The following is a 120790-nucleotide window of genomic DNA, read 5'->3' as shown; positions in this document are numbered from 1 at the left end:
TATTGTTCAGTCGGAAATTCTCCGGAATATCTTTCAGAACTTTTCAAAAACAAACTCCGACAAGGAATTTGTGTTCTTCTAATTCCGTTACTGGGTGGGCACTGCTTCGTTGTTCCTTTCAACAGGCGCAAAACGTTCAGTGGCAAAAATACTGTTGGACCTATACTCTGGAACGAATTGCCTCTCGAAATAAGGAACTCAGAAACATTAGATGTTTTCAAAAAGAAGTTGAAAACTCATTATTTTAGAAATTACTTTGCATTCTTTTAGAGTCTGTGATGTGATTTTGAAGATATTGTGGTAACATGAACTGGATGATTTTCACTTTGTAAATGCATTTTAATATGTACAATTTTATCACTGTTTAATACAAAAGTACAGTTGTTTGTAATAACTGATGGACATGTCACAATAACAGAAATGTTCATGCCCGGTGTTATATTTACCAGTTTATCGGTTTTATTGCTACCATATTATGATGCATCTTATAGAGCATGGACAGCCTTACTTCATGTCGACGTGTTTCAAGGAATTTCCACTGAAGGTTTGTTAACATATCTGTAACACTAGATCTGTTTCCGTGCCGATGTAGAACATATCTTGCGACTCGGCGTTGAACTAGTTCAAGCCTTTGAAGATAATTCTGGTGATATGGGTCCCATACGAAACTGGCATACTCTACCGTAGGTCGGACTAATGCCTTGTAAGCATTCTATTTAACATTGGTTGCACCAACATTCAAGTTCCTTTTTAAAAATCCTGTTGCATTTGCTTTATTACATATCTTACATATATGTTTATTCCACCTAAGATCTGATGTGATATTTCCACCTAGATATTTAACTGACGACACAGATTCCAAATTATGTTCATGCAAAATATACTGATATCTGATGATCCGAGCCCCCTGATTATACCCCAGTCACACATACGGCGCGGATAGCTACGTTTGACCACGGATAGAAACGTAGTAATCCGTATCGATCCGTACCTGAGCCTTACTTAGGGTAGTAATCCGTATCAATCCGTACGGCTCAGGTACGGATCGATACTGATTACTACGTTTCTATCCCTGGCTAGACGTAGCTTTCCGCGCCGTATGTGTGACTAGGGTATAAAGCAGCAGCGACGTTGGAGTTCATTCTTTACCATGTGTGCGAACAGAGAGGGATCCGTTTTTACATTAACCACAGACAGGGATCTGATATGCATATACACCGTTGGACTTGCTTTGTTTACAGGCAATAGATAGAAACACAAAGGCTTTCTGAATGCAAAATAAACTTATCTCAGCAGATAGAAATAAGTGCAAATGAAACCATTAAATGCCTTCGGATTGGCTGAATAATGAAATTGAAGCAGATCTATAGAAGTTGAAATGAAAACCAATTTTCATCAATTTTAAAGTGAATTAATATTATATTATAAACTTACTGTACAAGTGTTTAATTTCATTTCTGAAGATCTAATGTAAACCTTTAGAAGCAAGAGTATGCATTTAAATGCGTGTAAGTAATCGATACATATTGTTATCTTGGATATTAAAAAGATATCGAGTTAAAACGAGCTGAAATACGGAACATTATTGCAGATATTGTACGCTGAAAGAGGTGAGTAAAGTTTATTTCTATGAAGACTTTAACATTATATAGCTTTTTTTTTTTCATAACTGAAAATGTTACATACAAAACATAATATTTTCTTTTTGCAATAAAGGATTAAAACGATTTTTGAGAAAGATACACTATTTATTTTCATGTGAAAATAAGTGGTTCGCACTGAAGAAAACTATTTGTAAGATGAACGTATACATTATTTAATAAATTATGTATGTAATGTAGGCAGTTATTGAATTTAGAAAGGAGTCAAAATATTTTCTGCGGCCAGAAATTACAGAAATTTTACAGACCAGAAACAGAAACTGATTCGCGATTGTTTTCCGGACACTGATAAAATGAAATTAATTTAAAGAAAAAAAAAAACACAAACAAAAACGACAGTTTATTGCGGTTCATAAACAATATCAAAACAGTATCCAAACCTGATTTCTTTTAATGGAGAAGCCGATCGCACATCGGTAAAAATCACGTGATGCATGTGCTACACTGCTTCAAAACATTTGTTTTATACATGAAAGAATCTTTGTGTAAATTGGAACAAATGTGGAAACTATTGCAATTATCACTAGTTGTTTCCTAACCGCTGAAATGTGCTTATCTGCCTTCTATAGTTAACATCGATTCTAACTGCAAATATTTTTCGTATATTTATTGTGTAACAAAGGTAAGTAAGGTAAATTTCTGTGATCTTACACCATTGATTCATTATATATCTATAAGGGAACATATTGTAGGATTGAAAGAATAAATATTATGGTAAGAAATTACATTATTGTGCTTAAGAAAGGGCCATTATTGTTTCACTCCTTCATCCTGTGGATATGTAGTGCGGTCCGATGGCTCAACCCGAAACTAGTCTAAGTGTATTTTAAAATAGAAGCAGATAGACTAGTTTCTCATTGAGCCCTCGGAACCGTTGTGCTATTATACGATGCGAGGGTCGGAGTATTCAAAGGTTCAATGAGAAAATGCAATTCGTAGCATTACATGACTGTATTCTATTGTTTCTCTGATTGGCTGAAATCGGTTCGAAAAGTAATGAGTAAATGTCCTATCAACTTATCTTGGGTTATAAATAGTAGGATAATAAAAATAGATCGAAGTAGGTGCTTGGAAAACCAATATCAACCTGATATGGTCTAAAATATATATGGCAATATTTCCAATTTCAATTGTCCAATTAAATGAGAATACAATTGTAATAACATGTTTGACTCTACATCTATTCATGTAATAAAACAATTATCGACTATCGCCCTGAGGTGGATTGGACGAAAATGCGGTTATACGACGCAAAGATGCGATGGTACGATGCAAATATGCATTTAGTAATATCACCCTTAGGTTGATGAGACGCAAATGTGATAAAACGATGCCAAGATGCGATGGTACAATTCAAATTTATATGCTTCTATTAATATCACCTTTAGGAGGATGGGACGAAGATGCGATAATACGAAGCGAAGGTGCGATACGAATATGCAATTCTTAATATCGTCCTTAGTTGGATGGGACGAAGTGAGATAATACGTTACGAAAAAAAAAAAAAAAAAAAAGAAAAGAAAAGAATCAAATAAAAAAAAATCCGATACGAACGTGCAGTGTTAATTACGCGTATACGTATCGTAACATTCAGTTTTGCATCGTATTATCGCATTAACTGTGACATTTATCTACAGGTCGTACGACTCCTACCGAAACACTGTATGATTTGATTTGAATATAATTACACAGGGGTATTATGGAAAACAATTTAAAAAAACTAATGTGTTATATTATAATATTTAAGACCAAGTATTATACTATATGCCCTTTTGGTCATTTTCAACATATTGTTTTCAAAAGCATTTCTGAAATTCTTATTTAATTTCTATGTATTTGTGTAATTGATAGATCTCTAGCTGTTTACAAACTTAGTTTCCCTGTTGGTTTTTATCTTCCTTAAATCATTACAAGATAAAGCGTCTTGTGCATTGTTTCCTTCTCATTTGTTTTCCTTGTAAGGTGTTCCAATAGAGCTATCGTTGGTTTGCCACTTCAGTCTGTTGATTTTTAAATGCGAAAGTGTGATAATTCCATGCGATGGCGCGATGTTAATATCGCACATTCGCTTCGCGTTATCGCACTCTATCTTCGTATCAAGGACGATATTACGAAACTGCAATGCTAATATTTCGTTTTTTCATATCGTACGAATGTACTTCCGTCCCTTCGACTTAACGGTGATATTACGATTATGATAGTTTAAAAGCCATAATGTTTACATCGAACAACCGCATGATTATTGGCACAGTGTTTGTTTGTTTGTTTTGTGTTTAACGCCGTTTTTCAACAGTATTTCAGTCATGTAACGGCGGACAGTTAACCTAACCAGTGTTCCTGATTCTGTACCAGTACAAACCTGTTTTCCGCAAGTAACTGCTAACTTCCCCACATGAATCAGAGGTGGAGGACTGATGATTTCAGACACAATGTCGTTTTTATCAAATAGTCACGGAGAACATAAGCCCCGCCCGAGGATCGAACACGCGACTCCGAGATCCGTAGATCGACGCTCTTACCTACTGAGTTAAGCGGGCGGGCTTTCAACCGCATGATTAAATCTTACCAAAAGGTCTAGGGCATTTCTGCGAATTATGATGCGAAACGCAAGAAATAAGACCTTCCTATCGTGTTTTCGCGTTTTAGCATCTAATTATCGCGCCATAGCATCGTACCTTGGCGTCTCGCAGCCATTGTTCACTTCGTATTATAACGCCACCAAATCGAATATTCGCACCGCATTTATTGTACGGTCACCGTGAAGGCCCTGACGAAACACCGTACATTTGTGTTTCTCTTAATATATGAAACTCTCGATGTATGCAGGACGATATGAGGTTTAGTGGAGATTATTAAGCTATTCAGACCAGTTTAAACCTGCATTTTTACATTTTTAATCATGTGTTTATCTATCATTATTAAACCATGACCTCTGAAAAGGCAGTAAGATAGTGTGAACTGTTCATACACTTTGACATGCATATTTATGCATATATATTAATTGTTCCTTCTCATGATGAGAAGGTACACTTATAGTGAACATGTCACACTTGACTGAGCAAGTAATGGATACAAGGGTATCATCAAAGGCATCTATGGCGTAACGTTAGGGTCGAAAATGCCGATTTAGCTTTAAGACAATTCGATTTAGTATGACCCAGGGTCGGACATATTCCAATTAGTATGACCCTGGTTGAGATTAAAGCTATTTCATTTAGTACGACCCAGGGTCGGACATATCATATTTAGTATGACCCAGGTTCGGAATTAGCTTAAAGCTATTTCATATTTAGTACGACCCAGGGTCAGACATATCGGAATATGTCCGACCCAGGGTCATACTAATTGTAAATATGTCCGACCCAGGGTCATACTAATTGTAACTATGTCCGACCCAGGGTCGTACTAAAGATGGCTGCCGTAATTGAGGGTCATACTATTTCGGAATTAGCTTAAAGCTAATTGGAATATGTCCGACCCAGGGTCGTAAAAATTCGAATTGTCTTAAAGCTAAATAGATTTATCTTAATTCAGGGTCATACTAATTCCGAATTGTCTTAAAGCTAATTGGAATATGTCTGACCCAAGGTCATACTAATTGGAATATGTCCGACCCAGGGTCGTACTAATTCGAATTGTCTTAAAGCTATATAGATTTATCTTAATTCAGGGTCATACTCATTCCGAATTGTCTTAAAGCTAATTGGAATATGTCTGACCCAGGGCCATACTAATTGGAATATGTCCGACCCAGGGTCGTACTAATTCGAATTGTCTTAAAGCTAAATAGATTTATCTTAATTCAGGGTCATACTAATTCCGAATTGTCTTAAAGCTAATTGGAATATGTCTGACCCAGGGTCGTACTAATTCAAATTGTCTTAAAGCTAAATGGATTTATCTTAATTCAGGGTCGTACTAATTCGATTCAGTATAACGGTACGCCATAGGCATCCGAATTCCAGTAGGCGCCGCCATTTTGTACTCATGCATATTCATTACAAATAGCCTCTTTGCCAATGTGTATTTACGCATCTTTAAGTCAATCTTTAGTGAAATACAACTACAAAAACAATAATTTAGTTTAAACTATCTAACTCCTTAATCTTACATGTCATATTGTAGAATCGAGATCAATTACATGAATATTCGTCATCTAAAAATAGACTCCCGCCCAAAAATATCGTCTACTATTATTCTTCTCGGTTGCATTTTTTTTTTGCTTCCAGAGGTTCTTTTTACGATTTTATTTCATACCAATTTTGTTATTTTAACATTTTAAGTATAACCATCAAAACATACTGTACTAATAAAGTTATTCGAGATTTTTGTACTTGTCTGTGAATGCTATTGCACGATACGTACCGTCGCCGGATTACAACATTTCAATTACTTCCCTTGTTTTTCTCTAGAACATACATGTATAATGCATTTCTTCACTTTACTGACCTATAAATATTTTGAACTTTGTAATTTCATACCTTTTGATTAATTGTTTTGTAATTTTCAAGTTGTGAACTTTTGTACGCACTTTTTTCAAATCCATCAGTTTGTTGGTGCAGACTTATATAAAAGCCCTTTTCTAGGTCCGTTCTACATGATTGTAAGTACTTAGTCGCCGATCTCAATCAAAACAGAAAACTCAGGGGGCACACGAGGCACGAATCGAGGTTGATCAGGTTTCAAAATTTTCATTAGTTTTTTTTTCTTTAGCTTTTTGTCATTCTTTATTGAACTAGACATTTTTGTTTTGTATTTTTTTTGTTGTATCATCATTCTCTGTATAACAATATATGTTTATACTAAATTCTAGATCCTTCTGGTACCTTAATCTACTCTTGGGGAAGAGCCTTTGCTAATGTTGGAAAAACTTGTGGCCAAACCCTTTTGCTTCTGATTTCAATGTATACATTAACATGCTTTTCTAATTCTCATTAAGCAATGTTAAAATAACGCATGTGTTTATTTGTATTATAAACATGTATCGTTTGCAATAAAATATGTTTAAACTAAACTAAGCCATTTTTCTCCTCGTTTAGTCGTTCTGAAGCTGTACGTTACTAAGTATCCATTCATGCAATGCAATTACTGACATATGGCAGAATTTTTCTTCCATTGTATTGCTAATTAAAATTAGGCAAACATACGACCAAATTCTGATCTGTGCCACTAGGACAGGTGTCGACATTGGTTCCCCAAATTTTGACAGAGTGATGGTAATTATTGTCCGCTGATAATATTTAGGTAGGATCGCTCATCTAAAGGTGTTTGTTTATTATTTTAAGTTAAATAAATGTTTGTGTGAAATAACTTTAAGTATTCTTATAATAAATAGATAAGAATGCACATAAACTAGCAAAAACATAGTTCATAATTATTTTATTAAAGATCCCTTAAAAAGAATATTTAATATGCGATAGAAGGAACCTTTTGGTAAGCTAAATCTTGCTAAACTATATAATAATGTCCACGCATGCATTAACTAGGTATATTACAAGGCATGCATACACAAGAGTTGGGAAAATTAACACAAACTTAGGGTGATATCTATAAAAGGTAAAACAAAATCACAGTGAGAAATCAATGATGACATGGTAAGTTTTGACTGAAAACTGAAAAAAGTTCTGTAGTTTCTGTAAAACAAATGAAATGCTGCAAGACGACTCTATGAGCCACGACATGTACGATTATAATCTATAAAAGCCATTTAAGCGTCTCCGTCTATAAATGTAGTCGTTGTTTCTTTGTAAAAACATCTGTTGTAGGGAAGATATCATCGATCCTGCATTTCATTTGTTATTAGAGAAATCATTTTTTTATCTAAAAATCAGTGCTTTTTCGACATTTTTTAACACGTCTGTACGAAAACTGACGTTTGAGACAAAAATGGCTAAACTAAAATGCATTTTAGGAAATCTGTATATCCTTTCTGCAGCCTTAACGTACTAAAAGGTATTAGCGTCTGATGGCCCTTTCACGCTTCCGTAGAAACAACATTTATTACACGAAACTTATTTTGAAAATATTTCTGAAATGTCTAGGTCTGCAGCTCTCAAATACGGTTATATCTTACATCTGAGGCATACACTGACACTCTCAGACAACATCAAAAATGACATTTTGAGCGATTTGATGAAGTTCCAAAATTATCAATGTACCCTTGGTCCGTTACGGACCCCTGTGGGATTTGTGTTTATCCAGAGCTCAAATATTTTTTCATAGATTAAAAGCTTACATGCTGTACTAAAGCCCAGGTAATTTCAATTTGTAATAAAATGCTGAAAATTTGCTCCCCAATAGAAAAAAAAAAAAAAAAAAAAAAAAGAAGTCCACGCGCATACATTTAGACCGGGTGACCCCTGCGCGTGACCCCTGACTATCTACGAATCAAAATGCGGCTTTCATTTTCAAGTTTAGCATTTCTACTTTCATTTTATTTACTTCCGGAAATAGCTGAAGGTCGAGTGACGTCATTTTCTGTGTTGTCAAAAACATACATATGCCTGGCGAGATTGCATAAATATGTGCTGGCCGTCCTAAGGTTATGTAACCTCTTTATGTAGATATGAAAAAATGTAACATAAGTCAACCAAATAAAGATGAATTGAATATTTCCGTTCAGCATCAAGTTGTGTGTTAATGCATGCGTATTCCCTAGCTATAGTTAATTGTTTATCCAATACGGTTTTTAAAGTTACATCATGCCCAAATTTCATTTTTGATCAAATATGCACAATTACTGCATAATTTCTGTAAAAACACAAAACAGAAAGTAAAAACGTTTAATCTTGAAAATTTATGAATGAAGCATTATGTTTACGAAAATAAATTCGGTAACAGTTGCTTAGTTTTGTTCATCATATTTTCAAATGTGCTCACTTTCATGTATATCTGATTGTCTTTGCCAGAAACCTTTTCTTTATGTTGGCAAAAAAGAAAGTATTGTTGATTGCCAATAAAGCTGAAATTGAAATTGAAACACCAGAGATCAAGATCCATGAATACATGATTTTGCTATATTTTCAAAGGGAGAAGTAAGTGTGAGACAGGCGGAATAAGTCATTATTAGTATATAAGAGGGAAAAGTAATGTGAGAGAGAGTAAATGTGAGACTGCTCTATTTTCAGAGAAATAACTGTGAGACGGGTGGAATAAATGTCAATTTTGCTCTATTTTCAAAGGGAGAAGTAAATTTGAGACAGATGAAATAAAAATCGTTTTAGCTATATTTTTTATGGGAGAAGCAAATGTGAGACGGTTGGAATAAAAGCCAATATTGCTATATTTTCAGATGGAGACGTAAATGTGAGACGAGGGAAACAAATTTTGATATGCTATATTTTCAGAGAATTTGATACGAAAAATAAAAGGCATTATTATTTAATTTATATTTGTAGTCCATTCCAGTGGCCCAGATATAATCGCATAATAAATGATAAAATGTCGTATTGAGTCGAAGGCGGAGCCAAACACACATACTGACCGCAAGTTGTGACATCATGACGGTTTGACGTTAAAACAATGCGACGTCGTACACAATATACCACGAAAAATGACCAAAGGCTGCAGATATTTGAATTTAATTTTTATACTTATGAGTAGGCTGGATTTAATAATTTAACAATTGTTGCCTTTTAAGTTCGGTCGATATGTGGATTTATCGACCTGATAAAAGCGATATTAACCTCGGGCTGTGCCCTCGGTCGACCTCATTCAAGGCAATAGTTATATAATATTGCTATATTTTCAGATGGAGAAGTAATTGTGAGACTGTGGAATAAATGTCAATACTGGTATATTTTAAGAGAAGTAAATGTTAAACGGTCGGAATAAAAGCCAATATTGCTTTATTTTCAGATAAGTAAATATGACATGGTGGAATACTATTAAAAGGCATTACTTCTTTTTTTTCAGAGGGAGAAGTAAATGTGAGACGGGTGGAATAAAAGTCAATGTTGCTTTATTTTCAGTGGGAGACGGTGGAAGAAACGCGAGACGGTGGAAGAAACGTCAGTACTTCTGCATATATAGTTGGAGAAGCAAAAGTGAGACGGGTGAAATAAAAGCCATATCGACGGAACAAACTGTTGAAAATGGAAAAAGATAGAAAAGTAAGATTTATAAATAAATCTTGTAAAATGCAAAACAAAACGGAAAAAAAGAAAAAGAGAAGAAAACCCTAGATTTGAAGATGTTTGATTTCATTATCTAGGTATACCTAACATCTTTCATTAGATAAAATGTTATCCCCAGTTTAAGCTGAAGAGGTGTTTTGAGTAAATATTTATTTAATATCTGTAAGTTTTTCATGTTTGCCTTGCGATATCGTAAATTTATTTCATGAACAAAGATCTTGTATAATTGTTTAAGACGTCTTCGTGTGTTCACTTGGTTTACTTGGATAACATACCAACATGAAGTTTTGAGAGTTATCGAGATTTTAAGTTTTTAACGTTTATTTATCATGATTTAAAACAAATTAAGAGAAATATTGCATTAAAGTAGATATAGAACAGATGGCATTTATATTATGTTTATACATGACTTATTACGTGACAGCCCAAACACAGTTTGTGAGAGAAATCACATTGAAAGATAACTAGAAGGAAAAATGTTCTGTATTATAATGTGGATGGGTAGGCGGACGGACGGCCGGACGGGTAAAGTAAGCTTACTCAAGCAGTGTCAACATTATCGATACTTGCTCATAAGTTGAATTCATTTAAATTTTTATCACTTCTGTCTATGCCAACATGGGTTAAGATGTACTTGTTACTTAATCCAGGTATTTAACGATCCTATCCATGGAAATATAGAGTTACATCCCCTTTGTGTGAGGATCGTCGACACGCCGCAGTTTCAGCGTCTGAGGTTCATAAAGCAACTGGGCGGCGCCTACTTCGTCTACCCCGGTGCCGCACACAACAGATTTGAACATTCAATCGGGTAGGCTGGTCCTGTAACAGTGTATCTTGATAATTATATAATTGTAATCAGGGTAAATCTAAAGGAAATAAAACTTGTTCTATTATTTCAAAAGTTTTTGTTAAACAATCTATTTGTCAATGTGTGGATTTTTCGAATCAAGTCATTCATAGCATTTAAAAGTATCACAGTTCTAACTAAAAGCAACATCTTTACAATACTGTCCACAAGATCGAAACTTTAGCTTTTTATACGTCAGTTTTTTTTAAAAACGGATGTATTATGTAACGGCGCGTGCGTCTGTCTGTCTCTCTTATTTGTCTGTCCGGCATATATCGTGTCCGGAGGATAACTCAGTAACCATTTAAGTTATTGACATTTAACTTGGCATATAGATAGGTCGTTAGGGCTACAGTCACAGTAACACCAAAGTCAAATCTGTCCATCATATTTCATATCCAAAGCATAACTGAATAACCAAGTCAAGGTATTGACTTTAAACTTGGCATATAGATAGGTGGCGATGAGACGATGAGACCACAATTTAAGTTTGAAATTCATGAGAATTGGTCAGAATGTCTGTCTTGATCACTTATAGGTCAAGTTCGAATCTGCGTCACCCGTTCAAATCAAAGGAAAAAACTTGTTAACAATCCAGAAGCCACAGTTATGACCCTATCTTTCTGAAACTTGGTCATAATGTTTGTCTTAATGATCTCTAAGAAAATTTTGAAACTGGATCGTGTGGGATCAAAAACTTGGTCGGTAGGCCAAATCAATTCTTGTTAGCGATATAGGGCCATCGTGGCCCTCTTGTTTTTTGTCTTTTCATCCATCTTTTATTTGAAAATGCATATAGGTAAATGTATGGATACTAAAATGATAGCTTGAAAATACACAAAGTTGTTGTTGCATGTATTTTAGGATCGCCTTAAAACATGTCTTGCTTTTGATATGGTAGAACTTTTAAGGGTTTGTCATTTGGCTGGACGGCTGGTGCGAGCTCTAAGAGAACAGAAATCTAAGGCTCTCAAGGGCGCTGAAATTACTCCTGTAGATATACTGTGCGTAGAAGTGGCAGGATTGTGTCATGATCTCGGTAAGTCTTTAGATCAAGTACTTTTCTTTGAAGAGAAATATGTCTTTTTGACTCTACGTATTTTCCGTTTTACGTGTTTACCTTGATAAAGATATAGCGCAATAGCAAACATGCATCCCATATGAGAGGATGTGTGGAAGAATTGTTGATTTTTCCTGGGGATGGATTGTGACTGCAAAGACAAAATATTACAACGTATAAAAACATTTCCACTATAAAGTTTCCTACAATATTTTCGAAACAAAAATATCAGAACCAAACATACTCTAAATTGCGTATTTATGTTTTACATTACTGATGGTTTGTCATGTATTTTATCTTTTTGTATGTTTACTTTAGGTCATGGGCCATTTTCACACCTCTTTGACAGAAAGATAATTCCTAAATTACGAGAAGATAAAAAATGGGAGGTAACTTGTTACATTACTGCTGACTACTTTTTGTGGAGGCTGGGAAAGGGGAATAAAATCGTTAAACACATTTTAAGTAATATGACGAATTATAAGGAGTAGACAAGATTAAAGCAATTAAAGTATTTATTAAAATGGTTTAGAAATTGTAAATACAAGTTAAACTTGACTACTTTGTCAGATTTCTTTCTAAAAGATGAAAACACATCGTTTTGATGCATTGATGTAGACACTACCAACTATTTTACAACATAATATCTGATGATGAAAGGTTATAAATGCATATAACTTCATGTTTATAATTATTAACTAAAGATAACTACGACAAATGAAATTGTATTCTTCAGCATGAAAATGGATCCGTAGATATGTTTCGTTACATGTTAGAAGAAAACGGTGGCCTGCTTAAAAAGGAATTTGAAAAAGAAGGAATCACATCTACAGACCTAACATTCATAGAGGAACTAATTGCTGGGCCTGATGAAACGTCTCCGAATGTAAGATTTTTAGGTTACGTTAACACGAGATGAGCAATGCATGGTATTATAAAAGTTTATTTGCCAATATTGATATAAACACAACACCTGTGTGCAGTTCGATACTTTGCCGAAATAAAAAGACTGAAGGAAGAACCCTTATATTAAACCTGCGACGTAGATAGGAAGAAATATGGTTAACATTGAATTTCATGCAGATATTTGTATTTTTATCAAGGAATGAGTCAACATGGAAATTTGTACTTTCAGGATGTGGCATGCAAATATGTTTTACACACTTCTGGTCGTGTCATATAATGTGACATTTCCTGTCTGATAAAATATGGCTGATCATTTTAAAGTTAGAACCTTCTAACTTGGTAGCATGGTTAGGGGTATAGAGTAGAAGACCTTTATAGTTTTGGGGTCATTAGGTCAAAGGTCAAGGTCTCAGGGGGCCTGAAATTGAAAACATTTTCAGCTCAATAACTCTAGACCACTTGACCCAGAACCTTTGTACTTGATAGTATAAGGATTATGAATTTGTTTTGGTGGTTAGTAGGTCAAAGGTCAATGTCACTGTTGCCTGAAACTAGAAAACGGTTTCTGCTCAATAACCTAAGAACCACACGACTCAGAACCTTCAATTTTTTTAGCATGACTGGATTTATAGAGTAGACGCTACTATAGTTTTAGGACCAGTATGTCAAAATCAAGGTCGCAGGGACCTAAACATTGAAAACGGGTTTCTCTCAACAACTTGAGAACCAGTCTTACTTAATAGCATGGTTAGGATTATGAAGTGGATGACCCTTTTGTTTTTTGGGGGTCAGTAAGTCAAAGGTCAGTGTATAGGGGTCTAAACCTTGAAAACCGTTTCTACTTGAGAACCACTTGGTCCAGTATCTTCAAACTTAATAGCATGTTTGGGCTTATGAAGTTGATGACCTCTATTGTTTTGGAGGTAGTAGGTAAAAGGTCAAGGTCGTAGTGATCACTTGACTGAAAGTAGAAAAATCTATCATGGGGGCAACAACTCTTGTTTTCTTATAGATACAATGTACGTAGGGATACTGAGGATTTATATAAGTTACACATACATTGGAAACACAATTTTAATACCAATCATGTATTACAATAGTGCTACAATATCTCAGCCCTTAAGTGTACCCTACTATGCTTTAAAGGCGAAAATGATTTAGCTCTTCCTGGTAGAGTTAGATAGAGTAACTACCATTCCAGTCACTCAGTTAACATATCAGGCTTTCTTGGAAGGCCTTCCGAGCATTCCACCTGTTATGTGGAAGGCTCCAGAAGAACAACGGCAAGCAATAAAGGGGAAAGGAAAATGGCGGTTATTAAAGTTTTCATTTTTTTATTTGTTAGATTCAAAAGTTTTAACTGAACAGGTACATAATCATACTTTATGATTATCATGTCCCGGTAGGTAGGGAGACAATCTGTTTTTGCCTTCGCCGTCTATCCATCCTTCCGCCCGTCTGCATTAAACTTGTCCGGCTTTCACAGGACAAACTGCTGGCCGGATTTCGACGAACCTTTACAGAAGTGACCAGTACCAAGCCTAGTTGTGCATAACGCCGACACATTCCGCTTCCCTGCACAAAATGGCCACCAAAGCTAAAAATAGAAAAAATCTTGTCGAGCAACTGCTGGACAAATTTCAACAACACTTCACAGGAGTGATCGGTACCATGCCTAGTTGTGCACATCGCCGACAGGTTCCGTTTCGCTGCACAAAATGCCCATCAGAGCTAAAGGCATACATATAGGGGGAGACATATGTTTTTTGTGACAAAAACACTGTCTAGTTTATTCATTTTTCTTAACTATTTTTGGGCCTCGATTTACCTTTCATTATATGTTTTCATCGGCATAAATCGAGTTGCACAACAGCTAGGAAGCTCTTAACCGTTCTCGCCCTTTGCAGACTCGCTTGACCTTGATGTGTACGCAGTTAATACAAAAACTTCAGTAATGTAGTTGAAAGCTTGTTTAGCCTGCTAAAAAGAGTTCGCCTGTTGGTTCCTTGGCAAATATGTTCGAAAGTAGAGGTAAAATTTCAATGTTATATTTACTAACCACACACTTGTTGCTTTATGGCTATTTGTGCATAATTGGAAGATTTTAGGAAAAACTCATTGAACATATTTTGTTGTTTCCAGAAATGGAAGTATAAAGGAAGGCCAAAAGAGAAAGGATTCTTGTATGAGGTAAATGTTCAGGGACTGTAATGATTCAACTAGGCTATATTCCAGACGTCTCTGTATTGCAAGTAAAGCGTAATAATTTCACGAGGGCGTATAACGGCGTATAACCGTCGGAGTATATAAATAGTGTTAAAATAGGTTTTACTATAAATTATTTCGATTCTAATACGTCTTTTGCCGTAAAACTTAGTTTAAATTTAATAGAACTGGTTCTTTGCAGATATATAGCGCCAACTGGTAGGTCGTCACGCTCCTTTGTTTATACACGCCTGGATACTAGTATTCCCTTTTCAGCTATAGCATGTATAGCTGAAATATTCAGCATCATTCTTGCATGCTTCAAAATTGTAAATTGTGTTTTAGTGAAGTTTGGTGCCATACAGAACAAACTGCAATTTGGACATTTTGTATCCTGCAGCTGAATGTTAGAACCGTCTAATCCGTAACAAGTTTTTTCTTAAATTGCGGCATATTTTGTCAGATCAAGATATCGTTCCAAAGGTCTATGGCGGTGGAAGTAAGCTTTTTTTCTGATTTAAAAAAATATTTTTTCAATAATGTCGATTTTGATGCCAAAATATTATTTTCCAATTGTAGAAATCGGACATGGTCAAAATTTTGAAAACTATTTTTTTCAGAAACTTGAGAGTATTTGTTTTCAACGGAAATGTTCCTTTTATACTAATTAAGATGTCCTGGAAGTTTTATAACAATCAATACAAAACCAAAATTAATTTGGAAGAACGGGACGTATTATTTGATAGCACTTGTGTCTGTCCGTCCGTCCGTCCGTACGTCTGTTATTATTCGTGTCTGGAGCATACCTTTATTACCTGCTTACTACCGACTTTAAACTTGGAATATAGGCAGATGGCGATGAAACGACGTGCAGAACGCTTGAACTTGTCTCTGTAGGTCAAAGGTAAAGGTCACAAATTGAGCTTAATGGTCAAAACTGTCTGTCGGATTTTGTGTCCAGAGCATAACTAAATAACCATGTAAGATATTGTCTTCAAACTTGGCAATGTAAGTTGGTGGCAATGAGACGGTATGCAGATCTCATAAAACGAGTCCGTAGGTCAAACGTCAAGATCACAAATTGAGCTCAAATGCCAAATCGGTCCGTCATATTACGTGTCCGGAGCATAACTGACTAACCATTCAAGGTATTTCATTTAAACTTGGCATGTAGGTAGGTAGTGAGGAATCGATGTGCTTAGAATATGAACCTGGTCTGAAAATTTAAGTTCAAGGTCACAAACTGAGCTGAAAGGCCAAATCTCTCCGTTATATTTTGTGTCCAGAGCCTAACTAATTAACCATTCAAGGAACTGACTTCGAACTTAGGATACATGTATAGGTAGTTGGTGACGAGACGTTGTGTAGAGTGCATGAACCAGGGTGGTAGGCCAAAGGTCAATGTCACAGCAAGGTCAAATCTGCCCATCACATTTCGTGTACAGAGCATAACTTAGAATATTAAAGATATTGACTTGAAACTTGAAATATAGGCAAGCAGTAATAAGACAATATGCAGACTGCAACAATCTTTATTCAAAGTAATAATTTCGTTTCTTGGACTTTAGTGTCATGTCACCACCACCGCGCGCGCGCACACACACACGCACACGCATTCACATACCCTGCTTCTTCCCACCCCCTTTTACCTAAAAAAATCTTTAAATTTTGTTTTTTCTCCGTCCTCCTCTGATATAAACTTTTGGGCGTATATTGCTCCGCTTTGCGGAGCTCTCGTTGAAGAAGTTTTGGTGAAATTTACAATTGGGAAATAGCTCAACAAAATTGTTTTCTGTTGGAACATTAAAAAAGTATTCAAGGTATTTTTAGAATCTTAAAAAAGCTCCAGTTACATCCCTTTGCCTTCCTTGCAATGGTATATAAAACCAATGGTATTGTTTATATGTAAAGAGAACTCGAGATAAAGCCATGACACGGGAAAGATTATCAAACAGTTGTCGAATATGTATACATCAAAAGAGTTATATATTGTATATTCCATTTTATTATATACCTATATAAATTCTGTAAAAAATCGGCTTGTATTTCACAGTTTAATATGAACAAATTCTGTTTTGTACCTTTTAAATTCCGTATTGTACCTTCCGTATTATATGCTGCCGGACTATTTTCATTAATATGCATGTCCCGACACATTTCTATAAATAGCGCACATAAAAACTTCACTAAGTTCCATTTAATATCGATAAACATTGAAGATTTCATTCAAAAACAAAACAAGAATCAAAATGGTAAAGGTATATAATAAAAGGGTCATTATAACAGTAACTAGTTCTGGGACTTTGTATTCGGCTCTCGTGGATTTTGCTAGGTCGGATCACACTCAGCGCTTGCTCGCCTCGTGAGATCCGATCTGGCAAAATCCACTCGAGCCGAATACTGCATCCCAGATCAAGCTACTGTTATAATAATCATATTGTATTAAGTATGATAACAAAATGGTCCACCTTATGATGGGGTTTGAATATTGAGCGAAGAAAATGAAAGGTGTATCTATCTACCGAAATTGTATTTCTATGAGACATGGATTGTCTCCCCCCCCACCACTGGGGGAGACATAGTATTTTTGTCCTGCCCGTCCGTCCGTCCGTCCGTCCGTCACACTTCATTTCCGATCAATAACCATTTGACCTAGAACCGTCAAACTTCATAGGGTGGCAGGGCTTATGGAGTAGACGATCCCTATTGTTGTTAGGGTAGGGGCCTGAAATTTGAAAACCATTTCCGATCAATAACTTGAGAACCACTTAACCCAGAATGTTAAAACATCATAGGATGATTGGTCATGCAAAGTAGATGACACCTATTGATTTTGGGGTCACTCTAATAAAGGTCAAGGTCACAGGGGCCTGAACATGGAAAACCGTTTCCGATCATTAACTTAAGAACCACTTGACCCAGAATGTTGAAATTTCATAGGGTGATTGGTCATGCAGAGTAGATGACCCGAATTGATTTTTGGGTCACTTTAGTAAAGATCACAGAGGCCTGAACATGGAAAACCATTTCCGATCAATAAAATGCAGATCCAGAATGTTGAAACTTCTTAGGATGATTGCACTTGCAGAATAGATGACCTCTATTGATTTTCGGGTTACTCTATTAAAGGTCAAGGACAGATGGGGCCTGAACATGTAAAACCATTTCCGGTCATAAACTTGAGAACCACTCGACCCAGAATATTGAAACTTCATAGGATGATTAGATATATAAAGTAGAAGATCCCTATTGATTTTGGGGTCACTTTATTAAAGGTCAAGGTCGCAGTGAACAGAACATGGAAATCGATTGCCGGTCAGTAACTTGAGAACCACTTGACCAAGGATGTTGGAACTTCATAGGATGATAGGACTTACAGAGTAGATGACCCCTATTGTTTTTGGGGTCACTCTATTAAAGGTCAATGTCGCAGCAGTTAGAACATAGAAATCCATTTCCAGTCTATAACTTGAGAACCATTTGACCGAGAACCTTCAAATTTCATAGAGTAGTAGGACTTACAGTGCAGATGATCCTACTATTTTTGGGGTCACTCCATCAAAGGTCAATGTCACAGGGGGTTGAACATAGAAAACACTTTTTAATCAATAACTTGAGAACCACTTGCCCAAAATGTTGAAACTTAATAGAATGATTGGTCATGCAGGGTAAATGCACGGTAACCTAGAACCGGCAAACTTCATAGGGTGGCAGGGCTTATGGAGTAGACGATGCCTATTGTTGTTAGGGTAGGGGCCTGAAATTTGAAAACCATTTCCGATCAATAACTTGAGAACCACTTAACCCAGAATGTTAAAACATCATAGGATGATTGGTCATGCAAAGTAGATGACACCTATTGATTTTGGGGTCACTCTAATAAAGGTCAAGGTCACAGGGGCCTGAACATGGAAAACCGTTTCCGATCATTAACTTAAGAACCACTTGACCCAGAATGTTGAAATTTCATAGGGTGATTGGTCATGCAGAGTAGATGACCCGAATTGATTTTTGGGTCACTTTAGTAAAGATCACAGAGGCCTGAACATGGAAAACCATTTCCGATCAATAAAATGCAGATCCAGAATGTTGAAACTTCTTAGGATGATTGCACTTGCAGAATAGATGACCTCTATTGATTTTCGGGTTACTCTATTAAAGGTCAAGGACAGATGGGGCCTGAACATGTAAAACCATTTCCGGTCATAAACTTGAGAACCACTCGACCCAGAATATTGAAACTTCATAGGATGATTAGATATATAAAGTAGAAGATCCCTATTGATTTTGGGGTCACTTTATTAAAGGTCAAGGTCGCAGTGAACAGAACATGGAAATCGATTGCCGGTCAGTAACTTGAGAACCACTTGACCAAGGATGTTGGAACTTCATAGGATGATAGGACTTACAGAGTAGATGACCCCTATTGTTTTTGGGGTCACTCTATTAAAGGTCAATGTCGCAGCAGTCAGAACATAGAAATCCATTTCCAGTCTATAACTTGAGAACCATTTGACCGAGAACCTTCAAATTTCATAGAGTAGTAGGACTTACAGTGCAGATGATCCTATTATTTTTGGGGTCACTCCATCAAAGGTCAATGTCACAGGGGGCTGAACATAGAAAACACTTTTTAATCAATAACTTGAGAACCACTTGCCCAAAATGTTGAAACTTAATAGGATGATTGGTCATGCAGGGTAAATGAACCCTACTGATTTTGGTGCACTTCATCAAAGGTCAAGGTCACAGGCGACTGAATATGGAAAATCGTTTCAGTTCGTAACTAGAGAACCACTAGGCCCAGAATGTTAAAACTAACTGGGACGATTGGACATGCCAAGTAGATTATCCCTACTGCAGCCAACCAGCAGTTTCTCTTTGACTTTCGCTTCTGTCCCCTATTGACTTCTTGCCTATACGACTATGCATTGGTGGAGACATGCGCTTTTCTGCAAAAGCATATCTTAGTTTGTATTACAGATTGCGTCAAACAAACGGAACGGTATAGACGTCGACAAATGGGACTACTTTGCACGTGACTGTTACATGCTTGGAATTGGAATCAACTTCAGTCACAATCGATGTATAGCTTTCCCAAGGGTGATAAATGTTCAAGGAGAAAGGCAGATATGTTTTAGGAATAAGGTAAAAATGATAAATAAGTAAAATTTTGATGCAAATCATCAAATCGCCGGAGGATTGAAGCAAACAACATTATAATTTTATGGATCCCATAATTTGCTCTACTTTCTTCACAGCTACCCTCCATTTGTCTTTTAATGCCTTATCCTTAAAAAAAAAAGTTTGGAAAATGGAATCCTCCAAACGAATTACAAAGTTGTACACAACAATAATTTCCCATATTGTTTCTCGGAGAAAAGAGTAAAATGCTACATATACGTGCTCTATAAACTGTTAACCTAATTATTTCTACAACAAAGATAAGGTCAGTTTATTCAATACACACTTGACATAATCTTTTATTGAAAGTGTGCTGTAAATAATCTCTCAGACATACCTCTTGTTTGACAGGGGCAGTGAAGCGATAACTCTACCTGGATTAACTTGAAACTGACCCATTTAATGATATTCGTAGAGGGATATGTTCTTTATACATTTTCCTATTTTCCTAAAAAAAGCTATCTGTTAAGATAATAACAAAAATTCTTACGCAATTTTCTTCCCCTTATTCCTTTATGTAAGCCTTTCATTAACTGCTTTATTTTTCTTTTATTTACAATATCATTTTTGATTGTCTCATATTAATAACTTCTCCTACCAGCTGAAGAATCCTAAACCGTATCAAATATAATAATGAATGAAAAAGGCAGATATGTTTTGGAATAAGGTAACAATGGTAAATTAAAAAGGCAGATATGTATTGGAACAAGGTAACAATGATAAATGAAAAAGAAAGATAATAATATATGTTTTAGGAATAAGGTTACATTGATAAATGAAAAGAAAGGAAGATAAGTGTTGGGATAAGATAACATTGATAAAAGAAGGAAGGCAGGTGTATTTTAGGAATTAAGGTAATATTTATAAAGTAAGGAAGGCAGTTAGGCTCCTGCAATAAGGTTAAAGTGATAAATGAATGAATGCAGATAAGTTTATGGAATAAGTTAACAATCGGACAATGAAGAAAGGCAGATACGTTTTAGGAATTTGGTAACAATGATAAATGAAAAAGGGAAATATAGTTTTGGAATAAGGTAACATTGATAAATGACGGAAGGCAGAAACGTTATAGGAATAAGGTAACAATAATAAATGAAATCAAAATACAGTATTGACGGAAGGTGATTTATGTTAGTAAATGGCATAAGCGCTAGCATCGCTTTGGTAGTTAGAAACCCAATATATACATATAGGATTTGATTTGGCTAACCACATCATCAATATGATACTGCGAGTTGGTGATATATACAGTTTTATCACATGTTTAACGTCGCGGGAGTGTAATAAAGCCATTAAATAAAAATGATAATACACTAGTGTAATAAAGCTTTGACGTCGACGTCATTTATACTATAGGCGACGTCGAGCAAATTGTCTTGCTTATATAATAGTAAAAGAAAGTCGATTTTTTGATGTTTCGACAAGAAAGGATAACATGTGATAAAAAGAATATTACATTTGTGACTTTCCACATTGAATTTATTAAACTCGTTGAATAAAATTGATAAAATGCTCGACAGAGCCTCGCATTTTATTATTTTATTTAACTCGTTTAATAAATTCAATATGAAAAGACACTCATGTAATATCCTCATTATGTATTCAAACACTATCTAACGTAAAAGATGTAAAGGCTTTCAGCCGGTAGTTATTCGTAGCAAACACTGCGCCACTGGTATGTGTTCAAAGTATGTTGAACTATCATTTACTGGGCATGAGTACTTGTAAATCTTTGATCAAGTCCACGGCTACCTCAAGGTGGCGAAGGAGTAGGCCAGATTTTCGGTCTGTAACGATAATGACGTCGGAGGTGGTAAATTATTTTGCATTGAACTATATTGTACAGCGGATAGATACAAAATATTTGTGAGACAGTCTATTCCTGATTAAATTCTGCCCGGTTACATAGAGAAGGTGATTTTGCATTTATAGAGTATGGAAGGCAGATAGGCTTCAGCAATAAGGTTAAAATGATAAATGAAGGAAGGCAGATAAGTATATGAAATAAGTTAACAATCGCATAAATGAAGAAGAGCGGATATGTTTGAAATAGTAAGTGCAAAGATTTGCATACATTATTAGCAATAAAGGGAGTTTAAAGAAGAAAGACAATAAATATTATACAATTATTGACTCAATAACTGTTTTATTATATGGGTTCAGGTTTTTGAGTAATTAACAAATATTTATTTTATCAGTAGGACATGAATATAAGAAGCGTCAGACTCGCCCGCACTATAAAAAGGCATGTTATTTTAACCACGATGAGAAGTGACCTAGATTTAAACCATATATCAGTAAGAGCGGCCTGTCGCTTCTGACTATTGACAATAAATAACAAATGCTGATTGAATGGGATAAGGCTGTGACTTTTATTATTATAATATCATTTAACGGAAAATTAATGAAATATCATGGCATATTGTATGAGATAGACGTATCATGAAATGAAGCATGAAATGATAGATTTCTAGCCAAAATGCATAGAAACAAAACAGACAACACTATGATGCTGAAGCTCTAAATATGATAAGCACACAATGCAAGGAGAATACATTGTGCTAAGCAAATCCAACTACCGAAAATCCGAGGTCAAGATGCTCAACGAAAATATAAACCCAATGCAAGTGCAAGAGAATACATTATTATAACACTGATACTGTGTCTGCAAAATTATCATTTGCATTTGATGCATTAACTACAAGTACAATGCATTTTATCAACTTTCGAGGGATCTATGATCAATTGGCCAAAGAGTGTTAAGCCTGTTCTAAATAAGTTACATTCACTTCGAGGAACACTGTTGAACGGCCGACCATTTAGGTCAAGGCCCCCCTCTAACGGTCAAGAACGCTCGCCCTTAACACCAATGATAAGTGAAGGCCAGTCGACCGCCAAACATTAAATGCTGATCTAGTGACCAACCTAGGAAGTGAGCTTTGATTTTTTGCGATACAGCCTTTGTATCAAAAGCCATTTAAAGGCAAGCCAATTTTGTGGATCATAATTTTCATTTATAAGCTCTCATATAACGGGCGGACATCAGGTATTGTTTAAGTTAGAATAAAACTGCCAATAGAATACTACTACTCCTGCACTTGTTTATTGGACCATATTTTCTGTCATGTTTATGAAGTAATATATCAGCCACGATGGGAACAAAAGTCACGACTATCAATTAAAACTAAAGACTTTAAAATTATATTTTTAGCTTTCTTGATCTAAAGATGATTGAGATTTTGCTGCAAAATAAACAAGTCCATCGCTGCCCGCGTGTTTCCTGTAGAACACGTGAAAAGAGTTTGTATTTAATACAGAACTGAACGTTTCTGATATTTTGTAAATATCAAGTGTCTTTTCAACTGTTCAAAATCCACAGAATCTATAATGAAGCCTTCATATACTTGGCTGCAAGCTTTTGGCTTCTTGGCAGGAATAATTGTTTTTATCCATAAAAGGCACTGTATAACGGCGTGGCAGTATGTGGCATGACCTGGTGTATTGGCGCTGAAAATATATAGCACGGTAGCAGATATTCTTTCAAAAAAGTGTTGGGGGAGGAGGGTGGGTATTTTTGTACACGAAGTGTCGACTTTCCTGCTTAGTTATTTGTGAAGAAATGAACCAGTTTGAAAATTTAATATTAAATGACCAAATTGACCGCACCCGTGAACTGCTCGTGCATGAAATTGATTTATCGAGGCACGTTATATTATATGGACTGGATTGAAGCAGAAATTATAACTGAAAAATATCATAAATTTATATCTCAAGAGAACATAAATTCCTTTGTTTCAACATATAAAAATTTGATGTTTGAAAGTAACAAAAAATAACTTCCATTCTATTTTTATGTCGTGTTTAATGGGGACTAACCATTAAACATGAAATACATTTCGAAAGGTGATGAGCGGTTTCGGTCAATGAAATTTGGGTTATTTTTAGAACGTAATTATAATAAAACTTGTCATTTGATGCTGTGAAACGTTTTTAACCATGAATAAGGGTCATTTCTCATTGCTTTTACAAAGTTTTCTCCGAATAGGAAATAAGGAATTAGTACCTTATTCCTTATTTGGATAGGGAATAAAGAATGAAGTACCATCCCTCTCGTCATGTTAAATACAATGTATTTTTTGATGACCAGATTGACAGATTTAGTTTTACGTGTACAGGAACGTATATGTAATTAGGGCCTTATTAGTAGTCAATAGCTTAAAACGTGCTAAGTGCCCACCAGATTCAAGATGATCGCCACAATTCGTGCGTGTTTGCCAGATAGGAACCATAAGCCAAGTTATACAGGGTAGTGCGCGTAACTCACTTTAGATGCGGTACTAGGCAATGTCGTGCAGTTCTGGTACTTTTCCTGACAGCATTGCAGCAAACAATGCATTCATGCTGCAAACATACTGCTTACACAGTGCAGTTTTTTCAGTAGCTATTCAGCATGATAATTATTTAAGATGCAAATGCAGTATATGCTGCACAAATGCTGTAATCCATGTTGCATTCATGGTGCGTTCCGACACTTCTCCGTAATAAACTTAACTTTGTCAGAAATTTCACGCTGATCATGCTAATGCGCCGGGAAATTTATTTTAGTTTTTAAAACAAAGTAATACGTATCATTTTAGAGGAACATTAAGGGGGCAACAAGGTTTTCTAATGTGCAATTATTTAAAACGGCGAATATTTATCTGTATGCTTGCCTCAAAAAGTGATTTCTCATTCTTAGCCATTTACAATGTTAAAGCATGTCTTACTGTACATAAGATAAATTCCATTTTTTTTTCAGTGACTTAAACAGTATCAACGCATCATGTTCTAAAACACAACAAACACTTATATTTCTCAATTTGTAACACCGCGAATGAGGCGTATAACAAAGAAGTAGATAAATAAAGCCGACGCGAAAGTAACGTAAAAAAAACAACAGAACGCTAGCCAATTGAACCACTGGGCATACACTATGATATAGTGAAACGTAAGTATTAATCGTAGGTGTTTGACAATTCGTGAATTGATGATGACATGTCTCTAGCAATCTTACAAATACTTCAGCTAGTAAGAATCGGTTGGCGTTAAAATGACTTTCCTGGTCAATAAGAATATTTAGTTTTTATGGGGTACGGACATGAGTTCTTGTTGAAGAAATGGTGATTGATAATACTACGGCGTTATTTTTTACAAATTGCATAAAATGTTGATTTTCATCAAGAAACCGTCTGTAAAGTGGCTTTTTACAGATTTTATTTTAATGTATTGATGAAAAAATAGTGCATTTGATTCTTCAAATATTTGATACCTGTTAACTGCTTCTTTGTTATTTTAATTACTAAGTTATTCAGTTTACTAGTATGTCTAATATTCAATATACGAAGGTATTGAAAAAAGTCCACGTAATTATGTAGGCACTAATGATCGTAATACTAACCAAGTCTGAAACGAATGAACATTTGCCAAACTGTTTAAAACATATACCTTCCAAAATATCGATGATCCTCAAAAATGTAAAAGTGGATGTATGGTTAAACAGTTTACCGCTTGGCCTAAATATAATCAAAGTGCTAAAATAAGCTGGCCAGCTGTAAATGAGGCAGACAATAACGGTTAATTTTATATCACAGTCACACATACGGCGCGGATAGCTACGTTTAGCTACGGATAGAAACGTAGTAATCCGTACCGATCCGTACTTGAGCCGTACCGACTGGTACGGATTTATACGGGTTACTACTTTAAGGTACGGTTCAGGTACGGATCAATACGGATCGATACGGATTACTACGTTTCTATCCGTGGCTGGACGTAGCTATCCGTGCCGTATGTGCGACTGGGGTATTAGTAATGTAGTGCAAATTGCGGATTTAGAAACAATGAAAAGAGCTTAAATAGTTTACATGAAACGAAACACGCTTTAACACACTGGATAACCGGCTATCTTGACGCCCGCTGGAAATGTAACCCAGCTGTAAATTGGTGGGTAAAGTTTTTCATTTAATTCTAATAAAACGAACCCAATTCTTGCAAATCAATTTGACAGTTTTGTCAAGGAATGAACATGGCTTACATTTACAATTTCTGGGCCAAAAACGATGGTAATGTTTTTAGATATTCGCCAACAATTTTTTTAGTTTGAAAAATCGAACAAAAATCCAAAGTCTTGCGCAAATTGTTTTATTTATGAACAACCTGTGAACACTTTAAGCATCTGGTTTAACGGATGTGTCCTTACGGAATACCTATGTGAAGTTTCCGGGTTCTACGTTATTCCTGACAAAATATATTAGCCGTTAAATAGACATGGTCGAAAAAAAGGACTGTCGAAAACGGGCGCTAGTGCTGTCGCTGAACTCGGATGTTAACATTTATAGACTATCCATTAACTCCGGTGATTTTGTAAACTTTTGTATGTAAAAAGTATTACTGGCAGTGATTTGAAGGAAACATAATTATTCAAAACGGCATTTTCATTTCAAGAGGCTTTATGAGTATGTTCCTTTACAGCCGGGCTGAATTTTAACCTAGTACACGCGTTCTTGCCATATTTTAGCCATGCGAAAGCCGTCCATATAGGTATTTGCAGTTACACCGAAACAATACAGTACATAGAGATAGGCCCTAAAATTTTCAATGATAGAATTACATTAAATAAAGTCTAGAAATTAATTTCCAAGTCCTTGAAATAACCAAAAATGATTTCACAAATGTGAAGTTTATGATATTTTTGTTAATATCAATAACAGAAGTTTTAATTTTTAATTTAAAGTTGTGATTCACAAAGAATGACAACTCTTGCCTTGGGCTAGTACTTATAAGTAGAGATCTATTAGTTTACTTCCCTTGCAATTACACAATTGAGTGGAAAATGAAAACTGTTTAAGACACAATATCATACTTTTTTGCACAACAAAATCATTAAGGATTTATTCATTTGTGTTTGATTTACCCCTTAAGACATGGTTCCTATGATTCTGTCAACTTACATATGGTAAAAAATTAACTTTTAACAAGCCAATAATAAAACGAAGTACCAGTAGGTAAATAATAGTGCAGATAATACAGTTTTGCTTGTATCAAAATGTCACAATAGATCCACTTTTGTAATACAGAACACCTGGTAGGATTAGTAAAGGTGCAATTATATTGATCTCTATTTCCTATGCCTACTGAGTACATATTGCCACTTTGCCAGCTTTTGATGGTGGAGGAAAACCACCACACCACAGGTGCCTCCGGGCTACTACAGAAAGTAATTTCACCTTGGGTTTTGCAAGTGGTCGTCAGTCCTTTGAATTTCGTTTGAAGAATTCTGTATCTTTAATGAATCTCAAATGTCCGTTCTTGTTTTGAAGTGTTCTTAGTGCAGTGCTAGATACGTGTATAATTAACAAATAATCAAGGCCTTCGAGTTGTTTATCGTCTAATTTACCACGGTTTAGAGTTCAATACTGAAGCATCTGAACGATGAACCGTGGTAAATTAGTCGATAAATAACAAGAAGGCCTTGATTGTTTTCATTCTGACATGCTCATTGATATTTTTTAATAGATATTACACTGGACTTCATTTACGCGGGGAGTAATGTATCGGACGTCATGCGGCAATTTGACGTCATAATTGACGTCATAATGCTCTCTCACCGGTCCACGCGTCAACCGTTGTTTATCGCAGAATATACAGAGCTTGATTTCCTTCTTTGTTTAACTGGAAATCAAACCGAGTCATGTTAGAATCTTATTTTCTCATAAATAATTAAATTGCTCCTTATGTTAATCTGCTATTTTGTTTTATTCATAAATACATTTTCAACAAATAGCAGTTTATTCATGGTCTGTAACTGCAAGTTGTTGATGTATACAGGCAAACGGTTGTAAACGATTGTTTCAAATCTAAATATTAAGCAGAACTTTGCAAAATCTCACATGACTGTTTTAAAGAATAGCGTTCATTTATCAAATCAGTTATTTCTTAACATGCCAGCCACATGTAGCTTTAATCAACATATAACAATGTAGATCGGAACTCTTCTTTGCTTGTTTACAATCCTGGATCCCAAACTTTATGTCACAAGAGTTACTCCCCTTTTTGTGCAGTTCACGCATTTGCTCTTTCTGTCAACAAGATCTTACACTTATTTTGTACATCGTATTGTGCATTGTTTCACATGCATAATGTATTTTTGTATAAAAAAATAAATGCTTTAGAGACCGGACCCGAAAGTGCAACCTTAATGTTCAAGCAAGGGTAATGACTCTTGCATGTCTAAGATCATTGGCTGTAGTAAACATTTGTGTAATACATTTCAAAACCTCTCGAGGAGTAATAAAGATATACACCGGATAAGAAATGTTGCTTTATAAACCTATGGAAAACATGAATATATTTGAAAATTGGCGTGTAGAAATTGCCAGTCCGACACAAAATACTTGAATATACTCTAGCTCTGTGTTAAAGATTTTTTTGTGATACTGACATTGGAGGTGGTCATTCGTGATTGGGCCTCACATATACTTGTATCATTGGTAACACATGTTTGTAGGTTAAAAATCAATGCTTAAAAATCAGTTCATGCATGTAGAATCACAGCCCGGACAAGACACTGCGGACGGACGGACGGACGAAAGGAATTAAACATTTTTAGACCCTTAACCAAAAGGACAATGATAATGAAATCAACCAGAATTACTCGACATGGCAATAAGTACCATACATAAGTATAATATTATATAAACTGCTTACTGACTGCAAGTATACACATTTTGCACAAATGAAAGACGAAAGAAATCGCAAAAACACAGGTAGATTTAACAGATACAAAATATACATGAGGAAGAGACACTACGGGGCATATTACATGCCTACAAGACATTTTTTTACTTTTATACAGCTGTATTCTCGATAGTCGACAGCTGACTTCAACGACTGCCTATTGCAAATACAGCAGCCGTTTTCGACAGTCATTTTTTTCGACCATTTTTATTTAACGGCTAATATATTTTTCAGAAATAACGTAGAACCCGGAAACTTGACACAGGTGTTCCGAAAGGACACGTCCGTTAAACCAGATGATAAAAGTTTTCACAGATTGTTCATAAACAAAACAATTTGCTCAAATCTTTGGATTTTTGCTCGATTTTTCAAACTGAAGAAATTGTTAGCGAATATCTAAAAACATAACGATCGTTTTTGGCCCAGAAATTGTGAATGTAAGCCATGTTCATTCCTTGACAAAACTGTCAACTTGATTTGCAAGAATTAACTTCGTTTCAATAGAAATAAATGAAAAACTTTACCGATTTCCAGCTGGGTTACATTTCCAGCGGGCGTCAAGATAGCCGGTTATCCAGTGTGTTTAACAAAATCTTTTATATGGGAAAATTACTTCTCTTCGTATCTGATATCGCCCCGAACAAATCCATTTATGATACCATGATATCCTAATATATTTAAGGAGGCTGCCAACCTGTACGATATGTTTCATACCCGATACTTACTCCATAACAGGGCATATCAACACAAGACAAACAACATCATTGAACATATGTAAGTTGTACGATTATTTTGCTGTACGTAACTATTAAATCGATGAATAATTTACCTGTCATATTTAAAGTTTTGCAAATACTAGTCTAGTAATAGAAAATGTGATTTTTTAAATAAAAAAATTGCATGAACGGAAGTTTACGATCAATTATTGGTAGATGAATTGTGATACAGTCCATTTTTGGTGTGTAAATGTTGAGTTCTGCTCAACCCGGGGCTAGAGGGCGTGGATGGTAGCATGCATTTCCACTACCGTCCATGAACAGGCTCAATCAAACCGAGCCTGCAACATTTTCGTTTTTGCCGTGTTGAGCGACCTGTGAAGTTTCTACTTTTCTCTGTTTTACTGAATAGACAATTAAAAAGTGTTAGTGTTTCAGTGAAACATTGTTTTATCTAAAATTCAATATATTTCAGGATATACGAAGCCCTCGTGTTAGCTAATGACTTCATTAAATTTCCTGGACAGAACGGGTAAAGACTACATGTACATGTATTCATATATCATCCTACGTACTAGGCCGGTTATATTACTTGATTTAATGTCAGAACCTTAAACTAATTCCAACATAAAGTTTTATTGATTATTTATAATCTTTAGTTACTTGTACAATACAGGATAAGACCTCAAAAGGAATCAAATCCAAACTCTGTTAATTAGGTGATAATTAAGATTAGATTTTTCTAAATTTTAATTACCAGTAAACAAAGTATTGCAAATTTATCTAAAATAAAAAAACGAAATATTAGTATCATTTCATTATTCACTAGTTTGCCTTACATAATAAAGTAATTATTCAAGAATCATGGAATGAATAAATCGTTGTAACTGTTTATGACTTTCGGGCAAATATTGATGTTATCAAGTACCCAACTGCAGTAACATCGTAATTACATTTTTGTTTAACGTTTCCCCTATGGACGTTTTCTTCTTGTTTCCGACTTTGGGATACACGTGATTGGTGTTCAACCTTTTTTATCCCCAAAACAGACACATTTGTTTAGAGATATGTAAGTATAAATTTGGTTAGAAATTCTATGATCTGAATTTTGACACCTATGTTCTGAATTGTGAAACCCAGACGTAAAATAAAAAAATAAAAACAAAATACTAAACGTAGCGGACAGGTACTTGCTAGAAATCTTAAAATATTTTTGTTTCTAATTTTCAAAGCAAACGTGTATGCTGTAGTACACCAGTAGTAGAACAATACAGCATAAGGTGTTACTTCTATCATCTGTGTATAAACGTTGAGATGATAATTTACATTTGGTCAATTTGATTTCAGGAAACAACTCACAATGTCCGAAGCAATAGATGATATGAAGGCTTACAGCCTTCTGAATGATGGCGTCATCTACAAGATTCTTGAGAGTACTGATCCAGGACTAGAGAAATCCAAACAAATCCTTCTACGTGTTTTAAGAAGGGATTTGTATAAGTTTGTCGGAGAAGAAAGATTTGCCCACAAGACGTTTAAAGACGAGGTATCCCAGTTAAAGTTCTAAATACTTTAATAGTTATGTTTTTATCTTAATGCCTGTCAAAGTTAAACTTAAATTATTTATCATATTGTAAACATCATAGCAGAAATAAATGTACATTAATTTGATTATATATATAATAACCGTAATATATTCGCAAGGAAATGTAAATGATAGTATTGCTAAAGAAATATATCTTAATATTAACATTGTAAAATAACTATCCATGTTAAACATACAGTTTGACAGTTCTGAGAATATTCTTTCGTTATTTCAGTCTGATGTTAGAGAAGACATGAAAGTCACAAAAAATGGCAATATAGTCGTACAAGTATGTATTCTAACTTCTGAATGGGAGACACGTAGAAGAAGAAATCAGTTGCTTTAATTTCGAATAACTTGCTAGATAGCCATTTGTAGTATTACTTAAACAAGTGGGATAACGTCCATGCATAACCCGATAATTCAAACATTTTGTTTTAGCAATATGTATCATCGCTTATAGTATGTTGGATCGCCCAATCACAAGCCGATCATTCAAATAACTTGTTCCAGCAACAAGTAGCCTCGCTGCAATTATTCGGGATGGCTGGTTATTATTAATATGCATTTTATTATTATTATTATAACATGAATTAGAAATACGTATCATCACTGAAAGTATGTGGGGTAACGTCCAGTCATGAGCTAATTATTGGAGTAACTGCAGCATCGCTGACAGTAAATGTTGTTTTTGTGTCAGTGAGGCGAAGTCACGCCAACACGACAGTATGACAAATAAAGGGCGCAAATACTACATATTTATACCCGAAAACATGAAAACGCGACAGATAAGTTGTTCGTGTCAACACACTATAACCGTTGGGTTTTCTAGTAGACCGTGTCGGTTTTTGTGTTTTTCCTCGCCAACACGAAAACACGAAGACAAATAAGGTGTTTGTCGAGGTTTAGTGTTGTCGTGAATTCGCAAAGCAAACACGCCAACACGACATGGCAAAATCAGCCACAATATTTTTGTTAAACTAATAGAGCGAAATGCATTATTTTAAACTTTTTAACCTAAATAACGAGGAAACACTATATTTTTAGTTTGTTTAAACTAATTATGTTATTAGCGAGATGCTATATTTTAAGCTTGTTTGACCCCAATTACAAGCGAGACACTTGTTAACATCAGTAATAAGCAAAGTACTATATTTTCAGTTCGTTAAATCAATTATGTTAATCTCAGTCATGATTGAGATGCTATATTCTAACCTTGTTAACCTCAATTTTTAATGAGATACTATATTATATGGTACTCTCAGTTATGAGCGAGATACTTTATTCAGCTTCGTGACCTCACTTGAGCAAAATGTTATATATTTTAAGCTTGTTAACCTCAATTACGGGAAGAAGGATATGAATCCAATAGACTTCGTCAACTTCTACTCAAAAGAAGAACCGGATAAGGCAGGACCAAGACACAAAGAAGATGTAAGCATTTTTTTCTGTTTTATGCTCCCCTAAGGGCATGCATATACTCGCCGCTTCGTCCATCCGTCCGTCCGTCCCTCAATTCTTGTTCGGAGTATTTCCCAGCAACCACTGATTGAAATTTAGCGAAACTTTATAGTAAGCTTTACTATCAAATGGAGATGCGAATGTTTTCTTTGTGTTCCGGTCGGATTTTTCATCGAGTTATTGCCCTTTGATTTTTCAACAGTAACATACTGTAGTAGAATTAACTAATACCTAGTACCTAATTATTGTAAAGGAACCAGCATGGGAGCAATCTGGTCTAGTCGTGTAATGGCGCACAGAGGTCTGACTAAATAAATTAAAGTTGGTTTCTTTTTAAATTTCATTGTGGATGTATTTTTGACATTTTAGTAGGGAAAATGGGAGAGGAGGTTGTATTTAGTGAAGTGAAACTCAAATTTAGTATGAGCAGTATTTCCAGGTCACAGCAATGAGATTTTGATGTGATTTTAGAGTAAGCAAATATGACAAAAGAAATCTCTTTTAGAAGTTACACTACCTCTACTTTTTTTATTAGTTTTATCATAGCCCTTTAAAATGATTTGTTCTCTGAAATGGGTCTAGCTATGTTTGTGCTCTTTAAAAAATGTCAGTTTCATATAGAATATATAGGGAATAGCATTTACTGGTGTGTGACCTATAGCAAGAGGAGATGCACATGCGTGTTCCGGTCGGATACTTTTTCACCGAGTTATTTCCCTTTGATTATTCAGCAAAAGTATATTATAGCACAATTCTTGTCCGGGGTATTTCGAAATAGGAAACTTCACTATCAAGATGAGACGCGCGTATTATTTTCAAGTTTCGGTCAGATGGTTTTTCAATGACTTATTATTATTTAATTATTCAACATTGATAAATTTTACAGCCATTATAGTCAAGAGTATTTCTCAAAAACCACTGCCTAGAATTCAGCAAATAATCATAGGATGCTTCACTCTCAAGAGGAGGAGCGCATATTTCTTCGTTATCCGTTGGAATGATTTTTCAATGAGATATTGCCCTTTGATGATTCAATATTAGTAAACTATATGTGCCTAGTTAGTAAATTGCACTTTTGACCTTTAAAACTGATCATAAAATGCAATCTAAAGCAAGCGGTAAGTGCATATATCACACTACTGCAAGTTATCGTCTAGTTTTAACTGTGCGTTCGTTAACAAAATGTACAATTTAAGTCTTTTACACATAAACGTTCAATTCTGTTAAAAACAAGGGACTTGCAAGTTCAACTAATTAAGCCTTTACAAAATAGCAGTGCCTTTTCATATTTAGCATTTAAAATTGACAAACCAGTTTTCTTAATATTTGCAATAGAGGAAACAATATTGCTCAAGCTTATCTTATATTTGATAGATTTTGAAGGTAGTTCTGCATGTTCACCACGAGTTTCAAAACATCAAGATATTCTAAGAAAAAAATGACCAGGAATAAAGATATGGCCGTGTGCTTGAGTTTTTGGCTTTTCTTATTTGAAAAATATGGTTCTCAGTCAAGTCTTCAGAATGGGAGTTTATGGGAAAATCACAGTTTTGATGCCATTTTTGCACACAGAATCAATTCTAGAATATTGTTTCAATGAAACTTCTCACAGTTGTAAATTTGCATATTGTCTTTTATTTGATTAAGAAATATATATGTCCATGAGCTTTTTCTTTAGACATTTGTCCATCATTACAGAAATGTGTCATTTTCTGAGACATCAAACTGTCATGACTGTTCGATAATGACCCGAATTACTGTTTTTATTTTATACGAACACCCAGCATTTAAAATTCATTAGTAAAGATCAGTAAGTTTATTTTTGTTTAAGGTATCTCTGTTACTGCCGAAGGATTTTGCAGAACAACTGGTGCGCGTCTACTGCAAGGACCCGAAGTTCTACGCAGGCGTAGAGGAAAGGTTCGATAATTGGTCGAAAAAAACAACGAGACGCCCAAAGAAACGGAAAAGGTCCGATGATTCGTCGTAAAATACAACGAGACGCACAAAGAAACAGAAAACTTCCCGTTGATTGGAGGTCGAAATCGAGGCTAGTCAGAACCAAGTCAGTGATTGGAGAACGAAACCGAGGCTAATCAGAATCAACGTAATGATTAGGGGAGTTGTCAGAACCCCAAGCAAATCCCGATACTCTTAACAAATAAAGGAACTGTATCCAAAATCTTCATACTTATTATCAAATGACTCGTTTTGTATTTATGTATTGATTGTTTCTTTTCTTGTACTTAGCTATAATTCTAATATAGTTCAAACCAGATGTATGTAGTGTTGTCTTATTTACTTGTTAACTCACCAAACTGTAATTTTAGAATCGTTTTGACAAATTTTGGTACTTTTCACATTAAAGTCTTAAAAGTGCAAATTGGTTGAAGTAATAGAATATATTTGAATAATTTGAACAAATAAAATTGGACTGTGTAGCTTTCTTCGAATTTAAATTCCTGAGGAGGGATTATGATATATATGCATTTGTGATGTGATAACTAAATTTCTGTTTTGACTGTTTCTGCATGTTGTTTAAGAAATGGTATATCCAAAACAGTGCTTTGTTGTTGAGTAAAATCACTGTTTGGAGTTCAGATGCGAAGAATTATACTCACGAGGGCGCAGCCATAGTGATATAATTAAGAAATAATATATCTCATCCAGTGATTTGTCGTTGAATAAATCATTGTTTGGAGTTCAGATGCGAAGGAATTATATCACGAGGGCGCAACCCGAGTGATATAATAATACGCATCTGAACGACAAACAATGATTTATTCAAGACAAAATCACTAAATGAGCTGTATTATTTCGATTCTAACACGTTACCAAGGATTTTAAGTACATCCTTGACGACATTCATTAAATATTTGCGCGTTTTCAATCGGTTTCTTTTCCAGCGCGCCGCTATGCCGTTTGACGCCATGACGTAATAATTGTGACGTCAGAACAGTGATTTGTTGTATAATAATTCACTATTTTCTGCCTTCTTTGTTTAATAGGAAAATGAATGGGATCGTGTTAGAATAATAGGTATCTGAACGACAAATAATGATTTTATTAAAGAACAAATCAGTATTTGGGGTATATTATTTCGATTCTAACACGACATGAAGGATTATTTATATATCCTTGACGACACCCCCAAATATTTGCCTGTTTTGTAGAGTTTTCTATTCCGCAGGTGTACAAACAATGACGTTGTTGCACAATAACACACAGTTTCGGCCTTCTTTGTTTAAAAGAAAACAAATAGGGTCGTGTTGGAGTCTCATTTTAAACCAACTCTTATTTAATTTATTATAGTTTCATAACTTAAAAGTGTAGTCCATGATGACAATCTTCAAATTACGTTTTCTACGTATGCGACCTCGGCATTTTCCGGATTTTACGAAAAGTCATGTGTGTCCGAAGAATGCCGAATTGCCAAACGACAATACATAATCATACGAACTGTCATTACGGGTCAACTGCCTGATATATATTCTGTATCCTTCATTTCACATACTATATGAATAGCTTTTGTTAAGCCGTTAGTAAGTTATTTCTTTACTGATGATTTTCTTTTAAAAGATCATCTCTTGTTTAACCTATTAGATTTTCCATACTTAAGTCTGTTTTATCTTTTTACATTTCATGCGATATATAACGCAACATTTACATAAGTTTTTATAACAGTATTTTCAAACATAGATTGGACCTGTTTTTCAGAGAATACAGCAAGCTACCTCACTCATACGTGAGTAAAACTAACACACAAAAGCGAAAGTCACAAAATGATCTAAAATGTGCTGAAAATTTGGACTTCTACTTAGTCCGCTGAGCAGAGTAGCAAACATTATTAACCTTTCAAAATTGGACTGGTCCATATATTAGTTCGGGCAGTACCACTTGTTTATCAAATGGGTTTCCACTGAAAATTTACTGAGTGAATAGCGAACAGTGCAGACCATGGTCAGCCTGCACGGATGTGCTGGCTGATCTTGGTCTGCACTAGTCGCAAAGGCAGAGTAACTTGCCGCCAGCACGTTAAAGGTTAATCAGCGTGACATTTATGTCATTCCGTTATGATGCCTATTTAGAGTTTTAGACCAAGGTAGCATGTATGCCTGTTTATTAGTTTTGAATATCAGGTGTTTACCAAAGAGCTGTCTTTATTGGCACACTTAGTGCAATAATGCCACATGGACTTTATCCAACGTTTTATTTATTTTTTTTATTATATACATTGATATACAGATTTTCTAACGTTTTCATATATCTTATTTATTCAACTATGTGATAATTACAGTAATTACCCTAAGGGGTACCAAATGTTTAAAGACTCTATAGTTTTCACTCAGTTTTATTAACGTTTCGGCCTTAAGACCTTTATCAAAATGACAAATTCCGAGAATTACTCTATATCATGGCGTCTCATAATATAACAACAGTTCCGGTTTTGTATTTCAAATGTTGTTATATTATGAGACGCCATGATGTAGAGTAATTCTCGGAATTTGTCATTTTGATAAAGGCCTTAAGGCCGAAACGTTAATAAAACTGAGTGAAAACTATAGAGTCTTATGTGATAATTGTTAATATTTTAGTAATTTATTTTTACCAGTCTCATCTTTTTGTCCCTATATATTATTCTTTTATTCTTTCATTTATTTATGTTGCTTGTGTATTTATATATTTATGTTAAGTAGAATAATTCAAAACTTTGTAATTATTATCTGAAATCGCTGTCTTGGATTATGATGCCTTTGGTAAAATATAGAAGAATATAACCCGTTTTGTGTTTCTGTTGTTTATATTCTAAGCTTCTTCCAGCCTGTTTTCAGTACAAATTGTGTAAATGTCAATCAATGTGATTAAATTCAAATAAACAAAGAAAATTATTATGCTATTGTATATAAGTTTGAACGCTTACTTAGCAGAAACTGGTTTAAGTCTGAAGGTCACTGCGAACTTGATCGTTGGCCACAAAACAGTAAGGGCATGCAATGACCACAGTCGGTCATCCTGGGAAGTTTTACTACTTTAGTTAATGTTCAAGTCTTCCCAAGAGCGGAAACCGTTTTCAGTCAGAAGGTCATTTTAACCATGACCTATGACCTTCATGTCTTTTTAGGGGTCATCTACTGACCACAGACAAACATCCTTCTGTCTAACTCCTTAAGTAACTGAACTGAAAGCGTTTTTAGTGTGAGCGTCACTTTGTCATTGTTATTTGACCTGCTGATCCTAAAACATTAATCAACTGATCACAGACAATCATCCTAGCCGTTCTCCAGATATTCAAGAGACTGTGTTTCAAATCATAGTGGTGCATACGCGTTTATTTTGGTGCGGAGAGCAAAATTATTAAAAATTTTGGAGGTCATTTTGACCATGACCTATGTCCTACTTATCTTCAAACAATAGGGGTCATTTACTGACCACAGACAATCATCCTATTGCAGGTCTAAATCCTCTCAGGTTACTGAGCTGAAACCGTTTTCAGTCCGGTTAATGATCACAGTGTAAACAATCAATTTTAGTAACTGTGACTATGACCTTGTCCTACTGGCATTAAAATGACCATGACTGGGATCTGAACCGCGATCCAGCTGTTCCACAGCACAAAAGATCAACTTAGCTAAACGCTCTATACCACTATGCCACAGAGGAGCTTTCAAACTTTGCTGATTATTTAAACTATTTCATTTCAAACCAAAGTTATCTAGCTGAAACCATTTTTTTATTTTAAGTAATAGTGGCCTTGACATTGACCCGAGTGACCCCCCCCCCCCCCCCCCCCCCCGCCAAATATATTCTCAACCTTTGTGTTTGATAAAATGTATCTACACAGCAAGTTTACCGACAAACAGGTGAACCCAAATTTTAGATATTGGGCGGAAGCCATTTCTCTATTTTTAGTAACAGTGACCGCCGCTAATTCTACATTATAAGCTTGTTGTACGTCAAGCTTCGCTGGAAATGAAACAAGTTGTCGCTGTCACAAATTAGCTTTGAAATTTTCTTTTCCATTTTCATTCTCGAAGCGACGATGACCTTTACCTTCACCTATCAGACGCTTGAAGCAATAATGGTCATTTACTGACCACACACAATAGTGCTGTGAAATGTAATACATACAGGCCCAAACGTTCTCCATCTATTGATTAGAAACCATTTTAGTCTAAAGGTCATTGTGACCTTGCCTTTGACCTTTTGACACCAAAACATGTGCCATCAGCTAAGCACAGGATTTTGACAGTCACAGGCCAGAGTTTTTCCTTGATAACTATTATTTTGACCCTTGAAACAGTCGTTTTATGAAGTTCAATGGCCATAGGCCAACACATTCTCCAGCTCTAGATTATAACCCTTTCCGTGTATATGCCACTGTGTTCTTGACTTTTTTCGAAACGAATCTTTATAATGATATTCTATTGACCACAGGCAATCATCCTACACAGTCAGATCATTGTAGACCCTGGCTTTCTCCAGATCATTGTAGACCCTGGCTTTCTCCAGATCACTGCAGACCCTGGCTTTCTCCAGATCACTGCAGACCCTGGCTTTCTCCAGATCACTGCAGACCCTGGCTTTCTCCAGATCATTGTAGACCCTGGCTTTCTCCAGATCACTGCAGACCCTGGCTTTCTCCAGATCATTGTAGACCCTGGCTTTCTCCAGATCACTGCAGACCCTGGCTTTCTCCAGATCATTTTAGACCCTGGCTTTCTCCAGATCACTGCAGACCCTGGCTTTCTCCAGATCATTGAACACTGTCATTTTCCTCCAGAATCACTGCACGAACCCTGGTCTGCCCAGACAAATTAGACCCTGGCTTTCTCCAGATCACTGCAGACCCTGGCTTTCTCCAGATCACTGCAGACCCTGGCTTTCTCCAGATCACTGCAGACCCTGGCTTTCTCCAGATCATTGTAGACCCTGGCTTTCTCCAGATCACTGCAGACCCTGGCTTTCTCCAGATCATTGTAGACCCTGGCTTTCTCCAGATCACTGCAGACCCTGGCTTTCTCCAGATCATTTTAGACCCTGGCTTTCTCCAGATCACTGCAGACCCTGGCTTTCTCCAGTAATTAATTAGAAAAACTGTTTCAGTGTTAAGGTGACCGTGTCCATGACATTCGATTCACAGAACACCAAAACAATAGAGATCACCAACTGACCACAGACAAATATCACCGATGCCATATTGTTTTAAAGGGGAAAGGATGCATAATCATAAGTTCAACGTCAAATCATTTATAACGCTGAACTATCTTTTTAAATAGGGCCGCTAATAAAAAAGATGGTATTTTAAACATTTCAAAAATGGCTAACAATGTTGTTATAGATTCATATTTATAGTTGTTTTAGTTTAAGATGTAGAACACGATACTTTCTTACGTTCTAATAGAAAAAGTGAGAAATCATTTTTTTCAGAATTAAGCATTTTCATTTTTTAGTGTCAAAGACTGAAAAACTAATACTTAACTATATTTACAATAAAGTGACTTCAAAAATAACACCATATAGCTGGATATCATATTTTAAACATTTTGTTTCAAAATCTGCACACGATAACAACAATTCCGTATAAATCATATCATCATAGGAATAAAAGTCATATGGAAGTGTTTAGACATCAAGCATGTACATTATGTACATCACCATAGAATTTACACATGAAAAGCATTGTTCATAGACCATAATGGTATTGACATTTGGTATGGACATAGAAATTTGCTCTCATTTATTGTTACACTCTGTATTGAATTCCTATCAGGATAAATGAACTCGTTCCAGTCTCATTTCACCAGCGTTGTCGAACAGGCGTTATGGAACTGAAGAAAATAAATATTTAGTGTCTTTATCAAATAGATAAAACAAAATCATGTTGCATATACATACTAAATTCAAATAATTAAAGTAAGCTGCCGATAGAGAAGTAGTTCAAAATTTCAGAAAACAATGGAAAATAAAGGGAGTTAGAAATATTTGTATTAACAATAAAGTGTTGTAGGAGAGGGGGTGTAGTTGGACATTCTTACAAACATTAGAAACAATCTTAGGAGCACAAAAATGAAAGACGAATACGCAGATAAGTATTGTTTTGGTATTCCCAAGTTAAGTGTTGGGTGTAGAAGAGATGGGGATGTTGAAAACAAACGAAAGTGTTGAATAAAGAAGTTTTCAGCAGTGACTTTATCCTTGCAGGCATCTAAAGCAAACACTGTTTCCCTTACACCGAATCAAACTTAAACTGAAAGCAACGGCAACGCCGATGCCAGAGCGAGTACAGTAACTCAGACGTTTTTCGATTCACTGTCGAGCTAAAATGAAAAATATTCAATACTGAAAATGTCGATGATTTCTGTACCTATATATATTTCGATATATGTAAATAATTTTATTCAGTCTGACAAACATACCTAAATCTGTTCTGTCCGTACTTGTAAGTTGATTTCTCATGCGAGGACACCTCTTAGTGTTAATGTTTTGACTATTCAACAAGCTTTTTAACTGGTTTCTAGGATGAATGTCTGAAAAATACAATATGCCAAAATACAATCGTTCATGGTACATGTAGTATCTTTCATGCGCCATAGGTACGAAAATTAGCATAATTATTTATTATGTACACTTACGAGATATGAAAACGCAACAAAAATATGCCTGAATATATTTTTACAACAAAAAGCATCACCTTGAAATGTTCAACACATACGCCTCTCGATACTCTATACTCATTGTGTTCAAATTTAAGCAGCACAACAGACCGTATGATTAACACAATGGGTATAGAGTATCGAGGTCCGTATGTGTTAAACATTTCAAGGTGATGTTTTTGTAGTAAAAATATATTCAGGCATATGTTTGTTGCGTTTTCATATCTCGTCAGTGTGTATACAAAATCAAGGCTTGTTAATTAAACTAAGCGCGAAACGCAATACATCAACCAAAATAATGTCGTAATCTTTGATTATTTCTTTAAGTATTTCAATGGGCGTCAGTAATAGATATGGTAAATTGAAATGGGTAAAATGCAATAGGAACTGGCGACCTGTGAGTTGTAACTAATATTCGTTTTTTTTTTGCCTTAATTCCATTTTATCTTAATGACAATAACCGTGCACTTTATAAAAATGTCTCTATTGTCAAAGTCTGAAAAGTCTGCATTAAAAAATGCGAGAACTAAGGATACTAAAACATAATCTGCACGTTCCTTTTTTTGTGTATTCAACTGAATGCAAGGCTGTAAAGTCATTTTCCACTTCGATCAGAATCAGTTGGCAAAGATTTCTAAAAATCGGTAAGATTTCTGACGTAGTGACTCGGAGTCGAGGAAAGTGCTTCCTTTCCCGGGGTTTATGCGCCCAATTTGAAGAAAATCCTCCCAATAATAAAAATGTTACAGGCGAAAACTTAACTGAATTGAGTGACTCAGTTACTGTTTTTAACAATAGTTAGCCGTGGACTGTACCTACAAGTCACGTGGGTTCCCACTGGATTATAATAATGGTCGTAAGAGTACTTCTGAAAAAACTGAGAAAAAAATCTTTCAGAGATTTCTTACCAAAACTGTTCGTACCCATATTGAAAAGCTCTTAAATGTGAAACTACTGGTTATAATATACTTTGTTGATACGTTATTTTTTGCAGCTGTCAATAATGAAAGGTTGTATCTATTACTGATGGTGGCTGAATTCTGCCAGTGTCGTTCTGTCAACAGAACAAAAGAATGACGTTTATGCTTTTGTTCTCCCCTTTTCCAATTTGGGTGCGCATTCTGCTGAGCGGCCCGAAAACGTCCAATGAATATATTCGGCGTTGCGCGTTCGATAGAGCAGCGCAGTGTTGTCATGTTTCAAGGTTATAAGCAGTAATCGGCAAAAATATGCTTAAATGTGCCCCATTATTATTTTTTGTTATTATTATACCAGAAGTACAAACGCCCTTCAATAAACAGTTCAAAGGCATTACATATGCAAGCAGCCACGGCGAAATTCGTCAGCACAGAGAATTGACCAGGGACAGAGTGAGAAGCCTAGACATATAGGAATCTTTTTTGATACGATGTCGACAACTTAGTAGCTTTCGATGCAGTTGGTCTACCGCCTGGGTGTCCGAACGCGACTCTTCTGAAGACAGTGCTTAGTTAGGTGGACACAGATACATTTCAGTCGCGATCGACCCCGCTCTTGACTAGGGTTACCTGACCACGCCCACCTTATTCGATTTAAATGAGCACGCTGTAATGAACATCAATTGACTTCTTTTTAACTATCCTGCCATTTCATCGATTTTACATGGCTGTCGACGTGCGACGACAAGATGTTCGGCGCGACAGGCGCATTCGCTTAGTCTTTGTTGTCCTTGTTATTTTTAGGGACCAGAAGAGGACGAACAACGCCAAAAGGAACGTCATTCTTCTTCTGGTGGGGCCAGAACACATGACGGGACCAACGCTCCGAATGTGAAAACTCAGAAATGTAGCAGAAATCAGCCACCATCTTTACTTACAATATTAATTGTTGAATCCTGAATCATATGATATGTAACAGTATCACATATAACTTATATAGCAGTATTTCTGTCAAAATGCGTTTCCGTGGTGTAGTCGAAAAAAGTCACAAATAGATAGATCCTAATCTTTCCATTTTAGCGCATTTGCGCGTAAAACGGGGGCCAAATGGGCATTATTTCACTCACTCGTGGAATGTATTTTACATAAAATAAGACACTTTTCATGCTTTTATTCGCATGTTTTCGAATCGTTTTATTTGAAAATGAAAGTAGGGTGTTTATTCTCCGGACCGCTTTCTGAAATGCGGCAATATGAGGGTATCTGACTTCAGCTGACTTACATTCCACTGCATACTATTCAACACCCCTTCTTCTTTTCGTTTTCTTGTAGCAAATTTATGGATAGCTTATGGAAAATAGGCCTACGGCGTAGTGAAAATCTAGAAACTGTATCAAAATTGATCTGAAGTAGCTGTATTTCATATGAAACAAAGAACAATTTTTTTATTGGTATATAGCCTGTATGATTTTATGTTCAAGTTATGGACCTTTCAATGCAATTTCCGAAAATGTATAGGTCATAAGATAAGGGTCTTAAGTAACAGTTACGAGTCGTCGATTTGGCAAATTAGGCGATCTTTTCGAAAATTAGATAATGATAATATCTTTGTATTGGCATCATGAATATATAGAAACGAAATATACGTGTTGAAGCATTAGTCCCATTTTCAGTTTGAATAACCCATGATTTAAGTGAAAATCGTAACTGATAAAGAATGATTTAAAACTCTGGATTCATTCAGTTCAGTATGTAAGTCAAATTTTAAATTGTAGTATGCTAATTACTGTTTCATTTTTATTCATTCACAAACAGGGAAAATTCCTCTGTTTTATCAAGGATGCAAAGACTTGCATTCTCCATCATACTAATTATTCATACAATTATCATTACTTTAATTAGTTAAGGGAATAATGTTAGAATAACGGACTCTTTAAGAAAACATAATTATGACAATCCCGGATGACTTAGAAAAGGGTTCATGTCATATTCCAGAAAGGACATTCAAAGTCTTGGTAAAAAAAACAAAAACAACAAACATTGACGAGAAAAGCAAACTCGCAGGCCTTTTAGTATATTTTTCATCAAACCCGACCTTAAAAATTCACACACGGTATTTTTTGGTTTTGCTGAAGTATAGCAGTGTGTTTTAAGTAAATGAAGTCAGATGAGAAATTTGTATCTATTGAAATACAATCCAATGGTAATAACTGAATACAGTAGTTCTGAATGACACCACTTAAATAAAATATATCAGTTACGTTATGCTAGCAAAAGCTAAGTTTGGCCAAAACTGCATGGATCATTCTAACCTTTCATGCGAAAACCAAAACAGCACTCTTTAATCTTGGTTTGACCATATTTTGTTGCTAATACACGAGTAGACTATCTTAAATGTCCGCATTGCTTTTCTTGTGCAACGAATGTTAATGATTTCGTAATTGTATTTGCCCGAATAAAGGCAATTTATTTATTTTCATATATTTATTTCTACCCTCATTAATAACGTCATGGTGCCTGTGAAACAGACATTTTGATGGGACATTTCCAATGAATTTTGATTACAAGTCACCTCCAAAGCACCAAGTTATTAATTAGCATTTGTGTAATCAATTAGAAAGGACATACAATATACTTGGTTTATATTAATTTATTTTAGCTCGACTGTGATGAAATATTGACACTTATTAAAATTGCTCTCGAGCTCGTTCCCTTGAAAACAATCCAAGTACTAATATCATATGATAAGACGTGGTCATGATCCAAGTGGGGCCTGAACACTTGTTCTCCGGACTGAGCGGCCGATAACCTTACCACTAGATCACCGTCAAATATAATGTATTTGATTCTGGCATTTCCGAGTTTAGTATCTGAAAACGAAAGTTATGTCTTTTCCCAAAGAGTCTCTGTTTGAACTGTCTCATATGTAGGTCGCTGACCGTAGTTGACTTGCATTTCACTGCATAATATTCTATTCCCCGGTTCTAAGATATTTTTTCGGGGGAAAAAGGTATAAGACTGAGTGAGTCTTTAAATATTAAAAAGCTGGCTGGGGAAAGATTTAAAATTTACCGTAACTGGAAACTAACTGTAAACCGAGTCGTCTGCTCGCATTCGGAAAAAATCCGGGAAATTCCGAATCGGTCCGAGTCTTCATTTTAAAAGTAATAGTGATGTTATAAAACAAAAAGGGTAAGTTAAATCAAATATTTTTTTTAAAATTATTTTTACACAGTTGAGTCGAGCGATAATTTTTCTGTAGAACATCACTGAAGCAAAAACGATTATTTTCTCCATTTTTCGTACTTTGTACAATATATAAACAAAACTTATGTTACGCCTTAATTTTGTTATACTCTTTATACCTTTTACGCATTGAAATACGTTAACTTGCTTCTCTATGTGTTATGCACTAATTTTGTTGTATTCTTTATATGTGCTATACATAAAAAGGTTAAAGGTCAGTAATTCAAATCCTTCTTTGTTTCATATAAAAAACGACAACTTCAGGTCGTCCTTACGTATCTTTAGAGAACATCACTTTTTCCTACACCTATTTTTCATGAAAGTTCTATCACAAATTAACGAAAAAATGAAAAGAAAATAGGGGGTTATGTAGTTCCTAGTGAAATGCCAGCCAGTTGTGGTCTGCTACCCTAAAAATGGTGCATATTTACTCTCGTCCGCGCAATAAACACCTACTTCCGGTTTCGATCTGCAAAACTTGCCATGTGGGGTGTATGAACATGAAAACCGTCTCATTTCATGCAGAATGTCTTCTAGTAGTGAAAAGCGGTGATTAAAGCACTCGTTCTACATGAATTTGCGCAAAAAATGGGAAAATTAGGATCTATTTATTATGGACTTCTTTCGACACCACGGAAGCACATTTTCGACCGAATTACTGACCTTATTCCAAAAGATGGTGTACGTCTATGTGCTATGCATAAAAAGATGTGTTGGTATATCTGAAAGGATGGTTATTCTTTCGGCCTGTACTGTATAGTGCCCATGGCCGTTAGATATAGGCTCCTTGCTACAAGAGTTTCTTTCTTTTCTTTCTCCGCCTCATGGCTAAAGCTGCGGGGATACTAAGATCTCTATAAAAAGAATAAAAATCTTGTCAGCTCCCAATAACATTTATTTTTCTACGAAGCCAGAGGTTTTTTTGTACAAACATTCATATACATCACATACATAACATCAAACATACATTCAATCAATGCTCAATAAACTTTAGAAAGTGATAAGTAATTCACCAAGCCTAGAGACTAACTCTTTAATGAACTAGAAAATCATACTCTTAAGTTTCTCAACCAATAGTTGTAATATAAACAAACAAAAATCCTACCATACTGGTTTCTTTCATTTAACCGACACTCAACCAACATACTGCCTACTCTAGATTTGTTTCTTAAATACATTGAAATGCCTAAAAAGTTATATTTTCGGTTTTATTCAGTTATTTAATTTCATTAATACATCTAAATTTGTTTTCCTGTGAAGAGTACTCAATGCCTAGAACATTATTCCAAAGGACGAAAAACGCAAATGAAATAAGTTCTCAATGAAAGTACGCTTTAACTGATCGATAATTAAAGTACTCAATACGTTTCTTTTCTTTATAAGAATAATAACTAGTTCAGATTTCATTATAAAACATAATTTCTGTAATAAATCAACAGTAAAAAGAATCTACTAAATCTTACTCATAAACAAAAATACTTTGAAGTTTTCTGAATAGCGAAATGCATATGTATAAAACTAAACCATAGAAGTACAAATCTTACACATGAACAAAAATACTAAGCAGTTGTCTGAATAGCTGGATAGATATAAAACAAACATTTCCAATACACATGTGCCTAGCATTAAGATAAGATCTCTGTTAAAATTTAAAAGTTACCAATCCAGATTTTACAAATGTGAAAAAAAATTACAGAGTACAGAATTTGACTTACCTATAAAAAGAATAAAAATCTTGTCAGCTCCCAATAACATTTATTTTTCTACGAAGCCAGAGTTTTGGCTTTCTCGGGGTAGCTGATGTGCTTATAAAGGATTTGGAAACGGTTGATTTCTTCGAAATTATACAATTAAAAATCTTATTACAAATTCAACTGACCAATGAAAAATACGTACATAAAATCGGTTCGTCTCGGACCCTAAAACAGGATTTGGCAAGTAAGCAAATTAACTGCTATAAAACTGCCCGTAATACAGAAAAATGGTGTCTTAGTAAACCTTTGATGACGCAATCTAATCCCTATTTATTGATTAAAAGTCATGTAACTAGTGTGCTAATTGTAAAAATGTGTTTGATTAAAGTCGTGTAACTAGTATGCTAATTGAAAAATGTGTTTGACATCTCGGTTAGATATTTCTGTTCAAAGGTCCTTATGCGTAATCGCAGGTAATGTATTATTAAAGGGATATAGCGTTAGACATCTTCAGGCAAGAGATTTCCAATTTACACATACCGTTCAATTATATATCTATCTTTTATTTGTTTAGATCTACCTTAACATGTTATATGTCTGGACATGTCGAATTGCTTAGACTTCCAAATATATACAATTATTAGAAATCAAAATTAAAAGAATTTCATACCATATAACAACAATTTACATCCCCTTACTTATAGTTATTAAAATCAAAATTAATAAAGAATTTTATAAAATATACCAAAAATTTACTGCAGAACACTTACCCTAAATTTTGGCAAAAAATAGACATTTACAACTGACATCAATGGAAAACAAGCGTGGTACGATTAAAAGTCCAAAGGGTAAGCGAAAGCGTAAACTTACAACATTTAAAATTATATCATCATTTAGATGAAAGATTAAATCAGCGAATGTCACCGAAGCAAATTCGTTATTTTAATCCATTTAAAAGATATAGCGAATAAAGCGAAATTATCCTTCTTTATTTAATGTGTCAAAAAACCGATAATACCGATTATTGGAAAAATTGAAAGTTCAATATGTACCTATAATACTTTTTCCATAAATATAAATAAAGAACAGGACTCCTTCTTTACGCTATTAGAATATTTTCACTCGTGCGAAAAATCGATGGGTCTAATTTTCCCATTGTCCTGTGCGCGAACAGAGAGGGATCCGTTTTCCATTTACCTTAGAGAGGGATCCGATATGCATATACACCATGTGATCATTTCTTTTAATAAAGGGGCTTGCTTTGTTTACAGGTAATGAAGGAACACAAAGGCTTTTTAAACGTTAAAAGCTTATTATCTCAGCACATGGTAATAAGAAAAAATGAAACCATTAAATGCCTCCGGATTAGCTAAATGATGTAACTGAAGCAGGTCTTTAGAAGTTTCCATCAATTTTAAAATCAATTTAATATAGGCTTAAGGGTTTCATTTCATTTCTGAAAATCAATTGTAAACCTTTTCATGCACAAACTGGAAAGCGTATGCACGCAATCGATACACATTGCAATCTTGGATATTCTGGTAAGATACAATAAAACGTGCTGAAATACGGAATATAATTACAGATATTTACGCTGAAACAAGTAAGCAAAGTTTTTTTCTATGAAGATATTAACATTATATAGCATTTTATTTTTCATAACCGAATATGTTACTTAATATTTTCTTTTTGCAATAAAATACAATATTTTCATGTGAAAATAACTGGTTTGCACTGAAGAGAACTGTTTGTAAGATGAACGCATACATTATATAACAAATTATGTATGTAATGTGGAGAGTTATTAAATTTAGATTTAGAAACAAGTCAAAAGATATTCTGCGGCCAGAAGTTATACAGACCAGAAATTGATTTGCGATTGTTTTCCGGATTGTTTTCTGGAAAATTACGGACACTGATGAAAATAAAATTAATTTTCAAAATAAAAACAATAATTTATTGCTGTTCATAAACAATATCTAAAACAGTATTCAAACCTGATTTTTTTACTATTATTAATAATAAATTGTTGCCTGAAATTATCTATGCCAGCTATATTGCAAAAACGGCGTACCATAAATGCGGTAACTTAAAGCCAATCGCATATCGGAAAAAACACATGTGCTATACACTTCTATACCTCCATGCCACAGGTAATAAACATTCGTTTGATAACTGAAAGAATATTTGTGTAAACTGAATATTGCAAACATCACTGGTTGTTCCCTTATCGGTGACGTGAAATGTGCTTATCTGCGAACATCTGCTGTCTAATTCTGATCAAGCATCAATTCTAACGTTGAAATATTGTGTAAAGAGGTAAGTGATGTTTATTTCTGTGATCTTACATCATTGATTCATTATATATCTATAAGAGAACATATTGTTCGCAATATGTGATTGAAAGGATAAATATTATGATAAGAAATTACATTATTGTGCTTAAGAAATAAATCGTGGTTTGAAAATTGTTTTACGGTGTTCTGTTAGGGCCATTGTTGTTTCGCTCTTTCGTCCTGTAGATAAGAAGGGCGGTAGTGCTATTACACGATGCGAAGGTACGATGCAAATATGCAGTTCGTAATATCGCCCTTAGGTGGATGGGACGAAGATGCGATAATACGATGCAAAGATGCGAAGGTACGATGCGAACATGCAATTCGTAATATTGCCTTTTTGTGGATGGGACGAAAGTGCGATACGACGATGCGAAGGTACGTTGCGAATATGCAATTCGTAATATCACCCTTAGGTGGATGGGACAAAAGTGCGATGATACGATGCGAAGGTGCGATACGAATACTAGTATGCAATTCGTAATATTGCCTTTTGGTGGATGGGACGAAAGTGCGATAATACGATGCGAAAAACGATGTGAACATCCAGTTTTCTTCGTCATACTAATCTACAGGTCGAAGGGACGAAACATGGTGGCTCCTACCGAAACACCTTATGATTTAAATATAAAACAAAGGATTCTTATGGAAAACAATTAAAGAAACTTACGTTGAAGACTTATATAATATTTAAGACCGAGTATAATATTGCAGGTACTCTAGTTGTTTACAGACTTAGTTTTCCTGTTGCTTTTTATCTTCCTTAAATCTTTACAAGGTAAAACATCTTGTATATGTATTTGTTTCCTTTTCATTTGTACCATATTCCAATAGAGATATCGTTGGTTCGCCCCTTCAGTCTGCTGATTGTAAGTGCGAGAGTGTGATAATACGATGCGATGGCGCGATGTTAATATCGCACATTCGCTTCGCGTTATCGCACTCTATCTTCGTATTAAGGGCGATATTATGAAAGTGCAATGTTAATATCGCACTTGCACATTTTATTTTTCATATCGTACGATTGTATTTCCGTCCCTTCGACTAAAGGGTGATATTACGAAAGTATGACAGTTTCAAAGCAATAATGTTTATATCGCACTACCGCATGGTAATGATGAATTTTTTCCCTTATGTCTAGGGGCGTTATTGCGATAATACGATGCGAAACGCAAAAAAAAAAAAGATGCAAAGTGCGATGTTGAATTCGCGTCTTCCAATCGTGTTTTGGCGTCGTATTTTCGCGCCATAGTATCGTACCTTCGCGTCTCGCATCCATTATTCACTTCGTATTATCGGGCAATCAAATCGAATATTCGCATCGCATTTGTTTGCACCTTGACGAAACACCGTACATTTGTGTTTCTCTTATTATTGGAAACCCTCACCCACTGTATGCAGAACGATATATTATCTCAGTGAATAGGTTAAAGTGGAGATTATTAAACTAATCGGACCAGTTTAAGCATGTATTTTTACATTTTCTGTGTTTATCGATCATGTTTTAAGCCGTGACCTTTTAAAAACGATCTGTTCATACTCTGTGACATGCATAGTCGCGCATAGCGATTAAACTGTGAGACATTAAGTGGGTATATTACTAGGCATGCTCACATACAACAGTGGAGAAAATTATGATATCTAAAAAGGGGGAAATAAACAAAAACACGTTGAGAAATCAATGATGACATGGTAAGTTTTAACTGAAAACTGAAAAGTTATTTGTAGATTATGAAATACAAGACTATTCTATTAATCATGACATGTATAATTGTAATCTAATAGCCATTTAAGCGTCTCCATCTATAATGTAGTCGTTGCGTATTGATTCCTTTAATGTGATATATCAATTACATTTCTTTGTCAAATAAACATCTGTTTTTTGTAGAGAATATATTATTGATCTTCATTTCATTTGATATGTAACCTCTTTATGTAGATGTGAAAAAAATGTAACATTAGTCATTAAACATTTCCGTTCCGCATCAAGTTGTCTGGTAATGTATGTGTATTCCCTATCTATATTTCTGTGTTTATCCAATAATGGTTTTAAAGTTATGTTATGCTCAAATTTCATATATGAGAAAAATAGGCAATTACTGCATATTTAGACTAGACACTAGACTGATAATAAAGAATTTGTAACAAAATTTAAGCTTTTGTAATTTTTCTTTTATTCTGTGTAAAAGTGACAAATGCCGGTCTATTTTAGAGATTTTCCCAGGGAACTGATTGTAATATTGAACACAGGATATAGACTGGCTACATTCACAATTTTACTGATCGTTAACTGTTGCTTTGTTTTGCTCATGATAATTTTTAAATATGCTCACTTTCATGTATATATGATTGTCTTTGCCAGGTGGCAAATGTATTGCTGATTTCCAATAAAGCTGAAACTGAAATTGTTTATAAAATATAGTTATTATAACAGTAGCTTGTTCTCGGCTTCCGTAGATTTTGCCAGACTTGGATCACAAGAGGCGCGAAATGTTTTGGGTTTGTTTTAGGCCCCGTTGGTAACTTATTCCTATATTTTTAGTTTCACATTTACTTCTCCACATACTGCTATATTTTAGTGGAAAAGAAAATGTGAGAAGGATGGAATAAAGGCCAGTATTGCTGTATTTTTAGAGAAGAAGTAAATGTGACACGATGGAATAAAGGCAAATTGCAATGTATATTTTCAGTCGAATAGTAATCGTGAGGCGGGTGGACTAAAGGCCAAGTTGAAAAGTAGATTTTGAGACGGGTGGAATAAACGCCAATATTGCTGTATTTTCAGAGGGAGAAGTAAATGTGAGACGAGTGGAATAAACGCCAATATTGCTGTATTTTCAGAGGAAGAAGTAAAAGTGAGACGGGTGGAATAAACGCCACACTGAGGAATTAAACTTGTCAAAAATGGAAAAAGATAGAAAAGTAAAGCTTACTCATATTTTCTTGTTAAATCCACAAAAAAATGAGATTTCATTTGTAGTGTATACCTAAAATGATTAAATAAATAAGATGTTATCCCCAATTTAAGCTAGAGAGGATTTACGAATAAATATTTAATTTAGTTTTTCATGTTTGCCTGTGATAGCATGTTTATTTATTGAACAAAGATCTGGTATATATTTGTTAAAGACGTCATCGTGTACCCCGTTCACTTGGTTTACATACCAACATGAAGTTTTGAGAGTTTTGAGAGTTATGAGATTTTAAGATTTTAGCGTTATATTGATCATGATGCAAAGGTAATTAAGAGAAATATTGCATCAAGGTAGAAATGAAACGGATGGCATTTACCGTTTGTTTATACATGTCAGACTTATTATGTGACAGGACAAACACAGTTTTAATATGAGAGAAATCGCATTGGTGAAAAAAATGCTCTGTATTATATTATGGAGGTAGGCGGACGGACGGACGGACGGACGGATAAAGTAAGCTTACTCAAGCAGTGTCAGGCTCATAAGTGAAATTCATTTAGATTTTTATCACTTCTGTCTTAGTCAACATGGGTTTATAATACTTAATCCAGGTATTTAACGATCCTATCCATGGAAATATAGAGTTACATCCCCTTTGTGTGAGGATCGTCGACACGCCGCAGTTCCAACGTCTGAGATTCATAAAGCAGCTGGGCGGCGCCTATTTCGTCTATCCTGGAGCCGCACACAACAGATTCGAACATTCAATCGGGTAATCTGGATCTGTAATTGTGAACAGTACAAGAATAGTATCTCAGTATATAATTAAAAAAGGGTTAATCTAAAGGAAATAAAATTTGTTGTTCTATAATATCAAAGGCTTTTGTAAGATAACTGTCAATGTATGCACTTTTCGAATTAAGTCATATATAACTCTAAACAGTATTACAATTCTAACAAAACGCCAGTCTGCAAATTTTCACAATATTGTCTGCAAGATCGAAAATAAAGGTAGTGTGGACGAAATAGTTAATGCATATATGGTTCATTTGATAAAAAAGAAATGTCAAACATACTTTAACTGGCAAAGATATCTCTACATACAGACTTTGAAACCGCATATGGTCATTGTCTCACAGTCACGCTGGTGTCGAATATCCGGTTAAAAATATAACAGATGATTTGATGAGATATTAGTGCGCAAATGATCCAAGTAAGAGTACAAAAAGCATTATATTCATAATTTTTGATGTTGTCATTGCAATTAGGCCTAGTTTTTTTATGTTTTTCATCCATATTTTATCCGAAAATCCATCTAAGCAATTGGTGAAAGAATGAATACAGCAACAATAGCTTGAATTTACAAGTTGTGTGTGCAGGTCTTTAAAGTTTGCCTTAAAAATATCTTGCTTTTGATATGGTATAATGTTTAAGGGTTTGCCACTTGGCTGGACGGCTGGTACGAGCTCTAAAGGAAAAGGAATTTGAGGACCTCGAGGAAAAATTTAAAATTACTCCGGCAGATATACTGTGCGTAGAAGTGGCAGGATTGTGTCATGATCTCGGTAAAGCTTTAGATATAGTACCTTTCTTTGAAGAGAAATGTCATAACAATTATTTACGAAATACCTAAAAAAATAACGATATGTCTTTTTGACTTAACGTATTTTCCGTTTCACTTGAAAAAAAAAAAACAAAAACAACAACAACAACATCCCATTCGAATTTCGATAGGGTGTGGAAATGTTGTTGATTTTTCCTGGGGATGGTTTGTGGTATAGATTGAAAAGAAAAAATATTACAACGTATAAGAACATTTCCACTATAAAGTTTGCCCACAAAATTTTCGAAACAAAAATTATCAGAACCAAACATACTCTAAATTGCGTATTTATGTTTTACATTACCGATGGTTTGTCATGTATTTTATTTTTTTTGTATGTTTACTTTAGGTCATGGACCATTTTCACATCTCTTTGACAAAACGATAATTCCTAAATTACGAAAGGAAAAATGGGAGGTAACTTGTTACATGGTTTCTGACTATTTTTTTGTGGAGGCGGGGGATATGGAAATTGAATCGTTAAACACATTTTAAGTCATATGACGAAATACATGGGGTAGAGACGGCTGATCGACCACCATAGAGTGATTCAAGTATTTATTAAAATAGTTTAGCAGTTATAAATACAAGAGCAAGTTGGCTGTTTTTCTCAAATTTCTTTCTAAAAGATGGAAACATATCTTTTTGATGTATTGATGTACGAAATATTTATCAACATATATAATGATGAAAGGTTTTAATTGATAAGGTTTATAATTATTAAGGTGAGTGCAACAAATGAAATTGTATTCTTCAGCATGAAAATGGATCTGTAGATATGTTTCGTTACATGTTAAAAGTAAACGATGGCCTTCAGGAGGAATTTGAAAAACAAGGAATCACATCTAAAGACCGAACATTCATAGAGGAACTAATCGTAACATTAAAACCAGAGGAGCTTCGCAAGGTAACGTTTATTTGCCAGTATATGATATAAAACACAATACCTGTGTGCAATTTGATATAAAAACACCGAAAGAGCTTTTTATGGAAAAGAACTGCGACGTAGATAGGAAGAAATATGCTTAACATTGAATTTCATGCAGATTTTTGTGTAACAAGTTAATGCTGTTTATTGAAGAGTCAATATCGAAATTTGTAATTTGAACTTGGACTTCTGGTTGTGGCGATACAAATATATTTTACACACATATAAAGTGACATTCCTATCTGAAAAATACGGCTATTTATTTTATGGTCACTTATCATAGACGCAGCCTGTCCATTGGATAAGAGAGTAACCCCGTATAAACAAAATTTATACAACAGGATACCCCTCCTTGCAATATTTTATCACTCTTATGCAGGTAAATGAAACTGGCAATAAAGTATTAGGGATAATGTCCAGTCATGATTTGGTGATTTAAGTAAATGCATCATTACTAAAAGTATGTGTGATACTGTCTAATTACAGTCCAATCATTCAGATAAGTTGATCTTGTAACATGTATTATGACAGAAAGCATGTAAAACGACGTCCAATCACAATCGGTTTATAAGTATCTTGGACAAAACATGTGATAAATAAAAAAAAATATCTCGCCACATCATCACAAAATGTTTGGAGATACCGTACAATTACGTGCTTTGGTAAATACAATGTATAATGCTTGAAAGTAGAAGTAAAATTTCAATAAAATTATATTAATTAACCACACACTTCTTGCTTTTTCACTATTTGTTTATAACTGGAAAATTTTAGAAAAAAAAAACAACAAAAACAACGTTTTGCATTTATTTTGTTGTTTCCAGGAATGGAAGTATAAAGGAAGGCCAAAAGAGAAAGGATTCTTGTACGAGGTAAATTTTAAGGGGTGATGACTGTATATTTACCTTAACAAATAATCAAGGCCATCGGTTGGTCTGCCATCTAGTTTATTACGGTTCAGGGTTCAGATGCGCAGGAACTGAAACACAAGGGCTTAAGCCCGTGTGGTTTGATATATAAGCATCCGAACAAAAAACTGTGGTAAATTAGACGACGAAGCACAGAGAGGTCTTGATTGTTTTCATTTTTTATGTTCATTGAAATAGTTTGATAAAAATTATGTTGGTTTTACATTTTTCCGAGTAATAATGAACCGGACGTCATGCAGCAATTTGACGTCAAAATTGACGTCAAATTACTGTCTTATCAGCATGTGCGTCAACCATTGTTTATCGCAGAATATACAAAGCTTGAACTTCGTCTTTGTTTAACTGGCAATCAGACTGAGCCATGTAAGAATAGGTAATATTGACGTCTCTGTATAGGAAATAATACAAAACATAGTTGCAGTTTGTTCTACATGGAAGAAAACTGCAATTGTAAACACAATTACGGATACTATAGTATCCCTTTTCAACTACAACTACTAGTTTAATGATTCAACATCATTCTTGCACGCTTCATATTACTAATTGTGGTTTAATTTAAGTTTGCTCCCATAGTTTGTTCTACATGGAAGAAAACTGCAATTGTAAACACAATTACGGATACTATAGTATCCATTTTCAACTACAACTACTATTTTAATGATTCAACATCATTCTCGCACGCTTCATATTACTAATTGTGTTTTAATTTAAGTTTGCTCCCATACAGAACAAACTACAATTTGGACATTTTGTCTGGAATACTGGTTTGATCTAGTTAGATCCATATAATCCGTAACCAACGTTTTTAATGAATTGTGGCTTTATTTTGTAAGATCCAAATATGAACAATACATCAATCTAAAGGTCTCCGAGGTTGAAGTAAGGTCTTTTTGAATTTTTAGATATCTTTGAGAACGTCAAGTTTTACTGCCTAAACTATATTTTTCCTATTGTAAAAATTGGACGGAATAATAATTTAGAAAAATATATTTTTCAGAAATTCTATGATATTTTTGCACGGAGGTGTTGCTTTTATGTTTATTAAAATATCCTTGAAGTGTCGTAACAGTCCATTCGCAAATAATGTCAAAATTGATTATAAAAATGGTGAAATTTAGCACAACATAATTGTTTTGTGACGATGAACTAAAAAGAGTATTTAAGGTATCTTTTTTAAATATAACCATCGTTGAAGTTCTTTGACTATTTCTACCGCAGTTATGGCCTTTGATAGTTTTTGCTATATAGACTATAGAGAAAAGTATTGTGTGTCCTACTCGCTCCCCCCCTCCACCCTCCCCACACGCACACACAGTATTAGAGATAAAGGAAAGATTTTTTTCTGTGAATATTGTTACTGCAGCTATGGCCATTTGATAGTTTTTGCTATACAGTATGTGTGTGTGTGTGGGGGGGGGGGGGGGGGGGCGGAAGGGGCTTCTGTGTCCTTCTATTCTATTGTATTTATATTTATAAGCTGAAACTGTATGAGACATCAACCTGTTTTACAGATTGTGTCAAACAAACGGAATGGTATAGATGTTGACAAATGGGACTACTTTGCACGTGACTGTCACATGCTTGGCATTGGAAACAACTTCAATCACAATCGATGTATAGCTTTCGCAAGGGTGATTGATGTCGATGTCGATGGAGAAAGAGAAAGACAGATATGTTATAGGAATAAGGTAACACTGATAGATGAAAAAAAGAAAGTATGTTTTAGGGATAAGGTAACAATGATAAATGAAAAAAGGAAGATATGTACTGGAAAAAGGTAACAATGTTAAATGAAAAAAAGGAAGATACGTGTTTGAATAAGTTAACAACGATAAATGAAAAGGAAGATATGGGTTGGAAAAAGTTAACAAGGCAGATATTTATTTGAATAAGGTAACCTGAGAAAGAAGGAAGGCAGATGTATTTAAGGAATAAGGTAATATTTATAAAGCAACAAAGGCAGACAGGCTACAGTGAAAAATGGAGGAAGGCAGATAAGGTATGGAATATTAAATTAACAATCGAATAAATGAAGATAAGTGAACATGTTTTAAGAATTAAGTAAAAAGATATGTATACATTTAGCAATAAAGGGAGGTTAAAGAAGTAAGATGGTAAATATAACATGTTGTTTTATCTTGTGAATCTGATTTTAACCACGAATAGAAATCATTTTCTCATTGCTTTTACAAAGTTTTCTCTGAATAGGAAACAAAGTATTAGTACCTTATTCCTTATCTGAGCAGGGAATAAAGAATAAGGAATCACCCCTGCAGTCATGTTAGATACAGTCACTGTGTATATGTTGGGACCCAAATTGACAGATTTAGTTTGTCCATTAACGCATATATAATTAGGGCCTTATTAGTAGTCATTAGCTTACAGCGTGCGAAGTGCCCACCAGATTCTAAGTGGGCGTGTTTACCAGATAGGATAGGAACCGTAAGCAAAGTAGCATAGACATGGATCCGTAATACTTTTTTTTTCTAAGCTTTATTTTGGAAAACAACATTGAGATTATATTCTTGATTCCTTTCTAAGGATATTTCTAGCTTTAACACCAACACGACATATTCATACCCACCAACACGAAAACTCGTCGGCGTCCTCTTAATGTCATGTTTTAGTGTAAAATGTGTAGAGTTTACTTGTTTTCGTGTTTTCGGTTTACCGCCTCGCCAACACGCCAGTACCACATGGCAAAAATCAGCCACCATAGAAAACAGACAAAACAGCTGTTAAAGACGAAAATGACACAAAGTGTCTACAATGTGAATAAATAAATTTAACATGTTACCAGTCAAAATAGGAATGGCTTTAAATTCTGGGCAGTCTTATTTTTAAGGAACTACTTTCTATGGTATAACGACCCGGAAGTATTTCAATACCATAATTATCATAATAATCATGATAATAATCAATTTTTTCTATAGCAATGTTACTGCGGTGTCCAATGAGCAGGAATCGGCTGGTCTATCCTAGGCATTACAAATATTCAGTTTTTAGTACGGAAATAAGAGTTTTAGCAAAACTTTCCATGTTAAACCAATGGTGATTTTATATTTCGTTGATTACACTAAACGGCGTATTCCATAACATGTTGATTTTCAACAGAAAACGAAATATTCAAAAAATGTGTAAGGTAGATGACTAGACAATCAACCGCTTGCCCCATAAACAAAATCAGAGTGCTTAAAGGTTGGTTAGCTGTAAATGAGGCTGAAGAGAACAATAAAATTGAGTATAATTAACGTAGTGTAAATCGCGGTTTCAGAAGAAATTCAAAATACATTTAAAAGAGCTAACATAATTTGAAACACGCTTTAACAAAATCTTTTACATTGAAATTTTACTTCTTTTTGTATTTTTATCGCCATACACAGATCCATTAATGACACCTTGATATCTTTATACATTTAAGGAGGCTGCCAACCTGTACGATATGTTTCATACCCGATACTTACTCCATAACAGGGCGTATCAACACAAGACAAACAATATCATTGAATATATGTAAGTTTTACGATCATCATTATTAGCTCACCTGAGCACGAAGTGCTCAAAGGTGAGCTTTTGTGATCGCCCTGTGTCCGTCGTCCGTCGTCGTCCGTCCGTCCGTCCGTCGTCAACAATTTGACTGTTAACACTCTAGAGGTCACATTTCTGGCCCAATCTTGATGAAACTTGGTCAGAATGTTATCCTAAATAAAATCTTGGATGAGTTTGATATTGGGTCATCTAAGGTCAAAAACTAGGTCACTAGGTCAAATCAAAGGAAAAGTTTGTTAACACTCTAGAGACCACAATTTTGGCCCAATCTTAATGAAACTGGTCAGAATGTTACCCACAATAAAATCTTGGAAGAGTTTGGTATTGGGTCATCTGGGGTCAAAAACAAGGTCACCAGGTCAAATCAAAGGAAAAGCTTGTTAACACCCTAGAGGTCACAATTTTGGCCCAATCTTAATGAAACTTTGTCAGAATGTTGCACTCAATAAAATCTTAGAAGAGTTTGATATTGGGTCATCTGGGGTCAAAAACTAGGTCACCAGGTCAAATCAAAGGAAAAGCTTGTTAACACTCGAGAGGTCACAATTTTGGCCCAATCTTAATGAAACTTGGTCAGAGTGTTATCCTCAATAAAGTCTTGGATAAGTTTGATATTGGGTCATCTGGGATCAAAAACTAGGTCACCAGGTCAAATCAAAGGAAAGCTTGTTAACACTGTAGAGGCCACATTTATGACTATATCTTCATGAAACTTAATCAGAATGTTAATCTTGATGATCTCAAGGTCCAGTTTGAATCTGGGTCATGTAGAATCAAAAACTAGGTCACCGGGTCAAATCAAAGGAAAAGCTAGTTTACACGGTAAAGGCCACATTTATGACCATATCTTAATGAAACTTAGTCAAAATGTTAGTCTTGATGATCTATAGGTCAAGTTCAAATCTGGATCAGGTGGGGTCAAAAACTAGGTCAAATCAAAGGAAAAGCTTATAAACACTCTAGAGGCTACATTTATGACTGTATCTTCATGAAACTTAGTCAGAATATTAAACTTGATGATCTGTAGGTCAAGTTTGATTCTAGGTCATGTTGGGTCAAAAACAAGGTCACCGGGTCAGATCAAAGGAAAAGCTAGTTAACACTTTAGAGGCCACATTTAGGACCATATCTGAATAAAACTTGGTCAGAATGTTAATCTTGATGATCTATAGGTCAAGTTCATATCTGGGTCAGTTGGGATCAAAAACTAGGTCACTAGGTCAAATCAAAGGAAAAGCTTGTTAACACTGTAGAGGCCACATTTATGACTGTATCTTCATGAAACTTAGTCAGAATGTTAAACTTGATGATCCTTAGGTCAATTTCGAATCTGGGTCATGTCGGGTTAAAAACTAGGTCACCAGGTCAAATCTAAGAAAAAGCTAGTCAACACTTTAGAGGCCACATTTATGCCATATCTTAATGAAACTTGGTCAGAATGTTAATCTTGATGATCTTTAGGTCAATAAGTCAGGTGAGCGATACAGGGCCTTCATGGCCCTCTTGTTTTTCTCAACTTCGCTGTTAAATCGGATGAGTAATTTATCTGTCATATTTAAAATTTTGCGAAGTACAAGTCTGTTTTCATAGGCGGATTTTCAAAACTGTTTACCTAAACGGAGGTTTACGATCAATTATTGGAAAATGAACTGCGGTACAGTCCATTCTTAAATCGACTTGAAAAGAGTTAGTGTTTCAGTGAAAGATTGCTTATTCTAAAATAAAATATATTTCAGGATATCTGAAGCGCTCGTGTTAGCTAATGACTTCATTACATTTCCTGGACAGAACGGGTAAAAACTACATGTATTCATATATCATCCTACCTACTAGGCCATTTAATGTCAGAACCTTAAACTTATTTCAACATAAGGTTTTATTGATCATTTATAATCTTTAGTTACTTATGCAATATAGGATGAGATCTCAAAAGAAAACCAAGCCAAAGTCTGAAAATTAGGTGATAATTAAGGGTAGCTTCTTTTAGATTTTAATTACTATTAAACAAAGTATTGCAAATTTATCTAAAGTAAAAAAACAACGAAATATAAGTATCAATTCATTATTCACTTGTATGGATTACAAAATAAAGCAATTCAAGAATCATTTAACGAATAAGTATTGTAACTGTTTGTGATTTTCGAGCAAATATTGATGTTATTAAGTACCCCACCCATCTGCAGTAACATTGTAATTACATTTTTTGTTTAACGTTTCCGCTATGAAAGTTTTCTTTCTTGTTTCTGACTTTGGGATGCACGTGATTGGTGTTCAACCCTTTTTAACTAAATTTTGACACCTAGACGTTTTTTTGACAAAGATGGCACAATACTAAACATGCTAGAAATCTTAAAATACTTTTGTTTCTGATTTTTAAAGCAAATTTGTATGCTATAGTATACCATTAGAACAATACAGCATTAGATCCACAGTGACGACCATATCTCAAAAATGTGTCATGATATTTTTTAGGAGTTTTTGCTGTTTAATAACCTTACAAACTACCCATTCCACACCAAAAAATTTATGTTGGAATTAGTTTAACACAAAAAATTGAATTGACCAGCCTAATATTTAATATGCTGAGTTACATGAGTAAGTTAAAACTAGAAAATTCAAAGGTGTGACTTTACACTTATATGTGTATAAATATTGAGATGATAATTTACACCTGGTCAATTTGATTTCAGGAAACAACGTAAAATGTCCGAGGCAATAGATGATATGGAGGCTTATAGCCTTCTGAATGATGGCGTCATTTACAATATTCTTGGGAGTAGGAGTTCTGATTCAAATATGATAAAATCCAAAAACATCCTTCTGCGTGTTTTAAGAAGGGATTTGTATAAACTTGTCGGAGAAAAAAGATTCGCCCACAACACGTTTAAAGACGAGGTATCTTAGTTAAAGTTCTCAAATACTTCTAATAATTATGTTATTATCTTGATCCCTATCTTAATTAAACTTGAAATACGTATTATATTGTAAACAACATGGCAGAAATAAGTATACATTAATTTGAGTATACATGTAATGACCGTAATATATTCGCAAGGAAAAGTAAATGATAGCATTACTTAGGGAATTTGAAAATATCGTAAAATAATTATCCGTGTTGAATATACAATTTGACAGTTTTGAGAATATTTCTGCTATACGCTTTCCTTATTTTAGACTGATGTTAAAAAAGACATCGGAAATGTTACCAGCGACACAGAAGATGGCAATACTATCATAGACGTATGTATTCTAACTTCTGAGGGACATGTAAAATGCAATCAATTGCTCTTATTCCGAATAACTCGTTAGATAGTCATATGTATTATCACTTAGATATGTAGGAAATGGTTCAATCATATTGCGATTGTTCGAATTAATTGTTTTAGCATTTTTTTTGTTGCACCGACACAGTGATAGGTCATATGGCGACTTTCCAGCTTTGATGGTGGAGGAAGACCCCAGGTGCCCCTCTGTACATTATTTCATCATGAACGGGCACCTGGGTAGCATTATCGACCTTCCGTAAGCAAGCTGGATGGCTTCATCACATAAAGAATTCAACGCCGAGTGAGGCTCGAACCCACATCGGTGAGGGGCAAGTGATTTGAAGTCAGCGACTTTAACCACTCTGACACGGAGGCGCTCTGTTTTAGCAAAATGTAACCTCGCTGGATGTATGTGGGATTACGTCCAGTCTTAACCCGATTAATCAAATAATTTGATTTGATAATAAGTATCATCGCTCAGTATAGTATATGGGATTGCTGCCCAGTCACAGGCTGATTATTCAAATTACTTGTTCTAGCAAAATGTAACATCGTTGAAAGCTTGCGGGTTATCGTCAAATCACCGGCCGGTTACTATTATGCAGGTAACCGCGTATCTTCGCTTAAAGTATTCAGGATAACGTCCAGTCATGAGCTGATTATTTGAGTAAATGCATCATTACTGAAAGTATGTGGGATATTGTCTAATCACACTCCAATCATTCAGATAACTTGATCTTGCAATATGTATCCTGACAGAAAGCATGTGGGACGACGTCCAATCACAATCCGATTATGTGGGACAAAACATGCGATAATTCAAAAAACAATTCTAGAAATATATATATCATCGCAGAAAGTTTGGTGATATTGTGTAATTTCCTACCGCTTATCATTTAAGTTTTATAAAGACTCTACGTGCTTTGGTAACTACAATGTATAAGCACACTTAGCAAGACTGATACTTCTAGTTTTCCACGATTGTGAGGTACGCGCCCATAATTTTCTCTTCAATTATGGTTATCGTTATTACCAGTTAAGTTATACAGTAAACGTTACTGGACACATTATCGTGTTATACAAAGAGAGCGAAATACTATATTTTCGATTACGAGCGAGGACTATATTTCAAGCTTGTTAACCTCAATACTGAGCGAGATACTACATTTCAAGCTTGTTAACCTCAATTATGAGCGAGATATTATATTTCAAGCGTGTTAACCTTAATTATGAGCGAGATACTACATTTCAAGCTTGTTAACCTCAATTATGAACGAGATACTATATTTCAAGCTTGTTAACCTTAATTATGAGCGAGATACTACATTTCAAGCTTTTTAACCGCAATACTGAGCGAGATACTACATTTCAAGCTTGTTAACCTCAATACTGAGCGAGATACTACATTTCAAGCTTGTTAACCTCAATTATGAGCGAGATATTATATTTCAAGCGTGTTAACCTTAATTATGAGCGAGATACTACATTTCAAGCTTGTTAACCTCAATTATGAACGAGATACTATATTTCAAGCTTGTTAACCTTAATTATGAGCGAGATACTACATTTCAAGCTTTTTAACCGCAATACTGAGCGAGATACTACATTTCAAGCTTGTTAACCTCAATACTGAGCGAGATACTACATTTCAAGCTTGTTAACCTCAATTATGAGCGAGATATTATATTTCAAGCGTGTTAACCTTAATTATGAGCGAGATACTACATTTCAAGCTTGTTAACCTCAATTATGAACGAGATACTATATTTCAAGCTTGTTAACCTTAATTATGAGCGAGATACTACATTTCAAGCTTTTTAACCGCAATACTGAGCGAGATACTACATTTCAAGCTTGTTAACCTCAATACTGAGCGAGATACTACATTTCAAGCTTGTTAACCTCAATTATGAGCGAGATACTATATTTCAAGCGTGTTAACCTTAATTATGAGCGAGATACTACATTTCAAGCTTGTTAACCTCAATTATGAGCGAGATATATACTATATTTCAAGCTTGTTAATTAACCTCAGTCATGAGCGAGATACTGTATTTATTCCCTCTTTCATAGAAGAAGGGGTTCATTGTTTTGCAGCTGCTGGTCGGTCGGTCGGTCCGTAGACCAATCCGTTTCCGGATGATAACTCAAGAACGCTTGGGTCTAGGATCAATAAAATTTTGGGAGGTTTGTCATGACCAGCAGATGACCCCTATTGATTTTGAGTTCAGTAAGTCAAAGGTCAATGTCACAGTGACCAGGAATAATTAAACTGTTTCCGAATGATAACTCAAGGCCTAGGATCATGAAAGCTGATAGAGAGGTTGGTCATGACCAGCAAATAACTCTTATAGACTTTGAGGTTAGTAGGTCAAAGGTCAAGGTCACAGTGACCCGGAACATGTAAACGGTGTCTGGATGATAACTCAAGAACGCTTGGGCCTAGGATCATGAAAGTTGATAAGGAGATTGGTCATGACCAGCAAATGACTTTTAGGTCAGTATGTTAAAGGTCAAGGTCACAGTGACCCGGAACAGTTAAACAGTTTATGGACAATAACTTGAGAACCCTTAGGCCTAGGATCACGAAACGTAATAGGTAATAGAGAGGTTGGTCATGACCAGCAAAGGATCCCTATTGATTTTAAGGTCAGTAGGTCAAAGGTCAAGGTCACAGTGACCCAGAACAGTGAAACAGTTTCTGGGTGATAACTCAAGAACGCCTAGGTCTAGGATCCTGAAATTTGATAGGGAGGTTGATCATGACCAGCAGATGATTTCTATCGATTTTGAGGTCAGTAGGTTAAAGGTCAAGGTCACAGTGATTCGGAACAGTTAGACCAATTCTGAACCGTAACTTGAGAACGCTTTTGCCTAGGATCAGGAAACTTGATAGGGAGTTTTGTCATGACCAGCAGATTGATCCCTATTGATTTAGAGGTCAAAGGTCAAGGTCACATTGACCCAGAACAGTACAACTTTTGTGTACAGTGACCAAATAATTTCTGGTCCTTGTGCAATTACTGGATACATCAAGGGGGACATTTCGTGTTCTACTGTATTTTAAGCTCGTTAACCTCAATTATGAGCGAGATACTATATTTCAAGCTTGTTAATCTCAATTATGAGCAAAATACTGTATGTTAAGCTTGTTAAACTCAAATATGAGCACAATAATACAATAATATATATTTTAAGCTTGTCAACCTCAAATATGAGCAAAATACTGTATTTTAAGCTTGTTAACCTCAAATATGAGCATAATTTTATATATTTTAAGCTTGTTAACCTCAATTATGAGCAAAATACTGTATTTTAAGCTTGTTAACCTCAATTATGAGCACAATGTTATAGATTTTAAGTTTGTTAACCTCAGTTATGAGCACAATGTTATATATTTTAAGCTTGTTAATCTCAATTACGGGAAGAAGGATATGAATCCAATAGACTTCGTCAACTTCTACTCCAAGGAAGAACCGGATAAGGCAGAACCAAGACACAAAGAAGATGTAAAAATATTTTCTGTTTTTCTGTTAATTAAAGATGTTATATGCTATATCTTATAATCAGATATTTATCAAAATTTAGAAAATCTTCATCAAATGTATCTAAATTGGTCAAATATATAAACTAACTACGAATGTAGAGCTGCAGTCACAATTTATTGTCATATCTAGCAAAAGTCATTTAAAAAACAAAACAAAAAAAAAAAAACAACTTCCAGTATTTAATAGCATTGTATAAACATCATACCGTTATATCTTTTTGATTTTTGATGTGTAGATATTTATTTTCAAATATATGCTTTGGAATGATATATCTTTAAAGTATAGAAAAATGAGTCATTGGCCTTTAAATATGATCATAATATACAAACTGTCTAGGGCAAGTGGTAAGTGCATATGTCACACTGCTTAGCGTCAAGTTTCAACTATCTATCCTTTAACAAAATGTAAGATTTAAGTCTTTTACATATAAACGTTCAATTCTGTTTAAAACAAGGGACGTGCAAGTTCAACTAATTATGCTTTGTCTTTTCTTATTTTGCATTTAAAATTGATAAACCAGCTTTTCTTCATGTTTGCAATAGACAAAATTGCTCAAACTTGTCTTCTATTTAATAGATCGTGAAGGTAGTTTTGCATGTTCATCTCGAGTTTTAAAACATCAAGATATTTTAAGAAAAATGACCAGTAATGAGCTTGAGTTTTGGCTAGACTGTTTGAAGAGTATGGTTCTCAGTCAGGTCTTCACATTGAGAGTTTATGAGAAAATCACAGATTTTAATACACAAAAAGTCTTGAATATAGCTTTCATGAAACTTCTCACAGTTTTAAATTGACATATTGTCTTTCATTTGGTTAAAATAATATAAAAATGTATATGTCCCTGAGTTTTTTTTCAGACATTTGTCCATCATTAAGAGATTTGTCATTTTCCGAAACGCCAAACTGTCATAACTGTTTAATGATCCGAATTATCGTTTAGTTTATACGAACACTCCACATTTAAAATTCATTTGTAAATGGCAGTTTGTTTATTTTTAAGGTATCTTTGTTACTGCCGAAGGACTTTGCAGAACAACTGGTGCGCGTCTACTGCAAGGACCCGAAGTTCTACACAAGCGTAAAAGAAAGGTTCGATAATTGGTCGAAAAATACATTGAAACGTGCTAAGAAACAGAAAATGTCCAAGTGATTGGAGGTCGAAATCGAGGCTATTCAGAATCAAGTCAGTGATTGGAGAATGAAATCGAGGCTAATCAGAATCAACATAGTGATTAGGGGAATTGTTTGAACCCCAAGCAAATCCTGATACTCTTTATAAAAAGGAACTTAATACTTAATATTTATTGTTGTTTTTCTTGCACTTAGCTATTCTAACATAGTTCAAACCAAATGTATGTGGTGTTCAATGTCAAGCAGTGTTGAAGAAAGTTGAACAACCTATTGGCAGAAGACATGTTTGCTTTTTAGCTCACTTGAGCCAAAGGGTCATGGTGAGCTTTTGTGACCGCTCAATGTCCGTCGTCCGTCGTGCGTCGTGTGTTGTGTGTCCGTCAGCATTTTCTATAAAAAAACTTCTTCTTGAAAATCACTGGGCAGAATCACACCAAACTTCACAAGAAGGATCCTTGGATGACCCCCTTTCAAAATTGTTCAAAGAATTGAATTCTATGTAGAACTCTGGTTGCCATGGTAACCGAAAGGGAAAAAAACTTTAAAAATCTTCTTGTACAAAACAACAGGGCCTAGGGCTTTGATATCTGGTATGTAGCATCATCTAGTGGTCCTCTACCTACCAAGATTGTTCAAATTATCCCCCTAGGATAAAATATGGCTCCGCCCCGGGGGGTCATACGGTTTATATAGACTTATATAGGGAAAACTTTGAAAATCTTCTTGTACAAAACCACATGGCCTGGGGTTTTGATATTTTGTATGTAGCGTCATCTAGTGGTCCTCTACCAAGATTGTTCAAATTATCCCCTAGGGTCAAATATGGCCCGGTCCCGGGGGTCCCAAGTTTTACATATATAGGAAAAGACTTTAAAAATCTTCTTGTCAGAAACCACAAGACCTAGGCCTTTGATATTTGTTTGTAATATTTTCTTATAGTTTTCTACCAAAATCGTTCAAATTATACCCCTGGGGTGTATATGAGTTATATAGGAAAAGTACTTAAAAATTATCTGATCCTATTTCCTAAACTGTTTAATTATAATTACCTGATGATCCCAAGTAACATGATATCACTTGACTGTGACCTTGACCTGCTGACCTACTTTCTTATGTTTTAAGATACAGCCTTGAAATTTGGAAGACATGCACAGTTTTGCACAGCGATCTTAAAACTGACTTTCATTGACCATGAATATGACCTACTGACTTTCTTAATGTTTTAGCATCAGTTTGATTTTTGAAACATGTAGCTCATATTACTCAGGTGAGCGATCCAGGGTCTTGATGACCATCTTGTTTTTTTCAATATTCAAAACTTGAAGCTAGAATTTATGTTTAGATTATCGCAACAGTTTTTTATGAAATAGTTTTACCAGAAGTATAAATGATATAAAATGATAATAGACATCGTTTTCTTGTTTATAACCTAGAAGTTTTACAGATAATTCAGTTTAAGTTTTTATCGTAAGATAATTGAAAGTTATGTCTAAAATAGACGATGAAGTACATTCGCTGAACTGTCGAATGTCTGTTTTACTGTCGACCTCTGTATTACTGTCGACGTTCTTTTTATTCGTTTTTAAATTTGAATTTAGATCACCTTGGTGTTTCACTCATTTACACTTATTGTATATGTAGATTGTAGCTTTATCTCTTTATTGTTGTCATATCAAACATTTACAGACTGAGGTGTAATTGTGATGTACATTTGTGATAACTAAATGTGATAATTTCTGTTATTTCATTTTTGACTGTTTCTACAAGTTGTTCCTATTTTAAACCATCATTATAACCATGACTTAATCTGGTAGACACATAATCACAGTCGGCAAAACACGTTTTCTCCATATGCAACTTCGGCACTTTCCGGTTAATACGGGAAGTCATGTCCGCCCGAAGAATGCCGAATACATAATCATACGGAATGACATACGCGTCAACTTCCTTATATCTTTTCTGTGTCCTATAATCCATTTAATGCATATGGAAAGCGATTGTTAAACCTTCAGTAAGGTATTTCTATACTGTTGATTTTTTTCTAAAACAAATAATCTCTTGTTTAACATATTACATTTTCGCAACTGAAGTTTTTTTCCCTACATTTCATACAATATGTAACGCAACATAAGTTTTTATAATAGTAATTTCAGACATAGATTGAACCTATTTTTTCTGAGAATATAGGATAATACCTCTCTCATACGTGAGTAAAATTAGCACACAAAAACGAACGTCCCAAAATTATCCCAACTGTGCTAAAAACTTGGACTGAACTGAATCCAGTTAGCAGAGTAACAAACATTTTTATTAATCAAAGTGACATTTCTTGTATTCGTTGTGATACTTTTACAGAGTTTTAGGCCAAGTAGAATGCATACCACGTTACCTGCGTATGAGCTTTGCATATCAGGTGTTTACCAAAGAGCTGTCTTTAATGGCACACTTAGTGCAATAATTTCACAGGGGATTAGCCTATTGGCTGGTTAGAAATTATCTAACTTTTTATTTATATTTTATATTATATAGACTGATATACAGGTGATTTTGTAATCATAACGTTTTCATATATCTTATTTATTTTAGTTCAGCCGTGTGATAATGTTAATATTCTAGTAATTATTTTTCCCAGACTCATCAATTTGTCCCTATATATTATCCCTTTATTCTTTCATTTACTTATTTTGCTTGTGTTTTTTTATATATTCATGTTCAATAGAATAATTTAAAACTTTGTAATTGTTATCCGAAATCGCTGTCTTGGATTATGATGCGTTTGGCAAAATATAAAATGTAAGCCGTTTTTTTGTGTTTCTGTTGTTCAAATATTCTTAGCTCCTTCTAGCCTGCTTTCAGCACAAATTGTGTAAATGTCAATTAACACCAATTAACAAAGAAAACTATTATGCTTTTATATGTACGATTGACCTCTTATTGAAGTGAAAGTGGTTTTAGTCTGAAGGTCACTGCGAACTTGATCATTGGCCGCAAAACAGTAAGGTCATATACTCACACTGGCCATAGCTTTATCAGATCAAGTGGTTCCAACGTTGTTTGAACGGTGAATTTTACGCCGATCAGATGGAGAAATATGGCCGATACTACTATTTTCCGGAATTGTAAATATGATTTAAAGGAATTTCTACCCGTTAAATAACGAATCAAATGAAAACGATGGGTGCACCTGGAGCACGAATGTGTCTATATTTTAGCACGTGTGTCTATTTAACTGAGATTTGTGCCGTTTATTCAAACACTTCTGTACAGTCCGGCGGGGGAAGGAGATTTTTGACAGTTTTTGACAATATCGCCTCAAATTTAGTGTTTTTCGGGAGCAAGTAACTGTTAAAACACTTTTTATGTAAAGGGCTTCCTCTTAAAACAAAGTGTATGTATTTTCATAGAATTATTCAGGGTTGTTTCTGAACAATCAGCCGAAAACCTAATGCAACGCCGTTTCGAGTGGGTCGCTATGCAACGCAAGCAAGTGGATACCGTTCTGTGTCTTACTTGCGAAGTCTTATCCGTCTTAAAAACAGTCATTATTTTCAAAGCCTAACAATGAATAAATTAATCTGGATAGTTTAATATCATCATATTGATCCCGCCATTTCTAATATATTGTAGTTTTACATTTTTATGCTCGCTTAACATTCAACATATTTTTGCGGACTTGTCAAAAACATCAACACATAAACATAAAGCAAGGATGAACATCAAACAATATCATTAAGTAAATAATAGTATTAGTTCGTAAAAATAAGAACCAGTTCACGGATATTTTTCTCCTCCACGAATGGTACTGAACAGCATGCCAAACTCGGGTTGACTCTTTAAATCAGTATAGTTACAGTTGGTTACTTTTAGTCCCTTAAAACCAATACACTGCGATTTCATTATTGATTTGTTGTGCATTTAAGCTGTTCATACAAAATAAATAAAGTCCATGATAAAAGTATTGATCAGTTGTTTGTATATATTTTCATTCATATTCCTGGTGAAACGTTCATTTATTTTCAGAGAGATAAATCACAGAGACCGTTAAAATTGGCCAGGGAAAAGGCAAGATTTTATTTGTCCTCCATAAAACAGAAACGATGTAATAAAACTCTATGGTCGCCGTTTAAAAATCAAAATACAAATGAAATACAGACACCAACGAAAAAAAAGTTTTGTTGGAAACAGTTAAATAGTACAAGTGTAACACGTCTCTCTTAGTATTGCTAGTCCGTTTATTTTCTTTCATTGGTGTCTGTATTTTATTTGTTCATTTATACATTGATACCACACCCATTAAAATCCGTTCACTTTAGCTGTGTCTATCGCTCGCTAACATTGCCTACTCGTGTATACTAATACAAAAATTGTTGGAAGAAGGTCAGCGTACGCCGTACGGTCCTGTATTAAGAACCGTTGTGTTCTTGGCATAGGGTGTAAAGACATTCTTGATGATATATGTTCTGTTTATGGGCATAATGAAATATATTTTTCGACAGTTATTCGTTGGTTTAAGAAATTCAAATGTTGGTTAGTTTCAACAGAAGATGAACCACATGGCCGTCGACCGAAAACAGCAACGTCTGCCAAGGTGGTTGCTAGAGTGAAAGAAATAGTTGCTACTGATGCAAGATACACCGCTAGACAAATAGCTAGTATGGTTGGCATCTCATAAGAGCAGCTCATACAGTTCTGAAACGTAATTTGAAAATGAGAAAGATCTGTGCTATATGGATTCCCTATCTGTTGACAGATGAGCAGGAAAAGGCACGCGTGCAATGCGCAAACTTGTTGCTTAAACAGATTTCAAATTACAATGCACGATCTTTCGCAAATGTCGTCACTGGTCTAGAGACATTGGTTCACTTTTTTGAGCCCAAACGAAAGATTCAGAACAAAATATGGGCAACAAAGTCTGGCAAAAGACCATGCATTGCAAAGCGGACCATGAGTGTCAAGAAGGTAATGTATGCCATATTCTTCACAACTCAGGGTCCTGTCATTCAGGTTGCTGTACCTAAAGGCCAATCCGTAAATTCGAAGTTTAACAAGACTAAAGTTCTTCGAAAACTAAAGAAATATTTCAAAACTCGAAGACCCGCAACTGGTTTGGCTAATGTCAGACTGCTACATGAAAACGCGTCATCGCACAAGGCGTCTATTGTACAAGACTTTCTGAAGCAGGAAAAGGTTGTTGTACTCCCTTCATCACCCTCCTTATTCACCTGTCCCTGCCCCGTGTGACTTCTTTTTGTTCCCAAGGCGCAAAAATACCTTTCTGGTCGAAACTTTGTGCAGCGCAAACACCTCGGTTCTGCAATATTCCAGTGTCTTCATAGTATACCTAGAAAACACTACGAAAAAGGCTTCAAGGATTGGATCAGAAGACTGAAATTTTGCAAATCTGTTGAAGGTGAATACTTCCAGGGGATCAATTAAAATTTTCATTGAAATCTGTCAAGGATACATTTTATGTGCTCAGATGCATTCATATTTGAACAATCCTCATAAAGAGTCCACCCGCTTTTGGCATGCTGTTCAGTACCATTCGTGGAGGAGATAAATGTCCTTGAACTGGTTCTTGTTTTTTACGAACTATTACTATTACTTACTTAATGATATTGTTCGATGTTCACCCTTGCTTTATGTTTTTGTGTTGATGTTTTTGACAAGTCCGCAAAAATATGTTAAATGTTAAGCGAGCATTAAAATGTATTATATGTATTTAGTACAAGATATTAGAAACGGTGGGATCATTATAATGATATAAAAGTCACTAAATTTAATCATTGTTAGGCTTTAATGACTGTTTTTAAGACGGATAAGACTTCGCAAGTAAGACACAGAACGGTATCCACTTGATTGCGTTGCATAGCGGCCCACTCGAAACGGCGTTGCATTAGGTTTACGGCCGATTGTTCAGAAACAACCCTGAATAATTCTATGAAAATACACACGCTTTGTTTTAAGAGGTAGTCCTTTACACAAAAAGTGATTTAACAGTTACTTGCTTCCGATAAACACTATATTCGAGGCGATATTGTCAAAAACTGTCAAAAATCTCCTTCCCCCGCCGGACTGTACAGAAGTGTTTGAATAAACGGCACAAACCTCAGCTAAATAGACACATGTGCTAAAATATAGACACATTTGCGCTCCAGGTGCACCCATTGGTTTCATTTGATTCGTTATTTAACGGGTAGAAATTCCATTAAATCATGCTTTCAATACCGGAAATTTGTAGTATCGGCCATATTTCTCCATCTGATCGGCGTAAAATTCACCGTTCAAACAACGTTGGAACCACTTGATCTGATAAAGCTATGGCCAGTGTGTATACTGACCACAGGCAATCATCCTGAGAAGTTTTACTACTGAAGGCTCAAAGCTTCATCAGCTTTTGAGCGGAAACTGTATTCAGACATTTTAATCATGTCCTATGAGCTACATATCTTGAAAACAAGAGGTCAACTACTGACCACACAATCATCCTAAATAGTTGGTTTTAATCTTCTCAAGTTACTGAGCTGAAACCGTATTCAGTCTGGTTGATGATCACAATGAAAAAATCTATTTTAGTAACTGTGATTTTGACCTTGACCTACTGACATTAAAATGACCATGACTCGGATTTGAAACGCAATCCATCAGCACAAAAGATCACTTTGGCCCAACGCTCTAGATCACTACGCCACAGAGGTACTTATAAGCTCTGCAGATTAATTGAGCTATTTCATTTCAAACTAAAGTTATTGAACGGAACCTATTTCTTTTCTATTATTAGTAATAGTGACCTTGATCTTGATCCGAGAGACCCTCAGATACATTCTAAACCTTTGTGTTTGATAAAAGGTATCTACACAGCAAGTTACCGACAACTTTTGATATTGGGTGGAAGCCATTTCTCAATTTTTAGAAACAGTAACCGCCAAATACCATCCAATGCTAATTCTTCATTTAAATTTGTTATACACCAGCCGGAAATGAAACAAGTTGTCGCTGTCACAAATTAGCTTTTCCATTTTCAGTCTCGAAGCGACGGTGACCTTGACCTTTACTTGTCTGACGCTTGAAACAATAATGATCATTTACTGACCACACACAATAGTGCTCTGAAATGTAATACATATACAATGTAGGCCCAAACGTTCTCCAACTATTGATAAGAAACCATTTTAGTCTAAAGGTCAATGTGACATTGCCTTTGTCCGTCTGACTCCAAAACTTGGGTTATCAGCTAAGTACAGGATTTTGCCAGCCACAGGCTAGAGTTTTCGCCTTGATAACTATCATTTTGACTCTGGAAACAGTCGTTTTATGAAGTTCAATGGCCATAGGCCAACACGTTCTCCAGCTATGCCACTGTGTTCTTGACTTTTTTTGAAATGAACCTTTAAAATATGATAGCGTCCAACAGTAAAAGGGCTTATTGATTTTCCTTAAGATTTCGAACATCTCCATTGGTCCCAAATACTTTGCCGAAAGATCTTTAGTTTCGCAGCAAATACAGTTATAAAGTGAAAAAAATCACATTTTTGTATAACTGTTGACAAATTATTTGTTAATACTAGGATCGTACTATTCACAGTTGTGAAGAACACTGATATGTGAAAAATATGGTCTAACAAACTGTCTTAATCATTGAAGTATGGTAAACGACATATTAACATCAACTTTCAACTTTAGCATGTAAGATTAATGTCATTATTGAAATTATGCTAAAAATTCTTGTGTTTTTTTTCTAGAAAATTATATTGCACAACACAATAAATTTTACAATCTAGAGCCATGAGGGTTAAAGTGAAATGCTTCAGATTTATATGCAAGTTTCTGTAATTCATTAAGTACTTTCAACTGTTAGTGACTGATATCGTAACAAAGTAATTAAATGAGTTCTGGGCAGTACTAATTTATAACCTGTTAAATAAGCCTTTAAGTTTCTGCACCAATATCGAAAACTGTATATATCGTATACATTCGTTCGGTGCATCTAAACTTTCGGGTACATAATGTGACGTTCACTATGCAAACAGTTTATGTAAAATACATTGAAGACTGGCGCTAGCAGTACTTGATATCCAATCGTTCGACGCGATGAATTTTGCACGGGGTACTAAACTTAAAATTGTTTCTTTAATTTATACATTTATTGCTTTGAAGATATGTTCTGTTCTATTCTGTATTCAAAAATATATCCACTTAAATCACAACTTTTACAATAGGAATATCGAAACATAGGATAACAATAATATACATACAACAATAGGACTTTTACAACAAGAATAACAAAATAAAGAACAGAAATATCAATCATACAATAAAATAGTGAAACAAAGAAAGTTTATGATGTGAATAATAAAGCGTCATTAAATAACAATAACGAAACATGGATATATATATTTCAACGCTTGAGAGTCCTTCATTTGGAAGCTAACACAAAAGTATCGTAGAAACTGGCATACAAAATATGATTCCGATTTACACATGCATCTGCTTTTGTGCTTCTGGAAACATAGTTTGTAATTCATTTTGACACAAAAGGACATTCGATCCAGAATCGAATGTATATGAAACTGCTATTCTGCTAAAAAGGGGACTGAAAGAGTGTGGTTGTACCTATGGTTACCTAGGTTAAAATACACTGTAAATGTTAAAATATTAAAATATCTTTATTGTATAATTATGATTCTTTGAATATATACGTACTATTTCATTCTTATTTTATCAACACAAACATGAACAAAATTCCAACAGCTGCAGTTCCTACATGGGACACAGATAAAATATTTTAGAAGAACCATGTTTCTGCTGTACTATGATACGTTCAGAAACAATTGTCATAATTTTAATATAAACATTTCGATGGCCGTTTATTTTCAAGTCGACATGCATGATGCGATATGCAATGACAGAGGCTTTCCGGTCACGATGCTAATTTTTCTATGGATAGTTAGTAAATTGAAAAGTATGTTATATAAAGTTGGTGATGTCTGATCTATTGGATATGAAATAAAGGCTTTACGTATCTCATATAAATTCGTCGCTAATTTTCCAACTGCACAAGATCTCTGTAGTTACATGCAGAATTTCTGTTAGTATTTTGTCCTCTTCTCTTGCTTTTTTTTGGTTCTTTTCACTTACTGATGATGTACCTGTTGAGTCTTATCTTGTGCATCATCAGACGTACAAGGTTAACTGACTTTCACCTATCTTGTCAAATTATTCTGTTTGGGCTTTTACCTCTTTACCTTTACATATTTTACCTGGAGTCATTGACATACTTTTAACGATTTGTAGATTACTCTGACGACTGTACGCACTTTAACTACGCAAGACTTCCCACACATGTCATGTGTTTTGTAGGGTTGTTATAGTAACAACGACATTGTTTAGGTCGTATGGTATGGCGACTTTTGATGATAGAGGAAGTCCCAAGGTGGCCCGTCAGGTACGTTACAGGATTAGCTGAACTCAAACTATGACTTACGAGGATTGTTCTAATATGAATGTATCTAAGCACATAAAAATGTATCCTTGTTAGATTTCGATGAAAATTTTATTTGGTCCCCTCGAAGTATTCACCTCCAACAGATATGCAAACTTTCAGTCTTCATATCCAATCCTTGAAGGCATTTTCATAGTCCTTTGTAGCTATACTATGAAGACACTGGAGAACCGAGCTGTTTGCTCTGCACAAATTTTCGACACGAAAGGTATTTTTTGAGCCTTGGGAACAAAAAGAAGTCACACAGGGCAAGGTCAGGCGAATAACGAGGGTGGGGGAGCACAAAAACCTTTTCCTGCTTTAGAAAGTCTTGTAAAATAGAGCCTTGTGCGATGACGCATTGTCATGCAGCAATCTGACATTGGCCAAACCAGTTGCGGGTCTTCGATTTGAAATATTTCTTCAGTTTTCGAAGAACTTTAGTCTTGTAAAACTTCGCATTTACGGATTTGCCTTTAGGTACAGCAACCTGAATGGCAGGACCCTGAGTTGTAAAGAATGTGGCATACATTACCTTCTTGACACTTATAGTCCGCTTTGCAATGATAGTCTTTTGCCAGACTTTGTTGCCCATATTTTGTTCTGAATCTTTCGTTTGGGCTCAAAAATGTGAACCCATGTCTCGTCACCAGTGATGACATTTGCGAAAGACCGTGCCTTGTAATTTGGAAACTGTTTAAGCACAATTTTGCGCATTGCACGCGTGCCTTTTTCTGCTCATCTGTCAATAAATGGGGAATCCATCTAGCACGGATCTTTTACATTTTCCAATGGCGTTTCAGAATTCGTTGCTGTTTTCGGCCGACGGCCATGTGGTGCATCTTCTGTTGAAACTAACCCACATTTGAATTTCTTAAACCAACGGATAACTGCCGAAAAAAGACATTTCATTATGCCCATAAACAGACATATTACATCAAAAATGCCTTTACACCCTATGCCAAGAATACAACGATTCTTAATAAAGGACCATATTTCAACGGCGTACGCTGACCTTCTTCCAACCATTTTTGTATTAGTATACACGAGAAGGCAAAGTTAAGCGAGCGATAGACACAGCTAAAGTGAACGGATTTTAATGGGTGTGGTATCAATGTAAAACTAACATGTTTATCTACCCAATAATCTTAATTTCCTTGTGATTTTCGCATTATTGAGCGTGATAGCGTTCTAGATGCATTCATATTTGAACAATCCTCGTATTCCAGTTAGCTCTCTGTGACAATCTTTCAGTATAGGGACTCTATCTGGTCGGATACAAAGTATTATTTTGCACTTCTTCTGTACTTTCATTTAATATAATTAAGTTTATCCATGTGTTAGCCACAAAAATTGAAATACTTAATCTGAAAATTGTGCATGTGACTTAATAAAGGTCATATGCCGAAAACAGAGAGATATAAAATTTGTAAAGAACAGTCCTCTTTCTGTCTTGTTTTAAGACATTTTATCATTTGACAGTAGTTCGGATATATTGTCAATAAAAGACTGTACGTCTCCAACTTTCACGTCCATTTCAGGCAGATCATCAGCCTTGTCACCAATAGCAGGTGTTTTATATTTAACATTTTCTTCAGTAATTGATACTGAATAGATATCTTGCTTCATTTCACCTTTAGCATATACTAAGTCCACATTTGTTTCTGCTCTGTCACTGGGAAAGGCAATAGCCTGTACATATTCATCATCACATGACGACTGTGATTCTCCTGGGTTGGAAACTTCAAGTATATCTTTTAAATTACTAGGTGTGATATTTTTAAGAAAATTTTGACCAGCTTTGTACTCAAAATCTTTCAAGGTTGTACTGTTTCCACTAGGCAGGACTGCTGTTCTGTCAATTGCTTCAGCAGTTTGAGATAAAATCCATGTTTCCCTTGAGTCAGAATCTAGGGAACCGACACTTTCTGTTGTGCGCAAACTTTGTACTGAATGCTCATCCTGACTACAATGAACAGCCGGTATATTGCCTATACCGTCATATATGGGTATACTCTTCATAATGGCTTCTGTCCTAGCCTCTTTATTCTGGTTATTTCTGAAGGACTGAAAATGGTAATTAAAATTGTAATTTTATACAAATAGTTTTGGTAAATACATGAACGTTACTGAGACCAAAACAAACTGTTTTATTAAGCGGTTCAAAATATTATATAAATATTGCATTCCTGAGAGGGTGATATAAAACTGTTCACCACGAGATATATGAATATCGACCGAGGCGCCAGCCGAGGTCTATACTCTTATTTCGAGGGGTGAACAGTTTTATATCACCCTCTCAGGAATGCAATATTTATTTTATTATACCGAAAAGTTAAAAGGGTCAAAACATTTACTGGGAAATCAACATAATAATTTATTTAACATTAAAAAGTAATTACTAACCAAATAATGAAGACAGAATTAAAGAGTCTTTACTTGTTAGCACTCATAATTTGTGGTGACTTTGGTGTGTAATAAGACTTCTTTTGATAGATTTAGTCGAGACGTTTACATATCGCTGACCCCTATATTTATTCTAATACTAGTATTTCAAAATTGCGTCAATCAGTAACATTCGAAAAACGGTGATGAACTTTCTTTTTCTAAACGAAACATGTAAGTGTGAGCAGTCATTTTCTTAGTTAGATCATTTTCAATCTCATGGTGGTAGTTTCGAGTCAATATTGGATGAAAAGTTGTTTTCGAAATATTTTGCACGTAGAAAATTCGGCTGGGTTCGCACATGCAAGAGCGCCAGAAAAAGGTAATTTAATCCTAAAGTATAAGTATATAAGCACCTTGTCTGAAAATGTGTCGACTCAGTCTATTAATCAATGCGAAAGTATCAGTCTTTCAACGGGTGATATGAAAAAAATAATATCACATGCACAGAAAAACAAAATAATGCTGTTACGCATGTGATATGAAATTTTGGATCATATCACCGGCGCAGAAATTGAAAATAACGATTTTGCGCATGAGTTATAAAATTACTGGGGAATATGATATATTATTAAAGTTAAACTAACGGGAAATTTGCATTGGAAATTTATGTGAGGTATAATAATAATAATAATAATGAATATCAACGGTAGCATATTTCTGCCCCGAGAAAGCTACATAGTTCTTGCGATAACTCTAAATAAATTTGATAACTTAACAAATCATTATAATTTCTTTTGGAATTTTATTGCATATCTGACTCGGTAGCCTAGTGGTAGAGCGTCCGCTTTGAGTGCGGGAGGTCGTGGGTTCGATCCCTGGCCGCGTCATACCAAAGACGTAAAAAATTGTACTAGTACCTTCCTCGCTTGGCTCTCAGCATTAAGAGGATAGTGCTAGGACTAGTCAGCCAGGTGTCAGTATAATGTGACGGGGTGGGATATCATGCCACGTGTCTACGGCGTGATATTACAGTGAGGCAGCACTAAAAAGTTGGGCATTGTGCTCACTGCTACAAGTAGACAAGGCTTAAAAAACTATATCTTTTAATAAAGATCGTAATAAAGGCACTATCTTAACGGGCATTACTAGGATAACAAACTTAAACGATAAACAAATTGTAAAAGTTTAAGAATTACAAATACATTTTAGATATGTTTCAGTATTATCACGAACAATTATTTAATCGCAATAAATCTAAGATATCCAGTTATCTCGGGACAGAAATATGCCACTATAAATACCGACTGTAAGTTCTTCCTTTTTCATCTGATAGTCGTGTTAAGTCTTGCAGACAAAGACAAAACGTTTGCAGAAAGTAAATTTGAGAGTATTCCATTTTGTTTACCCTTTCAAACGGAAAGGCAAGGAAAGGCCTGTCCAGATTATAGTAAACAATAGCTATATGAACGTTGCATTTTAAAGAGCAGTGTTAGAGAACACTCAGTTTTATTGTAATAGAGTACCGCTTAAGCCTGCACTAGGGGGTGTAAGGGGTCTTGCAAGTTTCATATCCCCACATGAACAGACTCAATCAAACCGTGTCACTCTTCTATTGTGTTTCTTTGTTGATTTCTATACTTCCAAGAGATCGTTTCATAGATTTTATTAACTGTCACAACAGCAATCTTAAAGAACCTTGTATCGGCTATAAAAAAGTCTCCCCGCACTTGGATTCAATATTGTTATTTTCCTGGTTATTTGGTATCATGGAGAACACTTATTTTTACCGTGTTAGAATACCATTTTAATTGGTGTTAGGGGCGGGAAGGGTCTTGCACATTTAATCACCTCTCTTAAACAGACTCAATCGAATCGTGTCTGGTATTATGTTTCTTGGTTGCGTTCTTTGTTTCCAAAGAATCTTTTATTGTTTCCATTTGTTTCTCATAACATTGTTCAGGAGATAATAATTTAAAATCACATAATATATTCATTTTTACCTTTTCTACAACTGGATTACCGTCATAGTCGATAAACAGGTATTTGCTTGTGACGTACTCGCTGTTTTCCTCTACTAATCTCCTAATTACTCTTGGACGAGCATAATCGGCATACAGTTTCAGAATCTCACATTCCTCGCAATCCAGTGTCAAAACACAGGCACTTGTATCTATTATGTACGTAATATGTCCGCGCTTTGTTTTGTGTTCATGCAGTTCAGTGAAGTCTTCCAATAATACAGAAAGCACTACCTTTTCTGAAACCCCAGTTGTTTTCATTATTGTTGTAACAGTATGATAGAGAAACAAACAGTACTCCTTAGATTTTAGAATCTGACTTTCAGACGGCAGTAATCTCTTGATTAATTCTATGATGAAATCATCGCAAATCTTTTCCCACTGCACCAACTCTTTGCAGCTATATGCAGACCTTCTGTAAATGCCTTTTCTTTTACTTCCTATTCTTTTCACCACTGACAATGCATTTGAATCAAATTTTCTACATTTACAAGGGACGTCTTCATCATCAGACGTAAAAGGGAAATAGAAGTCTTCCCTGTGTCTTTACCCCTAATGCCATTGGATATTTCGCTGGGGCATTTACCTGTACCACCGTTAGGCACTTTACTAAGAGCCATCGTCACATTTTCTATAAATTCTTGGTTACTTTGACTGGCTGGTAGGCCTTTGATAACGGCTCTGGTTGCATTTTGACTTTGCGAGAGACTCCCACAGACGTCATTGCAACTCTGTGTGTGGATAACATTATGTAACGCCATTACTTGCATCAGTGGGGATTGACCAGATAGTTTGGGGTTGAATTTAAGCATATCTAAATTAGAATATGCTAAGTGAAGATTTTCTTGAAAATGATGCTCTACTCTTGACTGCTCCGATTCCTTCCGCATCAATGGCGGACTTTTGTAAAAGAAACGATAGTAAAAATAATATACATTTATCAAACAACAATGGTGGGCCTGTTATTGGCACGGATATATATATATATATATATATATATATATATATATATATATATATATATATATATATATATATATATATATATACGTAACTGTGCACAGTGTTTGCTACTGCTACGCTAAAGTATTGTATACTCGTACATGTACGTACATATACTCGTATAGATATTTGTTGGTATTATTAGTTAAATTTATGATAATAATTCACATTTAGACTGTCATTACACGAACATGTATCGGATTTTTATGTAAATGTTATAATATTTGTAAAAGGAACCGGTTATCGTCAAGAAAGGACAAATCCGGTCCCAAATGCACGTGCATAAACTATCAATTTTATGTCAAATTCTTGTTATCTGAAAATAAGTCCATTGGAATTTGGGTTACCGAGCAAACTTTCGCCCTTGGTTTGAATTGGATAAAAGAATAAATTCCGAAGACTAAATACCTCATAAACTCTTTGAACCTCTCCAATGCATCGTTGTCTCCTCTTTCTTCCAGGGCGTTTTCAATTTGCTTCGGACTTGCCTCAGGACCCATAAGTTTAAGCCATTCTTCAAACAAAGCAAAATACAAAGCAACCGTAGCTCCTTTGTTACTCAGCTCGACCCGATCAATGATCGAATTAATCCTCATACCTTTTCTGAGTAAATGCTGTCCATAACCTGTATTTATTAAAATATATTAAGTATGTACAACAGACGGAAATAACGTAATAAATAAAGCAACATGGTTCTTTCGCTAGTTGTTTTTTTTTGTATAATTTGTCTTTTCTATCGTCCATCTGAAAACATTACTATAGAAAATTGGTTAAACAATAACTGGGAATAACATGTCGGTACTTTCACCATCTGGCGACGGTTTAGAAACGAAAGCTCATGTTCTCATGTTCATAATATTAAAAAACTGCAATTGTAATGATGATGTAAGAGAAAATTTGTCAGGCAAAACGCCGTCTGATAGGTTCAAACCAAATAGATTGGTAGAAATAAAATAAGCAATATTGGACATCCGATTATACTGAACGATGAGTTTGAATGATTGGCCATCATAACTAACGTTCAGGAAGATTTAGGAAGATTGTGTATTTTAGTTATACTGCAGCTCTTGTTTCAAGGTTACAACACACTTGTTGATAGACAAGCCTAGAATTTCAACTTGCCATTGATCAATTTCAAGATTGAACAGAAAACTTGACCATGCTTGATGTTTGAGACTTGTCTCTATCACTTTTTCCTCAGAAACCAGGACGTGGAAATGAGGTTTGGCAAAAAGACACCATAATACAGTGCTGTACATAGCAACTAATAAAAGACGAGAAATAACATCGGAAGTAAAGGCTATCATGAAATTAACATAGGCAAAATATGATGAATGATTGTGCAGAAAACATATAGCTGGGTACCAGGAGAACACATCACATACAGATTAGAAAACATGACGAAGAGCAAATACTATGACAAGAAAGTTAGATGCGTAGATGAAACAGTTGAGAATACCGACAATATAACACTTTTCATTAAGTGATTTTGCTCACTGCGTATTATATTACTCAGAATCTGCGAGATACAGTTCAACACCGTCTCAAGGGTGAATAATTGTCTTTTGTTTTCATGTCGATACACAGTTGTATCTTTATTATTTATACTTATTTATACATTAAATTTTTTACGGAAACCCAAAACGCATTATCTTATTTTAAAGTTAAATATTTACAGAGCGGATAAACATACAGGCAAATGTAGTCACTTACCAAACAGATCAACGAAGAACAGTTTCCATGTAGCTGGATTTATAGTATAGACGAGGAAATTGAATACTTTGTTCCAATCCAAGTGTTGTTGTAAAGTTTCTGAAAAATGAGAGAATGAAGCAGTAGCCAACCAACACATCCTGAAAATCAGCTGGAGGTACCATCCATGTTGTACCACAGAAAAATGTTCTCAGTTTATTCCTACAGCCAATAATAAAGAAGTTACAAAATAAGCTATTCTTAGTAACATTAAAGGGAAGTAATTCAATTTTTTTTAAATTGTAAGTGAACAAAAAGAGGGATCTGTCAAATAAAACAAGAGCACTGCAATGCAGAGTAATATACACAAAGCAAAGTCATATATGACTTTTGACTCCTAAGAGTGACCTATATCTTAAAGTGAGTCATCCGAAACATACGCTTTACACGTTGTCTTGGTGTGGTGAACATCTGTGTCAAGTTTCATTGAAATCCTTCAAGCAATACAAGAGTTACAGAGCGACAAGAAACAAACTGATATGACATTTGACCCCAAAGTGTGACCTGGACCTTGAAGCGATCTGCCAAATAAAAACAAGAGCACTGCAATGCAGAGCAATATACCAAAGCAAATTCATATATGACCTTTGACTCTTTAGAGCGACCTAGATCTTGAAGCGAGACATCCAAAAATCTCTGCACGTCGTCTCGGTGTGGTGAACATTTGTGTCAAGTTTCTTTGAAACCCTTCAAGGGATTCAATAGTTACAGAGAGAACACATAATTGCTAACGGACGTACGGACAGACACAAGGACGAACAGACGGACACCGGGGGTATAACATAATACGTCTCTTCAGGCGTAAAATAAATCCCCAGTCTGCAAATATAAGGGGTGTAAGCTTCTATCTATACATTATATCATTACAAGGATGATTAACCCCCAGTCTGCAAATATAAGGGGTATAAACTTCTATCAATACACTATATCATTACACAGATGATAAATCCCCTGTAAGTTATTGCTCGCTTCCCAGTCCATTCCCAGTCCATTGTTCTCACACTTCTTTTGAAAAAAGAACTTGAAAGTTTACTTTTGATGTCATGTACTAAAGAATTTATTAAATTGTTTCCGGTCAATAAGTGTTTAAAGTGAAATAATGTTTTTCAATCGGATCAAATATTTCTAGTTCGGAGGATGAATTAATACTGGAAGTACTTACTCTTGTTACAATAGATAGCGTGGTCAGTAATTACACTGAATTTTCAAATCGCACAATGCACTTACCAAAAACTGATAACGTTTGCACAGGAGCTTCTTTCTTGTCCTTTTTGTCTGGAGCAAGCAGAGGTTTAACTTTCATTACTCTTGGTTCTGCGTGTGGAATATCGTTTTCTCGGTGAACAGGACTATCGCCTATGATATCAAGCTCTGGTAACGATCTATGCGTCTCCTTGCTTGAAAGCCTGCTCTTGTCGCTTTTCATAGTCGGAATACCTCGAAAAAATGTCGATAAATGGGCATTTGGCAATATTTCATCTGTATAACTGGAGGCATCTGGCACCAAGACACGAGAGGTTGAACTATTAATGTCTAAATCATCACTTCTTGCATCTATTTTTTCATCCAATTCTATGATAGAGCCTGATTCAAATAAAAAACTGACTTTCGACTTTGATCGTGTTTCGGGTGAATACCAATAACTTTGTTTATATCGTTCTCGCCGTCTGAAAATATCAAATACCGGCATCAATACAAGCCGTTTTAGCATTTTCTATCTGATGACTGAAGAGGTGTTGATAGTGGTAATCGTAGTAGTGTTGGTAGTAATGGTAATGAAATATTGATAGTAATTGTGGCTGTGATTTAGGAATACTGACAGAAGAAGGTATGTTTGATTGGAAGTCGTCTGATTGGTTCATTTATTTATTTTGTTGGGTTTAACGTCGCACCGACACAATTAAATGTCATATGGCGACTTTCAAGCTTTGATGGTGGAGGAAGACCACAGGTTCCCCTCCATGCATTATTTCATCACAAAGGAGCACTCGGGCAGAACCATCAACCTTCCGTAAGCCAGATGGATGGATTCCTCACATGAAGAATTCAAAGCCCCGAGTGAGGGTCGAACCCACATCAACCTATATTTGTAAGTTTGTATAGTCTTGGTCTTGTGTTTGAAATATTGTGAACTTTACAATGTAATAAAATACAAATAATTGCCAAAGAAATTCACATTACTAAGCAGCTTATGGATAACTGGTCCATTTAATATTGCGAAGTATTTTAACAAAATTTGTTGCTTTTTAAAAACGTTTTGTTATTATATAATAAGATTATTACGTGAAGCATTTTTTAAAGATATTGATAAGCAGATTCTTTAACAAGATGATTTGCCGTTAATAGCTTTCTTTATTTTAAATATTAAATATAGTATATCTAATTTATTCTATGCAATTAAACTGTGAAAAGCTAAAGGTTTCACAACTGTCAAACGTTGTGTTACTTGTAAACTGTTGAAGTGTTCGATGAATATATCTATGAAAGGAGAAAACCAATTAACCAAATACACGTACCTAATTAGGAATATGCGTTTACAGCAGAGAACAAATATTGCAAGAAGCAAAATACTGCAACATAACGCCACTATTATTATGACGATTTTAGCGATATGTTCCTCCTGTTCTTTAGTGTTGGGTGGTGACGTATAGTTTATACCTGACTGGAGCGTAGCGTTCATTGTCTGATTCATCTCAGATATCGAAGTCGGAGATGCTGAACTTAACATTCTTGAACACCCCAACAAGCTGCAAACGACAGCGTTATTCGTTGTTGGAAAACTAAAAGGAAAATAATTTGCAAATATAGTATTAACATAAAATGAAAAGGTGACATATCAAGAGTACATAATTTACACACAACTTATTTCCAATATGGCATTAAAATATGCAAAAGTAAAAGGACAATATTCCTTGATTTTCACGGAAACAACATTTATCCGTCACTGCAAAGAAAGACAATAACTATTTTCACTTACGCCAATTTTGTTTTTGATAAACAACTACAAAAGAAACATTATATTGAAGTCAAGGACAAAAAACAAAAGGTTAGTTAGATTATCTTCTTCGAAAATTATCATGACAAACAGACTAAATATCATTGAGTGACGGAAAAGATACAGCCAGGTCAATGTGATTTTTTTTCATTCTAACTGAAGTTCCTCTTCCCCCCCCCCCCCCCTCTGTATTATTTCGTATGTTCTACTTGTCATACAACATTTACTTTGGTTGCACGACTTTATCCATTTCCTTTTCCAGTCTTGCAGTCGGTCAAGATCTTCTTGGAGAGCCAAAGAGTCCGCGTGAGTGCGGTTCCATCGATAAACCAAAGAATCGAAAATAAAGAGGCGATTTGTGGAGAAGACCCTCTTCGAGAGTCGTTAATATACAAAGAAACAGGAGTGGGTCCAGTAGTGACCGATGGGGATGATTTATTCGGAAGAGAGATGTTCCACGACGATCTGTTTGCTGCGATTAGAGAGTAAGCTCTGCATTCAACATAGGATCTTGCCTTAATGCGATAGCGTTCTATCTTGGCTAGGAGACGTTGACGTATAACCCATTCAAAGGACTTGCTGAAATTAAGGAGGATTGGTTTAGGATAAAAGACAAGTCTTGAAGCTTGAGAAGGTGTTGCTTGCCGCTGTCTCTGTACATGAAGATTGGTAAGACGTTGGCTTCCTTTCAAACAGAAGGGACTCTATGGTGCAGAGATTCGTTATATACAGTGGTAAGAGCAATATACCGGTAGTCTGCGTAGACTGAGAAGTCGCTTTGGCACGTTGTCTGGACTTGAGCTCTTGTGTGGGAAAAGATCATTTACCTCTACTGTAAAGTGATGAATGTACTCTCCTATGACTGGTACATCAGACGTTGTTTCGGGGTTAAACACTCAAGTTAAATGTATGTTGAGTATAGTTGCCTTCGTGCTAGAATTGTTGTAGTCAACACAATCAGTCTTTAATGGGAGATGTTACTTACTACTTTACCCTCACTTAGTAGAGATTCTCAATACTGTCGTAGACCAAGTCACTCACATATGCATGGTTGGCCTTACCACATTATTCTTGCTCTTCGTTGTTGATAGTCTGATATAGTTGAATCTCTTTCCATGATCGAGTCAGCCGGGCTGTGTTGTATGCTCGTCTGCAGAGGCGATTGATTTTTCTGATGACACAAGTATAACTGTGTCTCGTTATGAACATCTTTGATTCAACCATAGTACATGACTTCCGCAAATTCTGGCCCTTGAGTATCTTTGGTGTGACTGTATGATATGATCCGCGAAGTCAGTACGACAGTGTAGAACGAGTCTGGTGTCGCATCTCTCCTCAGCAGAAACTTCCTATGTGGTGGTGGCTTTTTCTAACTGCTCTTTTGCGTGCCTGTTCAAATACAACATCATGGTCGCTTTTTCCAGGAAAGGCTTTACACCTTTCAACTTTAGAGGCACTTTCATAATGTATAAGTCCAATGTGTTAGCGTGTCTTTTTCTGGAAGTCTATTTTGTTCTCAGATGAGATGCCACACACAGTAACCAAAAATCGTATCTTAACTTGTTTGATCCAGTCACAAAGTTTAAGGTCAACTTATGGAAGGTTTAGATCTCCGGTTAGCCAAATAGTGGCCCCTGATGCTATCACAGTAAGTAAGGTCACAGCTGGATAGGCTATATGTAGAGCCAATTATTAGAGGTGTGCTACGTGGACATTGAATAGATGAAGCTGGGAATTCATAAGAAGTCCTCATATTGTATCTTTTGCAGCTATTAAATCTGTTTTGTTCTCTGACTTTCTTAAAAAGTAGTATCCACTATAAAGGGCATCCCTCTCATGAATGCGAGGACATAGCCATGTCTCACGGCCATTTCTTCAATATCAGCCAGAATGATGCTCCCTTGGCTCTCATACTCTGTAAGTTCGCTGCCAATAAACGAAAGACAGCGGTCTGGCTTGTGTGCAAGTCAGGACAGAAGATGAGATGTGCTGGGGTTAGCCTAATGAATTGACCCAGAAAAGGCTCTTGAATCTAGTGTGGTCGTGGATTGGTCAGTCTTCTGACAAGACACTGTAGAGCTCGGTAGATATAGATATATAAATGGAGTCTGGAGATGATGTTTAGAAGTTGGGAGTTTCACATCTGAAGCAAAGTCAACTGGTCTTTGTTGTGATTCCTCTGTATACCATCAGTGGGATGTTCATGTTGGTGATGTGATACCGGGCATCACAACTGCCGCAAGCTATAGCGTTCTGCTTACTTTTTCATGGCTTTGCATGTGTTCCATAACCACAGATCCCCTCTCTAAATTCTAGTTTGTTTTGTTCTTCACTTTGTTTTCTCGTTTAGGGCAAAGCCATTATCATATATTGGGACCATACGCCGCCTTTCATGGAATTGTACTCGTGCATCATTGAAGGTTCCATGTGCACCGCCGTATAAATACATCTGATGTCTCTAAATTATATTCTGGTACTTATAACATGTGTAAATGTTGAGTTTTGTTCAACCCGGGACTAGAGGGCGTGAACGGAAGATTGCATTTCCAATACCGCCCATGAACTGGCTCAATCACACTGAGCCTGCAACATTTGCGTTTATGTCGTGTCGGGCGACCTGTAGTTTCCCAAGTTTTCTATTTTCCAAATGGAATTTGAAGTCTGGACCAGGGTTTGGATGACAGTCACTTGACCTTTAAATCTGTTCAGCAAAGAGATGTCATCTTATGTCAAGCTTGTAGACCAAACCTGGCGAGAGCCAATAGTGCTTTATAGCGTGAACATCAAATCTCCCCTGGTGGATGTATGCACGTATTGAGTGTACAATAATACTGAGTAAGGGTTAGCGTAATGTTTAACATAGGTTTGATAGCGTACATTCAATGCGTGCGTACACTTATTGCGGGATATTTAATGCCGACCAATGGAACTTTGTAAATCTCTTTTGTCTGAATTTGGACTGACAAATGTACGCCACCGGAAAAGCGAAAGTTTTAAATAGCGATATCGTGTAACAGGGTATTTTTAGTTTATTTTTTCAAAAGAAGATAAAGTTTTGGGACTATGAATTATTGAAGTTCTTTCAATATTAAGTAGGTTGATCAATTTCAATTCAATTTCTCTCAAGAAACGAGTATACCTGACAAACATGTCAATAATTCAGTGCAGAAGGGTTTTATCATTTCAATTTTATCTACGGAATGAAAACGATATACCCAGACTTTACTCGTATTTAACAGGAAGTTTAGCGATATAATACATGTAAAGTAATATTGCATGGGCCGTCGAGCATTTCTTCTACATGTACATATAACCGTATATATCTATATGTAAAACAGACGAGACAGAGAGATTAGAGATAGAAGAGAGATAGCTAAATTGGCTTAGGTTGCTATGAAATAAAATCCTCTGTCAGTTATGTATTATGTTAAGATACTGTATAATGAACTTTTATGTGAAAATAAATTAATGTTTGTGTTCTGCAGTGAAACAGTAGCAGAAAAACCTCCCTTAAACCGACAAGTATATGTCATTGTAAGTTATGGGAAGGTTTTCTTGTAGGTGGAAGCCATCTTATTTTTGAAGAAAATAACAGATTTCGTCTGTGAAAAAAATTGGAAACAGATTGCCGCCGCCAATGATGTTTATTTCACTGATATTTTAAGGTATTTCATATATGAGCATTGAACACATTACGTAAAACAGTAGCACACATTGTATGACGAATATACAATAAACACTTTGAAATGATTAGAGTTTTCACTAGGAATCAATGCAATAAGTATTTATTTTGGAGACGTGTATATTCACCCATCAATATTATAGAAGTCAAAAGCCTGTCTTGATGTTGTTTTCATAAAAACCCTATTTTTCAAGGGTCTGTCAAATGTATCGACATGATATTACAGAGTGAATGGACTTGATGAACCATGATTTCTACTGAACCAGGCAGAGTGAATGGACATAATGAACTATGATTTCTACTAAACCAGGCAAAGTGAATGGACTTGATGAACCATGATTTCTACTGAAACAGGCAAAGTGAATGGACTTGATGAACCATGATTTCTACTGATTCAGAACAAGGCAGAGTGAAAGGACTTGATGAACCATGATTTCTACTGAACCAGGCAGAGTGAATGGACTTGAAGAACCATGATTTCTACTGAACTATGCAGAGTGAATGGACTTGAAGAACCACGATTTCTACTGAACCAGGCAGAGTGAATAGACTTGATGAACCACGATTTCTACTGAACCAGGCAGAGTGAATGGACTTGATGAATCATGATTTCTACTGAACCAGACAAAGTCAAATGCACTTACTGAGTAAATGAAAGTAAATTAAAATTATGAAAAAAAGTTTTTTTTTGTGATTCATGCAAAGAAACGGCTAATGATCGATTTCATACAATTTTACTTGCCTCAGCGGTGCCAGTCATCATTAAATCAAAACTTAATTAGAAGGGGTAAGGGAGTCAATAGCAAATTTCAAACTCTTGAGAATTCATTTTAATTTAACGTGGATTTAAAAACATAATATATTTAATATAATTATTTTCAAACTGAGGAAATAAGGTTTAATCCACTTAAAATAACTAGATATGATTAAAACTATACGACCACTTACCTTTTTTCGATGTTCTCGAGCGTTCTTACGCCGTACCGGACATCATGGTACTGCTGGCGAAGGAATTACATTTAATCTTATCCAAACTGAACAAGACTTAATTCAAATTTATGTGAAACGGATGTCCGCATTTCGTGTTTACTTTCCTCGTCTTTAGAATAGGTGGATATGATTCATAATAGGTAAAGCGGAAGAGTTTCGTTGATTTATAATTTATTAAACTACAATGATTACACAATATGATTATCTGTCACGGTCTAATTTTAGAATGAGCACGTAACCATGGCAGTGATGATAGAGATTCATGTTTAAATGAGCAAATATAGAGAGATGTTAAGTTTTGTTTAGTCCTTTATTTGTTAGAATTAGGCATATCATTTCTCAGCAAACAAATCATGAAGTTGCTTAGAAGTGTTTAACGCGGTTTGAATTTTCGAATATTAATATCCCAACGAGAACACCATTTTACAGTTTTGACATGAACAGTATGGTAAAAAATAACAGCTAGCGGTACTGTCTACGGGTACGGGAAATTTGCTTACCTTTGCTTAACCTACTGGGAAATAGCCTGTTATAACCTGTATTGAAATTAATTGGCAAGTAAACATTGTCAACATTAATCCTGTCCAATGAATTTCAGTACCATGGAAAAGTAATCTATCCGTGCTAGATAATCTATCAGTGATAGATCTGCCTATATTATACATACTCAGTATCTTTATTTCCTCCAAATTGAATCGATCAGTCCTATAACTGTTTTCAATGATTTGTTTTTCATATTTGAAAAGGACCCAGGAACTTATTTAAAAAGAACGTTACCAATTGTTACTAAATTCGTTGAGCCATGACAATAGCAATCATGTAACCCAAAAATAAAAAGTCCAAAAATTAGTGCAACTTGCTGCTAGTCGCTATGCAGCAAGTATAGTGACATCTACGGAAATAAACAAATCTGCCGCAAACGTTACGCACTTCTAGGGAAAGAATATAACTTTTTCGTGACATCTGACAGAAAAAACAAGAGGACCATGATGGTTCTGAATCGCTCACCTGTCTCCACATGACCCAATTTTCATGAAGATCCATTTAAAAATATGGCTTCTAGAAAGGTCACAAGGTTTTTCTATTATTTGACCTAATGACCTAGTTTTTGAAGGCACATGACCCAGTTTTGAACTTGACCTAGATATTATCAAGATGAACATTCTCACCAATTTCCATGAAGATCTCATGAAAAGTGTGGCCTCTAGAGAGGTCACAAGGTTTTTCTATTTTTATACCTACTAGTTTTGACCACACGTGACCCAGTTTCAAACTTTATCTAGATATCATCAAGGTGAACATTCAGACAAATTTTCATGAAGATCCATTGAAACATATGGCCTCTAGAGTGGTCAAAAGGTTTTTCTATTTTTAGACCTACTGTCCTAGTTTTTGACCGCAGTTGACCCAGTTTCGAATTTGACCTAGATATCATCAAGATAAATAATCAGACCAACTTTCATACAGATCCCATGAAAAATCTGGCCTCTAGAGAGGTCACAAGGTTTTTTTTATTATTTGACCTACTGACCTAGTTTTTGATGGCACGTAACCCAGTTTCAAACTTGAACTAGACATCATCAAGGTGAACGTTCTGACCAACTTTCATGAAGATCCATTGAAAAGTATGGCCTCTAGAGAGGTTACAAGGTTTTTCTATTTTTAGACCTACTGACCTAGTTTTTGACCGCAGTTGACCCAGTTTCGAACTTGACCTAAATATCATTAAGATGAACATCCTGATCAACTTTCATACAGATCCCATGAAAAATATGGCCTCTAGAGAGGTCACAAGGTTTTTCTATTATTTGACCTACTGACTCAGTTTTTAAAGGCACGTGACCCAGTTTCAAAATTGACCTAGATAGCATCAAGATGAACATTCTGACAAATTTTCATGAAGATCCATTGAAAAGTACAGCCTCTAGAGAGGTCACAAAGTTTTTCTATTTTTAGACCTACTGACCTAGTTTTCAACCGCACGTGACCCAGTTTCAAAACTGACCTAGATATCATCAAGATAAACATTCTGACCAACTTTCATAAAGATCCCATGAAAAATGTGACCTCTGGAGTAGTCACAAGCAAAAGTTTACGGACGGACGGGCGCACGCACGCACGGACGGACGGACGGACGTTTATGTGGCATTTTCTTTGATCTTTAGGGGCTAATTTCCACATAAATTAGGTGGTTTTCTTCTAATTTCATATAAAACATGGACGGAATGAAGCTCATAGACCCCAGGACGTTGGCCCGGACGGACGGACGACGGACGACGGACGCCACGCGATCACAAAAGCTCACCTTGTCACTTTGTGACAGGTGAGCTAAAAATGCATCCTGCGTATAAATTTCAATCAGGTCCGTACATTTATAACAACAGCTTTGTAACTTTCTTTAAACAAGATGGCCATGAGGGCCCTCTATCGCTCACCTGGCCTACTGACCTAAAGATCATCAAGATAGTTTCATTAAGATATGGTCATAAATGTGGTCTCTAATGTTTTACTAACTTTTCCTTTGATTTGACCTGGTGATCTAGTTTTTGACCCCATATGACTCAGATTCGAACTTGACCTAAAGATCATCAAGATTAACATTCTCACTAAGTTTCATGAAGATACAGTCATAAATGTGGCCTCTAGAGTGTTAAAAAGCTTTTCCTTTGATTTGACCCGGTGACCTAGTTTTTGAACCCACATGACCCAGATTCGAACTTGACCTAAAGATCATCAAGATTAACATTCTGACTAAGTTTCATGAAGATATAGTCATAAATGTGGCCTCTAGAGTGTTAACAAGCTTTTCCTTTGATTTGATCCAGTGACCTAGTTTTCGACCTCACCTGACCCAGATTTAAACATGACCTATAGATCATCAAGATTAACATTATGACCAAGTTTCATTAAGATATGGTCAACAATGTGGCCTCTTAGGGTGTTAACTAGCTTTTCCTTTGATTTGACCTGGTGACCTAGTTTTTAAACCTACATGACCCAGATTCAAACTGGATTTTGAAATTATCATGAGTAACAGTCTGACTAAGTTTCATGAAGATACAGTCATAAATGTGGCCTCTACAGTGTTAACAAGCTTTTCCTTTGACTTAACTTGGTGACCTAGTTTTTGACCCCAGATGACCCAATATCAAATTCGTCCAAGATTTTATTAAGGGTAACATTCTGACCAAGTTTCATTAAGATTGGGCCAAAATTGTGACCTCTAGAGTGTTAACAAGCTTTTCCTTTGATTTGACCCGGTGACCTAGTTTTTGATCCCAGATGACCCAATATCAAACTCATCCAAGATTTTATTAAGGGTAACATTCTGAACAAGTTTCATTAAGTTTGGGCCAAAATTGTGACCTCTAGAGTGTTAATAAGCTTTTCCTTTGATTTGACCTGATGACCTAGTTTTTGACCCCAGATGACCCAATATCAAACTCGTCCAAGATTTTTATGAGGGTAACATTCTGACCAAGTTTCATTAAGATTATGCCAAAATTGTGACCTCTAGAGTGTTAACAGTCAAATTGTTGACGACGGACGGACGACGGACGACGGACACAGGGCGATCACTAAAGCTCACCTTTGAGCACTTCGTGCTCAGGTGAGCTAAAAATCAAACCATGACAACAAATTGTTGATAGTTGTACATTGTAGAATTGTTTTCGATCAGAACGTGTAGAATTACCTATAGAAATAGATGAACTAGTGCTGAGATCATAGTATATGTCAAAATATGAACTCTACTCTATGTTAAAAATTACGATACAGATTTTTGCTAATCTTCAAGATATCAATACACATTATATGAAGGAAGAATGAAGGATATGAATTTCAAAGTAGTTGTTTCGTTATCAATTAACATCTCTCTCTCTCTCTCTCTCTCTCTCTCTCTCTGTCTGTTAATGTTTGCAGTGAAAGGCGTATGTTTCGTTATGACCATATTAGGGAAATACACTAATTTTAGATAATTTGATATAGTCGGCCAACCCTCTAAAAAGTTATTTGATTTGATCACTTTTTCAAACAAACACCAATGTTAGCTCTAATAAAAGGCTCAAACCTCAAATCATTCGTATCTCAAATCATCTCGAACATTAAATTATCCGAACCACAAATTATCTAAAGACGATTTCTACAGTTTAATTTTCTGTTAAATTTGCTTATTGTCAGGCATTGACCAATTTTGATTCAAAACAACCTATGAAAATATAGGTCACAAGGATCATTATAAAGTTATCGCATGCCCAAAGTTTTTAAACGAGCCAAATTGTACGAATACTTTACTTGTTTACAACTGCAAACAGAATAGTTCCCAAAACCAAAGCAGCTTTGTTTTTTTGTAAAACACAATAAGCTAAATTAGTTTCGTTCCGCATTTTATGTGTGGAAAAATCCCATTTCAACATATAGAATTATTTTTTTAAAGAATGTTTTTCCCATATAGAAAGCAATATTCGAATTCAACAAGTTATCAATATAGAAAATATATCCATAGATGTAACAAGATTTTAAAATAAATATTATATAAGTATATATGTAAAAAGACTTAACAGTCTATTTATAATATACTTAATGCTTCATTTCTCCAGTATCAAATCATAATCAACAAACAGTCTTTCTCTAGTCTCCAATTACAGTCAACAGTCCGTTTAGAAAATAGATCCACATCTTCTTCTAAGCTGTAATTTTCTTTGACGTACCAGCCGCGCCTCTTGCTCACGCATAACTTGCAATTTGTGTTTAATTTGCAGACAAAATGGCACTGAGCAAATTAGTTCAGCACAATGTTTCGCATGATAATAGCACAGCGCAATAAGTTGCTTACATATACGACAAGACTGTGTGTGCTTCTTGCGACATGATCTAGTATGTGCAACAACTAGTTTCATCTTGTGGCAGCCGGAAAATAAACAATTAAGGTCGTTACATGAAACACTGTGTACCAATGTACAAATACAACGCTCAATGGCTTCTCGTCGTTCCTCTGAAGACGATTCATATAAAGGCTGGCTCTCTCTGTTGCAACAAGTTTGACATATATCAGATCTCTGAAATACACACAAAACTCAATTCTCTCAGTCTCAACTGTTGGTCATACAACGTAAGACGATCCTTTACGTCTCGCATCATTTCTTTATCATACACTAATTCCTATAAATTCAGCACATTGATATGGAAGAGCATTAGTGAAAGGTGCATAACATATGGATATGTAGGTAGATGACATCGAACTAGCACTTAATATTACATTTGTACTATCTACGAGTCAATAAAGGTAGCCAATTAACATTTTTGCCTTCGATAGATGGATTGACTTTCAAAGGGGCAGTCTCCATAAGGCTGTTTTCCTGGTACAAACAGATTTTGATATATTTTTGCTAACAGTTAGCCTTATGAATGGGCCTTACATCCCATAAGTAGTTAGCCAATCGGAGCTTTAGTTTTGAGAGAATTATGTCTGAAGTGTGGGTGGGGTAATTCCATACTTGTCCTGCCTTACATAACAAATAGGTGAATTTCAATGTTTTTATATCAGCTGAACTAAACGTAAAGGGGTATAATGTGTACACTATAAACACATACTGACATGATGTAGGACATTTGATTCTGCAGCATACCTTTACAAAAATATGCCTCTTCATATGCACTTTGTAGAATCTTATACATTTTGCATCTACCATCTTTGCGGAAAACCACAACATTTCTTGATACAAGAAGAGAGACAAATCCCATTTATTGAGAATACTTGTTAATGACTAGACATTGCAGAATTATGGGGATTTTTCTGTGCTTTTCCTATGAAGTGACTTATTTGCCCTTGACTGTAGAAAAAGACATGAGAAAAATGCAGAAAATGCCAAACTTTCTTATTTCACAATTTCAATTATTTTTATGTGTAAAAGTAACCACTGCTTAATGAAATGTACTGTACTTGACTCTTAAAATCATATTTTAATTCTCAGTTGCTATTAATTTGATATTGTCATACAGCCTTTACACTCTCTTAGCGTTGCTGTACTGGTGAAAGCAATGGGGAAAAGGTACATACTTTGCAATTAAATATAAGAGCCTGGTGTATATTTACTCCTTGTGTTATGTTTTCTGTTTCAACTTTCTGATATTTCATCGTCTTTATGTTATTCTGCATAACCATCACGTGAGGAGTTATGCACTTTCGGTGCCCCATACCTCAGATGCAGCATCTGTCAAAGCTATCATGAGTTTGTCATGTGTATGGGATGGCTTTAATTTTGCTGGTGGCATTTAAAACTTAAATAATAAGTAATAATAATGCCTGTTTTTATAAATATGTTAGTTCTCTGTTTTGGCGAAAGCTTTGTCATATTGGCAGATTTATATCTATGTCTGTCTTTTTGACACACAAGGCACTTCACAGAAGAAGGGGATGATGGTGGATCTAGTTCTGAAGTGCTGACATTATTATTTGATTGCCGTTCCCTTAAGATGGAGTTAGGCAAGGAGGACGCTTGAATCCCGTAACATTTATCACAAAGGAAATTACTCTCACTAACTTTTGATTTTGATATTGAAGGTAAAACACAAATATCATGTTCATTCAATCTTCTTAGTCGGGACAAACGCCCTTATCTGACTTTACAGCCTCTACAGATTTTGCCTCTTGACTTTGCCACATCATATTGAAAACAAAATGTATACAAATATAAACTTGTTATTATATATGCAGAACAATAACCTCCTAGGTTTTATATTCAATTCTTTGAATTAAAGTATTAACAGTGCATAACTACAATATATAATCTACCAGAACATATACGGTAATGATTTACATAGCATGTGTTATGCAAAACAAAAAAAAACTTGCATAATTCATTAAATATTGGTGCAAAAGTTATGCATCTTTTGTCATATGATGTGGGTGACGATGTGGAACAACTACTTAAAGTTTGAATTAAATATGTATTTCATAATAACTCAGCTATAGTGAAAATGCATCAAAATTAACCTTAAATTCTAAGTAACAGGGGGCTTAATTCATGAAAATATTGTGCCAGGGTTATGCACCTTGTGTCATATGATGTGGGTAATGATGTGGAACAATCATTTTAAGTTTAAATCAGATCCATGCAGTAATAACAGAGATAGAGTGAAAGGGCATCAAAACTTTAACCTGAAATTCTAAGTAAAAAGGGGGAACAATTTATGAAAAATTTGTGCCAGAGTTATGCACCTTGTGTCATATGATGTGGATGATGATGTTGAACAACTACTTTCAGTTTGAATCAAATCAATTCAGTAATAATAGAGTTAGAGTGAAAGTTCATCAAAACTTTAACCTGATATTCTAAATATAAATGGGGAATAATTCATGAAAAAAAATTGTGCCAGAGTTATGCATCTTGCTTCATATGATCAGGGTGATGATGTTGAACAACTGTTTATAGTTTGAATCGAATCGATTCAGTAATTACAGAGATAGAGTGGAAGTGCATCAAAACTTTAACGTGAAAATCTAAATGAAAAGGGGGGGGGGGGGGAATAAATAATGAAAAATTTGTACCAGAGTTATGGCCATTAGGTCAGATGATGCGGGTAATGATGAGGAATAACTATTTTAAGTTTGAATCAAATCCATCAAGTAATTACAAAAATAAGTAGAAAAAAAGAGAGAGTTTAAAAATAACTTTAACCAAGGTGAGGACGCGGAAACACGCCGACGCTGACACCAGGTCGAGTAGGATAGCTCTCCTCATACTTCGTATAGTGGAGCTAAAAATGATATTTAGTTAAATACGGTATGATTAGAATTATTTTTACACATGAATGGATTGAAATTCTGAAATAAGAAAATTTGGCATTTTCTGCATTTTTCTCATGTCTTTTTTCTGCAGTCAAGGGCAAATAAGTCACTTCATAGGCAAAGCACAAAAAAATCCCCATAATTCTGCAATGTCTAGTCATTAACAAGTATTCTCAATAAATGGGATTTGTCTCTCTTCTTGTGTCAAGAAATGTTGTGGTTTTCCGCAAAGATGGTAGATGCAAAATGTGTAAGATTCTACAAAGTGCATATGAAGAGGCATATTTTTGTAAAGGTATGCTGCAGAATCAAATGTCCTACATCATGTCAGTATGTGTTTATAGTGTACACATTGTACCCAATTACTTTTAGTTCAGCTGATATAAAAACATTGAAATCCACCTATTTGTTACGTAAGGCAGGACAAGTATGGAATTACCCCACCCACACTTCAGACATAATTCTCTCAAAACTAAAGCTCCGATTGGCAAACTATTTCCGGGATGCAAAGCCCATTCATAAGGCTAACTGTTAGCAAAACTATATCAAAATCTGTTTGTACCAGGAAAACAGCCTAATGGAGACTGCCCCTTTTGCAGATACTGAGTCAAATGTTCGAATTATGTAACGGTAACTCAAAAATTGGAACTCCAGGGTAGGCCATACATTTGTGTATGCTTAATATGTTTAAATCCATAAACACTGAGTACAATGTATGGATATGTAGTTTGATGTACCCACTTTACATTTTTACCAACTATAGGAGCCAACAAATGTAACCCAGTATGACAAACGTTCAAATTTTGCTGATAAAAAGGCATTACTCTAACTTAAAGTTTTAGGTTAGTATCTCTAAATTTTGAGTCAATTAATAAACGTTTATGGGACTAATGCCGTATCATACAATTCAAACAGAAACTTAACTTCTTGTCTTAGTTAGTTTGTATATTTTACGACATAGTTAACCTTTGTATCATTAAAACATATACATTGTATACTATGTTTACTTACCTGATACTTTTCTTCAGTTTTATTTTCAGAGTTTGCATCACATGACTTGGTACCTGTTGATGTAGGGGGCAAGGCATTTGGCTCCTTGTTCACTCCATCTTTGCTTTCATCAAGTTTAATTCTTTTGACTTTAATTTTTGGAACCTGTTTGAAATAAAATACCACTAAACAAACGCATATGTAACAAGAGATCACAGAGTGATCTTGGCACCCACCAATGTGCCATTTTTGAGTGTTCCAAATTTCAAGACTTACTGACTAGCACAAGGTCAAATTTCATTTCCATACACAACACTGTGCATGTGGTCCAAATTCGAAAGCTGTAGCTTGAGAAATGTGAAAGTAGGTCACTAGGTCAATGTCAAGGTCAAAGTTTCTTTCGGTACACAATCCTATGCATCTGGTCTAAATTTGAAACCTATAGCTACAGAAATGTGAAAGTAGGTCACTAGGTCAATCTTAAGGTCAAAGTTCATTTCGGTACACACAACTATGCAAGTGGTCCAAATTTCAAGGCTGTAGCTTGAGAAATGTAAAAGTAGGTCACTAGGTCAAAATCAAAGTCAAATTCTATTTCGGAATACAAAACTATGCATGTGGTCCAAATTTGAAGCCTGTACCTTCAAAAATGTGAAAATAGGTCACTAGGTCAATGTAAAGGTCAAAGTTCATTTCGGTACACAAAACTTTGCATGTGGTCCAAATTTGAAGGCTATAGCTTGAGAAATGTAAAAGTAGGTCACTAGGTCAAAATCAAGGTCAAATTTTATTTCGGAATACAAAACTATGCATGTGGTCCAACTTTGAAGCCTGTACCTTAAAAATGTGAAAGTAGGTCACTAGGTCAATGTTAAGGTCAAAGTTCATTTCGGTACACAAAACTATGCATGTGGTCCAAATTTGAAGGCTGTAGCTTGAGAAATGTAAAAGTAGGTCACTAGGTCAAAATCAAGGTCAAATTTTATTTTGGAATATAAAACTATGCATGAGGTACAAATTTGAAGCCTGTACCTTCAAAAATGTGAAAATAGGTCACTAGGACAATGTGAATGTCAAAGTTTATTTCGGTACACAAAACTATGCATGTGGTCCAAATTTGAAGGCTGTAGCTTGAGAAATGTAAAAGTAGGTCACTAGGTCAAAATCAATGTCAAATTTCATTTTGAAACACGGAACTATGCATATGGTCCAAATTTGACGCCTGTACCTTCAAAAATGTGAAAGTAGGTCACTAGGTCAAAATCAAGGTCAAAGTTTTTTCCAGTGCACAAAACTATGCATGTGGTCCAAATCTGAAGGCTGTAGCTACAGAAATGTGAAAGTAGGTCACTAGGTCAAAATCAAGGTCAACTCATGTCAAGGTTCATCTTGCCACTCAAAAATATACATGTGGTCCAAATTTGAAGGCTGTAGCTACAGAAATATGAAAGTAGGTCATTAGGTCAAAATCAAGGTCAACCCATGTCAAGGTTCATATTGCCACTCAAAAATATACATGTGGTCCAAAGTTGAAGGCTGTAGCTATAGAAATGTGAAAGTAGGTCACTAGGTCAAAATCAAGGTCAACTCATGTCAAGGTTCATCTTGCCACTCAAAAATATACATGTGGTCCAAATTTGAATGTTGTAGTAACTGTTATTGACAAGAACATTTTAAAAGCTTTTCCCTATATAAGTCTATATGAACCATGTGACCACCGGGGCGGGGCCATTTTTGACCCTAGGGGGATAATTTGAACAAACGTGGTAGAGAACCACTAGATGATGCTACATTACAAGTATCAAAGCCCTAGGCTTTGTGGTTTGGACAAAAAAAGATTTTCAAAGTTTTTCCTTATATAAGTCTATGTAAACCATATGACCCCCAGGGCGGGGCCATATTTGACCCTAGGGGTATAATTTGAACAATCTTAGTTGAAGACCACTAGATGATGTCACATACAAAATATCAAAGCCCTAGGCCCTGTGGTTTTGGACAAGAGGTTATTCAAAGTTTTTCCCTATATAAGTCTATATAAACCATGTGACCCCCAGGGCGGGGCCATATTTGACTCTAGAGAAATAATTTGAATCATCTTGGTAGAGGACCACTAGATGATGCTTCAAACCAAATATCAAAGCCCTATGGTTTCAAAATCTGTTTTAACATCGTGAACACTTTTCCAAGTCCACAAACCGTGAAAATTATGGCTAGTTTGTCAGTTTTACTGATACAAAGGTTAATTGCATTCCGCCACGTGCAAAACGTACTCGCTAATTACACAAATGAAGAAATGCGGTAGAATTTTGATACCCGATCGCTTAATAGATACTTTTGTCGAATAATTTACCTGTCGGGACTACATTATTGTGGTCGCTAGCCGTTTAGTAGAAGTCTTTTAATGGAATGAATTTATATACTGGAAACGTTCGGGAGGGATTTTGACTGGTCGTTTAAGACAAAATTTGCTGAACAGAGATGGTCGCAAGTTCGATGTCGATTGTATTAGTTTTTATTCATAACAGAGATTTTCGTAATTTTCAAGCCATATTTTACAACATTGCAGCTAGGGTCATGGTCAATTCATAGGTGATTTGCAGCACAAGAATATGCATGCGCCGACCTGTGGGACATTTTTTCGGAGGAAATATTTGTCACTTAAATGGGTAAACCATGAACGAAATGACTTTCTTTGTTGGTTCCGTTTCGTTCCGCAAAATACCAATACCCGTATAGGTAATGGTATTTAACGGAACGGAACGGAACATGATAAATTTATTTCTAATAGGACTATCAAATACTTCAATTAAGTGAATTGATGATATAATAACGGAACTCCGTATAGTAGTTTTTATTTATAACGGGTGGTTTCGTAATTTTCAAGCCTATTTTAACATATTATTATTGGAACAGTTTGCGTTGGGGGTCAGGTCATGGATGATTTGCAGCAAAACAATGTGTATATGAATTTGTGCTTTCAGTTGTGTACTTTTTTTTTACTATATTCTGGAGTGTGATGTTTGGTGCAGGTCTTAAGACGACGTACATATACTTTGGTATTAGTTGTTTTAAACCTTGATGGGCTTCCATAGTCGTTGAAGAGTTAGCTCCCTTATATAGTTTCGACGCCATTTGCTTTGCTTTACTGGGCGAATTTAGTTCATTTATACGGCCCTATGGTGTAAGTAATGACCCTTTTTGTTTTTCTACAATGAAATATGCATGTTTACGTTTAAAGGTTAATTAAAATGAGTGAATGCTGAAAGTACACAAAAACATACCAATCACAAATATAAGGTTCACAAAAATAAGTCATTACAATTTACAAATATACTTGTAACTGGAACAACTGACACGTATTAAACCTTCCTGCTTGTAATAATACAAAACCTTTAGTCTGTTAAGCATTTAGCACAGTAATTTAACACCGAATCTTTTAAAACAGCACCACTCAATCTCTAGTAACATTTAGTGCATTATGATCTAATGACCCGGACCGTTTTATGTATCGTAGGGTACAGAGTTTAGCTAGGAATAAAAATATAATGCGATATAGCGTCTAATAATGCGGAAATTTGCTCATCTTAATTTACCTTTAAACATAAACATGCATTTTATATTGGAAAAAAAAGAAACATAACTTACACCAAGGGGCCACATAAATGGACTAAATTACAAAAAATAAACTCGCCGAGGTTAGCATTGCAAATGGCGTGAAACTATTTAAGGGAGCTAACTCTTTAACGACTAGTCAAGCCCACCAAGGTTCAAAACAACTAAAACAGCTTTCCATAGCACTATGCAGGTCTTCTTAAGACCCGCACCAAACATTACAATATGCACTGATCAATAGGGCGTTTTCAGGGGTTGTATTCTGTCGCCGGTGTTTCTAAATCAGAGCTGCTCATCGTAATATGATGTCACCGATGAATGTGAAATCTTGTTTTAGTTTGTTCAGTTTGGCGATTTGTCTTTCAGGGGTAAGACTTTATAAACAGTACTGGAAAATTAGCGCCAGTCATTGTAATGACGTGGGGGTGAATGTGGGATCTTTTCTTTGATGATTCCGTTCCGTTCCGCAAAGTACCATTAACTATATAGGTAATGGTATTTTGCGGAACGGAACGGAACAAGAAATATTTTCAGCTTGTACCACAGACAACCAACTGACTAGTTTCATGCACTGCTTCTGCAACAAATACGTTTTGCAAGCATTGTCACACATTCTCAGTTTCTAAATTTGTAGACAGTACATAGACTCCGAGTAAAAAGTATACACATACAAACTGTAAGTGAAAAGAAGAACGGTCTTGCTATAATCTTCAAGAAATGATTACATCTGACACATTATGATTTAACTTCTGTTGATGTTTATACCATGTTCAGATTAGTCAGTTCTACATTAGATGCAGCCCGCCCGCTTAACTCAGTAGGGAGAGCGTTGGTCTGCGGATCGCGGGGCCGCAAGTTTGATCACCGGGCGGGGAGTATGTTCTCCGTGACGCTTTGATAAAAGACATTGTGTCTGAAATCATTCCTCCTCCACTTCTGATAATTCATCTGGGGAAGTTGGCAGTTACTTGCAGAGAACAGGTTTGTAGTGGTACAGAATCCAGGAACACTGGTTAGGTTAAATGCCCGCCGTTACATGACTGAAATACTGTTGAAAAACGGCGTTAAACACAAAACAAATCAATAAATAACCATTAGATGCAGCTGAGCTTTATTTCTGACTTGGTTCCGTTCCGTTTCGCAAAGTACCATTAGCTATATAGGTAATGGTATTTTGCGGAACGGAACGGAACAAGAACTATTTTACTTGATGTGATTTCAGCTTGCACTACGGACAACCAACTGACTAGTTTCAAGCACTGCTTCTGCAACAAATACGTTTTTCAAGCATTGGCATCCATACTCAGTTTCTAATTTTGTAGATAGTAAATAGTATCTGAGTAACAAGTATACACCTACAAACTGTAATTGCAAAGAAGAACTGTCCGACTGTAATCTTCAAGTAATGATTACATCTGACACATTTCGATTTAACTTCTGGTGATGCTTATAAATATTCAGATTAGTTATTTCTACATTAGATGCAGCTGAGCTTTATTCCTGAATTGGTTTCGTTCCGTTCCGCAAAGTACCATTAGCTATATAGGTAATGGTATTTTGCGGAACGGAACGGAACAAGAATTTATATTTTACTTGATGTGATTTCAGCTTGTACCACAGACAACCAACTGACTAGTTTCGTGCACTGCTTCTGCAGCTCATACATTTTGCAAGCATTGGCACGCATTCTCAGTTTCAAATTCTGTAGATAGTACATAGAGTTACAATTATATTGATACAGCTACAATTAAACTGTAAGTGAAAAGAAGAACAGTCTTCATTTGTCACTAACATGCGACTAACCAGGACAATGAATCGAATGCGATAGGTTATTTTTTATCAGAGATGGTGGTCTGATTAGTTTGAAAGCATTGTTTTTTACATTTTGATTATACCCCGTGGGGTGCCTCTTAACTTGTTCCGTTCCGTTCCGCAAAGTACCATTAGCCCACAACAGCACGCAATCGGTATCATTCGGAAATTCAGTTTAAGAGAAATAACAAGAATTGCTCACTTCGTCGTTGATAAGGTTACTTAAAGTTCTTGAATTTCATATTACTACAGGATAATATTATAAGTATTAGTTTGTTAATTAACATGCCATGCTTTCTTTTGAATTGTCACATTAAGCTTAAATTTCTTGATAAAATAATTTACCGTGTCACAACATTTTCATGTTTTGATAACCTATGCAACCTTTAAAACGTAACAGCGTCATTAACTGTTTTGTAAATGTTTTATACAATGTATTGTACCATACATATACATACGGTGCCCCTAAAGTGACATGTTACACACTTTTTTCCAATTAGGTAATGTGAGACTATTTTTTATTTCGTTTAAACGAAATAGTTATTTCGTTCGTTTAAACGAAATCATTTCGTTTAAACGAAATAATCATTTCGTTTAAACGAAATAAGTTATTTCGTTTAAACGAAATGATTATTTCGTTTAAATGCAAAGTACCATTAGCTATATAGGCAATGGTATTTTGCGGAACGGAACGGAACAAGAAATATTTTACTTGATGTGATTTCAGCTTGTACCCCAGACAACCAACAGACCAGTTTCAAGCACTGATTCTGCAGCAAATACGTTTTGCAAGCATTGGCACCCATTCTCAATTTCTAATTTTGTAAATAGTACATAGAATCCAAGTAACAAGTATACACTTACAATCTGTAAGTTAAAAGAAGAATGATCTTGTTGTAATCTTCAAGTAATGATTACATCTGAGACAGTATGATTTAACTTCTGTTGATGTTTATAACATATTAAGATTAGTCAGTTCTACATTAGATGCAGCTGAGCTTTATTCCTGACTTGGTTCCGTTCCGTTCTGCAAAGTACCATTAGCTATATAGGTAATGGTATTTTGCGGAACGGAACGGAACAAGAAATATTTTACTTGATTGTGATTTTAGCTTGTACCACAGAAAACTAACTGACAAGTTTCAAGCACTGCTTCTGCAACAAATACGTTTTGCAAACATTGGCATAAATTCTCAGTTTGTTATTTTGTAGATAGTACATAGAATCCGAGTAGCAAGTATGCACCTACAGTATGTAAGTGAAAAGAAGAATGATCTTGTTGTAATCTTCAAGTAAGGATTACATCTGACACAGTATGATTTCACTTCTGTTGATGTTTATAACATATTCAGATTAGTCAGTTCTACATTAGATCCAGCTGAGCTTTATTCCTGACTTGGTTCCGTTCCGTTCCGCAAAGTACCATTATCTATATAGGTAATGGTATTTTGCGGAACGAAACGGAACAAGAAATATTTTACTTGATGTGATTTCAGCTTGTACCGCAGACAACCAGCTGACTAGTTTCAAGCACTGCCTCTGCAACAAATACGTTTTGCAAGCATTGGCACCAATTCTCAGTTTGTAATTTTGTAGATAGTACATAGAATCCGAGTAACAAGTACACATTTACAGTCTGTAAGTGAAAAGAAGAATTTTCTTTCTGTAATCTTCAAGTAATGATTACATCTGACACATTACGATTGAACTTCTGGTGATGTTATTGATCGCGGCCGATCATATTGAATAGGACAAGTATTTGCACGCTGGGGAAAATATTTCATGATGGACCTGTGAATTCTTTACTTGTGGGTGAAACAGGTCTCATAAGCGTAAACACGACTAGCTTCTACTGATTATAAAACATACCGTACGATTTGTTGTGAATTAACTGTTGTTGTACTTTTAGTAGTTCAACCGCCACCCTTGTTTAAGAGCAACATTTAAAAAACACGTTTTTTTTTTCATCCTCAAGTAATAAGTAAGTAGACTCGCCCAGTTTAATCAATCTAGACGCATAATCTAACCCAATACATAGAGCGCTTACTTCACCCGATTTACATTCGGAACATTTTCACGCGTTTCGGGCTTTATCGTATGTTTAACATGGGATTTTTGAACCGTCCAAAGATGTTGGAAATGTTTGTCTCATTGTTTTTTTTTTTTAATAAAAATGTTACTACTTTCATTGTCTACCACTTTTTTCCACCATTGCCTGAAAAAAACAGTAATGAGTTTGTACACTGTTCAGACAATTGTGCTCTATTGAAATTTAACCAAACACAAGCTTACCTGCATAAACAGAAAGCATGATATGTCACCATGCGCGGATCCAGGGGGGTGGGACCGGGGGTCCGGACCCCCTCTGGAAAATCTTTAAAAAAGGAAAGAAGACAAGAAGGAAAGAAAATGTTTTTCGAAAAAGACAACATTCGGACTGCATGTAAAGTATATGCGGCTGTTGCTACATACGACCTCGACATAATTCATATTATTTATCTAAAAGAAACTAAGAATTTTACCTTCAAGAAAGCTTTATTTTATCATTTTCCCAAATTTAACAGGTTAGTCCATAAAACTGTCCCAGAATGCAAAAAATGAAGTGCTAAATTTCTAAATTTCCGGGGAGGGGGGGGGGGGGGGGGGGGGGGGGGGGGGGGGGGGGGGGGGGGGGGGGGGGGGGGGGGGGGGGGGGGGGGGGGGGGGGGGGGGGGGGGGGGGGGGGGGGGGGCAGGGGATCGGACCCCCTCTGAGAAAATTGGCTGTGTCCTTGCATGTTCACTATACCTGTCCAGTACTGGACATTATGGTAAACGCTTCTTTCCTGCACAAATGACAATTTCGCAACTTCTGTCCGGTTTGTATAAATTTCTGGCCGCGATAAACCATTTGACTTGTATACTGTTGTAAAGTGTCCGATACTCGATAGGGTCAGGCTGTGACATAAATGAAATGGTAATTTGACCCGTCGAATTGTTTATATATGCTATTATTTAATGAAGTATTTTAACAATTGGGTCAGCAGGCTGTTACATGAATGAAACGGTATTTTGGTCCGTCGAATTGTTAATTTAGTTCACCTCGCCTTGATTAGGGAGCTGACGGCCTCCAATCTATTTTAACGGATAATGTGCAATTTTGACAGACTGAGACACACATGAAACAATATTGTCTACATCCTTTTGATAAGCGAGCTGGTTGCCTCCCGTGATTGGACTGATGGGAGCAGTCTATCCGTGGATTTCTTTCGTGGCATGGCAGTCAGTCGTTATGAAATTGAAATAAAATTAAAATTAGAAAACATTCTTATAAACCTTAACAAATTTATGCAAGCAAAAAACGAAATTCATGAATTTTAACTGATATCCATTTTTGCAACTATTATGGCTTTTAGCAGTTAATATATTATCCGCAGTCGGACAAACAAAGCTGTTAGGCTTGGATAAGTCAAACATCACATTGTTTACATAAATTCTAGAAAAGCAGAATCGAATGATCTTTCTGTAAACAATTCAATACTGTCGCTCCTCTAGAATTTGAAAGGCCAGGTGTCTAAGACTTGGCCTAAGAAAAATTATTCCAGAAGTTGGGGGGAGTTGGATGGGGGGGTGGGGGGGGGCGGCGTTGATTCGACCAGCTTAGCCGACCCGATAACGTGTTGAAACGAGAACGACTTGACCCGTTACATTTACAAACCAGGTATATGACAGCGTTATAAATCTAAAGGTCTGTAGATTCTGACCTTGATTTTAATCTTTAAAAATATTGAATTTATACAGTGAAAGAAAAACGCTTAAACAGTTTAGTACTATTACTAGTTAATGATCGCGAATTCCTATGACCAAAGACATTTCGTACTTAAACGATGGATCTAAATTATTGTGCCACAATACAAACAATTAGAAATACCGTTAACAACTCATGAATTATTTTTAAATGTGAAAATTTTAAGTGAAAATGAAAAAAAAAAATTTAAATACAGTTCTCCCCCAACATTTCTCTTTGGAGAAGACAGCCTACTTATTCTACATGCACGTTAAATAGTGAGAGCGCAGATTTACGGATCACGGGGTCGCGAGTTCGAGCCCAGGGTGAGGCGTATGTTGTCCATGACGATTTGATAAAAGACATTGTGTCTGAAATCATGCGTCCTTATACTCTGATTCGTGTGGGGAAGTTGGCATTACTTGTAGAGAACAGGTTTGAACTTGGGCAGAATCCAGGCACACAGGTTAGGTAAACTGTCCGCCATTACATGACTGAAATACTGTTGTAAAAACGGCGTTAAACCTAAAACAACCAACCAACAACATCCTTGTAGTATGACGTCACGGTATCTAGCATTGCAAGGTCAGAGGATTTATCTCCCTTGTCTTGGTAATAACTACTGCCACAGGCTTGATATGGCTGAAATCTATTTTGATGTGTATTCGCTTGTGTATACTGTTCATTACAGCTCATGCATTTCGCCTTTTCTCACGTGCATGAACCCTTTTTAACATTTTACTCACCCACCAAACCCTAACTTCCCGCTCCTTTGAAGTTGCATATTGGTCTTAAAGTCGCGAGACGCCTCTTGGGATTATACTTAGATAATTATAATCATTTCATTGTAGGATATCTATAAACAAAACGCGATAACTGTGGCCTTCATTTACTAATCAACCCATAACAATGAAATAGGGAATCAGGTGTACACGTTCTATGACAATAAACAAAACGCGATAACTGTGGCCTTCATTTACTAATACTGGATCAACCCAGAACAGTGAAAGAGGGAATCAGGTGTACACATTCTATGACAAATATCATATTTCGCAAAACCGATGTAAGCAGCGACGTGGTCTAGTGGTTAACACGTATTATTTGTAAGCTTTCGGTGCTGGTTCGAATACAGGACAAGTTACGTTTTTATTTATTTTATTTTTCCAGCATGTTTTACCTGGAGAATTAATACAGGTAAAACTATTTGTATCATGATTTTCTCGTGCACTTATACAGAGTACTTATTGACATTTTCACTGGATCTCATATTAGAATTAATAGATATTGAATCTATTAATATTGCAAAATAAATAAAGAAAACTCTTGCAGGGAAAATGAAACCAATGTTGCGATCGTTACAAACATTAGAAACATGTAAAATAATTTTAAAAAAAGAAGGACTCGAACCTATACCATACAAACATAAAAAGAATAGAGGTCCGACGCACTAAATCTGTTATGGGATAACTCATCGTATTTAGAGTTAAGAATAATACAATATACACATTTAACACCACTTATGGGATAATACACCTGCTTTACTGTTTGTGAATGTTACCAAGTACCGTTAAAATAAAATTATACTATCTACTTCGGTACTAATTAGTACCACAATCGCATTGTTTATGTAAATAATGACATGCAGACGATCCTGGTAGGCTTGTTTTATTCAACTAATTAACGTTACTGTAGGATCGTACTTCTGTGATATTTTTATGTGCGCGTTTGTAATTTGTTTTAATCAGATTTGTATAGATTTTTTGTATTAGGTCTTATACATGTTTTGTGTATTTTACAGGCTTTCATGCTTTATGATATAAACGTATAAACCGTGACCTGACACTCTTCTGATTACTAACCCTGTTCGGCCCGGTTACATTCACAGCAGAAATAGCACTTCAGCTGGACCGTATATTTTCCTTTAATAAAAATAAAACACCCATTGAAAGTGACAATAGTTACAAACAGCGCTAGACCGACGACAACGCAGCTGATTTCTAATTTGGTTTTCCAAATATGAGTTTTCCAGTTTTCAAATTAATGCGTTTTACCTGCTCATCTATAATTAGGAAGGGGAAAACCTGCCAGTTACTAAAATTAACTTGAGCGGAAAACCTTTACATTCCGCTGAGCACTGGCTGTAGGAGGAATGAAGTGTATACGAGTATTTTACATTGAATTGGTTTTTATATTTTCTTGTGTAAATGGAAAAGGTAGGTTGTTTTTCATGTCTCATAATATTATGAATTTTAAGAAATTGTTTAGCTGTATTGTTTTATTTTCTACACGGTATGACCATGTGTTCGTTTAATATACTGTATAGGTATCGGAAAGTATTAAGGTTTTTTGAAATGTAAACAAACAAAACAATATCATAAGACAGTCGGTGATTCCCAGGGAGTTCGATTCCCAGACCCGTAAAAAATGTTTTTTAAACTGTATTTCATTAATTTATTTTTCTTCAATACGATTCAACATATATACAAAGAATAGATGTTTTCTGTCTGATATACTAAAAAAAACACTATTATTGTCATTTCTTTGAATTGGAATGCAGGAAAAATTAGTTAGCTATCCGCTATACCCTAAAGCACTGTATAGATAATACAAGTTAGTAAATCTAGTTATAACGTTAACTTATATCATTATTAACACGTAATTATGAATTAATACACTCCGCATTTAATCTGATGTTGTTTTTCAGTTTTCCTGTGATATTTGTAAGATGTACGAGTTTAAGTTTTATAAATTTTATAACAATCTTTACACTTCACTTTAATAAAAGAATCGTCAGTTCATAATTTCAGTATCGATTGATTTAAAGGTACTTCCGATTTTATTCGAAAACAAGAAACAAAACAATGAATTAGAAACCAGAGAAAAACAAACTTACACAAAGTATGTAATGCAAAATAAAAAAAAATGTTGAACGGATGCAAGTGGTTACATGTCCATCCACCAAACCTACTGCGCCATCAAGCCAACCAATGAATATTTTATTTCAAACGAGGATACTGATTGTTTATTTACATATTGCTAAAAATACTGTGCGGTTAATACTACAGTTCGAATACTAGGTCATACGTGTTTACACGTTTTCAACCCAAAATTTCTCTACTTATTAAATGGCCGTTCTACTTTCTGATTATGTTTTGTTTTAGCTTGAGCTCACGTTTTTCTTATACAAGAAACACTAAAATATGGAACCCTGAGTTAAGATTACAAAACGCGATCTTTGATGTTTACAAACATGATGTTTACGAAAACGAACTTGTACTCCCGCATGATATTAAAATTTAAACGACAGCATGTTTATATATTATAATTTATTGTTTGATTGTTACGGTTCTCATGCATCGTTGAACGTATAAATAGAAGTTAAGTGCATATTGTAATGTACACAAATATTTTCTGTATTGAAACATTTTAATGAAGAAAAGTCATAATTATCAAAATTTTATATGTGCGGGATTTATACTTATATTCCGTATAAATTTGTGACAGTAAACATACAAGTAAAAGAAATACTTTCAACCGTGGCCTTAGTCCAAATAATAGGACGTTTTGGGGCCACGTGATAATTTTTGACTAGAGGGATGACAACTGTAAAAATAAGTCATCCCAATAAACCAAATGAGTAAGGCTACCGTGGTCTTAGTATGTGGGGGTTTAAATTAAATATTGATGCAGAATAAAGGATAAATTTTATTATGGACAAGAAACCGTTTTTTTTTTTCAGTTTTACTTAAAAAAATCTACAGCAATAATTACATAATTGACAAGTTATAAGATCCTAGGGTATCATGCGAAAGGTCATTTTTAATTAAAAAGTACATGTACCACTTTACAGTGTTTATCAGGTACAGTGGGCTCGTTAGAGAGAAGCGGGGTTCACAGCATATAACTTATTAAATATTCAAAGATTTAAAAGTCGGTTTTGGATATGATTTGAACAGTATGAACACAGTTTATCTTGTTTGTTTCTCATCAGGACAGATATTAATGCTTTTTCTGTTACCATTTATTTTGGGACTGTCGTTCAATTAGTACGCGTTTACATGCATTTTTTTAAATTCCTAGCCCATTTCTATATTCACAATTAATTTACCTGTAGGATTGGTCTCACAAAAGAAATATTAAACGTCCCTTCTAGTACATTTTAAGCTTGATGTATTTTCATGTTGTTTTTTTGTGTGGGTTTTTTTTTTCATAACGTGTTACACACAATTCATAAACACCCTACACCAGGCAACACAAAATAAATAAAGCATTTTAAAAAAATTAAGGTTATAAATTTGTTTACTTAAAGGCACTGGCCTCCAGATCGTACGACAACAAAAACAGAGATTTTGTTTTAGTTATCAAGAATTAATGCTATGTTTGTTAAGAAAGCTATGAAACTTAATTGCTGACAGATGTCACGACTTTACACGAGGTAAACTGCTTTTAAATTAATGATTTAACGTCCTCAGTGGTGTATTGGTAATTTGTAATACCTTTTAACAAATTGTCACGGAGAACATACGCCTCACCCGGGATTTCACGACCCGCGCTCCGTAGATCTGCACTCTTCATATTGAGCAATGTGTGGGGGCTGGTCGTAAAGACAGCGGGAAAGTTTTTATTGCCGCGGCTTCCATTCCCGACTCCGGACTCGGAGCTGTTTTTTTTTCTTCTTGATCTAGCATTTTTAAGAAAGTTTAGAAATTAAAACTTATATTCTAATGTTAATAATATGATTAAAGTTCAATTTTAAAGATAGATCATTCTTGAGGTCAGTGCCTTAAAAGGACTGTTTTGGATTTTGCCTTGCTTATATAATTCATGTGTTTTTATCTTGCCAGTGTACATTTATCGAAAAGCTTTCGTGTTAAAAATTATAACTATTGACAGGCAAATAATTCAATAAGACATCAGAATTTTGTTCTGCAAATTTTGACTTTATCCTAGCAACATTGAGTGCTAAACTACACACCCGTCATTGATCGTAGGTTTTCGTCTTGACTCTGTTTATAAGTATTATATTATTGATAAAATACCATATATTTCACAGCTGCAGACTGTGAAGCCCTAGATGTAAAAGTGTACGTTGATGATGCCGTAACGTCAGACAGACAGAAAGAACAGATTTCCCAACTTCTCAGCAGTGTCGCATCTTCAATTCCGGAAGGAAGTTCTTTCGACCTTAATTTGATAGGATCTGACATTGAAAAACTAGCATCATTTTCCATCCCAAGTGATAATAACGACTGGCTTGATCAACTAAAAGAAACACTAAGTAATGTGAGGCCCGATGAGAACCACGTAATATCATTCAGTAAAGCAATCGATAGAGATTTACTTTCATTCTACGGAGTTAATCAATATAAGTCAAAGGCAGAACTTGTTATAATATTGGTGGAATCCTCAACTAAATTTGACACTCGCCATTCACTTATTTGGAAGAAAAAGACAGTCGTTGTGATCTTAGGGAACGGTGCATCTTTAGATCAGGAGAAAGTTGCATCACATGAAGATCACGTGTTCGTTGTACCGGAACTGGCAGATGTTGAAAATGTCACAGAGAGTCTTAGTAAAACTATCTGCAAAGGTACAGCAATAAAAACATGGGGAATATTCATTTCTATTTCTATAGAATTTTCTGTGTTATAAACGTAAATGCCAATACTTTAGTTTCAAAATTATAACTGATTGATATACCTAGAGTATAAGGGGTCCAGCCCATTTAACATGGATACCGTACACACGAAGAAAACTTTCCAATTTAGGTAACAGTTTGCCTATAACTGTCCTCATAACTCCGCGGGTTTTCATAAGATAAAGAGCGTCAAAGACAGCAAAATGAGTGCTTTCTTCCGCACAAAGCGTTTGCCATCAGTTCTCAGTTCTTTTCTCAAATAATTCACCCAACTTTGAAAGGATGTACGTTATGCAAATAGATTTTTTTTTCACGAAAAAGCGGTAACCGTTACAAAATGTTCTTTAGTCGGGACGTTTTCTACGTGTGTACGGTACCCAAAAGTCACATTGGATGGCCTACCCTAGTATATTGTTTAAAGTGCCTCCTCACAATCTTAGTATCTGCCCAGCGCCTGCAGTATCACCTATATAATAACGACTTTTTAAGGGCGGAGGGATTCCAACAAGCTTATGAACAATTACTAACACTATTTTATTTTGAGTGAATGCAATAAACTATTGATTTGCATTTAATCAGTCTTTATTAGAATTCTCAGTTCAATTATGAGTATCAGAAAAATATGCAAAATTAAAATGTTTTTATGATTCAATTTACGTACGTGGACAAGTTAAAGGTTCAGCTTATTTCGAGATGTTGTTTGAACATGTAGAAAATTGTTACAATAAAATTATTGACCATTTGTTTTCCCACTTCAGATTCCAAATTGCACTGTGATACAGATCGCTATAGCTTAAGAAGAGGATCCAAGTGTAAAAATTGCTCCGAGAATGTTTGTTCAGATGATATAGCAACTGCAAACACAAGCAATACCTGCAAAACCAGATGCCCTTGTAAGCGTTTTCTTTACGTTGGTTAGATTTTAAAAGTTTCTGCAGTTTAAAGTTAAAATTTCCTTTCGGCCCGGAACTGAACAAGTTACACGAAAACAGGCATTTTCTGTCAGACTTTTAATGATTAAAGTTAAAATCATTTACGTAAATTCATGGAACCTCTTCGTTCCAGTTTTCATGTTGAATATAATTTTTGTTAATGAAAATCATAGCTAACTAGAAGAAAGGAAACTTACAAAATAATACTGTTATTTATCATTACTATTTAACAACTTGTATGAACCTTTTTCCTCCCTAAAATGTATCTCAGAGAATTTCATATAAACGAGAAAACATTGTAAGATTACTTGTTATTGTTCAAACATAAAGTTTATACAATTGTATATTTTAGACTACAAAACAACAAGAGAGGAAATTAAAGTAGAACCGGAGACAAATTATGAAACCTTTGTAAAGATTCAGGATCACAAATACACGACCATCGCTGCAATACTTGCAGTCATCAGCATAATACTAATAACAGGGGTGATAGCCCTTGTCATTGTCATAAGGCGAAATCGTGAACGCATCGGTGAGGGGGAAGATACACCTCTGCAGAACAACCAAGATGGGGCTATAAACGACAGAGTAATAGATAACCTTCCAGACTCGGTGGCCCATCAAGAAACTGGCGAAGTTCCAGCAACACAACGAATGCAAGTACAGACAGACGAAGAAGTGGGCGAGGCATCAGGAACACAACATGAATATGAACCAACGGACGCGGAAGTTGCTGCTGCTTCTATGAAAAATGAAAGGGAAAGAGCAATGAGTAAGCCTTTTCTTAATACGATGTACTGTCTATGTTAATTAATGGACTTGATGAAATAAGCATATTTAACCGGTAAGCCGTCATGCTGGCTGGTAAATTACTTTCAAAGTATTTATTGAATGGTTGTTGTAAATCTTAATATAGGTCTGCCTGATTTTGATCAGGTACATGTTATGGATTCGTCTGAAGGTTCACTTAGCGATTAATCTATGTCAGATTTCCTCTAAGTGTATAATTTATAATTATCATTTTACGTTGGGAATTGTATCAAGGATATGTTAAAGAATGTCTGATACCATCCCTGGACACTTTTAAAATGATGTATAATCTATAAACAGCACCATAAAGTCCCACTTCACGAAAAGACTTGTTACAATTTTGGTTGACCAAATAGTAGTGTTTAGGGAAACCCCGGCCATTTATTCGAAGCATTATACTTATCATCATTTATCACTAATTTCAGATGAAACAGCGTTAGAGCCGCCGGTTTATGATATCCATGGGAGTGCGGACTTGCATCCGCTGTAGAAGACTTGACGATAAGTGAGTTGACAGTCAGTATTGTTTCAACAGAAAGAAAAAGTGACGTTATTCAGCAAATCTGAGTGTGTCGTTTCTTTCTTTGCTTGCATTACAGAGGACAATAGGACGGCAAAGTGCCAGATACTCGTATAGGTCGAGTACTCGCTCGGGAGGGCCGGTTCTGATAGACGTGGGCTGGAGTAGAGAGGATCCAATGTGATAAAACTGAGACTTGAGACCAGTCTTAGAATGCGATATACTTTCTCATTGGTCAAATACAAGACTGTTGTCATATGTTGGAGGTTTTGGACTTGTCCGACTTGTCCTTAAAGTTCGATTTATAATGTTGAAATCAGAGAGCAAGGAAAGAAACACTACATACGTGTATACATAGTTCTTTTGTTAAAAAATATATCTTTCATGCGGGTTGTGAAAACTTTTAATATAAAACAAAAAAGAAAATGAAAATACTTCTAAGTTGTAATAATATGAATATTAAAAGATAAACTTGTTTTAATCCATTTTCCCTAAATACTGTTCACTTTTCAGTTCTGATTCGATAGGAAATTCATGATTGGACAATAATTTTACAGTACATTTACTTTGTAAACTCAAAATAAACATTTATCCATAAAAATGGTTTACAAAATAAAACACATTTAATAACAAAGTATGACTACCACAGTTCATTATAAATAACTATTGTTGCATGACATTAATTCACGGAGAAAGTTTAACATCCGCGGTTATTTTTATATTTAGCTAATTTTAACTTAATGATGATTTTCTACAATTTAAAAATTAATATCTAATAGAAAATCAGTTTAGTGATACGCTTAGTATCTCTGATATGTGTAGTACTGTTTTTATAGATGTTGGTTTTGTTGTTTTACGTGTCCATGTGAATAAGAAAGTGTAAGATATAATTCAAAATGTCTCTAAATCGTCTTGTACGTGAAATTTTGGAAAGCTCCGTTTTAGATTTTCTTTTAATTTTCAGTTTTCAGTGCATTACACATCAGAAACCAATCTCTTTCTTATACAAATGTGTCTGCATTTCTTCAGTGTATATATTTTATTTGGTTGTGTGTATTATAATATAAGGGAGTGTATTTAATAATAGTTGTTACCTTTATAATTCTGCTTGTTATGTTATAAAAATTATATATACTATAAAGTCTGATGATGTAAATTAGTAATAAACCATATATATTTAGACCTGTGACTGTGTCTTTATTCAAGCGAATGAATGAATAAATAAGAGAGAGAGAGAGAGAGAGAGACTGACTAAATGAATAACTAAAACGAACGACTGAGGTAATTAATAAATGAATTTCCCAAACGAAAGAAGGAATAAATAATTAAAGAAAGATGAAACGCGTTCTTAAATATATTGTTCGTAATTATTGACCTGGCACTCAATATTTCGTATATTTTCGTAAATTTATTTGGTGTCCGAGCCTAAATTTTAATATATAACTACTGAAAAACAAATACAAGGTAACTCTAATGACCTCGTGCCCCATTTGCAGATAGCTGTGCGGAAAAATGCTCGGCTGCCAAATCGGGGTTGTCCTCTGACAATATATTTTTTAAACTATATCTGCAAACTTAACATGAAGAAAATTTGCCACGCTCATTTGATTATCATGATTCGTTTGTAGAAAGAAATACATACTCAATATTTCAATATGCACGTTTCAGTTACACGTTGTAGAAAATGTCAGTTAAAACTCCTTAAGAAATCTTAGATCTAAACATAAATAACTTGTCATCAGCGTTTCCAGACATTTTCAGGATATTCCAGGTCTGGACAAATGTTCGCTCAATGAACGGACAATTCAAGCAACTATCGTCAACAGACGAAATAAAAAATAAATATCATGCCAGAAAACAGTTAAAAACGTTAACAATGTTACATAAAATAATGTAAGAATTAAAGCAATATCGATATATTCACTACACTTTATACTATAAAGAAAAAAGTCTGATGAACTCGAACACATGTTGTCGTGCGTGGATGTCAGAGACCATCTGACTCTACGCCATCGTGTCATTGGTTAACTTTACAGGTCGTTTTACTACTAGTAATACAGATATTTTCAGGATACAGTATTCTTAAATAACGAAAACGTGTGAAAATATTGGCGAATATAAATGAGTGTCAGGTCAATACTAACGGACAATAATAAGAAAGTGTTTGTGTAAAAATAATGAACTAACATTTTCATTTTTTTTTGTCAAAATACATCGCGACAATACACAAGATCGGCCCTTCAGCACACGCAATAATTGTGTCATAAAGGAGCGTCATAACTACACAATGACAAATCAGAAAATGTCTATCACCCGCAACCATACCCACTACAATATTTATGCCCCATCAACCCCCACCCCCACACACACACACACATCAACTCCTCCCAAACTATTGGCCTGATTTGCTTCATACTTTCACAGATGAACAAGCTAGATGTGCAGATGACTATAAAGGAAGGATTTTTTCTCTGACTATTTTTACCACAGTTATTGCCTTTTGGTAGTGTTTTCTACATGGAATATAGAGAAAAATCTTGTGTGTCCAACTTCTCTCACACTGTCAGCCTGATTTGCTTCAAACTTTCACAGACGAACAAGCTTGATGAGCAGATGAACATACAGGTAGGATATTTTTCTGTGACTATTTTTACAGTTATGATCCTTTGATAGTATTTGCTTTATAGAGGATGGCACAGTATGTGTGGGCATCCGTGTTCTATGGACACAATTCTAGTTTTTAATTTGTCATTCAATGATTTGTGTCGTTCTGGCAACTTTGAACAATTACAGTATGTCAAGAAGACAGTTTTATCTGTATTTTAGCGTTCTGCTGTTCTGTCATTGTTACGGGGTGGTTGACGCAAAAGACAATAATGAAATGTCGTTTAGTCGCCGCCGCCGCCGCCGCCAAAACGACATTTTTTTATTTTTAAAGACATTTGACAGAAAACTATTATCTTACAATTGTCCTCGATTTTTATCCTGCAACAATGACTGTACGCTAGAATGATGAAACTGTCGTCCTGTCATTATGGCAGGGATAACTGAACGACAGAATAACAATGTGTATAATTATCTTTCTTTCGTTCATGTGTGTTTTCTTTCGTGTGGGCGACAGTATACTTAAGAAACAACGCCATAAGCTGAAAATGTCGTTCTGAACATTTTGGAGGAAACTGGCAGAAATCAACCAGCATATATTTCTTGTGGCCTTGGCATTCAGAGAAAATACGGTCAACTGAGAGGATAATCGGTATCGTTCTATGACTCATAGAATTATTTTTTGACAAAAACGAAAATCTACTTTCACTTTCCTATACTATAGAATTGCAACGCAATTTGTAATATTAAATATGG

At 35.2% G+C, this 120790-nt stretch overlaps 4 protein-coding genes and 1 long non-coding RNA gene across 7 annotated transcripts; 3 read left to right on the top strand and 2 right to left on the bottom strand.

The window, feature by feature from the left end:
• The first annotated feature begins 10039 nt into the window (after positions 1-10039).
• On the top strand, positions 10040-37320 carry LOC128550879 (deoxynucleoside triphosphate triphosphohydrolase SAMHD1-like). The gene is made up of 13 exons (XM_053530830.1): positions 10040-10326; positions 10447-10607; positions 11558-11685; positions 12025-12095; positions 12443-12592; positions 14755-14802; positions 19801-19965; positions 29459-29550; positions 29968-30024; positions 30840-31038; positions 31313-31366; positions 32407-32511; positions 34370-37320. Exons 1-13 carry the CDS (start codon positions 10273-10275, stop codon positions 34526-34528), a joined length of 1443 nt encoding a protein of 480 aa, XP_053386805.1. The 5' UTR covers positions 10040-10272; the 3' UTR covers positions 34529-37320.
• A 2732-nt stretch (positions 37321-40052) lies between these two features.
• On the bottom strand, positions 40053-47534 carry LOC128550882 (uncharacterized). The gene is made up of 3 exons (XR_008368530.1): positions 46019-47534; positions 40956-41066; positions 40053-40367 (listed from the first exon to the last, which is right to left on the bottom strand). It is a non-coding gene; the product is annotated as an uncharacterized LOC128550882 (long non-coding RNA).
• A 1699-nt stretch (positions 47535-49233) lies between these two features.
• LOC128550880 (deoxynucleoside triphosphate triphosphohydrolase SAMHD1-like) lies at positions 49234-69830 on the top strand. Of its 2 annotated transcripts, none has more exons than XM_053530831.1 (14): positions 49234-49368; positions 52171-52307; positions 52912-53072; positions 53735-53865; positions 54253-54320; positions 54661-54810; positions 55656-55703; positions 57272-57448; positions 59182-59273; positions 61046-61102; positions 62000-62204; positions 62484-62549; positions 65980-66084; positions 67124-69830. In XM_053530831.1, exons 2-14 carry the CDS (start codon positions 52290-52292, stop codon positions 67271-67273), a joined length of 1428 nt encoding a protein of 475 aa, XP_053386806.1. In that variant the 5' UTR covers positions 49234-49368; positions 52171-52289; the 3' UTR covers positions 67274-69830. The 2 variants fall into 2 exon arrangements, with proteins under 2 accessions (XP_053386806.1, XP_053386807.1); XM_053530832.1 differs by having other exon boundaries at positions 49260-49368; positions 52227-52307.
• Positions 69831-75049: 5219 nt separating this feature from the next.
• On the bottom strand, positions 75050-101329 carry LOC128551256 (uncharacterized). 2 transcript variants are annotated; one of them, XM_053532003.1, is made up of 8 exons: positions 100363-101329; positions 91521-96619; positions 86412-86675; positions 85123-85562; positions 83857-83955; positions 82552-82768; positions 81124-82041; positions 75050-78802 (listed from the first exon to the last, which is right to left on the bottom strand). In XM_053532003.1, exons 3-7 carry the CDS (start codon positions 86621-86623, stop codon positions 81591-81593), a joined length of 1419 nt encoding a protein of 472 aa, XP_053387978.1. In that variant the 5' UTR covers positions 86624-86675; positions 91521-96619; positions 100363-101329; the 3' UTR covers positions 75050-78802; positions 81124-81590. The 2 variants fall into 2 exon arrangements, with proteins under 2 accessions (XP_053387978.1, XP_053387979.1); XM_053532004.1 differs by lacking the exons at positions 91521-96619; positions 100363-101329 and having other exon boundaries at positions 86412-87031.
• Positions 101330-111584: 10255 nt separating this feature from the next.
• LOC128551248 (uncharacterized) lies at positions 111585-118612 on the top strand. The gene is made up of 5 exons (XM_053531996.1): positions 111585-111743; positions 114584-115120; positions 115927-116061; positions 116453-116872; positions 117336-118612. The coding sequence occupies exons 1-5, from the start codon at positions 111680-111682 to the stop codon at positions 117398-117400; spliced, it is 1221 nt and encodes a 406-aa protein (XP_053387971.1). The 5' UTR covers positions 111585-111679; the 3' UTR covers positions 117401-118612.
• The last annotated feature ends 2178 nt before the right edge of the window (positions 118613-120790 follow it).

Source organism: Mercenaria mercenaria, chromosome 19, assembly GCF_021730395.1.
Source record: "Mercenaria mercenaria strain notata chromosome 19, MADL_Memer_1, whole genome shotgun sequence".
NCBI classification, from domain to species: Eukaryota; Metazoa; Mollusca; class Bivalvia; order Venerida; family Veneridae; genus Mercenaria; species Mercenaria mercenaria.
The sequence above is the reverse complement of the archived record's forward strand: the minus strand, read 5'-3'. Positions and strand labels throughout refer to the sequence as shown.

What these genes read in the sequence shown, in the direction of transcription:
- LOC128550880 (XM_053530831.1), top strand. An exon ending in AACCAGAGGAGCTTCGCAAG is followed by an intron (nt 54,811 to 55,655) that starts GTAACGTTTATT and finishes TGTTGTTTCCAG; the next exon opens with GAATGGAAGTATAAAGGAAG. An exon ending in ACATTTCCTGGACAGAACGG is followed by an intron (nt 61,103 to 61,999) that starts GTAAAAACTACA and finishes ATTTGATTTCAG; the next exon opens with GAAACAACGTAAAATGTCCG.
- LOC128551248 (XM_053531996.1), top strand. Translation starts at nt 111,680, where the DNA reads ATGAAGTGTATACGAGTATTTTACATTGAATTGGTTTTTATATTTTCT. An exon ending in TTCTTGTGTAAATGGAAAAG is followed by an intron (nt 111,744 to 114,583) that starts GTAGGTTGTTTT and finishes TATATTTCACAG; the next exon opens with CTGCAGACTGTGAAGCCCTA. An exon ending in CTGCAAAACCAGATGCCCTT is followed by an intron (nt 116,062 to 116,452) that starts GTAAGCGTTTTC and finishes TGTATATTTTAG; the next exon opens with ACTACAAAACAACAAGAGAG.
- LOC128550879 (XM_053530830.1), top strand. Translation starts at nt 10,273, where the DNA reads ATGTTCTGTATTATAATGTGGATGGGTAGGCGGACGGACGGCCGGACG. An exon ending in CGGACGGCCGGACGGGTAAA is followed by an intron (nt 10,327 to 10,446) that starts GTAAGCTTACTC and finishes TACTTAATCCAG; the next exon opens with GTATTTAACGATCCTATCCA. An exon ending in GAGAAGATAAAAAATGGGAG is followed by an intron (nt 12,096 to 12,442) that starts GTAACTTGTTAC and finishes TGTATTCTTCAG; the next exon opens with CATGAAAATGGATCCGTAGA.
- LOC128551256 (XM_053532003.1), bottom strand. Translation starts at nt 86,623, where the DNA reads ATGTTAAGTTCAGCATCTCCGACTTCGATATCTGAGATGAATCAGACA. An exon ending in GCAAACGTTATCAGTTTTTG is followed by an intron (nt 83,956 to 85,122) that starts GTAAGTGCATTG and finishes CTCATTTTTCAG; the next exon opens with AAACTTTACAACAACACTTG. An exon ending in AGGTTCAAAGAGTTTATGAG is followed by an intron (nt 82,042 to 82,551) that starts GTATTTAGTCTT and finishes CTTTTACAAAAG; the next exon opens with TCCGCCATTGATGCGGAAGG.